This window comes from Vitis vinifera, chromosome 8 (assembly GCF_030704535.1).
Source record: "Vitis vinifera cultivar Pinot Noir 40024 chromosome 8, ASM3070453v1".
Taxonomy (NCBI): Eukaryota; Viridiplantae; Streptophyta; class Magnoliopsida; order Vitales; family Vitaceae; genus Vitis; species Vitis vinifera.
This window is the reverse complement of record NC_081812.1, coordinates 2,065,496-2,170,499: the sequence shown is the minus strand read 5'-3', so window position 1 is coordinate 2,170,499 and position 105,004 is coordinate 2,065,496. Positions and strand designations below refer to the sequence as shown.

The 105,004-nt window shown below is 35.2% G+C and overlaps 5 protein-coding genes across 8 annotated transcripts in view; all 5 read left to right on the top strand.

Annotated features, from left to right (window-relative positions):
• Positions 1 to 2,514, top strand: part of LOC100267295 (uncharacterized) — a 7,279-nt gene extending 4,765 nt beyond the window's left edge. The window contains exons 7-10 of the mRNA XM_002269732.4: positions 444 to 1,023; positions 1,223 to 1,335; positions 1,421 to 1,664; positions 2,034 to 2,514. Of these exons, the coding sequence (XP_002269768.2) occupies positions 444 to 1,023; positions 1,223 to 1,335; positions 1,421 to 1,664; positions 2,034 to 2,240 (1,144 nt within the window). The 3' untranslated portion in view covers positions 2,241 to 2,514. The remainder of the gene's footprint in view (positions 1 to 443; positions 1,024 to 1,222; positions 1,336 to 1,420; positions 1,665 to 2,033) is intronic.
• A 15,373-nt stretch (positions 2,515 to 17,887) lies between these two features.
• LOC100265580 (protein RRP6-like 2) lies at positions 17,888 to 67,398 on the top strand. Its single transcript, XM_002269517.5, has 14 exons — positions 17,888 to 18,713; positions 28,230 to 28,385; positions 28,641 to 28,799; positions 28,878 to 28,961; positions 34,044 to 34,123; positions 34,227 to 34,277; positions 47,923 to 48,028; positions 53,621 to 53,703; positions 53,839 to 53,884; positions 56,124 to 56,211; positions 56,302 to 56,471; positions 64,209 to 64,571; positions 64,678 to 64,779; positions 66,234 to 67,398. The coding sequence occupies exons 1-14, from the start codon at positions 18,063 to 18,065 to the stop codon at positions 66,888 to 66,890; spliced, it is 2,796 nt and encodes a 931-aa protein (XP_002269553.2). The 5' UTR covers positions 17,888 to 18,062; the 3' UTR covers positions 66,891 to 67,398.
• A 1,687-nt stretch (positions 67,399 to 69,085) lies between these two features.
• On the top strand, positions 69,086 to 74,659 carry LOC100258748 (membrin-11). Its single transcript, XM_002275533.5, has 4 exons — positions 69,086 to 69,437; positions 72,315 to 72,435; positions 72,549 to 72,698; positions 74,286 to 74,659. Exons 1-4 carry the CDS (start codon positions 69,196 to 69,198, stop codon positions 74,445 to 74,447), a joined length of 675 nt encoding a protein of 224 aa, XP_002275569.1. The 5' UTR covers positions 69,086 to 69,195; the 3' UTR covers positions 74,448 to 74,659.
• A 6,247-nt stretch (positions 74,660 to 80,906) lies between these two features.
• LOC100263913 (plant cysteine oxidase 2) lies at positions 80,907 to 83,917 on the top strand. Its single transcript, XM_002275481.4, has 5 exons — positions 80,907 to 81,603; positions 82,318 to 82,439; positions 82,629 to 82,785; positions 82,867 to 83,070; positions 83,590 to 83,917. Exons 1-5 carry the CDS (start codon positions 81,402 to 81,404, stop codon positions 83,730 to 83,732), a joined length of 828 nt encoding a protein of 275 aa, XP_002275517.1. The 5' UTR covers positions 80,907 to 81,401; the 3' UTR covers positions 83,733 to 83,917.
• Positions 83,918 to 90,387: 6,470 nt separating this feature from the next.
• On the top strand, positions 90,388 to 96,912 carry LOC100243272 (probable inactive leucine-rich repeat receptor-like protein kinase At3g03770). Of its 4 annotated transcripts, none has more exons than XM_059738871.1 (10): positions 90,388 to 90,789; positions 90,936 to 91,036; positions 91,473 to 92,842; positions 93,228 to 93,361; positions 93,906 to 94,146; positions 94,529 to 94,734; positions 94,821 to 94,873; positions 94,951 to 95,062; positions 95,593 to 95,884; positions 96,619 to 96,912. In XM_059738871.1, the coding sequence occupies exons 3-9, from the start codon at positions 91,507 to 91,509 to the stop codon at positions 95,869 to 95,871; spliced, it is 2,361 nt and encodes a 786-aa protein (XP_059594854.1). In that variant the 5' UTR covers positions 90,388 to 90,789; positions 90,936 to 91,036; positions 91,473 to 91,506; the 3' UTR covers positions 95,872 to 95,884; positions 96,619 to 96,912. The 4 variants fall into 4 exon arrangements, with proteins under 4 accessions (XP_059594854.1, XP_010653177.1, XP_002269509.1 ...); XM_010654875.3 differs by having other exon boundaries at positions 91,341 to 92,842; XM_002269473.5 differs by having other exon boundaries at positions 90,388 to 91,036.
• The last annotated feature ends 8,092 nt before the right edge of the window (positions 96,913 to 105,004 follow it).

Below are 105,004 nucleotides of genomic sequence, written 5' to 3'. Positions count from 1 at the left end.
GAGATATTGTCAGTTGACCGGCTGGTGCTTGAACTTAGTAAATTCCTAACTCGTTGGGCTGTTTAGACAGTATTATTTGGTTCACAAGCAGGGAGTGCTCCATCATTATTAACAATTTTTGGGGCACACAACTCTTTTAGAAAGGATTGAACCAAGTAGCTCAGCCCCAGATATTGGGCAAGATATGCCTATCACCAACCATTTCAAACACCAAAAAGCAAGTAAGTTCATGTGTCACGGACAGTCACAGTTGTGCTTAAATCAATGAAGTGATGGGCTTGTTACAGACTTAAAACTCTGATCCAGAGTCAAAATATATAAATTAGGATTGGCCAGCCTACAACTTGATGCATATCTCAGATTCCTATTTTTTTTTTCCTTCTTTTTTTTTTGCTGCATCTTATTGTTAGTATCATTATTAATCCCGCTTGCCAATATTCTAGGTCAGAAAGCATCATTCTGGAATTTCCTGAGATAACAAGCTCCACAAGACGCGAGCACTGGCTTGCTCTCAGTAAGGAGGTTATGTTGTTGCACCAGTTCTTAAATAAATTCAAGATTGAATCTCCTATTCAAGCATGGGAGATGCACTCAAGGACGATATTAGGAATTATAAGGCTGCATGCAGCCAGAGAAATGCTAAGAATATCACCCCCTGATCCCACAAAATTCTTGATTTTTTCCTTGTTCGATGAGTTGCCAAAGGGGGACTATGTGTTAGGAGAGTTTGCCAAGAGTCTGAAGAATGCTAATAGTGGACGCCTGTGCAGTGCTAGTTCAATTCTAAGGAGCTTGAACGTATCCCAACAAAGTATAGCAGTTGCAGAAGTAAAAGAAGAATCTGCAGGAGAAAGTGAAAGTGCAAGTGCAAGTGCAAGTGCAAGTGGCCAAGCTGAAAAGTTTTCGACTTTGGAGAGTGCCATTAATCAAGCTAGAGAAGAAGAGGAGGAGACCTTTATTGCCAAAGCGACTACTGAGGGGCTGAAAGAGGAAGGCATCGGTGACAATGTCCTTGTTCTTAGGGTAAGCTGCAACCTGAATAGCATTTGGAGCGTGTAGCTCCAATCCTTTTCTGGATCAGGCCTCCATTTATATTTCCTTGCATCAGGTTTCTATTTAAGCACAAATGAGTGGCTTGTTTTTTAATAGAATCTATGCTCGTATAGTATACATGCTTATCCACAGATCATCCATTAATGTTTCATTTTAATTGGTTGTGCAGGAGCAACTAAGGCCACTCATGAATGTTTTGCCTTGGTTTCAAGAAATTGTTCAATGGAAACGGCCAGCAGTTACCCTCCTTGTGATTACCATGACTCTTGTGATCATATACAAGTAAGATGTTTCTTATTGGTTCTGCTGATTTATGATGGTTAGGTTCGCTTGAAGGAACATGGTTAATCAAGTGCTCACAATGTAGGGAGTGGTTTCACCAGGCAATCGCAGCTTTCCTGTTGTGGATAGTAGCAAAGATGCTTCGGGCAAGACAGGAAAATGTAAGAGACAAGCATAACAAGATAGTAGTATCCAAAGCCTCAGACCAGACAACAATCGAAAGCATTGTGTCAGCACAACACGGATTCATTACGGTCCAGGACATAGTGAAGACGGCGAACATTGCTATACTGAAAATCCAGTCAATATTGGTTTCAAGGACCAACAAGGTACACATTATGCCGACCAAACTCATTTTTCAACATCTTAGGATTATTTGCATAACAAGGAGGAATTCATTATACTATTGGAATTTATGGTGTGGCCCGGTTTTTGTCCTTTAAGCAATCATCTGGTTGATAAAGCCAAAATCATATTTCACTTACGTGAAACTTCTTTGGAGGGAAATACAAAAAAGACGATAAAACACTAATTCTTCCAATTGGGTTGACAGTAATTCACTCTGAAAGTGAGATTTAGTTTAAATGTATCATCAAGCCATAAGATGATAGTTTCTTTTTTGTTATCAGAATAGAAGAATTATGGTTATATTTTCTCATGCTCCAATCAAACAGAGTTCTTTGAAATGTTCGTTACAGCATGCGAACACGGTCATGATGGTGATGGTTGGATTGGCAATCCTAGTGGCAGTGGTGCCATTGAAGTTCATCTTCATGGCCACCACAACATTTTACTTCACAACGACATCGAAGTTGGGGAAATACATAGCTAATGACAAGGGGAACAGACGGCTAAAGGAATGGTGGGACTCAATCCCAGTTGTCCCAGTGGAAATTGAAGACTAAGGCTCCTAATAATGGTACATAGTTTTGGTTATTCCTCACAATCTTTCCACACTTCCTTCTTATTTAAGTTTTTGTCACTTGGATCAAGTATCATTCTCATAAATGATTTTTTTCATTTTTTAAATTTTATCGGCCTGTAAATGTTGAGATTGGGTCAAGATGCTTGATGAATTCAGTTTCAAATGCATCCATATATGGTAGATATATATGAGCTTGTATGGTTATTAGGTCATTGGGACCTATAGTAAGAGAATTGTTGTTTATGTTTATTTTATTTCATGTCGTTGTCCATTGGCATATCATTGGTACGTGGTACAGGGACGAGCAACTCAAGGTTAGTATGAACTATGACCCAAACTTAAGGTCTTTCCCCTAATTTGTGTCGGGTTCTTTATAAGTCAGAAGCAAGGATGGCAATAGGACGAGTTGGAGACAGGGTGGGTCAACTTTACCTAATTATATATACTCATTCGGTTTTCTTTTATTTATAAAAATAAAAAAATAAAATTATCTTTTACACTTTTAAGAAAATTATAAATGAACAAATGTTATAAATCTTTATTATTTATTTTTATAAAAAGTGATTTTTTATTTATATATATTAAAAACTGGAAAATGTAAAAATAAATGAAATTAAATTATTTTTATTTAACATTATATAAATGATGGGGGTGGGGCGAGATGAGGAAATACTCGAATTGTTTCAAAAGTAATCCAGCTTTTAAAATAAATTGTCAAACATACCTCTAATCCGATTATATTTCTTCCAAATCCGTCCTAGTAGGCATCCTAGTAGGGCTGGACGGGATGAGTATTCAAAGAGTTCCGCCTTATTGCCATCCCTAGAAAGGGAAGGGTGGTTTTAGGCTAGAAAGGGAAGCATCTAAGTAGGTTGTCAATTAAAGGGGTATTTTTTGCTTCATGTCATGACCTAAACTTGAATTCACTAATTAATCTTGTACAATGGTGGATTAATTCAACTAGTGAGTCTAAAATTTGAGGTTGAAATAACGAGTTTGGCCTTCATTCAAGTAGAATTTAAAGAAATGGAGATTTATGAACATGAAATATGCTTTTTAAGATTAGGACTTGCTACATATATCATACATAAAAACATTAGTCATTAGTTCATATCTTAAAGGCCAAAAACAATTTTACAATGAGATATACATCTTATGTGCATAGTCTTCATTGGGTGATCCAAAATTACAAGTTACAAAACATAGTACATCCCATCTCCAAATAGGTTATTTGTCCTTTTGCTACAAAGGTGAAAGCGGGGATTAAAATATCATGTATCGTTGGGCTTCGAAACGATATATCCCATGGATATATTGGCGGTAGGTTGGGCTAACAACTAGGGTAAGTTTGCCCTTTGTTATATATCACACACCAAATATATAATTTTGCTAATAAATTAAATAAAATGTTTTCATTTTGCTAATAAATTATCATGATAATTTTCTTCATGGTGTTTTTAATATCATTAATATATTAATTAAATATTAAAAAATTATATATTTATCATCATTTATTTATATCATTTAATACAATTGAATTAAATATATCATAATTTTAATATTAAATATATTTTAAAATTAGACATATTATAATCAAATATCATAATATTATTATTGTATAATATTTTATGTGATTTAATAATTAATGTACACTTATCAAATTCATATTTTTTATTGACACATACAAATATGATAAATTATATTATATATTTACATTTTTATAAATTTTAATCAATTTAGGCCCACCGATATTTTATATCAAAATATATGTCGCGATATCCGATATATCCATAAAATCGAAATACCGATATATCTGTAATTACCGATATTTTCATCTTTGGGTGAAAGCCTAAAAAAAATCTTCAACATAACAAAATAACATTAAGTCAGCATCACAGGTTAAAGTATCCTGTTCAGCTATTCTCTTATTGCATCTAAAGTGCAAAAAGAACGAGGTGAGTTCACATTAACCCAGTAAGAAAATCTATGCTCATTTCACGTATAACCTTAAAAAGAAAATAAAAGTAAGACTAACAATTAGCAACATGCATTTTAATTTTTGTAATAATCAATAGACATGTAATAATCTCAAACATGAATAAAAGTAGTAGGTGGCCTAATCTATGCTTAATTGGTCTCGATCCATTCTCTCACATGGAGTAATCTTGTAATTCCCACTAGCAAGCATGTCATCCATCAACGTTCCAATATAATACTCTATCACAAAGGACTATTCTAGTTCTACAATCCCAGGACAATTCATATCTCGTGCCTTTTAGGATTCATACTCAAGGGCAAGAACGACCTCATCTTTTGGAACTTTATACCAAAGGACAAAACCAATCTCTTGTTTTCAGGAACTAAAATCCAAAGCCATGATTAAACTCATACACTTACATAGAAGTGTCTTCCGCGAAGGCTTTAGGGATCTTCATTCAAAGACCCATAGTCTTATATATCACAAATAATTCCCCGCATACAAATCCATCATATAGATACTAACCACTAAGGTTAAATACCATACATTCTTGCTACCCATTTATTAATACTTCAAAGCCCACTTCATATCATTAAAATTAAATACAAGTGAACAAACACAAAGACCTTGATTCTTCCTTTACAAATGACTTACTAAAATCTTTGAGCAAAAACATCCTAATAAACCATAATTAAATTTAGTTAGAAAATATAATTTTAACATCTTGAACTCCTTCAAAAAACCATTTGGAGTTCATATCCAACAAAAAAACCCAACTATTTCTTCTTCCTCACCTTGATTTCTCCACACTCTAAATTCTCCCACTAAACCCCACCTCCCAATCACCTTTGAGAGCTGCAAATGAAGCCAAACATCCCCTTATGTAGTATGTAAAGAAAGTATGAAAGTGACACACTTTGAGGCTCTCACCCACCCATTTCTTTTACTACTTGAGTTCAAACCCACCTATTTTGAATTTTTAGGCTAGTAACAAACCTGTTTTTGTTTTCATTTTCAAAGAAAACAAAAAACAATGTGGAGAATATGTTTGGAAAACATTTTGTGGTTTTCATTTTTTATAATTTATATAATAAGATATTATGTGGTAATAATAATAGTAGTAATAATAATGATAATAATTAATTAATTTATTATTATTATTATTATTATTAAAAAATTTAATATATTTATAATTAATCAACTAAATTATTCTAATATAAAAATATATCAATTTATAATAATTCATAGTCTAATAAATAAACAAAAATATTTATATAATACATAATTAATATTCGATTTCAAATATATATGAGATAATGTTTTATTTATATTTAAATATTTCTTTAGCATTTTTAACATTGATATTCATGTTATATTTTGAGCCCTACAAAGTCCCCTAAAATGATTTTATTCCCTCATGCTTTCCAATTTTTTTTAAAAATAGTTTTCATCTTTCTTAAGAAAACTTTGGAAAACCAAATTAATATTTTCACTTTTTTCTAGAAAATGAAAAAAAAAATTCATGGAAACATGTTTCCAAACATTATTTGTGTTTTCTTTGAAAATGAAATAAAAAAATAGTCCAAAAAAATAAATTTTACTTTTTGCTTCCATTTTCTTGAAAACTAAGTTGATGTTAAGCCAATTAAAGTCAGGTTCATCTAGCATCGCAAAAGTCAAATGGACTTGTTCCCTACTTCATGCTTCTTGAAGAATCTGTTTGGCAGCACCAGAGTCAAATATGCTTCTTCCTGCACAACAGGATGTCCGGACAAGTGGTCCAAGCACGCCCCTCCGAAACTTAAGTTAGATAAGAGTAGTTCTAGCTATTTGTGGGAAAGAGTGAGCTTTCTTATGCGCGTGCCTCGTTCCTGCTTTTTGGAGGGTTTATATAGGGCTGATGACATCGCCACTATAGTGTTGACTAGGCACTCTCACCTTCTTCTGCAATGATGATTGTCTTGAGGGCGGTTAGGCAATCATCACAGTTAAGGGCGGCTGGTAGATGTCATCTGCTGACGTGCCAGGATCTCAGACCGTGCAACTGTCTATTCCCTTAACCTGTCGACATTTGGGATTATGTGCAACAATTAATTGACATGGAGTTGTAGGTTAAATGGAGTCCCGTCGGCCGCTCAAATGTCAGGTGTGAATGATCACGCATGCTAGAAGTCTTTAAGACTTGATTGGACAGTCCTTCTTGTTTGGGAGTCCGGACTCCCGATGCCATCTGGCCCAATAGGGGAAATGAACCCTCTCACTTCTAGTATTAGACAGATCTTATCTTGGTTTGGACGGAACGATCCGCATGGGTTACATACTTATCCTAGACGACCAAAGTGTCTAAACTGAAAAGGGACACGTGTAGGGGAAACCCCCACAATGCCCCCTTAATCCATCTACCTGTATCCGGCTGAGTAGCCGACAGATAGAGGTGGAACAGGTTATCCATCTCTTCAAGTCACTTGGGCACTTTGGAACACGTGTCACTTGAAGTGGCAATGATGGGTCACATCCATCGAGGCTGACTGTTAGACAGCGCGCTGCTTCAGGATGCGTTTCTAAGCGACTTGTCTTTTTAGATTTTTAGGGTTTTGAGTCCTTATAAATAAAGGGGCCCCACACCCCTTGGATTACTTTTTTGTTTTTCCTGCTCTGGAACTTTCTCTTCTCTGTTTCTACATCTTTGTTGTCGCTATGCCTGTCACCTATTATTCTCAGTTGTTCTCGCCGTCATTCTCAGTCTTGCTTTCGGCGGACTTCCTCTCACTAAAGAGCTCTCACTTTTGACTCTGGTAATTTTCCCGTCGTCCACCATTTTTTTTGTTTACTGTTCATTTTTGGGACCGCACCGGGGGTTGTTGAGTTTAGACAGAAAATGGACGCCATGGCATCCAGATTCTAAGGTTTTTTTGGTGTTTTTGCTTTGGAGAATATGATTGTATCAACTGTCATACTTAGGGTTTTTTTAGATTTCCCCTTTTGCTTCTTCGTTTTCGGTTGCTTCAAGGATTGATTCAGGCATTTTGTCATACCACCGTCATGCCGGTAGGACGGGGGCAATCTTCCTTTTGAGTATTGGTTAAGAGGCTTACTCTGCAAGTTTTGTTAGACGATCCATTTAGACTCGGACTTTTGGTTTGTGTAGGTTCCTTATTGTACAATTAAGGCACCGCTAAACAACGGATGGGTTGGGTGACAGATTCTAACAACTGTGTTATCCCATGCAGGTTTCCACGCGACCCAAATCTACTCAGCATGTCGGTAAGAGGAGGAGCTGTTTCCACCAGCGAAAGTGGAAGGCCCCAGAAAAGTGGTCAATAGGGTTCTAGAGTAGGGTGCCTTAGGTTAGAGCATCCAATCGATCTTCTATCCGAACAAAAGTTTCGGGCACGCTTCCGTATCCCAGACAAAATTTCTATCATTCTAGTAGACGACAAAGCTCTATCCTCTGAAAACAATCCCACAAAGCGATATACTTCAGCAAAGAGCAATTTGCTACAAGGCTCTGTCTACCCCTCCTGTCTTTCTTCAAACAATTCCTTCACTTTACCCAGATCCGTCTAGCCCTTCTCCATCCAATGTTATTCGGGTGCTAATGGGATGTAGCGTTCTGAACATGTTATTCCAACTGGACCTTTCCTTGTTGGAAATCTTGTTCGTCTATACGATGAAGATGGGTAAAAAAGGAAGGTTCAGCCTGTCTGCGTACATTCCCTCCTTTTAGCTAGTGACCGGGCTTCCAAACTCAAACAAAGGCGAGGCAAAGGGGCATGTCTTTGTCTCCGGTCCTTAGAGTAGTCCGTCTGAGGGGCCAAACAGAGTCTTCATTCTGCAGCACTCGTTAGAGATTCCGAGTAGGATATGTCTCTATAACTTTTGTCCGTCTTTTGCAATTTTTTCTTCTTTGCTATGAACTCACTATTGATCTTTCTGTTTGTGTGGTGCAAGCAAGGACAGGCGGGGCCATCTTATGGAGTGGGTAGAAAAAGCTTCTTTCACCTGGCTCAACAAGCTGTTTGAGATAGATGTTTCTGAGTAGAACCATAAGGTTCTTTTGTTGGACAATAATCTACATGCGCTGATCAACGAGCCTAAGTCGTTCGTTCTCCCCATACTCCCTCACATGGCTTCCACACCTTTGGTGCCCGGCGAGCACTACATGTTGAAATACCTGCCCTTTTACAAGATCGCCCGCTTGACGGACTCAGAGGCACGCCAAGCCTACCTAGAGAAGAGGGATGAGAAGTGCCAGGAAGGGATGCTAAGGCAAGGTCCGACTTCAAGTCGTCCAACCTCCAGTTCTACTACACGTCCTCTCACAAAGAAGAAGAAAGCACTTGTTGTTCGGTCCGTTTAGAGGGCAAGGACTCTACCACTTGCTCCTCCGTCTTCTCCATCGGCTTCATCCTCCTCGACTTCTTCATCTTCTTCCACTGCCAGTAGTGAGCCAGAGATAAGGGTTGATTGGGTGGTGCCCCTCATTGTTTGTGAAGAAGAAGAGGGAAACATGGCGACAAACTTGAGGGCTGGATTTTGGGAGAGACACTACAAGTGTCTGTCTAAATCCATTGTAGTTAACCCTACCCCCTCAAAGAGAGCCTATCCGGAGCCTGTCTGCTCGGAACCTATCTCGACTCTTGCATTGGTGTCATCGTCTTCAACCATTGTTGTAGAGATCACTCCTAAGCTAGACGAGAAGCTTCATTCCGTTGAATACATTGCTCATCACGAACTAAGGAGGCCTTCTATTGGTCCGGATCACTTCAGCGAGGAGACGTTTGGCTGCATGGCTTATTCTTCCTCCCGTCCTATGCCAAACTACATCCCCAACCGGGATGAGGTAGTTGAGTTTTTGAGACAGATCTCTTCCCTCATCGAGAGAGAGACTCTAGTACAAGACATGAGAGTGCTCTTTCCGGCCACCCAACAGATCCTGATCGAAATAAAGAGTGATATGGATCGATCTTCCACGACGTGCTTCTCATATGGTACTCCGGACACCGCCATCTCCCACATCATGCCTATGCTAGACTACACGACCTTCGAGATGGCAGAAGTGGTAAGTCGTTCCCCCTTTTTGTTTATTCTGTCTTAGTTTTTCGGTTTCTTAACAATTTCTTACTATCCCCTCAGGTGATAACCAATGTCCGGAACCTGATGCGGTAGAGCATTCAACTCCTTTATCGGTTGGAGGCGATCGAAACCATGAGGGCATACATTGCCCATAAAATGGAAGGCAATAAGGATCTCCGCGCCAGGTTGGAGTCAGCAAAGAGCGAGGTCGTTGCTACCTGAAAGCTCGACAAAGAAGGAGTCGAGCTACTAAGGAGGGTAGAAGAAGGGAAGGAGACGACTGAAACTGAGGCTCGCCAACTGGCCAAGGAAAAAGAGGCAATTGAGGCTGGCAAGAAGAAGGTCAAGGAAGAGGCTGGGCAATTGAAGTAGGAGTTGCAAGAGCTCCGGGTAGGGTTTGTTGTTTAGAAGGAAGAGTCAGAGGCTGAGTACCATAAACAAGTGAACGACATATTCTTTTATGGCTACCGGTGTTGTATGAAGAAACATGGGATCACCCAAGACACTCCCAGCTTTCTATCGGACGATGAGGATGAAGTTGTAGGCGGTCCTGCCCAGAGTGAAGGAGATGCTTTTGGAGTTGGTCCCTCTAGCGAACATGCTTAATCTTATACATGTTTATTCCAGCCAGATGTGGCCTAGACTGAAAATTTGTAAAGACATTGAATATTTTATATATTTGAATATATCTACTTTTTTTCATTTACTTCTCACATATTATTTTCACATGCACATTTCATTGATAGTATTGCTTTAGATTGGATAAATTCCAAGGGCAGAGTAAGGGTATGTCGTCTAGTGTTTGGAGGTGATATGTCCTTGAGTCTTCAACCTTAGTCACAACATATGGCCTTTCCTAATTAGCCTGAAGCTTTCTAGCTCCTACTTTGACGGTGTTCTCGAAGACTCTTTTGAAGACTAGGGTTCCTGTCCGAAAAAATCGTGGTCGCACATTTTTGTTGTAATGAGCGATCGTTCTCTATTGATAAGAAGCCGTCCGGATAGTCGCGTTTTCTTGTATTTCATCTGCTCAATCCAATTATCTTGTGAGTTCCTCATTATCGTTTTTTTTACCCTGTACGATTGTTTTGGCGGTGGGCATGCCTATTTCAGTTGGAATAACGACCTCCATTTCGTAAGCAAGGGCGAAAGGAGTAGCTCATGTTGGTCGTCTAGTTGTTGTTCGATAAGCCCATAAGACTCCAAGCAATTCGTCTACCTATTTCCCTTTGGTTATTTCCAACATTTTCTTTAGTGCAACCAATAAGGTTTTGTTTGTTGCCTCCGTTTTCCCGTTGCTCTGAGGATAGTGAGGCGTTGAATATAGGTTCTTAATGTTTAACTCTAAGCAAAATATTCAAAAGACAACAATATGTTCATGAAGTCTTTGAATGACTCATTCTCCTGCATCTTGATGTTCTGTAGTATGCTTATGTTCTGCTTGTGGCAGGCTGAACATAAGAAGTGGCCCACAAAGGCTTCCGATAAATCCCAAAAATTATTCACGAAATTCTTCAGGAGACGGTGGAACTAAGAGCTAGTATGGCCATATAGGCTGGCTGGAAAGACTTTGCACAACAGTGCATCATTCCCTTTATCAAAGGGTCATAAGTTGCATGGAATGCATGATGTGATTGAACGAATCATTTTTTATGTCGTATGTCTTGAATTTTGGCACTATGAACCCCATTAAGGGCTCATAGTTAATAATGTGGGGTTCAAACAGTGTGGACAACATGTCATCCAACCGTCGACTAACGAAGCTGGGTAGAGCTCGATCCGTTAGGGTCCCTGCTTATTGTTGCCTTGGTGGATGAGAGGGTCACTCTAACATAATTGCTGTGATTGAGGGGCCCAGACGGGCCTCTAGGGTTTCTACCATGCATGGTTTTGCCTTTATGCCTAGCGTTTAAGGTCCCAATTGGGCTCGCATTGCATCTGATAGACGTGACCTTCTGTCGCGCCTCCTCTTCGTTGACACCCGGGTAAAGTCGGTGCTCTCATCCTACTGTACCTAATAAGCTGGTGAAAACTCCTTCTCAAACCGTGTTGTATGACTACTAGAGGAGAACTCTACGTTCCTAGGGAAAAATGTCTCATCAGTTTGCCTTGAGGCCATTCTCTGGCTTTGCGGTTGCTGACTTTGAGAGAGGCTCGTTGATGACATTTGGGCATGCAACTCTTCATTCTCTTCTTTGAGTCGCCTTGTTTGACGGATGAGAGACTACATATTTCGATCACTCTCCCGCTAGCATCTTTCCATATTTTCAAGGTAGACAAAGTAGTATTCGCTATCCACAACTGATGATCGACTTCTGAAAGGTGTTGACATCCTTAGTCGTTCCTATAGACGGCGTCAATGTTGATGCTAAGCCAATTAGAATCAAGTTCATCTAACTTCGCTGAAGTCAGCCGAACTTGTTCCCTACTTCGTACTTCCTGAAGGATCCGTCTAGCAGCACCAGAGCCAGACGGGCATATTTCCTGCACAAAAGGATGTTCAGACAAGTGGTCCAGGCATGTCATTCCGAAGCTTAAGTCAGACAAGAATAGTTCTAGCTATTTGTGGGAGAGAGTGAGCTTTCTTACGCGAGTGCCTTGTTCGTGCTTTTTGGAGGGTTTATACCATTATAGTGTTGACTAGGCACTCTGACCTTCTTTTGCAATGACAATTGTCCCGAGGGCGATTGGCAAATGCCATCTACTGATGTGCCACGATCTCGGACCATGCAACTGTCTATCATCTCAATCTGTCGACATCTAGGATTATGTGCAATAATTAATTGACATGGACTTGTGGACTAAATGAAGTCCCGTCGACCGCTCAAATGTTAGGCATGAATGATCATGCATGCTAGAGGTCTTTAAGACTTGACTGGACAATCCTTCCCGTTTGGGAGTCCGAACTCCCGATGTTGTCTGACCCTATGTGGGAAAGGAACCCTCTCACTTTTGGTACCAGGCATATCTTATCTTGGTCTTGATAGAATGATCCAAATGGGTTACATACTTGTATTAGACGGTCAAAGTGTTTGAGCTAGAAAAGGACACGTGGAAGGAACCCCCCACAATTTTGTGGTTTTCATTTTTTATAATTTATATAATATGATATTATGTGGTAATAATAATGATAAAAAAATTAATATATTTATAATTAATCAACTAAATTATTCTAATATAAAAATATATCAATTTATAATAATTCATAGTCTAATAAATAATAAAAAATATTTGTATAATACATAATTAATATTCGATTTCAAATATATATGAGATAATGTTTTATTTATATTAATATTTCTTTAGCATTTTTAACATTCATATTCCTTTTATATTTTGAGCCCTACAAAGTCCCCTAAAATGATTTTATTCCCTCATGCTTTCCAATTTTTTTTAAAAAAAATAGTTTTCATCTTTCTTAATAAAACTTTGGAAAACCAAATTAATATTTTCACTTTTTACTAGAAAATGAAAAAAAAAAAAAATCATGGAAACATGTTTCCAAGCATTATTTGTGCTCTCTTTGAAAACAGAAAAAAAAAAAAATCAGTCTAAAAAAATAAATTTTATTTTCTACTTCCATTTTCTTGAAAACTAAGAGGGTGTTCGTTTTTTTGGCTATTTGTTGGAAGCAATGTGTTTTCAAAATTTAGGTTATTTGTTTTTCTATTTTTTCATGACTTATTATAAATTTTTTACTAAATAGAAAAAACCAAAATATATAACTTTTTCTAAATAGAAAAAATAACACATTGGTTTTTCTTTACTTTTTAATACTTGATAGAAATAAAATACTACAAAAACAAATAACCTAATATTTAACACTATTAAGCATTAAAGTTCCATTTAGAATTAAGTAAAAAAACAAACACCACCTACATTTAGAAAATGAAAAAAGTAAAAACACAAATTTTGTGCATAAGACAGGGGAAAAGTATTTTCTAAAAAGTGAAAATACAAATGTAAATAAAATAATTTCAAACTCATAAAAGGAATATGGATATTTAACAAAAAATATTATAATATTATAATTTTTTTTCCATTTTTTCCGAGTAATATTACATTTTAAATTAGAAAATAATTCATTTTAATAAATCAAAACATGCAAAGCTAGTGAATTCTTTTGTTAATTATAAATATATTTAAAAAAATTTATTATATTATTAAAATAACTAATAGAGAAAATAAAATAAAACAATAATGAAATAATATATTATTATATTTTTTATTGTACTATTTAATTATATTATTATATTTTTTCTTGTACTATTAAAATTATTAATTGAGAAAAAATAATTAACAAATGTAATTTGTTAATTTTCATTTTATAAAATCAGTTTTCACTTCTTCTTTTTTTAACCAAATGTATTCCTAAGAAAAAAAAATGGAAAATAAAAACCGTTTTAAAAAAATGAAAATAGAAAATAAAAATTAGAAAACGTTTTCCAAATCAAACACAACCTTAGGTTTCTTAAATTTTATAGTCCATTCGGTAGTATTTTGAAAAAATACTTTGAACTTAAAAAATGTTTTTAAATAAAAATAAGATGTTTGATAAAACTTAAGAAACATTTTTAAAATTTTTAAAAATCACTTATAGATGTATCACTTCTAGTGTTTCCTAAAAAAACACTTATAAGCGATTCTCCTAAAAACATTTTTAAAGAAAATATCATCACTAAAATGCTTTAAATAAAAACATTGTCAAACCTACTCTTAGTTGGCCCCTCAAATTCTCATAATTATAATCATGTCCCATATCCACTAATATACGAGTTTAAACTGTTAATTAAGCATAATTAATCTTGTGCAATATTTAACCTATAATTAAGTATAATTAATATTAAACTAATTTTAACCTTAAATTAAACGTGTTTAACTAACTTTAAGTATCAATTTATAGTTTTTTTTTGTAATTTAAATAATATAGAGCATTGCACTTTGCCCAATGTCCAATTCAAATCATCTCTATGATCTATAATTGTTCTTGTAATACTTATGCGCCTTCTACTCATTCAATGCTTACCTTGAGTTGTTCATGCCCCTACTTGGTGTACACACAAAATTTGTGAAGTGTTGCAAAATTAGCAAAATTATAGGAAAAATAATACAGACAAAAAAAATTGTATCTAAGTAGTTATGGGATACAAACTCAATGATAATATTCTTTATAAAAAAATATTTTTTTCTCTAATTTATTCACTTAAATTATAATCTAAGAGAACAAAAAAAGTGTTTTCTTCAATTATTATTTTTAAATAAATTGAGGACTTAGAACAACTTGTTATTGAATGAATCTATTGAATGGGAAGAATGCATGTACAATACTTTTGCAATTTTTCGGACTTGGAAATTGTATGAAACTTTTTTCTCATTGTAAAGCATTTTTTCCCATATGAAGTTGTTTTTTCGACCTCCTTTATTGAAGGAAGTCACCATTATTTATAAGTGAAATTAGATAATTAAATTTGGAATCTCCAAGATTTGGTTGTTTAATTTAAATAATTTGGTTCCTTAATTTTGACAATTTGTCTCATTTATTAAGGAAATTTGTCAATAAGATAATATTTATTTTTAATTCTCTTCTTGAATTCAATTGGAAGATTTGTTTCCTTTGAAATTTTGTCAATAAGAGAAATTTTATAATTCTCTTCTAACTTCAATTGTTTGATTTGATTTTATTTGCAAGACTTAATTTTGTAGCATTCTAAATTTCGTCATGTGCCACCCTTTTGACTGCATGCCACATGTCCAATGTGTGTGACTCATTACTAGTTAAGCCTAAAATTTATTGAACTAAAGAGTTACAATTTTGATGATCAATTTGGTATTTAATTTAATCCACTAAAATTTTGATGTCTACAAATGCCCTGATTTCAAGACTTATCATGTACATACTTATCGTGTGTATGAGGTAGGGTCTTGAAGTTAGTCTTCGTTCTTCATTGATTTTTTTTTCCAAAGAAATATTTTAATACGAAGTTTCCTATTTTGAAATATTTCTTTCCAAAACTCTATTTTGTGTTTTTTTTTCTTTTATTTTAACTTTGTATCAAAGAAATACCTCGAATAATGCACAAATTAGAGTTGAAATGAAGAAGTTATAGTCATTTGAAGACAATTGCGCAAAGCAAAAGGATCATTTCAAAATGATTTCGAGATTCAACTTATAAATTTGAAATCCATTTTGAATTTAAATGATAATTGTCTTCTAAAATTAAAAGATTGTTTGTTAAATTGAATGATTTGTTTATATGATTAGGATCATTAGTAAATAATCTTTATCGTGAATCTCCTTTATTTATTTTGCCAAGTAATGGGAATTATCATGTCTTATTTCAAATAAAGGAACTTAACACCGATCAAATACAACTTTGACATTTACACCTAGGTTATATTAATCTAAATAAGATTCAACGACTGGTTAAGTCTAAAATCTTACTTTCTTTAATTTTAGGGGTTCTTCCAATTTGTGAATCCTATATAGAAGGTAAGATGATCAGGAGACTCTTCATTGCTAAAGCATATAAAGCTAAAGAGTGTTTGGAATTAGTGTATACTAGCATGAGTGGGCCTTTAATGTCCATGCATGGGGAGGTTATGAGTACTCCATCACGTTTACTTGATGCATAAGAAGGCTAGCATCTCAAATAAATTAGAGGAATTTTAGGAAGAATTGGAAAATCAATTAGGTAAACATATCAAAACACTTCGATTTGATTGATGTGGTGAGTATATGTTTATTTAGTTCGATTCTTTTGGTAAGGAGTATGAAATTATATCCCAATTGAGTGTACTTGGAATTCCACAACAAAATGGAATAGTGAAAAGAAGATATTGAACATTAATGAACATAGTGAGATATGTGATGAGTTTCTCATCACTTCTTGTATTTTTTTGGGGATATGCCTTGGAGATTGTAGCATATATCCTTAACCTAGTCTCTTCTAAGTAGGTGCCTTTAACTTTAGGGAGATGTAGAAAGGTTGCAAACCTAGTTTGTAACACATTCATGTTTGGGGTATTGCTTAGGCCCTTCCAACTCATATTTGCAACACACTCACTATCTCCATAGCAAAACAAATATCTAGTCTAGTGCATAACATCGCTACATAAGCCTAACCATAATTGAGGCATTCCATGCAATCTTTTTTTTTTTTTTTAAATATCTTAAGGACACGAATCTTGAGAAAGAGACATTCCATGTCTGAAGGCACTATAACAAATGTGAGATTTATGTGACAATCTTTTTTGTTTATGACTAAAATTTGGTTATTGATTATGAATCTTATGCTACAAGAGAGAGATTTTGTCATAAAATATTTTACCATTAAGTTTTCTTTACAAAACTATTTTTTGTCATTAAAATTTTTGCTCCTCCCATATGACAGGAAATTTTGTTATGAAGAAATTCATGTTATATCGTATATGTTTATTCATAAAAATTAAATAAATAATTAAAAGTAATATATATATATATATATTTCATGATGAAAAGATGTCATTAGAATTCCATTTGTTATTTTACATTAATAAAATATAAAACTTATAAAAATTTAAAAATTAATTTATCATGCATTTTTTACATAAAAAAATAAATTTAAAATTTTCTTTTATTTAGCATTTACTTAAAGATAATAATGTTTATATGCAAATAAGAATTGATAATTTTATGAAGCTTGATTAGAAATCAACCTTTTATTTCAGTGATATAACTATGGAAAATAATCATAATTTGAGATTGGTGTAAAGATAGTTATAATATTGAATTGAATTAAAAGTATATTATATATTTTTAAACATCAATTATTAATTTATATTTTATTGGGTCCTTAAGGATTTTTAAAAATATTATTATTCTATACATTTAGTGAGGTTATTAATTTATTACACTTGGAACCATAAATTTTATTATTTAAGTGAAGTTATTAATTTATCAAACATTCATTTATCAAAGTTTTAATTGCTTTAAAATATATGTTAATTATAGAATTTTGATAATGCATTTGATGATATAACTAAAATTACATTTAAAAATATTAAATTTATTTATAAATATGATTGGACTATAATATAGTTTCCAAATTTGATCAAATTATTAGACGTCATGGCTAAAAAACAGAAGACATTATATACACCGGTCTCATAATATAACTTTTTTTATTGAATTAATTGATTAAAAATGATGAAATAATCCTTATTTTTGTGAATTTAACTTCTTTCATATTTTTCTTAAAAAATAACCCATTTTCGACATAAATGCCCATAATTATTTCAAGTATTTACATGTAATATTTAAAAGAAAATATTATTTTTACAAGAAAAGGATAAAAACATTTTTGTCAAAATGTGACAAAAAAAGAACGAAGGGTTAGATTTCTAAAATTGGATTTCCATTGGACCTTTTAATCAAATAACCCTTTTTATTCATATCATTTTTTTTTTTTGTGTGAAATAAAAATTTAAAAGATTTTCTAATTTTCTATTATCATGAGGAATTTGTTTCGAAATACATTTCACATGTTTCATAGTCACGTGGCGGTCACGCCTCCAAAGTGACATGAAAGAAAACGGCCAAACACGCCATTAAGGCCGGTTGTGAACCCCTCTTTCCTACAGAGACCGAAACCGCAAGCTCATTTTCAATGGGCTCCCTAAAACCCTAATCCTAGACCCAAACCCAAACCCTAATCTCTCCTCACATTTCTCGCTATTCCGCTCCATGCACACCCAAACCATAGATCGGCCATGGATTTGGATCCCACTCAAGGTCAATCACTGAACCTGGACCTTACCAAATCCACTGCTTCTTTATCTTCTTCAATTTCAAGGCTCTCGCGTTCTTCCCGGGCTGTGCCTTCGGACAAAGACTTCCATTTCTTCCACAACTTTGAAGAGTTCAGAGCACCCGTGAAGGAAATCGCAGCGGCGTCGCAGGCGATGCTCCAGATGATTGGGTCTTCTGCGGATATTTGGGGCAGGGAGATGGCGTATCCTGAAGACGCCGACGAGGGGTACGAATGGGTGGTGGACAGGAACGATGAGGCCTACGACCGGTTCGATGCAGCGGCGGAGGAGTTTAGGGGGCTGAGGCTGAAGCAAGAGCAAAGCCGAATTGATTCCGGGGATGGGTTTCAGTTGGTGTGTGGGAGGAAGAAGAAATGGGGGCAGTCGGAGATGGGGCAAGATTCAACTGTGGTAGCACATTCAAATGTGGCCCTTGCGGTGAAGGATAAGAGAACGGTTGGCCCGGCAGCGAGGCCGAGGGTGCCGTTTCACATACCGACAATTCCACGGCCTCAGGATGAATTTAATATATTGGTGAATAATTCGAACCAGCCATTCCAGCATGTTTGGTTGCAGAGGAGTGACGACGGCTTGCGGTTCATACATCCCCTGGTTAGTTTCTTGGTTTTCGGATTTGGATGAATTGATTGATTGTGTCTGTTGTGGTTTGGATTGTGTTTGATTGATAAGAACGCTGCGGAAATGAAATTGGAAAGAAATTGCATTGGTTCAGTTAGAATTAGAAGTTGTTAACAATCAATTCAGTTACGATTGATCAGTGTCATAATTAAATGAGTAGAGTTGTGTGAAGGAGTGATTTTTTAATTGAACCCTAATTATATTCAATTACATTCCATGTATGACGAATGTAAGATATACTGATGGTAATATGATATTGATTGATCTTTTAACATTTTAAAGTAGCAGAAATTGTAAGTGGTCTAAGCAATTTTGTCTTAAATAATTCAGTGTTATTTTCCTAAGGAAATGGAAGACTCCACATAACTGGGTCTTGGTTGAGTGGTTTCTTAGTGTTTCTTTAGCAACCAGAATCAAACAAAAGTATGGGCCTGATTGTTAGGGGAAAGAAAATTGGTTCTTGAAGAATGAAAGCAATGATCATATTCAGGAACTTGTCATCCTTGAGTCCATCTCTATTGATAAGTGCTTGCACTTTTTTTTTGATAAGTAAACGCAGAATATATTAACAGGAGGCAAAAGAGCCGCAAAGCATACAGGGGATAAGTGCTTGCACTTTTAAAAACATGAAAAATATTATTTTGATTAAAAAATGGCTTATTTTATGCAAACATGTTTGTTTTGGGTGATAACTTCAATTATATATGTTTGGAAAAAAAAGCAGCTTTCATTCTGTTCCTAGTCAAGTCTACAGAATTTTATTTTATTTCATCAACCTGTTTCTGAGCAACTGGACAGGGTGTTAAGCTTTCAAGCTTTTCTGTCCTGTATTCTAAATGATTGGGATTGAGAGATGGAATTTATGTGAGAGACACGAGCTATGAGTAATCTATTAAGTATTTCACAGTTGCATTCGATTTCTTTATGTGGGAAAATGTTCCATGATGGTTTTGTTTTGTTTCACTGTTGAATTGGGATGATAATTAGAACCATTATGGTGATATATGCCTACTCTAGGAGCCGGATTTTGAGGTGTTTTCATCTTGTCAACCATGGGCATCATGTCATGAAGTTTTCACATGTATTCACTTTTTATTCTATCGGTTGTATGATTTCCATTCGAGTTTATTGGGTTATTTTAGATACTAGAACTTATCATACATTCATGGTTGTTTGTGTTGAGGTTTCATTAGATGCTTTGAAATCAAAATCTTGGGTTATTTTCTTAATGAGCTGAACTTAATGTGTAAAATGACAATTATACCCTCAAATTCCAAAGTTTTGGATTTGGGGTGTGATAATATGTATGTATAGGAGACATTGAATTACCAAGTCATTTTCAAGTTGAATAAGGTGGTTCTATGCCTGAGGAAGCACTTCCTAAGAAATGGTGTAAATTCAGCCTAAGGTTTGTGAATACTCTATATATTGAAACTAAAACAAAACAGGGAAATGTTCTCTTGGGTCTGGGATTACCCCTTGTTGTGACATCACTAGTGCAAGTAAGCTCAGCTGTAGTGCCCTTTAGGAGTAAACTAGAGGTCCTGAGTTTAAGCCTTCCCATTATTTAAGTGATGTAAGGAGAGGGACTGCCCATATTACCTGAGGTTTGCTTAGGTGCTGTTTTGCAGTGGAGTCTAAGTCGTTTGAAATCTTAGTAGAGGGGGCTTGGAGGAAAATTGAAAGGGAAAATCTTGGAGAGATGCAGAGTTGTGTCCTGGTGGATCAGGTTTGGGGAAAGGAGTTTGTGTTGTTTGTTGGAAGGTGTGGAAGCTTGTTGTAGGGGTGAGGATGAAAAGTTGCGCAACAAAGGATGGGTGGAAGATGGGAGGGAGTTCAGGCTGGAACTACGCTCAAATGTGGCAGGGAGGTTCATTCTTTGCTCGATTTGCTCTGTGGAGACTAAAATGTTCACTTTGATTTTCCCTTAAGGAAGAAGTCTCCCTGGGGGATGGTCTATCCTGGTTGAGAAGCTTCACTTTCTCGGAGTAGTTTCCTCCTCGAAGGAAATGAAGCTTCCATCCTCAAGGTCTTTGGAGATAGGTGGTAGTTCTGCAAATCCACTGAAGGGGTCTATTGTAGACTTGATTAAGAAAGAGCATGGTTTGGTGAATGAAGCAGTTTGGATTCAGATTGGGGAGGAGGTTCATCCTTGGACGGAGCATTTGAGTAGCTATCTAGTAGTATGGAGATGGGGAGATTTTCTAGACCCAACTCCAGATTTGCTTGCATTGAGGAGTTGGGTAGGTCATAATTGGTCTCTGAGAGCGGGAGTAAGGTTTTTCTTGCTACGGGGTGCCCTTCTCTTATTTGAGTTTGAGGATGGCTCTAATGCAGAGATGGTGTTGTCAATGGGTGTAAGAAGGTTTAAGGGAACAGTTTTGCATTTGGATAGGTACCCTAGAGGTAGGGTGTTGTCGAAAAGGTGAATATGCTAAGGAAGTGTGGGTGAGAGTGGTGGGGCTTCCTCTGCACTTGTGGGTTCTGGAGGTGTTAAAAAAGATCGGGGATAGTTGCGGGGGTTTTGTTGCAGTGGATGAAGGCACAACTCATCTCTGACACTTGCAATGGGCAAGAGTTTTAGTGAGAATGGATGGGAGAAGGATGCCTGGGATGTTGAAGGTGGTGGTGGGCTTGTCTTGCTTCTCCATTCAGTTGTGGTGGAAAGTACCACCATTGTTTTCTATTGAGGTTTTGAGTTGTGGGTTTTCTGGTCTAGAGGTTAGGGGTGAAGTTAAGGGAGAGACATGTGCTGTTGAGAGCATGAGGGTGCAGGTTGCGCTGCTGCAGTTGGAGGCAGATGCCGTGTCGCCTTGTGATGGGGGGTCAGAGGGAAAAGGTTTGGTAGTGGTTGATGGTTCTGAAAAGGCTATGGTAGGCAGTTGGCTGCAGAAAGCTGTAGAGGGTAATGGTGATGGGAAGAAAGCTGATTGCAATGGGGGCTGCGTGGGTGGGGGTGTCTTATAAGGGAGCCCTAAGTGGGGCTGCTGGTGGGCTGAAAAAAGTCGGCTTTCAGGGTTTGAAAGAGGCCCAAGTGTTTAAAGGATTCTCAAGTAAAGTGGCCCATCTTTGTAGTGGCCCATTGGAAGGGTCAAAAGTTTTAAATTTTAATGAGGCCTGAGGGGTGGGTCATCTTTCTAAGAAGACCCATAGACTTCCTGTTCTTTGTGTGGCCCAAGGTGGAGGTGAGGGCTCTGTTAACGTGCACTACAGTTCTGATTCTAAGAATAGCCCATTGGACGAGCTGACTCTTATTGGGGCTTCTTTCTCCTCTATGGGGCACGATTTCCAGAATCCTAAGCTCTCCCCTCCGGTGGAACTTCCTACTAGCACCGACATGGCCTTTCTGGAAGAAGCGGTGAGACGTCCTGGTACTTTTTCTTTCTCTGTATCTTCCTTGGGGACGCGAGCAGCTTCTTCTCCTTTTTGTGGGACTGGTCTTGGTTCAGAGGGATATGAGGTGGTTTTTGCTGTTGATTCTCTGGGAGAGGATAGCAGTCCCCTTAGGATGGTTTCGGTGAATGACTCTTCATTGGAGTTTGAAGAGGCTGGGGTGATCCTGATTGAAGTTGCAGTGGGTGAGAAGGATAATGAAGAGGGGTCATGTCTTGGCTTGGTTTCAAGGGCAAAGGTGCCTATGGAGAATTGGTCCTCAAGCAACCTGGCAGCTTTCAGCAACTGGTTGGGCATGCCGACGGTGGGCTTCGAGGCTGAGATCTTGAACCTCAGAAAAATGAAGGCTAGGAAAGAGGTAAGGGGTTGAGAGGATGGGAAGAGAAAGAAGAACTCTTCTTCAAAATCTGAAAGGGAATTAAAGAAACTGATGTGTTTTGTGCAAGGGATCAGAAGGTAAACAATCAGGGTGTAGATAGGGAGAGTGGGAAATCACAGTAGTGGGTAGAAGATGCTTTTTTTCATCTTTTTAGATTATTAGATGGGCTTCTGCTGCGTTTGGGTTGCAGCAACCAGTTTGGTAGGCAGGCCTACAAGAAGGTCATCTGGGGGTTCTTTGTTTTCTCTAGGTCTTTTATGCTTTAGGCTTGGTTTGGGGGGGCAGGTTGTTGTTGCCTTTCCTTTTAGCTTGCCAGAAGGTGCTTTTTGTATATTTCTTGTGTACTTTGATGTGCCTTTTCAAGCGCTTTTAATTTAATCTCTTTTTACCTATCACAAAAATATTACCTGAGGTTTGCTTTGCTGACATTTGCGATAAATGTCTTGCTGTTGGAGTAGGTTTCTCATTAACAAAGCAAATAAAAGGGGTAAAATTGTGATCAATTGAAAGAAATAGCAGAGAGAAGCATGCCAGTGATTGAACATAAGAAATAACAGAGAAACAAGCCATTCTCTGTTTGATGCACATTTTTTTTTTTTTTTTCTGATAGATAAAAGGATGTATATTCAACAAAAAGAGGAAGCACCAAAAACAGCGCCCTCAAAGTATACATGGAGTATACAAACAAGCCCAAAGACACACTCCTAAGGGGAAAGGAAAGCAACACACCACCTTCCCTTACTTAGAGCCTAACCAATCTAAAAAACTTACAAGAGAAGAAGGGCTCAAAACTAAAGATACCCTGACCCAAGACCAAAGATTACATACAAAAGAATATTTCAGTCTTTGAAACAAAAACTCCTCATTCCCAAAAGCTAAAAAATTCCTTTCCTTCTAGATTGACCAAAAAATACATAAGGGGGCCATTTGCCAAGTTTTCTTACGAACTTTCCCCACAAACGCTCCATGCCACCTAAGAAGAGTTTCCTTCACTATACATGATAGAGTCCAAGTCACACCAAAAAGGGAGAAAAGAAGATTCCACAAGACCCGCGTCTTAACACAATGAAGTAAAAGGTGATCCAATCGTTTCTATTTCAGAAAGGCATAGAAAGCACTTGTTTGCCAAAGAGAACCCCCTCATTTGAAGTTGCTCCAAAGTTAAGACTTTACCTCAGGAAGCCTCCCAAGCGAAGAATGCTACCTTAGGAGGCACTCTCACCCTCCAAATACTATTACTAAGGAACAAAGAAGAACCTCTGAGCTCCAAAATAGAATAAAGAGACTTGACTGAGAAAACGCCACACTTTGATGCTGTCCAGAACACTCTTATCTTCCTCCTCCCTTTGCATCCGGAAGGCTTGGATCTTATGCAAGAAATGCTCCACCACCTCGATCTCCCAATCATTAAATGCCATTGCGAAAAGAGGGGTCCAACCATCCCCATCACCAATGAGATTCCAAACCTCCGATACCTAAGCATTCTTAGACAAAAAGATTGAAAATAAAGAGGGGAAGGACTCACAAATTGGCTCATCTCCACACCACTTGTCCGTCCAGAATCTCACTCTCTACCCACTACCCACTTGGTAGGCCAACCTACCATTTAAAAACAACCACTCCTTCCTAATTGCTTTCCAAATCCCAACATCATATCTCCCACTTACTTCTCGAGTGCGCCATCCCCCCTCCTCTTCACCATACTTGTAATTGATGACTCGCCTCCAAAAAGCCTTTCTTTCATTGGCATACCGCCAATTCCACTTACATAATAGAACGCTATTTATCAGAGCTAAATTTCTCACACCCAACCCACCTTTCTTTTTATCCAAGCAAATCAAGTTCCACCTAACAAGGTGTGGCTTTTGGATGAGAGCTCCCCCACCCCACAGAAAATCCCTTTGAATCTTCTCCAATCTCAGCCTTGCTTTTCTTGGCAAGTAGAAGAAAGACATAAAGTATATAGGCATGCTAGACAGAGTGCTTTGGATTAGAGTGAGCCTTCCTCCTTTTGAAACATATTGCCTCTTCCACATAGCAAGCCTTCTACGAAAACGCTCTTCAACACTATCCCACAAAACCATTGATTTGAAGGGTGCCTCCAAAGGCAAACCCAGATAACAGGAAGGGAGCCCACCCACTTTACAACCCAACTCCAAGGCCAAAACCTCTATATCATGCACCCTATCCACCGGGATTAACTCACTCTTCTCCAAATTGATCTTCAACCCTGAACATACCTCAAACCACATGAGAGGCCAACTTAGATAAGTCATTTGGTCTAAAGACTCCTCACAAAAAGCCAACGTATCATCCGCAAATAACAAATGCGAGATTAGAATCCCCTCTTCACTCCTACCTCTCACCCTCCACCCAGATAAGAAGCCCCCACTAATAGCCCTTCTCAATAAGCAACTAAATACCTCTATGACTATCACAAACAAATAAGGGGAGAGAGGATCTCCTTGTCTCAACCCCCTCGAGCTTTGGAAAAAACCGGAAGGAGAATCATTTATTAAAATAGAAAATTTCATAGTAGAGATGCGCCATTCTATCCACTTTATCCATCTCTCCCCAAAACCTATCTTTTTAAGAACTGCCATCAAGAAACTCCAACTAACATGATCATAAGCCTTCTCTATATCCAACTTACATAACACACCCCCTACATTGTCTTTTAGTCTTGAGTTCACAGCCTCATTTGCAATCAAAATTGCATCCAAAATCTGTCTACCCTTCACAAAGGCATTTTGGGACCCCGAGATCACTTTCCCCATCATCTTTTTAATTCTATTAGCCAACACCTTGACCAACAACTTATAAAGGTTGGCTACAAGGCTAATCGGCCTGAAGTCTTTCAGATCTTCTGCATCTCCCTTCTTTGGAACTAAAACCAGGAAAGTAGCATTCAGTGACTTTACAAATCTGCCCCTCTCATGGAATTCTCTTAAAAAACCCATAATCTCAATCTTCACCACATCCCAACAAAACAACTAAAAAGCCATGGTGAAGCCATCTAGACCGGGGGCTTTGTCCTTGCCTAGAACTGTGAGTGTTGCAAACACCTCTTCTTTCGAAAAAGGAATCTCCAGCCCCTCAACCTCACTGCTCACTAACCGCATGAAAGACAACCCCTCAATACAAAGACGCCACCCCCTTTCTTCAGAATACAACTTTTGAAACGCCCCCACCACACTATTTTTTAAATCATTCTCCTCCGTATGCTAGCAGCCATTCACTTTCAACTTGGACAACCAATTTTTTCTACTGTGAGCACTCGTCATCCTGTGAAAGAATCTGGTGTTATTGTCCCCCTCCTTCAACCACAATTCTCTAGACTTCTGTCTTCAAGATATTTCTTCCCTCAGCACCCAAGTCTTATAAGACTCCCTAGCCTCCTTCCTTGCTTCACAATCTTCCAGATTCAGAGCTGAATATTTCTCCATTTCATCCCAATACTCCACCTGTCTGAGAGCTTCACCTTTTTTAGTGCTAATGAGACCAAACACTTCTTTATTCAAAATCTTCAAAATATCTTTTAAGGCTCTCAGTTTAGCGGTCAAAACAAAGCTGAAGGTCCTAGTAAAATTTAAACTCCCCAACCACTTCTTCATCTGGTTCTTGAACCCCTTCTCCTCCAGCCACATGTTCTCAAATCTGAAAGGGGAAGGACCTCTCTTCATACTTCCACCTTCTAAGAGAATGGGAAAGTGGTTAGAAACTGGTCTGGGAAGGATCCCCTGCACAACCCCATTAAATATGCTGCCCTAGTTATCTGTCACTAAAATCTGGTCAAGCCTAGAATGGGACTGGTCATTCAACCCACCTCTCTAGGTAAAAGGACCCCCTTGTAAAGGAAAGTCCCTTAGCTCCAAGTCCTCTACCACTTCTGAAAATCTCCTCATTGAAGCAGAAAGCCCACCTCCCCTACTCCGCTCCTCTGGATATCTGACCATATTGAAATCCTCTCCTCCCCCCCCCCCCCCACACACACACACACACACACACACACACACCAGGGGTCACTCCATAAACCTTTTATTGACCTTAGCTCCCCCCAGAAATCCTCTCTATCCTTATTGCATACCGGCCCATACACACCAGTGAACACCCACATCAATGCATCCACACAATTCTTAAACCGACATGAAATTGAGAACTCCCCTTCTTCCACATCAACCAATTCAACCAATCTGTTATCCCAAAACACCAGAATACCTCCAACTACACCCCTAGAATTGACTGTTCTCCAGTCTAGATGTCTTCCCACCCCAAGACTACGGACAAGCCCCGTACCCATTTCCTTGATTTTAGTTTCCTGCAGACAAACCACATCCGCTTTATTGGATTTTATGACTGACTTAATGACCCTTCTTTTATCATTGCCATTTGCCCCTATGACATTCCATGATAAAATCCTTATCTTCATTTGCACCCTGACTCAGAAGCCCCTCCAAAAATACCTGCATTGGTAACCACCCTAGCTTTTTTTATAGCTTACTGTCCACTCCAGCTTCTTTAGTTCCCTGTTGGATTTTGAAGCCGATGACTTCGTCTTTCTATACGCCCCGTCCTGGCTCTTATGTTCAATTCTCCCCTTCATTCTCCTCAAAAGGTACAAAATTTCCTCTTCAAACCCTTTTGTTGGCATACCCAGACAACGACTGAACTTCGTAAGACAGCTAGAACTCCATCCTTCATCCTGCCCCCCCTCTTCCAGTTGAAAGGCCATCCTATCTGCTAATGGGCTCTCAAAACCCGAACTAAACAGAACAATAGCTAGCTCAGTCGCACTATCACCGTTTGATGCACAATTTGAATCTGATTAGAAATTTTAGGAGAGCGATGCCATTAGCAAAATGGTAATTAGCACACTTGTTTCTCCGATTGTTGTGTGGACCAACTCAGTGATATATTCATCATCAGGGCAGCTGCCATTCTTTTTCTTCTTCCTCCCAAAAGCCCTAAGTCTGTTGTGAGAGGTCCCCCTTTTTTCAGATATCATGAATTTTTAGGGCTAAAGATGCCTTTACTCCTCATAAAATGCTCTAGTCTTTAATTAAAGAATACTGTGGTTTTTCCTAAAACCAAATTTTAGAGATATGATTTTATGTTTTACAAAACAGAGTATTGCTACAATTAGGCTTAGATATGCCATGTGCTTTTCCAAGGATGAGTAGACATGTGTACCCATGTTCATCTCCACGTGGCCTATGTGGAAGTCATGTCCTATAAAACATGGCAAGAAAACAATTTTTTTTCTCTCCACCTTTTTGATTACTCTTTGGGATGGAAATTGTTGGTTCACCTCACCTGTAGTTACTGTTGTATTGATCTTTTCTTGATAACATAATTCTCTTTCTTCTGGGTTCTCATGCTGGTGGTAGATCTTCAATCAATGTGTGTGGCAATGTGTGTGATACATTAGTGTCTCTTTAAGTACCTTCCAAGCTGACATTCATTTATGCCATTTCTGTATGAATTTGATAGGTATGGTAAGCATATATGTCACAGGTGAGAGATGTAAGTAATCCATGTCTGTCGGTCAATATTTTTTGGTTATGTGTTGGCTGACTTTGACTTTTTGGGTCTTTTGTTTTTGTTATTATCTTGGTCTGCTTATCCCCAAATGAGTCATTTTTAATTCTTGCTGAAATTATGTAAGAATTACATAATGTATATGTTAAATTGCTAATGGTTGTATTACATGCCTATAGGAGAAGCTCTCTCTGCTGGATTTTGTCGACAAAAATATTGGGGATCTTATGCCTGTAATGCCACCTTCTATTGAGGATACCCCATTCAAGCTTGTTGAAGAAGTTAGGGATTTGAAGGAACTAGCTGCTAAGTTGTGCTGTGTGAATGAATTTGCGGTAAATTTTGATTTCATTTTTTATTTTATTTTATAAATTTAATAGGTATGTGGATGGAACCTAAAATTTTCAAAATTTGTCACCCCTCATTCTATCTTTGTAGCTAAATTGTGCACTTAAAATAAGAGAGTTTGAATTGAAGCTATTCATAAAAACTATCACTTCTAACAAGAAATTTACGTGCAAATAATATGTACATAATGTCATCTGGACTAGCTAATTTTCAGGTCTCTTTCTTTTTGAACTATTGTCTAGGTTGATCTGGAACATAATCAGTATCGATCTTTTCAAGGGTTGACTTGCTTGATGCAAATCTCTACTAGGACTGAGGATTTTGTTGTTGATACACTAAAGCTTCGCATTCATGTTGGTCCATATTTGAGGGAGGTCTTCAAAGATCCAACAAAGAAAAAGGTTGATCTCTGTCTTGTTGCTTATTTTTGGTATTATAATGGATCTACTTCATTTGTGATGATATACCTAATTAATTAGGTTATGCACGGGGCAGATCGGGATATCATTTGGCTTCAACGGGATTTTGGCATATACATCTGCAACATGTTTGATACCGGACAGGTTTGCTTTGAAACAGTAGTTTATTTGGATTCTGGGATTTTGTACAAGCCTTTTTTCTGCTTCATGGCATTTTAGACGAAAATTATTTAGAATGACTGGTATGCATAATTTATTTTCAATAGGTAAACTTTGTATTTTATTTTTTATTTTTTTGTTTGGTGGGGGGGAAGGTTTGCCTTTGGGACTCCAACCTCCCACACATTTTAACCTCCATAGGAAACATTACACATATATACATGCTATAATGACCATTATGTATCTTTATATATTTCTATGAAGGATGAAATATGTGTTTGCTTTTGAAAAGATTGAACCACAGCTTATGCTATTCATTATGATAAATCATGTGTGCTTTGTACCATAAGATAAATCAGATCGATTATTTTCTGTATCATATTACTATTCTAAAGCTTGAAAAGTTGGAATTCATCATAGTAGTAGTAGTTTGGACAAAGTAGGGATCACTTTGTCTTTGAGAGAGATTTAAAATGTTTCTTTAAGGCCTAGCTTAAAAACAATTTTAGAACATTTTTCCTGTTCTTCTAGTGGCGAGTCATTGAGAGAAGTTGATACCACATTTCCTCAAGGCCACTTTGAGCACTTTCAGTGAAAATTAGAATGAAAATGTTAAGAGAGATCTTTTTGGTGCATGCTAGTTTGAAAAATGAAATGAAAATGAGGGTTTGAATGCTAAAGTGTAGCCAAATGAGCCTTTGGAAATTGGTTCTTTTGTGTCTTCAAAGTTCAATTCAAGTAGCATATGAGTACAACCATTACCCAGGTAAATATGTCTCACAATGCTATTAAATATATACACTGAAAATCATGCATTTTATCCCAATCTAATTTGGAAAACATGGTTCTTGCCTTTGAATCATCATTAATGAAATATTGTCTAGTAAAAAAATTTATTTTTGTAAGTACACTATCCTTTTGTGGTTAAATTTTTTTCTTACTAGGCAATTCAGTCATTCAATATCTATGTTGGGATTCTAGAGTCATAAACACGGAACATGTGTCATTTGTTACTTTAGTCTGATGAAACTAAAGCACCTCTATCATCGATGTGGGATCCACTATAAAAAAGAATGGTTTAGAGCTGATGTTAACCCCTCAGAAAAGTCAGTACCCTTATGAATTACGTAGAGTTAAGCTATTAAAGACCACCTTAATGAATTTGCAGGTCTATTGCATGTATACTTCCATCATGTTTGCTTGGGTGTTTAATTGGTTTAATGCTTCAGCAAGGCTTCTTTAAGGCAGGCTTGAGGGGGTAAAGCTTGATCTTGTTAATTGGAATATGCTGTCTTCCTAAGGGAGGAGATTGTATGGGGGTAAGGAGGCTTGCCTTTGAGGGATGGTCTTTAGAGAAGGGAGGTAAGGCAAGGTACTATCACTCTGTTGCGCCTGGGGGGCGGGGCGTTTGTGGAGATTTCTCTTAATTGAGCTTTCTATTTTTGTTCTCTGTTCTTAATGATAGAGACGTTTTAGTAGTAAGCTACTTCAATTTAATTGGATGTTGAGGCCTCCAGGTCCAATAGGTTGACAAGCCTTTCCGAAATTGAATTTTGTTAGGGAAAAGAGAGATATGATGGTTTTGTTAGAGACTATTTAATCCTTAGGAGAGTTATGGGAAATAGCTCATGTTCTAATTGGGAAGAAAGGGCATTGGTGTCAAGTCTTAAATGGATTCTAGACTGATCAGCTTTGTGCAAAGGCTAAAAACGTGATTTGGTAGGTGTTCTTAGATTCCCATATGCATTTGTAGAAAGGCACTTCATTTTGGATGGGTGTTGAGCGATAGATGAGGATTAGTTTATCAGGTGTGGGCTGCAAACTTGATATTGGAAACCCTTCTAATCATGTTAATTGGGTTTCCTCCTTAATATGTTACTTGTGTAAGCTTTAGGAAGATAGAGATTAAGTGAGGTAGATCATATAACTTATTGTTGCTTTTCATTGCATTAGTAAATGAGGCTATTTTAGCTTCTTTGAGGGTTCTAAGGGTCTCCACGAGGGATCCATCATTCCCTTTGCAAGGATGGTAGAAGGAGTTTAATAAGGATTTTGAGATTTTGAAATAGAGTGGGAAACACAATCCTTAGTAAAGAAGGTACTCCTGTGTTGGCATGGTTCCTTTGTTGGGAGAAAGAGGAAGAAAGGTTGGAGAGCTATTCCCTTATGCCTATTCTGGATCATATGGAAGTAGAGGAATAGGCTTGCGTTTGGGAATACTAAAAAGGCTGATCACGTTCTCAAACAATCATTTATGTTTACTTTTGAAATGAATTAAGAGTGTACATAAGAGACCACTCTTTGTCCATGTTGAACTTTTATTGATTGGTTAAGCTCTATGTAGTTGGTGGGAGTTATATTTTGTGTATCCCTCTGCTTGGTTATGGCCTTTTGGGGCCTTTGTATACATTGTGTATACTTGAGTGCACTTTTTGTTAGATTACGTTAATATAAATCTTATTTGCCTATTGAAAAAGAAAAAAAAAAAAAAATCTTAGGATCTGAAGTCCATCTAAAAAGGACCTTCTCTATGTGGAGTGTGGGCTCCTATGTTACATGACACTTTTCCTGGTGTTAGCATCAACTGGTGATGCAACTTTCCTAGCATTAAAGATCTTGGGATCTGAAGTCCTTCCGAAAGGGGCCTTCTCTGTTTGGAGTGTGGCTTCTATGTGACATGGCACTTTATGATTGACCAGGTAAAAAAAATACCCATGGCACAAACTAGACAAATAACATTGAATAACTAGTCAAGTAGAGGTCACAAAACAGAAAATCGACTGTATGGTTCAAGTCAAAAACAACCATTTCACAATGGATTCTTTTGTAACCTATCTCCTAAGTCAGTTCTATGTAGTGTTTTAGCATATGTGTGGCCTGTGCTCAGCTATAACATTTTTTCATGCAATAAAATGAGAAAATTTGAACCCGAGATGTATCCTAACCCCATCTAACCTTTACCACTTGAAGCAGGATTAGGAATATGTTTAGTTGCCAACATCTAGAATTGGGAATGAAAAATCTATTTTCAAAATGAATCCCCAGATTGTAATAGATGTAAGATTCTCATTCTAATGTCGATGATATTGGGAATTTGAGATTCTTGTCAAGTTTTATTCTTATTTTTGCATTTGGTTATTGGAGGAATTGCTTGAGAATTAATTTGAATATACATGATAACCTATAAAATAATATTCATGAAGATCAGATTTATTTATAACCAAGAGGGGCTTGAGAATTAATCTAAATATACATGATAACCTATAATATAATATTTATGAAGGTCAGATTTATTTATAATCGAGGGGGAAATAAAAATGAATTGTTCATTTTCCTTTTATTCTCATTCTCAAGGAACGAGAATAAAAGAATATAAGTTTTGTGGATAAGATATATTAGAGAATAAAAGAATATAAATTTTATATGGAAAAGATATATTCCCACTTTTTTTTTTTTTTTTTTGATAAGTAAACACGGAATATATTAACACAAGGCAAAAAAGCCGCAAAACATATAGGGAGTATACAAGGCAGCAAAGGCCTCACAACCAAAAAGAGACAAAAAACTCACCAGCCCTTAAATGGAGGCTAACCACTCCAAGAATCCTATAAGGGAGCGTGGCTCCGCTCCACTATACAATTTTGCCCAGCCCCACACATTACAAACAAAAGAATTCTTAATTTTTTGTATAGCTAACCCCCCCCCTAAAAGCTAATCTATTCTTCTCCTTCCAAACCATCCAAAAAATAAATAACGGAATGGATCTCCAAATTTTTTTCCTCTTTTTACCCACAAACGAGCCCTTCCAGCTAAGTAGAACCTCCTTTACAGTTTCTGGAAAAACCCATTGGGCACCGAACAAACCAAGGACAATCTCCCACAACACTCTAGCCACTGTACAATGAATGAGCAAATGATTTACATTTCCTCTTCGCTACCAGATAAAAAGCATTGATTAGGAAGCTGCCACCCTCTCTTTTGAAGTCTATTAAGGGTAAGAACCTTCCCCCATGCGGCTTCCCACACAAAGAACGCTAATTTAGTTGGAACTCTATCCACCCAAATGCCATTTTTGGGGAAAACGGAGACAATGGGACTGATCAGCAAGCTGTACGCATACTTAACACCAAACTGCCCGTTTTTTCCTCCCTTCCAAGAGATCGAGTCTTCCTCCAAGGTAATCCTTTGGCCCCTTAAGGCTCGGAGTAATTCACCTACCAAGTCCAACTCCCAATAAGGCTCAGAATATAAGATATATTCCCACTTTTGAGGTCATCTTATATCCCCAAAAAATCAAAACTTCCAAAGTTATGTGCATTTTAAGTATACTACTTATATTTAGAAATAAGATGCTTATTTCTTAGTAAAGAATTAGGGATACACATGAACCCATCGGCATTACACATTCTAAGGGGTAATTCTGTTCTGATTGCTGTTATGTTACTGAAATACTGTTTTTTTCTTCAATATTTGTTTTCATATGCATTTTACTTAACAGTATTCCCACATGTTCACGAGTGGTATGAGATGTTCCCCATCTTATGTGCATTTAACTATAAAAATTGCCTCTTTAACTTCCTTTCCAACTCTAATAAATTCTCTTGCCTCTCTTCTTCCCTTAAGAAGATGTGATGTGAATCTTGTGGAGCTTTATGAAAGCAGCTAAAGACACTAGTTGTTTAAGAAAGGTTGTCTGGTTTTGGAAAATTTTGTTAAAACTTTCAGACAAGCAACAAATTTGGCAGATATATTGTCTTTAAGTTTAATTGCATATTAAAAGTAGTACAAGCCATGCTCTGACCTCCTTTCCAATCTATATCATATGGTTATAAATGATCAGTTCTTTATGGGAAGGGCATTATCACCACCTGGAATAGTTTTGTGTCCTGCAATAGTTCTCACTCGAGTTGGATATATAGATTTTTGGAGTTTTTTTTTTTTCTTTGTTGACTAACTTTTTAATCCTTTTTAAAAGTTCTTCCTTACAGGTTATGTCATTGTGTTATTTATTAGGGTTTATTTTGTAGGGTCCAGGAAATTAATTTTTTTTCCCCCTCTTAACCATAGGCCTCAAGGGTACTGAAATTGGAAAGAAATAGTCTGGAGCACCTTCTGCACCACTATTGTGGAGTCACTGCTAACAAAGAGTAGGCATTTTATGTAAAAAAGTATTCAAGTTATCTGCTGCTCCTTGTAACTTGACTGTCTTTTTCTTCAGTATTTTACAAGGTTGATCTCTTAAATCTGCAGATATCAGAATGGAGATTGGAGATTACGTCCTCTCCCCCATGAAATGCTCAGGTAAATCTACTTCTGGAACTTATCACTCCTATTTTCTAGCTTTCTTGCCCTTTTTTAATTTTCATTTTCTTCTTTCATTTTTTCCTTGTTTTCAAATTTTGGATTTCTCCTATTGGAATCAGAAGGCCAAAAAGGCTACACATGGCTTATGGTTCTACAATTTATGAGTATATGTGGTAGTGAATGACAACTGGTGGTAGTGGTTTCATGACATGTGGCATGATTAAAAAAAATGGAATTTAAGCTACTTGCTCTTTGGGATTTTTGATGATTGTCCACTTCCCCTTGCCCAAGATGCCTAATGGAAGCTGTCACAAGAAGGGCATTTGTGATACCTTCCCTTATCAAGAGTGTTGAACATGTCCCACCTTATCAGGAATGTCTTTAACCAGAATGTATCAAGCTCCATAAGAGCTCTCTCCTATATACACTTTAGTACCATCTTAATTCAATACCACCTGACAGGAATGTCTTTAGACTCAACCAAATGGATTTTGAGCATTATTGTTGTCCTAAAAAATTCCAGGATGCATGTATAGTCTTGGGAAGTAAGTGGGCTGTTGCCTCCTTTATCCTTATGTGTCTTTAGCCCTAGTTTTCAAATATTTACTGTGCATGATGTTGTGTACGTGTGATAATTGTTTAAGTGGTAGTTATTATAATTTTTTTTTTGATAGGTTAAAATGTTAAGTGGTGGGTATTATAATATGCCCTGCATATTTACATTTTTATTAAAAAGATTATTTTTTTAAAGGAGAAAAATGGGTGACAAAAAGGAAAGGAAGAGAGGATGATCCTACTTGAGAAAATTTTAAGTGCAGTTCAAAGCATATGTTGAAGATCAAAACTTAAGTATACAATTATTGTTTCAATAGATATAAGGAAGCATTATTGAAATGAACGTATGTTACTTAGCTAGTCAGAATGATGATTTTAAGAGATGATGATGGAAGAAAAATGAAATATTAGGGTGTCTAAGAGGGGTACTACAAGAAACTATCCATTCTACTCAAGGCGCTTTTGTTCAAGGGAGACAAATATTGGATGCAGTTCTTATAGCCAATGAGATAGTGGATGAGAAAAGATGATCAGGGGAGGAAGGAGTTGTCTTCAAAATTGACTTTGAAAAGGCTTACGACCATGTGAGTTGGGATTTTTTGGATCATGTGTTGGAGAAGAAGGGGTTTAGTCATAGATGAAGGAAATGGATGAGAGGCTGTTTGTCCACGGTCTCTTTCGCAGTCTTAGTGAATGGAAATGCTAAAGGGTGGGTCAAGGCATTTAAAGGATTAAGACATGGCGACCCTTTATCCCCTTTTTTGTTTACTTTAGTCGCAGATGTATTGAGCAGGATGTTGTTGAGAGCAGAGGAAAGAAATTTGTTGGAGGGTTTTAGAGTTGGTAAGAACAGAACAAGGGTGTCCCATTTGCAATTTGCAAATGATACAATTTTCTTTTCTAACACTTGTGAGGAAGAACTGTAGACTCTCAAGATTTTATTGCTAGTGTTTAGGCATATTTCTGGGCTTAAGGTTAACCTTGACAAGAGTAATCTTTATGGCATCAATCTTGATCAGAATCATCTTTCTAGGTTGGCTGAGTTGCTTGATTGCAAGGCTTTTGATTAACCTATACTCTACCTGGGTCTTCCTTTGGGAGGGAGCCCAAAGGCTTGTGGCTTTTGGGATCCAATGATTGAGAGAATCTTGAGGAGATTAGATGGGTGGCAAAAGACTTACTTATCTTTTGGAGGTAGGATAACTCTTATCCATTTTTGCCTTACCCACATGCTTAGCTACTTTCTCTCCTTGTTTAAGATTCCCGCATCAGTGGCTGCAAAAATTGAGAGATTGCAAAGGGATTTTTTATGGTCAGGGGTTGGGGAAGGTAAAAGAGATCATCTTGTTAGTTGGGATGTAGTGTGTAATCCGAAGGCAAAAGGGGGATTGGGATTTGGGAAGATTTCTTTAAGGAATCTTGCTCTCTTAGGGAAATGGTTGTGGAGGTACCCTAGGGAGGGTTCAGCTAAGATGGATTGGGTTCCCCCGAGGAGCATCTTCGACATGATGTCCATCAATTATAAGGGTTTTGGTTTATCTAAGAGAGGGATAGTTTTGTGGCAAACTGTGTGCATTGCTTTAATTTGGGTTGTGTGGCGGGAAAGTGTTGAAATAATGCCAAAGTTAGGACTTTAATTTAGGAATAAAAAAGGAGAGATCATTTAGGATATTTCCTTATGATTTAGTTTCCTAATTTTAGGAGAGAATTAAGCTAGATTGATTGTTTCTTATTCAGTCATTTGTGTATATATATGTGTATGGTGTGTACCGATTCATTATCAATAAAGGAGTTCAGAAATTCTTCATGGTATCAGAGCCAGTTTTCTGAAACCCTAATCCCTTCTGGCCACCTCTTATTCAGGCCATCACTCATTCCGGCCAAATCTTTCTGGCCATATCTCAATCCGATCATCTCTCTCTCTCTCTCTCTTTCCGGCCATCAGTCCCTGTTCTCAGAGCCAAGGGAGAAAACACTTTCCAATCAGTCGAATAGTCGTCAGAAAACACTCACCGCCGGCAACTTTTCCGGCGAACTTCCCGGCGACGGTTTTTTTCTACACCGCAAGGAGCGCCTGGAGGAGATCTCCAATTTGTCCCAAAGCACCGGAACCAGAAACCCATCCACGCGCCGCCCACGCGCGTTTTTCCGGCCGGCAACTGCATCTCACGCGCCGGCGCGTGAGGGCGCGTGAGCCACTTTCCGGCGACGCGCTTCCTCCTCCAGGCTCGCCTGACGCCGACCAGCCACCCTTCCTACCTGTTTGTGCAATCCGAGCCCTGCACGTGCCTCTTTTGGGGTTCTTTTGCTTCCGCGGGCCCTCTGATCAGATTTTCCGGCGTCCTTCGGCTATTTTTTCTCAACTCCAGTCCCTGCACGTGCCTTGAAAAGTGTTCTTCTACCTTTCCGGTCCATGACAAAATACGGAATGGCATCATCACAAGTATCCAGCGTCACGTCACCAGAATCAGGGGGCAGATCTGAAATTCCAAACCTTGGTGGCAATGATTCCTCTCCTATTCTCATCACAGGACACAAATTAAATGGCCATAACTATTTACAGTGGTCACAATCTGTGTTGCTGTTCATTTGCGGTAAAGGAAAGGATGAGTACCTCACTGGAGAAGCAGTCATGCCAGAAACTACAGAACCGGGTTTCAGGAAGTGGAAGATTGAAAACAGCATGATCATGTCATGGCTTATCAATTCCATGAACAATGACATAGGCGAAAATTTCTTGCTGTTTGGGACTGCAAAGGACATATGGGATGCAGCCAAAGAAACTTACTCAAGTTCTGAAAATACTTCAGAACTGTTTCAGGTTGAATCAGCTCTACATGACTTCCGCCAAGGAGAGCAGTCAGTTACTCAGTATTACAACACACTCACAAGGTATTGGCAGCAACTTGACTTATTTGAGACTCACTCATGGAAATGTTCGGATGATGCAGCAACATACAGGCAAATTGTGGAACAAAAGAGACTGTTCAAGTTCTTCCTAGGACTAAACAGGGAATTGGATGATGTTAGAGGCCGAATCATGGGCATTAAACCCCTGCCAAGTCTCAGGGAGGCTTTTTCAGAGGTTAGACGTGAAGAAAGTAGAAAGAAAGTGATGATGGGATCAAAAGAGCAACCTGCCCCAACATTGGATGCCTCTGCCCTTGCGGCTCGGTCATTTAATAGTAGTGGTGGAGATCGTCAGAAACGGGATAGGCCTTGGTGTGATTATTGTAAGAAACCAGGCCATTATAAGGAGACTTGCTGGAAGCTTCATGGCAAACCTGCTGATTGGAAACCAAAGCCACGGTTTGACAGAGATGGCAGAGCACACGTGGCTGCCAACTCTGAGAGCACCTCTGTTCCCGAGCCGAGTCCATTCAACAAAGATCAGATGGAGATGCTACAGAAATTATTAAGCCAAGTTGGCAGTGGCAGTACTACCGGTGTAGCCTTCACTGCTAATCGAGGAGGAATGAGGCCGTGGATAGTAGACACAGGTGCTTCTGATCACATGACAGGAGATGCTGCCATTCTTCAAAATTACAAGCCAAGTAATGGTCATTCATCCGTCCATATTGCTGATGGTTCAAAGTCAAAAATTGCCGGGACAGGTTCTATAAAACTTACTAAAGACTTATATCTTGACTCTGTCCTCCATGTTCCAAACTTGGATTGCAATCTTTTGTCCATTAGCAAATTGGCTCATGATCTCCAATGTGTTACTAAATTCTATCCAAACTTGTGTGTTTTTCAGGACTTGAAATCGGGGAAGATGATTGGCAGTGCTGAACTGTGTTCCGGGCTCTACCTCCTTTCATGTGGCCAATTCTCCAACCAAGTCTCTCAAGCAAGTTGCGTACAGTCTCAGAGTATGTCAGAGTCTTTCAATTCTGTGTCAAATTCTAAGGTCAATAAAGATAGTGAGATTATAATGTTACACTATCGCCTTGGTCATCCTAGCTTTGTTTACCTTGCAAAATTGTTTCCCAGATTATTTATCAATAAAAATCCAGCATCTTATCACTGTGAAATTTGTCAGTTTGCAAAGCATACTCGAACAGTATATCCTCAAATCCCATACAAACCTTCGACTGTTTTCTCTCTAGTACATAGTGATGTGTGGGGTCCCTCCCGGATAAAAAATATTTCTGGCACTCGATGGTTTGTGACATTCGTTGATGATCATACTCGGGTAACATGGGTTTTCCTTATGAAAGAAAAGTCAGAGGTCGGGCACATTTTTCAAACCTTCAATCGTATGGTTCAAAATCAATTCAATTCCAAAATACAAGTCCTCAAGTCAGATAATGCAAAGGAATACTTTACTAGTAGTCTCAGTACTTATCTTCAAAATCATGGCATTATCCACATAAGTTCTTGCGTTGACACCCCACAACAAAATGGGGTGGCCGAACGCAAGAATAGACATCTCTTGGAGGTTGCCCGGTGCCTTATGTTTTCCTCTAATGTTCCAAACTATTTCTGGGGGGAAGCTATTCTCACAGCTACCTATTTGATTAACCGTATGCCATCCAGAGTGCTTACCTTTCAATCCCCACGTCAACTTTTCTTAAAACAGTTTCCTCACACCCATGCCGCCTCTTCTGATTTACCACTCAAAGTATTTGGTTGTACGACATTCGTTCATGTGTATCCTCAAAATCGTAGCAAATTTGCTCCTCGAGCAAATAAGTGCATTTTTCTAGGGTATTCTCCAACCCAAAAAGGGTACAAATGCTATTCTCCAACCAACAAAAGATTTTACACCACCATGGACGTCTCTTTCTTTGAACATGTCTTCTTCTATCCCAAATCTCATGTTCAGGGGGAGAGCATGAATGAACATCAAGTTTGGGAGTCTTTTCTTGATGGTGTACCTTCTTTTCACTCAGAGTCACCAAATCCTTCCCAATTCGCGCCCACTGAGTTGTCCACACCCATGCCGCCATCAGTTCAGCCAGCCCATCACACAAATGTTCCTTCTCCCGTGACCATCCAGTCTCCCATGCCTATTCAACCTATAGCCCCACAACTTGCTAATGAGAACTTACAAGTTTACATCAGGAGGAGGAAAAGACAGGAATTAGAGCACGGATCACAGTCAACATGTGGCCAATATATTGACTCCAATTCAAGTCTTCCTGAAGAGAACATAGGTGAGGATAGGGCTGGAGAGGTGTTAATTCCCAGCATTGATGATTCTACTTTGCCAATTGCATTGAGGAAGGGTGTTAGGAGATGTACAGATCATCCAATTGGGAATTATGTTACGTATGAAGGGTTATCACCATCTTACAGAGCATTTGCTACTTCTCTTGATGATACTCAGGTTCCCAACACAATACAAGAGGCATTAAAAATTTCAGAATGGAAGAAGGCAGTACAAGATGAGATTGATGCACTTGAGAAGAATGGGACGTGGACTATCACAGATTTGCCGGTTGGGAAGAGGCCTGTGGGGTGCAAGTGGATTTTCACCATAAAATACAAAGCAGATGGATCAGTCGAAAGATTCAAGGCTCGTTTGGTAGCTAGAGGGTTTACACAATCCTATGGGATAGACTATCAGGAGACTTTTGCTCCTGTTGCAAAACTGAACACTATCAGGATCCTTCTCTCATTGGCTGTCAATCAAGATTGGTGCTTGCAACAACTGGACATAAAAAATGCGTTTCTAAATGGGGACCTAGAAGAGGAAGTCTACATGGAAATACCACCTGGTTTCGAAGAAAGTATGGCAAAGAATCAGGTTTGCAAACTCCAAAAATCATTGTACGGCCTTAAACAATCTCCTCGAGCCTGGTTTGATAGATTCACAAAAGCAGTCCTGAAGCTGGGCTACAAACAAGGTCAGGCTGATCATACTCTATTTGTCAAGAAATCTCATGCCGGGAAATTGGCCATATTGATAGTCTATGTCGATGATATTATTCTATCTGGAAATGATATGGGGGAGTTACAGAATTTGAAGAAGTATTTGTCAGAAGAGTTTGAAGTTAAAGACCTTGGAAATTTGAAATATTTCCTTGGTATGGAAGTGGCTAGATCAAGGAAAGGAATCGTAGTCTCTCAAAGAAAATACATACTCGATCTTCTTAAGGAGACCGGTATGCTTGGATGCAAACCAATTGATACTCCTATGGATAGTCAGAAGAAACTTGGTATCGAGAAAGAAAGTAAACCGGTAGACAGGGGGAGATATCAGCGGCTTGTCGGGCGCTTGATTTATCTCTCACACACTCGGCCAGATATTGGCTTTGCAGTGAGTGCTGTAAGTCAATTCATGCACAGCCCCACTGAGGAACACATGGAAGCAGTCTACAGGATTCTTAGATATTTAAAAATGACACCAGGGAAAGGCCTATTCTTCAGAAAGACAGAGAACCGTGACACTGAAGTATACTCAGATGCGGATTGGGCAGGAAACATCATTGACAGGCGGTCCACTTCCGGATATTGTTCTTTTGTCTGGGGAAATCTTGTTACCTGGAGGAGTAAGAAGCAATCAGTTGTAGCCAGAAGTAGTGCAGAAGCTGAGTACAGAGCTCTTGCACAGGGAATCTGTGAAGGGATTTGGATAAAAAGGGTTCTTAGTGAACTGGGACAAACGAGTTCATCTCCAATTCTGATGATGTGTGATAATCAGGCAGCTATAAGCATAGCAAAGAACCCCGTGCATCATGACAGGACCAAGCATGTTGAGATTGACAGACACTTTATCACAGAGAAGGTGACTAGTGAGACGGTCAAATTAAACTATGTTCCTACCAAGCACCAAACCGCAGACATCCTCACCAAAGCTTTACCTAGGCCTAACTTCGAAGACTTAACTTGCAAGCTGGGATTATATGATATATATTCTCCAGCTTGAGGGGGAGTGTTGAAATAATGCCAAAGTTAGGACTTTAATTTAGGAATAAAAAAGGAGAGATCATTTAGGATATTTCCTTATGATTTAGTTTCCTAATTTTAGGAGAGAATTAAGCTAGATTGATTGTTTCTTATTCAGTCATTTGTGTATATATATGTGTATGGTGTGTACCGATTCATTATCAATAAAGGAGTTCAGAAATTCTTCAGAAAGAAATGCGAGGATATTTGAAGATAAAGCAAGGAATTTAGAGAATCTTTGGGATTCTATTCATTTCCTAGCTTCTCTTTGGGCTTTTTGTTCCAAGGTTTTTAAGAGGATTCCCTTTAATGTGTTACAACTTGATTGGCTAGCAGTGTGTAGTTCCAATGGGTTGGTCTAACCTAGAGAGTTTGTTTATCTTTACATTGTATATTCGTGTTTTTGTATTCTTGTAGTTTAGATTTTCTTTGGTGGGAGGATTCCTCATCCTTCTCTTGTACTTCTTTTTTCTATGAATGTATCTCTTTATTGTTTCCTATCAAAAAAAAAAAAAATGAAAATTTTTCTTTACTATATTAGTTCTTATTTTTTAAGTTTCCCCCATATTGATGGATGGTGATGAACTTGGATGGTCAGAATCAAGGAATAAAATTTCTGCTACTTTTGCCTAAATTTCAGAATTCGGTGTGGTCGGAAACGAAATGGGGCCAGAATTTCAACCACAGGGAAACTGCTATTTCTCTAGATTTTTCCTATTTGTCATTAATATTCTTGCAGTTTTTTGTGTTGATATTGCACCACATCAGTAGCATCACTCTAACACCTTTTTAAAATCTAAAGGAAAAGCCTTTATAAAGGTTAATGGAAGTGAGGGACTAGGGGCTCAAACTTAAGCCTTCTAGCATGGGAAGGTGGCTCTCTACCACCAAGGCAATTTTGCCTTTATTAATATATATATATATATATATATATATATATATATATATATACATATATCATACCATATAATTTATATAAACTTTACTTTTGCGTCTCCTAAACCTTTATATCTTTGCAAAAAATGAATATTAATATACAATTTTAGTAAATAAATTAATATTAATATTCTTCTTTTTAAATTTCATTTTACTAATTGTTGAAAATAAAAAAATTATCATGATAATCTTCTTAATCAATATTTTGTATAATAATTAAATAGAAGAGGAGCATAAACTTGTAAATAAGATTACCTATCAAAAATTAAATAAATAAAATAAAAAATAAATAAACTTGTAAAAAAAATTATAAAACATTCTTAAACAAAAAAATAATTATACATATATCATTTTTTTATATCCTTGAATGCATCCAAGTCAAATATATATTTATATTAGTATTAAGATGAAAAATATAAAAACCTTATAGAATAATGACAACTCAATTTTAAGGAAACTTGATCAAAACCCATCTGAATGTTGTAAATACTCTAAGAAATGATAAAACAAACAATATTACGCATATTGAAAACACATTTAATACTAAAATGAAGATATATCTAATTTGGATGTATTCAAGGATATAACCTTGGATTTCGTGGGTCCAGCCAAAAGTTAGTTTTTCTGCTTGGGAAATAGTGTGGGGTAAAGTTCTAGCCTTGGATCAAGTTTAGAGACGAGGTTAGTCTTTAGCAAATCGATGTTTTTTGTACCTTGGACATGAAGAATCTATCGATCATTTGTTGCTCCATTGTGAAATGACAAGGGTTTTATGAGAGTTGATTTTTGTACATTTTTAGGGTGCCTTGGGTGCTTTTTTCGTCGGTCAAAGATATTTTGCTGGGTTCGCATGGTTCTTTTGTGGGTAAAAAGCGCAAGAAGATTTGGCAAGCAAGCCCTTTATGTTTGGTTTGGATGGTGTGGAGGGCTAGGAACAACATTGCTTTAAATAATGAGGTTTTTTCTATCTAAAAGTTGAAAAAGGAGTTTGTTTGCTTTCTACGGTTTGAGTCTAAGTTCTTTGTAGATGATTGCCCCCTGACTTTAGTAGGTTTTTTTTTTTTTGAATGGTTGGGTACTTGTTGAGGTTCTTTCTATACACCTTTGGTTAAGCCTTGGTGGTGAAGGGAGGTTCGTTTTCTTGTATACCTTGGGCCATTTCTATGGTGGCTCTTTTTCTTTAATGTAAGTCTTTATTTATAAAAAAAAAGGATATAATAAATCGAAGTGCCAATGCCGCTTTCATTGCTCTTATGCCAAAAATGAGTTAATCAATCAAAATCTCAAATTTCAGACTTATTAGCTTGGTTACAAGTTTATATAAGATTATAGCTGAGTTCTTATCAAGGCGATTACGTAGAGTTCTCCATGAAACAATCTATATATTTCAAGGAGTTTTTGTTAAAGGAAGACAAATTTTGGATGTAGTGTTAATAGCTAATGAAGTGATGGATGAAAAAGGGAGGTCGGAGGAGGAAGGGGCGGTCTTCAAATTGATTTTGAAAAGGCTTACAATCATGTGAATTGAGGTTTTTTGGATCATGTTCTAGAAAGGAAAGGATTCAGCACAAAATGGAGATCATGGATAAGGGGTTGCCTTCTTTCTACAAGTTTTGCAGTCCTAGTTAATAGAAATGCCAAATGTTGGGTTAAGGACACTAGAGGCTTGAGACAAAGAGATCCTCTTTTTCCTTTTCTTCATACCATTGTAGCGGATGTCCTAAGTAGGATGATGATGAAAAGGGAGGAAAGTGGTTTAACTAAGGGTTTCATTGTTGATAGGGATAATACTAGTGCCTTTTTTATTTTATTTTATTTTATTTTATTTTTTACAATTTGCAGATGACACCATTTTCTTCTCAGAAGTTTCTCTGGAAATTTTGCAGAACCTTAAGCTTTTTTTTTTTTTTGGTTTTTGGCTAGTTTTCAAGTTTGAAAATAAATTTAGAGGAGAGCACTCTCTCCAATATTAATGTTAGCTAGGAGTTGTTATCTAAGTTTGCTGCAATGCTTGATTGTAGAGTTTCAGAGTGACCTCTCTCCTATTTGGGGTTCCCATTAGGAGGGAATTCAAAGACAATAGGATTTTGGATTGCAATGATTGATAGAATCTCGAGGAGGTTAGATGAGTGGAAAAAGACTTTTTTGTTTTTAGGAGGGAGAATAACCTTAATTTGGTCATGTTTGTCTCACATTCCTAGTTATTTTCTCTCTTTTCAAGATCCCAACATCAATAGCCTCAAAGATTGAGAAAATGCAAAGGGACTTCCTTTGGTTTGGGATTGGGGATGGTAAGAAAGATCATCTTATTGGTTAGGAAGTGATATGTAGGCCAAAGGAGTTTAGAGGTCTAAGAATAGGGATGACTTCTTTGAGAAATAGTGCTTTATTAGGGAAGTGGCTTTGGAGGTTTCCTAAGTAAAGTTGTGGTCTTTGGTATTAGGTTATTGCGAGCATTTATGACACACATCCTAATGGATGGGACACCAACTTTTTGGTTAGATGGTCACATGGGTGTCCTTAGAAGACTATTGCACAAGTCTTTAAAGTTTTTGTCCCACACATCTGCTTTGTGGTGGGGAATGGGAGAGAATCCTATTCTGGGAAGACTTATGGTGGAGAAGTCAACCTTTTTTTCTCTTAATTTTTAGAACTTTATAGAGTTATCTCAGTGAAAATTCTCACCATCTCAACCGTCCTTGTAATTCCTTCTTGCCTACTTGGAATAACTTCCGCCACAATCTCACTAATATTAAAATTGATTCTCTTGAAAGACTCATTTCTTCACTCACCTCAGTGCGCTTGTCTCCCACCACCGTAAATTCAAGGGCATATTCTTTATCCTCCTCTGGCTTATTTTCAATAAAATCTTTATTTTTGGTCTTGTCCAAGTCCTCAAATGCAATCCCTTTCTTTCTGGCTAATTTTATTTGAAAATCAAAAGCCCCTTCAAAGGTTAAGGCCTTTGCTTTAACCTTTGAAGGGGCTTGTCTCCCACCACTGTGAATTCAAGGGCATGTTCTTTATCCTCCTTTGACTTATTTTCAATAAAACCTTTCTTTTTGGTCTTGTCCAAGTCCTCAAATCCAATCCCTTTCTTTCAGGCCAATTTTGTTTGAAAATCAAAAGCCCCTTCAAAGGTCAAGGCCTTTGCTTGGTTAGTGGTGCACAAGAAGGTCAATACCAGCGACTTGCTACAGGCGAGAAGACCTTACAAATCTCTTAGTCCTCATTGGTGCATTTTATGCCAAAAAAGTAGAAAATTGGTTGACCATCTTTTTCTACATTGTCTATTAACTTTGGAGCTTTGGCATAAGCTCTTCAATTGAGCCAATTTGGTTTCAGTGCAGCCCAAGAGTAACAGAGATATGATGATTTTCTATTTTAGAGGATTGGGGAATTCATTGAAAGAGAAGACTCTTTGGAAAATTGTTTGCCTTACTATTCTTTGGATTATGTAGCAAAAGAAGTGTCAAGATTTTTGAGGAAAGATAGAGAGCAGAAGAGACGTTGTGGGATCTACTTCATTTCTAGTCCTCCTTTTGGGCCTCTTGTTTGGTTGCTTTTAGGAGAGTCCAACTTAATGCTATTCAACTAAGTTGGCTTTCGGTATGTAATTCATAGGGGTTGGATAACATTGAGAGGAGTTGACTTCAATTCCTAAATTATTTTGTGTATGCCTATGTTTTAGTTCTCCTTGTAGTGTAGAGGAGTATACTCTTACTTTAATCAGGTTTTGTATTCTGTGAGGAGGATTCCTCATCCTTCTCTCTTTCTTTTATTAACAAAAATTTATCTTTGTTTTTGATAAAAAAAGAAATCTAACCAGCACGCCATATCATGAAAAATGAATGTGTTATAAGAATAGTACACGGTGCAAGTTTGCAAAGCAAGGGTAATTGAGATGAGACCCACCCACTCTCATCCATGGGAGGTTTGGATGATGGCTCCCTACCTAAGATGTCTCACTGAAGTCATTGTACTTGGAGCATGAAAGCATCGGTGATGGCTTTGCTAATGTTTGTTAAGAATGTTACCTTATCAAGGTAACCTTACATACAAAGTATATCAAGGTGTACAATGATACCATCCTATAGGCATTACTGTACCTCTATAGATGCCACTCTTATTGGAGCACACTTCATGCTCTAAGATTATAGGCTTAAGCCTTAGATCAAAGATTGTATCCCCTTGAGGATGCACCCCTTATTTATCCTTATGCATGTTGATGCTTAATGCTTTTGGGACTGTGGTAGGGTTCAGGAAGTATTAAGGTGTCCTAGACTCAGCTGATTTCTCATCCAGGTAATGCCACACCACTGCCTTGATCAAAGTGGAATAGTTCAAGGATCTAGAGCAAGGGCCAACTGAATCAGTTGCACATCTCATCCATATTGAACACCCATCTTCCTGCCTCAATCTTATGAGGGGAGTCTATGGGTGAATCATATGATGACATATATGTTGTTACACATAATCTATATTTACATATATTGGCTATTCATTAATTGCTAAGAATCTAAAATATTCCCATATAATGGTCAATATCTGTAAGGATAAACATCCATCCCCTTTTATAAGTAGGGCATGCACCGGCAAAGCCAATGAGAGACTTTTTGAAGACTTTGGGTAAAACATTAAAGTCTGGAGAATTCATTGGAGAAACAGAAAACTCCCAAGGAGATCCTAAGTCTGGGTTATTCTCAATCTCAAATAAAATACCCCAAAAACTTGAAAGTTCATATAGAATGTTACATGACTCTTTAGACTAAAGGCGCCCGAGACTTGAAAAATAGTTAGAGCTCCTCATTGTTCTTCAAACCAAGGAAGTTGGAGACTTGAAAGACAGTTTGTACTGCTCTTTGTGGTCCATGTAACTACTGTGCCAGTTTCATCTCTGTTCCCTTCAATTGCTTCACTCTCCCCTTAAGCACCCTCTTGCCATCCTACCGCTTCATCATTGATGGGTTAACCCTAAAATAAGCTATTCCCCAATAGTGAGCTCAATGAAGCCTTAAGTGCATCACTAGTCCTAGTTCCAATGTTGAGTGTGCTTACTTTTCATGATTCTTTTTGTGGCCTTGCATTTATCTCACGGTAAGTAATCCTCGAGTTCATCACTGAACTTGCTTTGTTTATTGTTCATAATTTATGTTAGTTTTCTTTCTTCATGAATTCTTTGTTGTCTCATGACTATTATGTTGTTGCACCTTGATCCTCTGATCTCATCAAATTCTTTTATTTTTTATGATGACAGATATGCTAGGGAAGATACACACTATTTACTGCATATATATGATTTAATGAGAACCCAATTGCTCTCAATGGCTGAGCTGGAGAATTCTAATGCTCTTTTACTTGAGGTATAATCCTTAAAACCATATTTGTATACAAACAGTGTCATCCTTCCTTCAAATTAGAGATATAGTTACATACAGATTCTTTGCTCTTGTTATCTAGTGGAACCAGCTGTATTATGCTTTATTAACATTTCTTTTTCATTTTAATTTTCCCCTGCTTTTTTTTATTTCTTTTTTTTTTTTGGGATTTCATAATTGTATATAGCCATTTGTTTCATCCAGTGAGTGTTTTTATGACTATAATTTAGCAGTAGCATAGGCTTGTGTGATAGAACTGCACATCTTGTTTTTAGCTGAGTTAATCTGGCTAATGATATTGCATGACTATGATGTTACGTATTATGGCAAGAACTGTATTATGTACGTTACAACTCTGTTAATTGCCTAAACGTGATAACATAATTGTTTTGCTTATAATGAGGTACTTTCATAAGTGGGTTCAATTAATGATAGCAATTGTGGATATTTCTGTTCATGAGCTTGTCATTGTTGTGAATTATGACAACTGTTTATGGATTAAAGTTTTATGCGTTTTAATTTGTTCTTCTTTCTTCTTTATTATTCCTGTGTTTTCTACTTCCATTTTGGCTCTTATTTAATAATACGTCAGTTAGCCTCTACCTTTGTCTGCTTGAGGCTTGAATAATGTTAAAGACAGTTAACTTGTATGGCATTGGAACATCTTTTCCATCAGAGTTCCCTCATCCTTTCTCATATCTGCAGGTTCTAGTGTTATTTCTTACTTCTGTTTTATTCAAGTTTCCAATCTTTGACAACATGGCTTTCCCTTTGGGGTCATTTCAGAACCCTCATTTCATATAGCCCTTTGAATATCATGGTTTCGAAACCCAACTTTTACTGAACACTGGCATCTAGGCAAATGATGCTTCTGCTAATTTGTTGGGCAATTGTTTCCCAAATGCGTTTAGATCACCCAATCATTTGTTCCTTGAAGTGAAACACCATTCTCCATACAGTTTCGGTTATTTTGGATTGGTAATTATGGTCATTCTGCTAATTTGTTAGGATTTATTTTGTTGCTTATGAAACCAAGGATTCTTTTTTTATCCCCCCTTTTTCATAACTCTTTTGACTGGATCTGTTATAGAGTTTGATTGTTCTGAACAGGTAGAATGAGACTAAAAGAAAGCATTCATGAAAGATAAAGTGGAATCTGTTAGGACACAATGAGGGAAAGTTATTTTTACTTGGAGAGGGGGTTTGAATAACCGGGTCCAGTCTAGGCTGGATAGGTTCTTAGTGACGGATAATTGGGATAACATGTTCAATGGTGCTGTACAGGGCATTCTCCCGAGACCTGTCTCGGATCACTTCCCCATTCTCTTGGAAGGTGGAGGTTTGAAGAGGGGTCCTTCCCCTTTCAGATTTGAGAACATGTGGTTGGAGGAGGAGGGTTTTAAAGACAAGTTGAAGACGTGGTGGGGGAGTTTAAAGTTTACTGGGTCAGCCAGCTACATTTTAGATGCTAAATTGAGGGCCCTTAAAAATATTTTGAAGATTTGGAATAAGGAGGAGTTTGGGTTAGTTGAGGCTAAAAAGGGTGAAGCTCTTAAGCAAGTTGAGTACTGGGATGAAAAGGAGAAATATGATGTTTTAAATATGGAAGATTGTGAAGCAAGAAATGGAGCAAGGGAGGCCTACAAGTCTTGGGTGATAAAAGAAGAGATTTTCTGGAGACAGAAGTCTAGGGTGTTGTGGTTGAAGGAGGGGGATAATAATACCAAATTCTTTCATAGGATGGCGAATGCTCATTGTAGAAGAAACTGGCTGTCCAAGTTGAAAGTTAATGGTTGTTGGCATTCAGAGGAAAATAACTTAAGAAACAGTGTGGTGGGGGCGTTTCAAGAGCTGTACCAGGAGGAAGAGGGGTGGCGTCCTAGTGTTGACGGGATCTCTTTTATGAGGTTAGATATCAGTGAGGCTGAGGGGTTGGAGATCCCTTTCGTGGAAGAAGAGGTGTTAGCAGCTCTTACGGACCTAGGCAAAGACAAAGCCCCGGGGCCGGATGGCTTTACAATGGCGTTCTGGCTTTATGGGTGGGATGTGGTGAAGTTTGAAATTATGGGATTTTTTAGAGAATTCCATGAAAGGGGCAGATTTGTAAAATCCCAAAATGCAACCTTCTTGGTTTTAGTCCCTAAGAAGGGAGGGGCAGAAGATTTGAAAGATTTTAGACCGATTAGCCTTGTGGGAAGCCTCTACAAGTTGTTGGCCAAGGTGTTGGCAAATAGAATCAAGAAGGTTATGGGAAAAGTGATTTCGGAACCCCAAAATGCCTTTGTGGAGGGTAGACAAATTCTTGATGCAGTTTTGATTGCTAATGAGGCTGTGGACTCCAGATTGAAAAGCAATCAAGGGGGCGTAATGTGCAAATTGGATATAGAGAAGGCTTTTGATCATGTTGGCTGGAAGTTCTTGTTGACTTTGTTAAAGCAAATGGGATTTGGGGAGAGATGGATTATGTGGATAGAGTGGTGTATCTCAACTGTTAGATACTCCGTTCTGATAAATGGCTCTCCTTCCGGATTCTTCCAAAGCTCAAGGGGTTTGAGGCAAGGTGACCCCCTATCCCCTTACCTGTTCGTGATAGCTATGGAGGTGTTTAGTTGCTTAATGAGAAGGGCCATCAGTGGGGGCTTTTTATCTGGATGGAGGATTAGAGGTAGGGGCGGAGAAGGGATTCTGATATCCCATTTGCTCTTTGCGGACGACACCTTGGTGTTTTGTGAGGAGTCCCAGGATCAGTTGACGTATCTAAGTTGGCTTCTCATGTGGTTTGAGGCTTGCTCAGGTTTGAAAGTTAACTTGGAGAAGAGTGAGCTTATTCCGGTGGGGAGGGTGACTGATATAGAGGATTTGGCTCTGGAGTTGGGTTGTAAGGTGGGGGGTCTGCCATCCAGGTATTTGGGTTTGCCTTTGGGGGCACCTTTCAAATCAGAGGTGGTATGGGATTGTGTTGAAGAGAGGTTTAGGAAAAGGTTGGCTATGTGGAAGAGACAGTATATTTCCAAGGGGGGAAGACTCACCCTTATTCGGAGCACTCTTTCCAGTTTTCCGGTTTACTTCATGTCTCTTTTCCTTTTGCCCAGAAAAGTAAGGATGCGGTTGGAGAAGATTCAGAGGGACTTCCTGTGGGGGGGAGGTGCTCTTGATCAGAGGCCTCATCTGGTTAGGTGGAATCTGGTTTGCTTGGAAAAGAAGAAAGGTGGTTTGGGGGTAAGAAACTTAGCGTTGATGAATAAAGCTCTCTTAGGTAAGTGGAATTGGCGTTTTGCCACTGAAAGAGAGGTGCTGTGGAAGAAAGTGATCAGTCACAAATATGGTGTAGAGGAGGGGGGTTGGTGTACTCGGGCCGAAAGAGGGAGACATGGTGTAGGGCTTTGGAAAGCTATTAGAAAGGAGTGGTTGGGTATGTATAACAATTTAGCCTTCCGTGTGGGCAATGGTCGGAGAATGAGATTCTGGAAGGATAAGTGGTGCGGAGATGAGCCTCTCTACGAATCCTTCCCCTCCCTTTTTGCCATTTCTCAGGCTAAAGACGCGTGGGTATCGGAAGTGTGGAACCCAGATGGTGTAGGGGATGGTTGGACCCCTTTGTTCTCAAGGGCGCTTAATGATTGGGAAATTGAGATGATGTAACAGTTTATGCTTAAAATCCAAGCTTTCAGGGTGCAAAGGGAGAACGAGGATAAGATGGTGTGGACAACATCTAAAAGTGGTGTTTTCTCAGTCAAGTCGCTTTACTCTATTTTGGAGCCTGGTGGTTCAGCTATGTTCCCTTATGTTGGTATTTGGAAAGCGAGTGTGCCGCCAAAGGTAGCTTTTTTCGCGTGGGAAGCATCTTGGGGCAAAATCTTAACTCTAGACCAACTTCAGAGGAGGGGTTATTCTTTGGCAAATAGGTGTTTTCTTTGTCTTGTTGAAGCAGAAACGGTGGATCATCTTTTACTCCATTGTGTTATGACGAGGACATTGTGGAATCTTCTTTTTTCTCTCTTTGGTGTGGAGTGGGTTCTCTCTGGTACAGTTAAGGATACTCTCTTGGGGTGGCATGGAGCGTTTGTGGGGAAAATCAGTAAAAAGGCGTGGCAAATGGCCCCCTTATGTATATTTTGGTCAGTTTGGAAGGAAAGAAATTCGTTGGCTTTTGGAAATGAGGTGTTGTCAATCCAAAGGTTGAAACATTCTTTTGTATGTAATTTGTGGTCATGGGTGAGGATGTTTATAGTTTTGAGCCCGCGGTCTCTGGTTAGCTTTATTGAGTGGCTAGGCTTTTGGCTCGCTTCCTTGGTTTAGAGTCGAGGGGCTGCTTTTGTATACTCTTTGTATACCTAGAGGACACTAGCTTGGTGTTTCCTCTTTCATTTTAATATACTTCTCTTTACTTATCAAAACAAAAAAAAAAATTTTATATGGTTTGATCATATGTAACAAAGACCAATTAATGCACTGGTGAGGAGTGATTTCATCTCGTTGAAGATACTACAAGGAGATTGGAAGGCCAAAAAAAATGAGACTGAAACTTACATGATGGAATATGATTTAAGGGATGATGTGGCCCTGGGTGAGCCAAATGGAAAAAAAAGGATTCATGATGTGGATGCCAACTTATTGGGGTCATAGCTTCACTGAGCTGTTGAGTTAGAATAGTCTCAGAGATCTATTTTCTTTTATTGCAAATTTAATTTTTGGAAATAGCGTGGAAAACCTTTCAGAGGAATTGACATAGGAATTAACATGACTTGTCATTTTCTGGAGTGTATTTTTTTTTAATCAGAAACAAAAAATGTATTTATTAAAGTGAAGAAAAGCATGAGAAGGATTTATACGAACCTGATCAAAAGACTCAATAAACCTCTGCTTTACAATGACTGTACAAAAGGAACAAAAAAAACCTATACATGTATAACATCTCTTGAAGCTCATGTGGGAACCTCACCATGTAGGCCCAACCCTAAGATGTACATACTGGAAGCCAACTATGCTGAATTACACTCAATGGAAAGGTTTAAAAACGTCAGTTCAGTAGGCCCAAAAAGAAACATAGAAATGAAGCAAGTCCCACATCATCTCAAGCTTCTTCTAAGTATCCTAAAGAATCCTAGAATTCCTCTCTATCCACACAATCCACAACAAAGTGAGACAAACAATCTTCCAAAGAGTCTTGCCTCTAGTAGAGTTCCCAAAACACATGAAAGAAATAACCATCATATCGTGAATATTGCCTGATTGAACCCACACCATCCCAGCTTGTGAGAATATCATGTGCCATAACCCCAAAGTAATCGAACAATATTTTTTGGAGTGTATTTAAGTATCTCAAAATGGTTTAGATCTGTTATATGTATTGGATAAGGAGTTTTTCAAGTCAGATGTATTTTAGCTTCACTAGGGCAATTTACTGTTGTTTATCTTGGAAAATGTTCCAATTTATTGCGAACTGAGAATCATACTTATGGTTACTTCCATCCATTTGGGTAGATGATCATGCTAATATGAATGAGCTAATCTTACCTGGGCATTAGTTTTGTTCTTTTACTATTTTACACTGTTGAAATTGCTTCTTTCTTGCAGGTGTACAAACGCAGTTTTGATATTTGCATGCAGCTTTATGAGAAGGAGCTTTTAACTGATAGTTCATATCTCTATACATATGGGTTTGTTTGCTCATCATCTTCTTTTATGATGCTTTTACCTACATGAACTTGACAACCTTTATGAATTTTTCCTTCTTTTTCCTTCCATTTAGTTTTTTTATTTATTAATCATACATTTCTTTATTTGCATGACAGATTGCAGGGGGCTCATTTCAATGCTCAGCAGCTTGCTATAGTTGCAGTACCTCTCTCTCTCTCTCTCTCCCTCTCTCCCACACACACACATACACACAATGGATTACAATATCCTCTATCCCACCCTCACAGAAGTATAATATGTAGAAACAAATTAGCAGCAGGATTTCCCTCCCTTTCAGAATTACAATATGCAAAAAAAAAAAAAAAAAATTAGCTGCCAGATTCATCTCACTTTTTGTGTGCTCAAAGTACAAGAAGTATATGTTGAAGGCAATGTTTAAGGCTAAAGGGGGTTTTGAGGCGTTTTTCCCAGATGAGGTGAGGTATAAGCCTCAAGGCGGAACAAGGTGTAACCCTCAACTTAAACAAAAATAAATCAATAAATAATAAAAATGAAAAGAAAACATCTAAAAAAACTTAAAAATATTAATAAAATTACATAAAAAATGAACAGTAAGAGAACCATATGATTCATAATAAACGAAATTAATTGTTTATCATTGTTTATGGTTTCTAATTTAGTTCCTCTTTCTTTCTTCTTAAATCCAACTTTCTCATAGCTTTATCAAATAATCTTTGATACCACCATTGCTATCACTAGTAAGGATCATCTAAGAAATCATAATCATATCTAATTGCTATAGTGTCCTCCACATCAATGTTAATGTCTATGCATTATTCTTCTTCATCCATTAATTATAGTTGTATTTCTTCCTTAATATCAATGATATGAGATTAATTATATGAGTTCAACCAGTATAATGACCAACAACTCTTTTATTTCTTCTTCCCAATCTCTTTATTCTATCTCCATTTAAAGGATTAATTGGTAACTAATTAAGCTATTAATTTATAAAAGGTTTAACTCTAGTAAATTTTTTTAATAGGAAAAGTTAGATGTATATTAAAACAACACCTAAGAAAAGGGTGCATTAAAGTACACTCGATGTATACAATAGGCATGAGTAGGTAAGTAAAAAAGAAAGGAAAAAAGCTCCCTTCTCCTTACTTGGAGCTAAACCAATCAACAAATCCTATCATGTTCAATGATAATCTATGTACACTCTTAACCCTATTCTTGAACCCTAGACAACTTATAAATTTATACCAAAACTTCACAAGATCGTAATTCATTAAAGCCATTGAACGATGAGGCTTAAACATTTTATAAAATATGTATAAAAAGTCCTAAACCCATTAAATTTGAATATTTGGGGATTAAGATTCAATAGCCTCAAGGCTGTGAGCCTCAACTGGGTGAGGCTTAAGCCTCAATAGCCTTCTAAAACACTCGTTAGAAGGATAAACCTTGACCTTTGGGGAACATTACTTTTCCTCCATTTTGATCAGGTTTTGTATCATAGGGAAGGATTTCTCATCCTTCTTTTGTACCTTCATTTTCAATGAAAATGTGTTTGTTTCTTATAAAAAAGAAAGACAGAATTTAACTCCCAAGGACTGCATCTTATTAATTGAGATTCCCTCTCAGAAGTATAATATGTAGAAAAAGATTAGCTGCAGGATTTATCTCCCTTCTAGATGCTAAACAAAATTCCTTTTCCCTCTCACAAGTACAATATAGAAAAACAATTCACTGCAGGATTCATCTCCCTCTTTATAAGCTAAAAAACATACAACTATAGGGTGGAGGGCAGGCCTCAACTTCTTGAGGGCAGCCATCTTATTAATTAAGACCCCCCATTGGAAATAAAATATGTGGAAAAAAATTAGCTTCAGGATTCCTCTTCCTCTTGATCCACTGACAAATACAAGAACTATAGGTCAAAGGGCAGCCCTCAAACTCCCAGGGACAGCCATGTTATAAATTAAGAGTCTACAGCTACTTATGGATCTAGTCTAATGAGCATTATTGACAACCAAAGCAAACTTTTTTGTTGTGCCTCAAAAGCTACCTAACAACTCATATGTTCTCAAGTGTCCCATCAGTCTGATAATAATATTTGTAACTTCGTCTATAGAAGATATCCTATCTGCTTGTGCTATTTACTGCTTGATTGACATGATAGTACCTGGGGAGCCACTGATTATCATTTCACATGGAATCTCCTGTTCCATATATAAACATTAATGGAAAAAGCTGTTGGATAGATGCTTCTATTCCATATATAAAAATTTATGGAAAAAGCTATTAGTAGATGTAGTGTTTTGACATAATCAAATTATAAAGGACTTATTTCTTTTTCTCTTTGCAACTTCCTTGGTTATAGACTTATAATTGTCTATTTTGATTCCATATTTTTACCCAGCTAAATGAATTTCAGGGCCTTTTTGAATGGCGAGATGTGGTTGCTCGTGCTGAGGATGAAAGTACTGGTTATATATTGCCCAACAAAACTCTTCTTGAAATCGGTATTGCTTGTGCCAGTTAATCAATTTTTCATTTTACTTCTTTTGTTCATACTGAACTTTTATGCTACTTTCACTTTTTAAATTAAAAAGCCAAACAGATGCCTGTCACAACCAGCAAGTTACGACGATTGCTGAAATCAAAGCACCCTTATGTTGAGCGCAATCTTGGTCCTGTTGTTAGCATCATAAGGCATTCTATCCTAAATGCTGCTGCATTTGAAGCTGCTGCTCAACATCTGAAGGAGGGTCACATTGGAACAGTAAGACCTCCATGGACATGATTTGATGATAACAATATATAATTGATCTAGAGTTGAGATTTCTCTGTTAATCTTTCCCTAATAAATGTTGTATGGCTTTCTGCACTGTTTCTTAACTCACAATAAAATTTAAAAATGAATCAAGTTATAAATCTTATTATAAATTTCCATTTCAGGTGAAACATTCAAATAAAAAAGTGAAAATACTATCAATGAACTATTTATCAATTTCTACCTCTCAAATGTAAAAATGCAATCTCTGTGGATCCTAGGCTTATTATGCATAAACTTTGCAGCATAACAAACAAAGGACAATCTACCATCAAATAATGTTCCTAAAGTTTCAAATATCAACATTGTTATTGAATAAACAAATATCTTTCCATATGAATTTAAGAATTTTTAAAGATATTTCAATAGATAAACAAGGCTTGTCAAATTGCAAACTAAGATTCATGCAGAACAAGTATGTCATGTTCATAAAATTCATACCTCCACATGTAGAACGTCAAAGATGCTTTTAAAGAAGATCTAAATATAGTAATAGAACAAAATAGTGTACTCATAGTTAACTCATAAATTTATGCGACAGTTTTTTTCCGTATATATTGTGTCTATGTGTGTGTGTATGTATATGAAGCACACATTATGACAATGAATGAAGAAATCTATAACTATACAGTGTAGACCTCTAATTAAATCATTTTAACAAAATATGTTATTCCATTAAGTTAACCTTTTTACTTTTGAATACAATTTCAAGTTCTAACTCTGTACTAGGCTGCTAATAAATATTGTTATATCAATTTTTATTATTTCCTATAAGGGCCAATCAATATAACAAAAAAATGAAATTATGAGTATATATAAGTGTGGCTATGTATTTGTATGCACCATTGACATAAAGGTGTTATGTTTCCTGTTCAGAGTTCTCTAACTTTTCAAGTTCATTATCATTCCCCTCTAAGAAGGAAATTAATGTGCCTAGCAGAATATTTTATTCTTCATTCATCATCATCCTTGACATTTGTATCATCTTAATAACATATCTTTTATTCAAATAACACCTCCTTGGCATTCGTTGGGAGAAAAAACTATACCTAAGTTTAAATATTCAATGCTCTCTTTTGATAGTAGGTATGCAGTTTTTCCATGTCGGATCATTTTCTCGTTTCTATTTGTCATTTCTTTGTAATGTTTAAGTACCTTATACATAATAATGTAATGATCATTTTATGAAAAAAGATTTGTTTATTTTATTTAAACCTGTAAAGATTTATCATGTCTGATTTTTTTCGTACATATTGTTTATGGTCTGTTGGATAGTAACTCAGATACACATTAGATACAGAATATATTGTGATGTTTTGTATGAAAACTTTGTCATATCATATCACATCATATATTCATATATATTGCATTTTATATGTTCTTTTTGTGATTTATTTATAATAAGTGCCTTTTACATTAAAATCTTTTTTTCTTTTTCTTTTTTGAAGATTCAAATTTTAATTTTTCTAAATGTAAAAAACTTATTATACTTGATGGTATAATATATATTATTTATCATTTGTAGACCCTATTGATGATATGTGGGGTTTACATGAAACATTATTATATTGGATTGAATGTGTTGAATCATCCATTAATTAGCTTTTGACAACAATGTGTATATCATTTTCTCAACATGATATAACAAAAATCTTCTAATTTTGTAATTACTTATAAAAGTGAAAAATCATTTCCAAACAAAGAATATGTATTTTTTTTTAAATCAGAACAAAGAATCTATTATTAATGGAAGAATTTTAAGTGAAAGTGTAATCTTGAGTCACAAAACTACTTGTAGGGTTGGTTTGAAGGTAGTCCAAGCTTCTTTTCTCTGATTTCAAATCTTTTCATTTTTTTTAGTTCTTTATCAATATAATATTAATGTAATTAGTGTATGTGGAAACCACTTACAATGTTTGAATCGAAACCTCTGTGATGTAAAACCCCTAGTTTATGGTTTTTTTTTATTAGAAAGAAAATATATGTATTAAAAGTGAAAAGAAACAAAAGATAAAACCCCTAGTTTATCAATCATGGATAAAATCTACTAAATATAAGAAGGTACACAATGTTACCTTAAGCAAACGCATCACTTCCAAGGGTCTTATTATTGGTTAGAATCTACACTCTTCTTTCACATATTTGATGTGGTACCTTGTTTTCATGAATCTTGAAAAGCTTTAACCTGTCAGGGGTGTCATTTTAAGTGGGGCCTGACATAGTGCCCCTTAGTGGATTGCCTCGACATCATGCTGAGGCTAACAAATTGATGCACCTCTTTAGCTTTAATTTGAAAGGACTTTCAAGACTTGGTTCTTGAAAGATTTTGAGATTTGAAGATTAGAATAGAGCAATGAAAATTTATTCAATTAGTGCATCATTATTAACCGGTCTTAAAACTTAGGTATTTATAGAAAAATCTGAGGATATCTAGTTTGATCAAATTTGGAAAGGAATCTTTCATCAAAAAGGCAGTTTTTAGTCTTAAAAACATCAATTTACCAAAAACATTTCAAGCATTCAAATTGCAAGGAGGATTTTTGAACCGTGCTTAGACTTTCAAACACTGCACTCTTGACCATTTAAACACTGAGGGGCGTTTGAAAGTCCCATGAAGGGTGTTTGAATGTCCTTCTTGCCACCTTTCTTACTAATTTTCCTCCATTTTCAGTTATTTTCCATATTAAATTTTCATTGCTTTGTCTTATACCTCCCCAAAAATAGACTTACCTTATCTAAACTTGATCAAAACCATTAAGACCCAATGAAGTAAGTTGTGTTGGGTCAGTGCTTAATTAGAACAAATTTTTTTATTGTAATTTAGAGCACTGACATTAAGAATTCAAATCATGGATGCTTGAAAGTTGATTCACAATTTTATTTATTTATTTATTTTTTATCGGGAAAGTTGATTCACAATTGTTAGTTAGATAATCTAATTCCTAAAATTTACAACAAATTAGTAAATAGCTGAATTCAAATCATGGATGCTTGAAAGTTGATTTACAATTTTATTTATTTATTTATTTATTTATTTATTTATTTTTGATTGGGAAAGTTGATTCACAATTGTTAGTTAGATATCTAATTCCTAAAATTTATGACAAATTAGTAAATAGCAGATGGGAAAAATAAACAAAGAAGTTGCTTTTCAAAGAAACATGTTTTGAAGTGAGACCCATGTTTGAGGCAAAATTTAGAAGTTAACTTGTTCTGTTAGCTTAGCAAGAAGTAATACAGCTTGTTGAAACAACTAGGAATTTGCTATAGTCCATATACAGTCAATTAGGGAAAGATTGTGATTATGATGTTGTGATGTTAGCATATATCTTGATATATCTATGGGTGCATTGACATTGTTGACTTCTTAGTGATATTAAGGATATCAATCTGGGAATCATGATATGTTGGTAGGCTTTTGACAATATTAACATATAAGTTGATATTCTACTCCTAGATATTGGATATATATACATATATAGTTGGTAACATCGACATCTTGATAGCTTATGCATAAACATTAAATCTTGCTATTGTCTACCTAGAAAGAGAATCATGTCAATAATTGGTAACGTTTTTGCTAATGGGGAAATTGGTGAGAGATAAAATCAGAAGATGCTTAACAGTAAAGGAGAAATCAAGCACACAAGAAGTATATAAGGTGTGTAGAAGCCAAAATAAGAAAGAAAAGAAAAAAAATCAAAATTCAATATTGAACCACCCTTCTTTACCAAAACTATATAAAATAAAGGAAAGATTAGGAAACCCTATGATCTACCAGGCCCTACGAATAATGCTTTCAAAAGGATCTTTCATTTCTAGAGGCAAGCATTCAACACCTTAGGTTCTCCTATTGCGCTTATTCAAAATTGTTCAAAACAAACATAAAAAGAGTTGATCCCCTAGTCAATTTGCACATGTTACCCATAAAGCCAATATGCCAACTGCACAACAAAATTCTAATTGATCAAGGAAGCACCCAAGATATGCTATGTAAAGAGAATGTCAAGGAGCACAAACCAGAAGTCCACCTGCTATGGATGAGAAAATGCTTAGGTGATTCTATGTCTTATCTGCAAAGGCAATACCTTTAAATCAAACTTCAACCTCTTTTTAAAAAGTTAATTTGTCATGAGAATCTTTTCCCATGTGGCCTTCCAAACAGAGAAGCTTGCCTTGGATGGTGCCCTTGGTATCCAAATCTCTTTAGCAAGTGAAGGATGTCTGGACAACAAAGTCTTGCAGTATGATTTTTCCAATATTAATCCTTTCTTACAGACCACCTAAATCAGTTTATCGTCTTTTTTTTTTTGATCAATAAGTATATGATTGTATTGCAAAGAGGCGCTAAAGTAGCGACCCACCGAATTACAATATAAAGGGACTTACCCCCTTACAAAAGGGCCCATACAACAAGGGACAAAACAAAACAAAAAAATCCTCTCCCTTACTAATACACACCCACTCTATAAAATCTATTAAGTTCGAAGGACCATCTTTTATCCACAATTTGGTTTCCGACCACAATAAATACACAAAAGTTACTTTCGGCCTTTGAATGGACAGCCCGCAATCCTCAAATGCAATTCTAATTTATCGTCTTAACTACCTACTACCTTGAAAGGAATCAACAAACGCTGCAAGGGCTCCACCATAATCACCTTTTGAGGGAGACTTACCCTAATTCGTAGCACTCTCTCTAGCTTGCCTGTTTATTTTATGTCCTTGTTTTGCATTCCAAGACTGGTTAGGTTGAGGCTAGAGTAAATTCAAATAGACTTTCTTGGGGAAGGAGGGGCCCTTGAGCAGAAACCTCACTCGATTAGATGGTCTATTGTCTATTTAGACAAGAGAAAGAGTGGTTTGGGGGTCAGGAATCTCTCATTGCTCAATAGAGCCCTTCTGTGCAAATGGAGTTGGTGTTTTGCCAAGGAGAAGGGGGCTTTTTGGAGGCAAGTCATTAGCTGAAAATATGGGGAGGAGGAAGGAGGGTGGCGCTCCCGTGAGGTGAAGGATGTGTATGGGGTAGGGTTATGGACCATCAGGAAGGATGGGGACATGTTAAGCTGCAAAGTTGCCTTTTTTGGGGTGAGTGGGAGGAGGGTGAGGTTTTGGAAGGACAAGTGGTGTGGTGATGAGCCATTGCACATTTCTTTTCCTTATTTGCTATAGCTTTTTCCAAGAAGGCATGGGTGGGGGAGGTATGGAACCATTCTCTTGAGGGAGGTTGTTGGACACCTCACTTCTTTAAGCGACTCAACGATTGGGAAGTGGAAATTGTGAAGTGTTTCCTTTTGAGACTACAAGGGAGGAGGGTGTATTGGGACAAGGATGGCAACATTCTATGGACCTAGTCAAAGGATGAGACTTTCACTGTCAAGACCCTACACAAGGCTTTGAAGCCAAGAAGACTAGGTGTTTTCCCAACAAGTATGATTTGGAACTCTTGGGTGTTGTCGGGGGTGGTTTTCTTTGTTTGGGAGGCTACTTGGAAGAAGGTTCAAACTTTGGACCACATATAGAGGAGAGTGGTTTTTGGTGAATAGATGCTTCCTATGCCTCAAAGAGGAAGAATCTATTGATTGCATCCTCCTTTCTTGTGACAGACCAATTGTTTTATGGAATCTTCTGTTCTCCCTTTTTGGTGTGTCTAGGTGCTCCCCTTTTTCAGTTAGAGGGACGCTTCTTGGATGGCAAGGTTTTTTTGCGGGCAAAAAAAGGAAAAAGGCATGGACTGCTCCTTTATGCATTTTCTGGATTGTTTAGAAGGAAAGAAACAGCGGGGCATTTGAAAATGAGAGGTGGTCGATTCAAGGGTTCAAATTCTCTTTATTTTGTAATCTTTGGGTGTGGTGCAAGTTGTATGTAGTTCCTAGTCCTCTTTCCACTGTAGACTTTGTGGGTTGGTTGGGTTTAGGTTAAGAGGGGTTGTCTTTGGTGTCCCCTTTTGTTTTTTGTGTCGCCTCTAGACGTTTCTTTGTATACTTCCTGTGTACTTTGGAACATTTTTTTTGACATTTCTCTTTTATAAATTGCTTCTTTTTACCAATTAAAATAATAATAATAATTACCTTTTGATCTAAAACGCTCCTAGAGACTAGGATTTCATCCTCCATCTCAATAACCCACCAACCATCTTTGTGAAACTACATCTTACAAGAATGGGAATCTATCTCCTAGAGGGCCCTCCCCAATCCAAGTGTCAACACATAATCTAGTCCAACAACTGCAACCTCCTCAATGAGAACTCCAGTCACCTGCTCCTAACGACCTTCCACGAACTTGATCTGTAGGTTTCTGTGTCTACCATAATGGTCAATCTTCCTTGTAGCTCCCAATACCTGTCCCACAATTATCTTTTTCTATAACCTGTTGCAATCAGTTGTGATCCTCCAGAATGACTTATTATCTCAAAACATGCAACTCCCAAACCCCCTGCAGCCTTTTCCGAACAAATAGTCAAACATGTCACTAAATGGATTCTTCTATCAGTATCTCCTCCCCATAGAAGTCCCTTGTGATTTTATTTAACCTGCACTACACTACCCTCTGAATGACAAAAGCTGACAAAAAGTAAACTAGGAGACTAACAAAGTGCTCTTTAACAAGGTCAATATACCACCTTTATGCAAAACTTGCTTTTTCCAAGAAGCCAGACCACTCTTAAATCTCTTATCCCCAAAGCTCAAACAGAAGAAAATTTAAATGACCAACCCCATGTATGTAATAGGAAGCTTGCCTCATGCTTTAATACCAAACCAAAAGTTATGCAGGTCCACGTATAATTTGTATCCAAGTAGCTTCATTCATTTTATGTATTATTTAATTTCAGTCTTGATTAAAAATTTCATGGAAGCAGTAAATGCTCCATTTGGTTGCTGATGAAAGATAAGTAGATTAGTGAAATTTTGAATTTTGGATTTTAAATTTTAAATCTTCGGTTTTTCGGGAGTTAGGAGCCAAGAAAAGTAAAATCACCACTCAACTAAGCTCAATTCAATATTCACTTGGTTCAGGCTTTCCATTTCCTTCTTAATCCTGGAACAGAAAATACATGGTAGGTTGAGAAAATATCAGTATTGTAGGTTGATTTATAACATCCATGATTTCTAATGATACAAAGTTTTAATGACTTCCATAACCCTCTTAGGTTGAGAAAATCTCGTCATTAAAATAATTCTCCATTCTGTTGCTAAGGAAGGTAAATAATCGTGGTTTGTTTTCATTACTTAGGACCTGGGAAAGGGAAACCTTCAGTCAGCTGAGCTTAATTCAAAAATTGGCTTAGTTTAATCAGGCTTTTTAGTTGTTGTAGATCGCAAATCAATAGAAGTGATTCCATGTAATTTTCATTTTCTTTTCTTTGATGTCATTTGTCTCTTTAAGCCTTCGAACTGTCAGACCAAATAGCCCATGATGATAGTCTCTTTCATCAGGGGGGAGGATGTTTACATATCACAAAAAAGAATGTATCATGTTATTCTGAAATGCTCTGCTGTAACTTTGCTTGTCGGTTGTATTTAAGAACTGTGGTTGTTTAGTTCTCATTTTGTAGTCAATCGGCGGTAGGGTTATGGAGTCCACAGGGTGCACTGCATCTAGGCTTTTATCTTTGTACTTGGAAGTGCTGCTGCTTTTATTTCTTGCTTAAATGCTTACGTAACTGTAATGTTTTTCAACATGTAGGCATCTGAAGACAATACAGTTGATACCACTGGATTTGAAGCCTTGCCTTCTGAATCTCCTACAAGCATAAGGGCTGCGGATGCTAGAGCAGAAAGTTTTGATACTGACAATGTAATAAATGGTGGCAAGACTGATAAACTACAAACTTTTGTGAGTGCTAAAGAATATCATATGGAGCCTGGAAGCACTATAGATGGACCTGGCAGCAAGGGACAAGGAGGTTCTTCTGAGCCTCCTGGTGAAAGTAAAGAAGTGAAGGATGAAAAGGATAGTTTCATTCCAGAAGTTGCAAGAGAAACCCCTGCCAGTTCAGGCCAGAGTAGAGACACAGACACTCATACAAGTGTGTCGCAGAGTGAGAAGGTTGTAGATAACCACTTCCTATAATCAATGTTTTGTTTACTTTCTGGAAATGAACTCAATTAATTTTTTGCCTATTTATGTGAAATTTTTAATTTCATTTTTTCAGGTTACTGAAGTAACAGTTCAGTTGCTGAAGAAGCCAAACCGCGCCTTTGGATCACTACTAGGGAATTCAGCCTCAAAGAGAAAGCTAAATTCTGATCCAAAAGTGAGTTTCTTGCAGTAACTAAACATTGCTTACTCTGCTATTATTCTCTTCTTTTCATAGGCGTGATGTTGCAGACAGGCTCAACTTATCACGTGGTAGGTCTGCAATTCGGACTGGGTGAGTCTAGCTCAACCAGTGAAAATGCAAGACTGGGTTGAGGAATGTCCACTCGATGTAAGGTTGGATGGACATAGATTGAGCAAACCAATCCATGATTTGTATATGTTTTATGTCATGTGATCATGTTTTAAATGCAATATAATTATTCAGAACCCTAAAAATTTGAAGTAAATGCAATATAATTATTTGGAACACTAAAAAATTGAAGAAGTAAAATAAATTTGTTATTTGACATTTCTAGTAATGTTAGGTCTGTATTAGCTTCAGTCAAAACAAAGTAGTAGATAAATAGAACTTTGAAGCAGAAAATGAACTGAAGCATCCAACAGTTATTAGCATGATATAAGATAAAATCTTCATTTAAATTGATATGATATGTTTATATTTATTGTAATTATTTTCGTTTTATATTAATCATAGTTTCTATATTGTTTTCAATTTCTTTCTTATGGATGTGTTATTGTGCAAAATTTGCTTTTTAGTTATATTAACAAACTGACAATTTAGTTGAGATGTGAATCATTTGGCATATTTTATTTTAAAAAAGAACAACTAATTTCTTACCTAACCTAAGCAAAGGAACTTTCTCCTAATTTGAACTGAAAACCTTCAACTTGATTTGAGGTTATTTTTGCCTTGGGTTGGCTTCCAACCAGATGCAAAACATCCTAGTTGAAGCTGTAGGGTAGCATTGTTCTGGACACCAGCTCCTTTTTGAGAAAACTAAAATAAAATAAAAATAATTCATGAATTGCTGTGCTGGTTCAATTTTTGGTTGCATTATTGATCCTTGAACCTAACTGTGAGCTGTAAAAACAAAAATGAAATATTGCTCAAAATTATATATGGAAAGTGAATAAAATCAGTTGTTTTCCATAATCTTTGTTCCATAGGTCTCACCATTTGCACCTTACTTTTTAGTTGTGCAAACTTTGCAGCTGTTGGAATTTCTGTCCTATATAAAATTCTAATTTGCCCATATGTTTGTGGAGTTTGGCAAGCATGACATATGAATCCTGTACTGTTTTAAGTAATCTTGAATTGAGAATTGCAGATTTTACTGATTCCTCATTCCGTAATTTGAGTCATTCTGAATTGTCTGTCATATGGTTGCAACTTTTGTCTTGAGTCTGCTGCCTCTTTTCTCCGTTCTTCATCGTAAGATCAGTTATATGATATTGGAACTTATCCAATAGGTGGCCTGGTGACCAATTGACTACAGACATGAGTTTGCTGTCCTTTATTGTAAATGGTGGTCACATTAACTACTGTAGTGTAGTTGGATTTGCTATAAAGCATGAAATAATATTTGCTTCTTTTATCCAAATTTCTAGGGAAAGGAAGACATCAAGTTGGAGCAGATAAAATCTTCAGTGAACCTTCCATTCCATTCATTTTCAGGCGGGAACAGGGAGGAACTGTCAAAACTGGATACAGAAGAGCATACTAAAGTCCTAGAAACTCAAGGTTCTGAAGAACCTCTTGCTGTGCCAGCCTCCAGAAATGATTTAGAAGAGATAATAATGTTTGAAGAAAACTCAGGGTCTGATGAATCAGTAAATGGCAACTCGGGAGCTGCAAATGAACAGTTAGAAGGCAAGGAGGATAATCCTAAGGGGTCTGGCTTGGAAATGGATGAGGGAAATGAGCCTATGTCTCTCACTGACTTATCCTCCGGTTTTCAGAAGTGCTCTCAGTCATTGAATGAAACCAGGAAAGCAAGGCGAGTTGAAAAATCTCAGGAGTCCAATGGCCTTTTGCAGGTGAAGCCATTTGACTATGAAGCAGCGAGGAAACAAGTGAGATTTGGTGAGGATCCAGAGGAATCAAGAGGCAAAGAAGGTCGAGGGGGTCTGGTAGATTCAGTGAGCAAGAAAAGAAGCTTGGGTAAAGGTAGAGTCCAGGGAGAAGATGAGACTGGAGATTACGCACAAGGTAGACGGCGTCAGGCTTTTCCGGCAACTGGGAACCGAAGTGTAACTTTTCGCTGAGTTGGGTAGCAGTTCATGTTTTATGCTCTCCTGTCCCTTCAACCAAGATGTGAAGAGATGCATTACAAGTCCCAGTTGCCAAAGATATTACAGAGAATAAGAGGACACAACAACATAAAGTTTATTGTGAACTGGGCTATATTGTCATTCTAAGGTGCTGCTGTTTGGTTGGCAAGAATGTGATGATACACCTTTCATGGAAAATTTAATACAACATTTTCTGGGAGGCCTTTACTTTTTGAGGCTGCTAAATTTTGATGAAACTGTAGAATCCATAGAAGTTGGTTCTGTATGCGGTCTGCTCATGATAATGATCAAATGAAAGCCTAAGGCATCTGCTATCTACATTTATGGGCAAAGAACTGAATTCTAGAGATGAAAAAGGATGGAAAGTGAGGTGATTTGAGAGGGATAGGGGTTTTGATAATAGTGTGTGTTGATACTTGCCTTTTGAGATTTTTAATGAAAAACCAAATGCAATGCCAGTAGGTGTGTCCAGTTCCTAGTATTCGTGTGGCTTCAGATTTTCTTCTTCAGCTTTATTGCCATTGATTTCATTGGATCCCAATGAATGATACGATTTTTCCTATTATTTTTTCAAGCAAGTAGAATTTGTTCAAAGCCATTGGCCATATTGACTTGAAAATAGTTCTACACTCCAACACAAGGTGTTTTCTTTACAGCATATTTTAAATGTTTTAAAAAATAATTGCATAAATATGAAAAAAATATTGAAAATAAAATGTTTGAATAAAACATCTAGGTGGTTTTTTAAAAATCTGTTTTCATTTTAAATTTTTTTTTGCTTTCTTATTTTTTATGTTCAGTAAAACGTATAGATGGATTTTTTCTATTTTAAGTTAAAGTGATGTCCAAAAAGGATAAGGGCTTATTCGGTAATTATTTTTTAAAATAATTTTTTATTTGTTAAAGCAAAAAATTAAGAAAATATGTTCACAATTGAAAATTGGTTTTTGTTTTTTGTTTTCATTTGTTTTTTTATAGTTATTTTATAAAATAATTATACTGTATAATGATTAAAAATAAAATATTAGATATAAAAAACATATTTAAAAATATTAAAATAGGTTATAAACATTTTAGGTTTTCAAATAGAATTTTATTGTATAAAACATCGTAAATGGTTTTCAAAAATCGATTTCAAAAATAATTACCAAACATACAGTACAATTACCATTCTCAATTTTCAAAAAGATCAAAAAGCTTAGAAATGTCAAAAGTGATTTTTTTTTTTTTTCCATCACATCCAATTGAAAGAAAATTAATTATTTCTGCTAACATTTTTTTTCTCTTCTTAATATTTTCCTACCATTTACAGAACATACAGACGAGGAATTTTATTATTGTCACATACATTCTTAGCTTGAACCTCCTATTTTAGCATTCAATTTTCGTCACAAATGCTCTTGAAATGAAATCAATATAAAATCCTATAATAAATTACATGCTGCTTTGATAATAAAATGAGTAATGGATCGTTGTGGATCCCGTATTTCGGTTCATGCATTTTCCACTCGATGACGAACTCAATTTTTATTTTGAAAAATGATTTTATTTATTAAAAAATGACTTAGAGTTGTCACTTATTTTTGTTTTATTTTTAAAGGGTAAACAAAATAAGAAAGAAAACTCTAAGTGTGACTCCTTATTTTGGAAAAGGTGGTATGTGAAAAATCAGATCGGGTTCGGGGGTCAGATTACTTATCGGGAAGGTACGATAAAGACCGTATCACCCCTCTAAGTCCCTAAGTCGGGTTTTTACTAATAAAATGAAGCAATCATAACAATTGATGAGAGAATCAATGAATACTCAGAGTGATCATGCACATATGATAAATCTAAACATGCGTATAGAAAGACCAGAAAGGGAGTGTATACGTACCTGGGCAACGAACCACAATATGCTATCAAAAAAGGAAATAAATACTTATATATATATATATATATATATATATATTTTACTTCTTTATAAATATAAAATACTACCAAATTTTAGAGTTAAAAATAAAATTCCAATTTAAATATGTTTTTTTAAATGTATTTATATTTTATTTTTGGAAATAAAAGATAAATAAATTAATTCTTTTCACTCTTAAGTCAATAATTTGATTAATTTCAATATTTTTCTTCCTAACTAAACTACGGATGACGTGGCGCATTTTTATTGGAAAGATGAAGTGGAGTTCGGTGGTGCCGAGATGTCAAAAACACCCAAGCATCTTCTTAATGTTTCCATAGGCTTTAGAAAACGGCTGAAATCAATCGCCAAACAACGGTCACGACCATGGAGGGAGGGGGAACGACGTTTTCGGAGATCTACCAAAACTCGAAGAAGCTGCTGCTGAGAACCAGAGATGGGTTGGAGAGGCTTGAACGCCTCGAGTTCTCGTCGTCGAATCCCGTGGATTCGCCGGAGCTCGCCTTTGCCGTCAAGAAGGATATCTCTCAGATCCAGTCTCTTTGCGTAGAGATGGATCGCCTATGGCGCTCCATCTCCGCCAAATCACAGCGCGATCTCTGGAAGAGGTTGATTTTCTCTCGCTCTATTGCTACTACTTTTTCTATTTGATTGGATTGTTTATCGATTTGTTTCGTTCTTTTTTTTACTCGATTTTTTTAGTTGTTTGCTCATAGTTTAGGGATGAGAATGGCTGGTCCTTTGTTGCTGCTTGGCTGAGCTTTGAGTTGTGTTTCGATTTGTTTGGGTTTTTCCTGGAAAATTCAAGCTTTGAGTTGTTTAGTTATACATTAGGTATGAGAATGACTCTGAGTTGTGTTTAGATTTGTATGATTTCTTTGGAAAACCTGAGTGTTGTGCTTAGGGTTTGTGGATGAGAATGGTTAATCTTTTGCTGATTAGAAATTTGAATTTCAGAGTTGTGGTGCCATTTGTTTGGATTTTATTTGAAATTCGGTTTTTGAGTTGTGTTGCTTATAGTTTAGATGGGAGTGGTTTATGTTTCATTGCTGCTCAGTAATTTTTATTTCTGAGTTGTGTTTCCATTTGTTTGGATTTCTTTGGAGAATATTTGGCTCTTGAGTTGTTTTACTTATGGTTTAGGGATGAAGTTTTGTTCTCTCTATGACTGCTAATTTTCCTATTGATTGGATTGTTTTTTATTTGTTTGAATTTCTTGGACATCTTGATTTTGAGTCGCTCTGCTTAGGGTTTGAAGATAAAATCAATTGGTTTAGGGATGAGAATCGAATGTATGCATCTTTGTTTCCTGTTTATCTTTAGGATTTGATTTGTTTCTTTTTGTTGATTTTTTCTTTTTGACTTTGTGGGGAAATTTTGGTTTCATTTTGTTCTACTTGGGTCTTAGGAATGTGAATGGTTTAATTTCTGTTTGAATTCTCTTATTTAGGGTGGGAAATAAACTTGTATATCTTTAATTCCTGTATATTGTTAGAGCAGTTTTTTATTTTTCATTTTTGCAAAAAATAGAGATTGTAGTTACAGCTCAAGATTGTCTTTTCCCTCAGGCTGGAAAAGGAAAGAAAATTAAGAATATGGATCTCAAATAGTGAAATATTTAAAATTCAGTGCTACAATGGATCTGGAAATTGCTTGGACAAAATATTTGATTTATTTTGTTTCTTCTTTGGTTTGCATTAGATAGTTGGACACTTTTACAATGCTAAACAAGGTTTGTTGTATTATCATGGTTTTTACATTGATCGGGTTTCTGGGTTAAATTTTTTAACAAGTTTGTCCATATTTTTATGATATGGGTGTTGGAGATTTCAGATGGTTAAGTAATTTGCATATGCTAGAATCACAATATTGTCTTTTGATTCACTTCTTTCTTGATTTTGGTTGGGAAAGGATGGTTTTTTTTTGTTGTTTGTTTTCCTCCCTTTTCTTGTTTTAATTTTATAATCTTCAGGGTGGAGCTGGTTGGGTGGTTTATTAAGAAATAATAATAGTTATTCGTCAAGCTCTGGAGTTTTAGGTTTCAGTCTTTGCGTTTGATAGACGAGTTTATTCATTTTTTAATGTGGTTCTTGGGGCTAAGGGTTTTAAGTTGGGTTCTTTGAATTTTAATGATGGGTAATGGAGATTTCAGTTGACTAAGAACCAAACAAAGTAACTCAGGTTTTACATATGCTTGCTCTTTTCCAGTTATGGTTGGGGAAGCTTGCTTATATTATCCATTTATGATGTCACATTTTATTCTAGTATAGCTACAGGAAAGTAGTTTTTCTTAAGGTTTTCCAATGAGCAATAATGCTTACATTTATCATCAAATTTTTGGGTTTGGTTTGTTTAGGTCAGTCTCTTTTTATCATAAATGAGTTTATTGTTCTGTTAATGCTTTTTAACTGATGGGGTTTTAATGTTTTTTTCTGTATTTTGATAATATTGGTGTTGGAGATTTCAGTTAATTAAGCAAATCATTACTAGAAGCAAAGTGTTGATGTATCAATAGTGTGTTAAGACTCATAGGGTGTGCTTATCATAAATGAGTTTATTGTTCTGTTAATGCTTTTTAACTGATGGGGTTTTAATGTTTTTTTCTGTATTTTGATAATATTGGTGTTGGAGATTTCAGTTAATTAAGCAAATCATTACTAGAAGCAAAGTGTTGATGTATCAATAGTGTGTTAAGACTCATAGGGTGTGCTTTGACGGTTGATGGTTGTTTCCTTTGCATTTAACTGAAAAAGCTCTCTACTGGAAATGCTCTCTCATGGAAAATGGAGTTTTCACCACAGTTTTAAAAATGCTTGAATGGAATTTTTTCGTGAGAATTCTCTATTAAACACAATGGCCCAATTCCATTTCTAGAGAATGGTCAAATACCCTATTGATAAATGTATTCTTTTGCTCCCTCAAATATTGAAATTAAGCTGACAGCAGAAGCTTTCTCCATTTTCTTTACACTATGGAAGAATGGTAGAAAAGTGCTCATACTGATAGTTTTCAACCTTGTAGAAATGATCTTATCTAGCTAGACATGACTTCACTTCTGGGAACAACTACGTGCTTCTTTCCTCCCTTTTTTTTTTTGATAACCGAGGAACCTTCCATGGCCAAGCCCTTAGGACTCTCCACAGGAACTCAAACCTTAGGGTGCTGACCACACCCGCAATAACCAGCTCTGAGTAAATCAAGGTATCATCAATGGTAGGATTCAAACCTGGGACCATGTGCCTCATATCCTAACATTGGCCCTGACCAACTGGGCTACCCTGGCAAGCTAACAGCTACCTACTTAGTTACCTCTGTCAGCCTTCTTTAAAAAAGATGCACTAATGGTACTTTCATGTGGTATTTTTAATAATTTTTATGATGATCAAGGTGTGTAGTTCTAATTAATTTTGTTTCATGTATTACAATTTCTTGCAATTTGATTGGCTGATATCCTAATCAGATGTAATGTATGTTTCAACTTTCAGAAAAGTGGAACAGGTAGCTGAAGAGTCTGAATCTTTAAAAGAGAGTTTGGATAAGTATTTCTTGAGGCATCAGAAACGGATGATGGAAGCAAAAGAGAGGGCAGAATTGCTTGGAAGAGCTGTATGCAGTCTTTCTTTCTTTCATTTGATGTATTAATTACTGATATTCTCCTCTTTCTTTTTTGTATATGGTTACCTTTGCTTGACCATGTCATGGGTTTATTTACGTTATAGAATGGGGACTCTGCTCATGTTTTGAGAATCTTTGATGAGGAAGCACAAGCAATGCAGTCAGCTCGTAATTCATCTATGATGCTAGAAGAAGCTTATTCAAAGGGAGTGGCCATCCTTACCAAATATGCAGATCAGAGAGATCGCTTGAAGGTATCTTCAATTTTTGCAATTGATTGCTTGATTGTTTCAGTTATATTCTTCTTTCCTTTATTTGATTAAGCAAGATAATGCACCCATTCTGAATTTCTTCTTTTCTTCCAAGAGAATCAACACTGATAAGTTGCTATAAACTCTTCCATTAGGAATGACTTTTATGGTTTGAAGTCCAAATATTTCAAATAAAATATGAGATGATTACATGTATCCTATATACCTGGGTCTTGCTCCCTTTGTTTTTGCTGGGTGCTTTTTTAATTGCCTAGCTGAAAGACAGGAGGAAAAATAAAAAGAATAAGAAAAAAGAAAGAAAAAGAGACAGTTGCATAAAGTGATCAGGCTGGTGTTATGCAGATGAAATACATCTTGAGGAACAAATAGAGTTGTTATGCTTAGGCATTTTTTTTTAACTTCTTACTGGAAGTAACTTGCTTTCAAATTTCAAATAATTTGCTTTTTTTACTTTTTATTGACTTATTTGTTAAATTTTTTGATTGAATAGAAAAAGTTAAAAATGTCTGGATTTTTTTTCTGAATACTAAAAGTGAACAACCATAACTAAAATGAGCCTATTAGTTTTTTTTTTTCTTAATATTTAATAGAAAAAAATGTTAAAAATAAATAAATTAATACTTAACATTATTAAGCACTATTTAGTCTTTAGTTCTATTTATAATTAAGTCAAAAAAACAAACACTACCTTAATCTATCTACCAAAAGATTGTTTCTTTGTATTGTGTTTTTGAGTTCCCTTTTGTCTTTGTTACTAATTGCATACTACTGAAGAGGGCATGTTTGATTTGTTTGTGCCCTTACCTAGTTAATTTGTTAGCATTTGATGGATTTTCAGGTTAGCATTGTAATGATAGTCATTAGCTGGAACACTCCCTGTCTCATTTCTTTTATCAAGCTATATTGCATCCTTCACTTTTCTTTATGTTGCTTTGGCAACTACAAAGGGATCAAGAGGATCCCGATTTTTCATGATAAATCCATATATGCTGTGTTGGCAACTACAATGAGGGTGCATTTAATGTGTGAGAGTAGAAATGGGAATAAGAAGGGAATGAAGTTAAATCATAGTACCATACGGGAGAAAAACATCCAAATTCTCACATGACTAAATTTTGGTTTTCATGGGAATAAATCTTTGATTCTTATTCTTATTCCCATTTCTGGTAAGTCATCTAAAAACAGTAATGGATGGGACTTGGAATGGGTTTTCCATTTCATCCCCTATTTCAAATTTCAAACATCCTCCAAAGGTCATATTCTGACGTGCCATCTGTTTTCCTTCCTCTTTTTGGCACCTCTCTCACAAGTTATCCAGCTGTAGGCTACAGAGTACCACCAAATTTCATGTTTAACTTATGCAGGATTAACACCAGCTGCAAATTTTACACCTTTTTCTCCTCTTTCTATCTCTTTCTCTCTCCCCCTCCCTCTTTCTCTCTTTCTCTTTTCCTCTCCCTCTTCCGCCCAACTCCTCAACCCCTCCCTTGTATTTTCATTTGTTTTTATTGCAGCAGTATACCAATGCTGATGACCTTTTTGACACATAACTTCTTTGTTTTGGTGCAGGGAGCGCATAGGAAAGCTTTGGATGTCCTCAACACAGTGGGGTTGTCCAACTCGGTATTGAAGCTGATTGAGAGGCGGAACCGTGTGGACAAATGGATCAAATATACAGGCATGGTTGTGTCAGTCGTGGTCTTGTACACCTTTTGGAGGTGGGCGCATTGATTTCTCCCAATTTTAATATCCCCAATTTCTTCATCCAATTTCCTGGGAGGGCTTTTGGGCACCACACAAACTTTTATTACTACATGTATTTGTATATTTGGGGATAAAACACCCTATTTTTTTTTTTTTTTAGTATACATATCAATTGTGGAATGTAGCGTAAAAAGTTTGATATTCGTTTTTTTTAACTTCAGAAAATGGTTTTCTTCAAATCTGAAGTTTTTTTTTTTTTTTTTTTTTTTTTTTTTTTTAAATTTTAAAATTTTTAATTATCTTATTTTTTTTGTGTCATCAAGTAAATCATTCAAGTGTGATAGTAAAAATTTAAAAAAAGTCAATCTTCAACATACTGGGTTTAGGACATTACTATAATTTTTTACTTTTAGGATAAGTTTAAGTTAACAATTCTTATGATTTTCTAAAATACCAAGCCTGTAATGGAGTGAATACTTCAGCAGCTATGATTTAGAGACAGTAACTTTGCACATGGGTAATGGGTGTTAACCTGGTAGGCTTTAGATCTGGGAAAAGAGCCAAATTGGTGTGAGATTTTTCTTCTTTGAAACAAATTCTTGGAAAAGGTTGGAATGGACAGTGGAAAATCTTGGTTTGGAGTTCAATCGAAATCTTGATATTCCAGTCAAAATAGTGAAAGGCCGGATGCCTGAAAAGATTGTGGAGAAGTGTCAAGGTTTGGCCTCATGGAGTAGGTTTGGAGAGAAGGATCTTGCTTTGCTGTTGAAAGGGGTAGAGGCTTGTAGTGCAGAAAAGGGTTGAAAACACTTTAAGAAGGTTCGGATGCAATACAAGCTGTAGTTGCGCTGTAATGGGGTAGGGAGGTTTTTTCTCTGGTCTGTCCTCTCAATGGAAGAAAAGAGGTTTTCTTTGGCCTTCCCAGAAGGCAGGGGACTTTTAGATGGAGTAGAGTAGGGGTGTTACGGTTGACATTGTTGCTATGATAAGAAGGTTGTTGAGAATGGTCCTTCAGGATAGCACGTCAGTGGAGTTTGTGGAAAATTTCTCTAGGATGTGAGGGAGCATCGATGACGTAGAGAGCAAATAGGAGGGCGGCTCAGTGCAGGAATTCAATTGCCCTTTTCGGGAAGGGGACAAGGTTCTTGTAGATTGGCCCCTTAGCAAACCAACTTGTTTCCGCTCTTATGTGGGAATGCCAATTGAGGGCTTATAAATAGAGATAATTCCCTGCTAAGGAACATGGAGGCCAAAAGAGGTGATAGGGATTCGATGCCACGGGTGAAGAGGAAGCTAACCTCAATTTCTCATTTTGAGAGGGAGTTTTGGAAACTGGAATGCTGAGTCAAGTATAGATGCTTTTTTGGGAAAGTGAGGAGGTGTGGAAAAAGTAATTGGGACATGACACATATTGGCCAATGAAGTGATCCCTTCTTAGAATGTTAAAGGGCCAATGACAAAGATAAATATAAGTTAATTAATTCTATGGCCATATTTCAGAAAGTGAATTTAGTTTGCTATTGAGAACCAAGGTGTAAGAGATATCAATGCAGGTGGTAAGGATTGTGGGTGTAGGATGATTTTTGGAATGGGGAGCAAGGGAAGCTAGAGGTTCAACAAGAGCCATTTTGGTGTTATGAGACAATAGGGTGTTAGGAAGTGTGTAGATGGCTTCATTTAGATGTTCACAGGAGTGTGTCCTTGGGGAGGGAAGAGAGGATTTTTGGATGGAGATGGATGTTATAAGAGGCCTTTAAGATGGTTCCCGGTGCTTAAATGGAGACTTTAGTATGGTTAGATTCCTTGGGGCAAAAGGAATAATTGCTTAAGGCTAAATTTCGAGATGGGGCTTAGATACTCTAAAGGAATTTAATTTAAGGGATCTTCCTCTTATAGGGAGGCCTTTCATGTTAAGCAGAGAACATAGTTTTTAGTCATTTTCAAGGTTGATCGATATCTTAGGCTTATAAAAAAAGAAGGGTTGGACCATTTCTTAGTGTCAAAAGAGTAGGAGAACCATTTTTTCAGGCTTAACTTTAAGAGTCTTATCAAAGCCGATCTCTAACCCTCTCCCATTATCCTTAGCGATATAATAGGTTAAAGAGGAGCAAGTTGCCTTTTAGGTCTGAGAACATATGGCTTAAGGCTAACAATTTCAAAGATCTTGTAACAAATTGGTGGATGGGATATGTAAGTGGTTCTTATAGGTATTGTGTGGGCAATGAAATTAAAAATTAAAAGCCCTTAAAAAGGACCCGAAATTATGGAATTAAGAAGATTTTGGGAATGTTGCAACCAGAAAATTAGAGGCTTTATCCCAAATCAATTTTCAGGACTCCAATAAGAGAGAAATAACCCTTTGGGTCAAAGAGGTGGCTTGGAGGAGTTTAGAAAGTGGGCATTAATGGAGAAAAAAAAGACTATATAGAGATAGAAATAAAGGGAAATTTGACTATAGAGATAGAAATAAAGGAAAATTTGGCTAAGAGATAGGAATAAAAACACCAATTTTTTTCCACAAAATGTGAATGGGAGATCAAGCATTAATGGAATAAGCTTTGAAGTCCTAGGAAGTGAGGACATCTTGTCCTAGGGAGCTTAGAGCAGTCTTTTTTGAATGGGAGATTTTTCTTGCATTTTCCCTACGTGTGGGGATAAGGCTCTTAGGCCAAATTGGCTTCATATAACATCTTGTCAGTCATGTTATGATTTTCTAAAGTTGGAGTTGATGGATTATTTTAGGGAATTTTTCCACTAATGTACTTTTCAAAGAAACTCAATTGTCATTTTCTTGGTCTTGATCCCTAAAATAGACCGTGAAGAAAACGATGTTGAAAGATTTTATGCCTATCATCTTAGTAAGGAATCATACAATCTTTTAGTTAAAGTTCTAGTAAATATGCTAAACAAAGTGGTGGAAAAAATGGTTTAAGCTTATCAACATGCTTTTAGGTGAAGGCTTGATAGATTTTGAACATAATTATTATTATAGGTGAAACCATTGATTCAAGATTAAAAAGTAACAACATCGGGTTTGGTTTTAAGATGGACATTAAGTAAGCATACGATCATGTCAAGTGAGACCTCTTAATTTCCATCTAAGCCAAAATGAGGCTTGATCAAAATCGGATTAGATAAATAAAATGGTACATATCCAACATAAGTTCCTTTGTTTTAGTTTATGAAACCTCTTTTAGCACCTTTCAGAGCTTTAAGGGTTTAAGACAAAGCAATAACTTAACTAAATGTATGAGATAATAATTAAAAAAAATTCATAATACAATATTAAGTAACTTTTTACAACTTTTATTATCTCGATTCAATTCTTTCTCAAAATATGCTTTAAAAGTTCTTTCTTTTCTTTGTATCTAAATTCTACCTTTTCCTCATATATAAATGGAATTGCATTTTCCTTGTATTAGTATTGTAATAAAAACATAACACTTTTTTTAAATTAATAAATATTCATTTAAAAAAAATTAATAAATCAAAATTTATGCTATGATTATAATTTCTCCTTGCCTAAGAGTATTATTTTATTGGGGTTTTTATTGTAATAATTCATAACAAATTTTTCAAACATGTTTTACCCAAATTTTCCAAAAGAAAATTTGCCATTATTTCAATTAATTTGATTTTTGATAATTCTTATTATCATATTTGAAGATCTTAAATTTTAAAAATAAATAAAAATTTTATGTGGATATAAGAAAAAATAAATAAATGGATAGAGAGAAGAGGAGAAGACAAGGATATAAAAATAAATAAATATAGAAAAATGTGAACTTTGTCAGTTTGGAGATTGAAATAAAAATAATAAAATTTAAAAAGGAGAAAGAGAGTTGGAATTCCCAAAAAGCCAGAAGAAAACCAGAGTCCATCTCCAACATATGGGCTGCTTGATCTTTTTGGCATTCCTCTTCAAATGTCTCAACTACCCCTTTCCCCACTCACTTTCCAATCTTAAATTTAAATTAAATTATTCTTAAATTATTCACTTAAAATTTATTATTTAATTTTTATAATAAAATTAATTTAATTTTTTTAATAAATTAATTTATTTTTTTTTCTAAATTATCAAATTAATAATTTATTTTTATTCATTTTTAATAATATTTATCTTCATTAATTTTAATTAATATTCACACTTATTAATCTTAAGTTATAAATTTATTTCATTAAAACTATTATACAAAAATAAAATTATTATGAAATATGAATCATGAATATAAACAAAAAGAAAAAAAACTTTGAAATTAAAAATAAGTTAGTTATTTTAACCCAATATTTAAAATTATTTTTAAATAAAATAATTTAATTTATTTAACCAATTAAATTTAATTATTAAATGGGATCCATATTCTAAATAGTGATGTTTATAATTAAGATTAATTTTTAAATACATAATAAGTACAAAATATTTAAAAATAAAAATTAAATAAAAAAACTTAGTATCTATAAAATTATAAAATTTATGAGAAAAATATCTTGAAAATAGTACAACTTTCATATTTATATGTACTTAAATAGACTCAAAACTGTGTCTTAAAAGTACAATTTTTGTGGTGATGATCATTTTATTTCAATTTGGACATAGATTTGATTTTGTTTAACTTTTCCTTTTTGTTTTATCTTCTATTTTTAATTATTATTATTATTAGTAATATATACAAAATAGCACATTGTTTTGTAGGGCTTTTGGTGGGATGATGAATGTGTGGGCCCTTGTGTGTTGTGACTCACCCACTGTTTAACTGTACACCTTGGAAGATACCAACCATTGGGCTTAAACCCACCTCAATATTTAATTGACCAAAATGAAAATAAAATAATATAAGTCAATAAAAAAGAGGCATATGTGGCAACCTAATAAAACCCAAAAAATAAAATAATATAAAATAATTAAATTAAATCAAGGAAAAAAAAAAAAAAAAAAAAAAAGACAGTCAAGACTTTGACATGTTACCATCAAATCACACCACTCCATGGGCATCATGGTTAGGCACTGCTCTTTAGGCACGGCTCTAAGTGCTTGCTTAGTGGGTTTGCCTTTTGAAATAGGAAATTTTCATGATAGTTTTGGGTTTTGAAAATATCTTCCCTTTTTTTTAGCCTTCTAGGGAAAATAAAAAAATAAAAATGAAAAGCTTATAAAAGCCTGTTTTTTAAATTTTCTTCTTCGTAAATAATTTTTAAAAAATAAATAAGAGTTGTTTTCATCGATTTAAAAAAAAATAATAATAAGTTTGTTTAACCATATTTTCTAGAACTTGTTTTTAAAAATTATTTTTAAGTTAAAAAATAAAAAACAATTTTAAAAAACATAGCCTCCTAATTTTACAAATAATACTTACCATTTTTTTATTGTATTTATTTCATAGAAATGTATAATCAAAATTAAGAAACTAAAATGAGAATTATTACAAATGATACCCGTTATTCAAATCTGTTTTTATATTTTAATAACAAATTATTATTAGAAGACTCAACTTATTTTTTTTTCTTTTCTCTTTTTTTTTTTTGAATTTTTTATTTAAAATAAATTATAAAGAAACAAATTACATACAACATTTGAAAATATCATATTTCCCTTGAAATTAGACTTGAGGTGATCTATTTCTAATGCTTCCTTATTTAAATGGTCCTTCACTATGTAACTAACAAACAAAACCAATAACATCCTTTCTCTCATCACTAAATTTAAGAGTGGACCTTATTCACTTCAATGGCCTCTCTCACATTTGAAAGATATGATCTCTTTAAATTCGACTTTTCATATCATCTATCACTATTATTTTAATTCATAAAAAATAATTTGGATACATTTCCTATATCTATGGGTCTCGCTATCTGATTCAATATATACTAAAATACGGGATTAATCAAACCATGTCATATATATATTTTAAGTCTCATTATTTTAAATTTAAATCTAATCTCATTGTTTTATATTCAAGTCTAGTTTGATTACTTTCTATATTAATCATATTCTTTTGTTCGGATCCCATTTGAAAAATAGAGAACTTACTCAAGTTCTTAAAAAATGATTTCAAAATAATAAAATTTATTACCTTTTTAAATGGTTATTAAAAATAATTATTTTTAAAAGCAAGGTTATAAGAGTTTTTATATTTTATATGGAAATTAGAATTTTTTTTAATTTTCTAAAATAGAAACTAGAAATTGCAACCAAACAATGCCTTAAATATCTTCATTTCATAATCATGACTATTTCATAACTAAAAAAATATAAACTAATGGTTTTTTAGAATGGAAAGATGAGTCAAACAAAAAAAAAGTTAAGGGGAAGTCAATGGGCATATCATAATATGATATAGTATAATTTACCAAAATTAGCATTATAAACAAGAGGGAAAGAGTAATGGAGAGTGAGGGTAAAATGGTAAATTGAAGTTGTCAACCCAAAACCAGGGACGAGGGTGGTGGTTGAATCTTAGGGGCGGGAGGGAAAACTAACGCTGGTTTTGCCTTTTTTTCCCTTCAAAATTTTCCAACTGTCTCTCTCTATCTATGCATCTGTCTCTAACAAGGGATGGCCCATTGTTTTGCCTCCTTCCTCTCTCGCATCTTCTATTTATTCTTCATTCCACATCCTCAGCCAACATTTTCCCAACAACCAAGCAATCTCTTTTTCTCATATTTCCCATCCCTCTCTCCATCTTCATACAAGTTTTTGGGTTCTGGATTGCATTCACTCTAATCTTCTTTCTCCTGCATGGGTGCTTTTGTGTAACTTGTTTTTGCTTGATCTTTTTTCATTCCTTCATCTCCACAGGGCTTTGGGTTATTATCTGGCTCTTAGTAGCCTACTCGATTCGAGAGTGGTTGTAGTTGTTTAAGTACTGCACGGGTGCTTTTTTGGAATCTGATCTCCGTCGTTTCTGATACAAATCACGAGGATTGAAGTTGTGTAAGTGCTGCACGGGTGGGTGTTGTAGTATTTTGTGGGGATTCGAAGAAATGGTTGCAACTGAGAATGGGGTGGTGGAGAGGAGGAGGGAAGGCGTTGGAAGAGTGAGAAGGGGTATTGAGAAGAAGAAATGCAAAAAGATGAAAAAAAGATCTTCTCTGCAGAGGCTGTTTGTGGCCTGCAGAGATGTGTTCAAAGGCCTTGGCACCGTTCCTCAGCCCATTGATGTAACCAAGCTCTGCCACATTCTGGGTAGTTCCTCTTTCCCTTTTTTCTTCTTCCTAGATACTTGACTTTGATTTTTGATGCCATGCTTCTATTCTGTTGAAAATGTACCTGTTTCATGGATATTGCCTTGAAAATGGTACTTGGGTATGAAAATTTTGGTTTTATAAGTGGAACATCACACAGATTCATGGACAATTAGCTGCATTTTCTACAAATGCCCTACTTCCATCACTACAAAGAATTTGATAGTGACTTTAGATAGTTACTTATTGGGACTTGGCAGATTCTTATTTGTGATTTCCCAATTACCATATTTCCAAACTTTGATTCTTTGTTGTCCTCTTAGGTGGTTGTACCCTTAACTAAATAGTGGGGATATATATTTTTTTTCTTCTCCCTAGTTGTTTCCAAGGGCAATTGGGGATTTTGGATATATTGTTTCTTTCTTGGTGTCCTGGTTCTGGTCACAAACTTTTGATTTTTTGCCATATATCAGCATCCTGTCTAACCCTTTGCAACCAATTAAAAAAGCCCAAATCTGTTGGAAATTAAGAAGCTTAGGATACCATAAAGTATGTGCTATTTCAACCTGCATGCCTCCTTTTCCAGGGGACAGGGGCATGTGCATACTATAATACACTTCGTACTGTAACACAGAATAATTTTTTGTGCCAAGTACATTACTTGTTTGCTAAAAGAAGATGGGAGTTGTTTGACTTATACTTTCTGGTCTGGCAGATAATATGAGGCCTGAAGATGTAGGACTAAGCAAAGATATCCCATTCTTCAAGGCCAAAAGGGCTGCCCAAGGGATTCCCAAAGTTACATGCGCTACTGTATACAAGTGTGAGGAGTTTTCGGTAAGACCGATCGTTTCTGGATCCTTCATTAATCTAGGAACTAATTGGGGAAAATCAGATTTCAGCTTATACATGGATGCTCATCCTTAGATCAAACATTTTGTGGAAGTTCTCGGTTTAGTTATAGAAGTTATAATCAAAATTCAGCTCAAATTGTTAATGGGCGTGCTTTAAATTTTCTCCTTGCAGTTGTGTATTTTCTTTCTTCCTCCAAGAGCTGTCATTCCCCTCCATAACCACCCGGGAATGACGGTCTTCAGCAAGCTTCTGTTAGGAAGTATGCACATCAAATCTTATGACTGGGTTGATCCTGTTGGCTCCGATTCCTCTTCACCCCCCTCCAAATGTGAGTCTGTCTAGATTAAACTTAAAGCAGGATTGAGCGATTGACCAGTGTTCTGACCCAAGTAAGATATGGTTTTTGCAGTGAGATTGGCGAGATTGAAGGCGGACAGCGTCTTCACAGCTCCATGCAACACTTCAGTATTGTATCCAACTTCAGGAGGCAACATCCATGCCTTCACAGCCATAACACCATGTGCAGTGCTTGATGTTCTTGGCCCTCCCTATTCTAAAAAAGATGGCCGGGACTGCTCATACTACAAAGATTCTCCCTACACCCCCTTCTCAAGTAAGAAAAAATCTAGTGATATTGTTATATATTAGGAGCCCGAATCTTAACTAAGTTTTTAGAAAGTTGCTATACTAATATGGTGTCTGTAGAGGTCTTGGTATGAGTCTGTCCTACCACTATATTCCCCCATCCATTTATCTACTATTAATGATGCGGGTATGGGGTCAAATGTGAGGTGAGGGTGTTTGGCTTGTAGGAAAGTTGACTAGCACATTATACAATTGCTGATGGAAACAGAGAAAATGCACTATTTTCAAACACTTTTGGGAAACAATAGGCTAGAGTTTCAGTTTCAAGGAAGACTAATCTAGGCTTCAATGAGGCCAGAAGCGTTGAAAATTGCCCTCTACTGGGGCCATGTTGAAGGGTTCATATCTCATGTCCAAACATGAAAATATTTTATATGTTGAGTGGAGTTTGGAAGCTGATAATTTCATCTCAGATTATTGGTTTTTTCGGGTTGAAAATGTTGGATTCCATGTGTATGCTGATTGAAGTTCATTGATGATAATGCAGATGGAGAAGCAAGGACGAGGAAAGAGGAGGATGGAGAAGAAGAAGAGAGGTATGGATGGTTGGAAGAGGTTGAGATGCCAGAGGACTCAAAGATGGATTGGACTGAGTACTTGGGTCCACAGATTATCGACACTAGTTGCTAGCTTTCTCATCTGCACCCTCAAAACATAGATCTCTCTCTCTCTCTCTCTCTCTCTCTCTTGTGGGTTTTATGAGTTGAAAACCTCAGAATGTTAAAAGGAAGAACTCTTTTTTTTTTTTTTTTTTTTATTGGGTGTACAATGTGCTTTGATTTCCATCTATAAATAGTGAATGGTTATGAGAAAAATCCACTGTAATGCAAGAGCTTGTGTGATGGGTCCTGCAGGCCTACATCACATTTGGCTTTGTGGGGTTGGAGGGTTGACAAAAGTGGTTTTCTTTTTCTTTTTCTTTTTCTTTTTTTCAATCATAGATTTCAAGAATAATATTGATATTTTCATTAAGAATGAAACTAAAATTTTCAGATTTTTATGTTAAGCTTTTTGTGAGTTTCTAAAACAATCAATATTTTTAGATTTTCATATTAAGTTTTTTTTAATTAGTAGTTAATTTAAAAAAAAAAATGAATAAATTGGGGTCTAAACCGATTTTATCGATCACATCGATTAGGTTTTTAACAACTATAAAGGTTGGTTATAAAAACATAATCAAACAAAATTCTAAAATTTATTATCTCAAATAGAATTTAAATTATTTTCTAAAATGTTTAAAGTTTGAAATGTGTTATTGTTTAAAATATGAATTAAGGTTTTCATGTTGTTTATGCTAAAAGAAATTTCAAGAAATTAAAATTTAAATTCTGTTAATTTAGACGGTTTTATTTTCAAATAAAAATTAGGAGAAAAAAAATATTTGGGTGGCACTTTCATTTTCATTTTTTGAAAAATTGAACACAAAAATGGAAAAAGTAGTAACGTCAATTGGCTGTTCAAAGTTTTCTTACAAAAATGATTGAAACACTATAAAAAGAAACAATAACCTGATCTCAACCCGAATTAAAAAACAATCAATTTAAGTTCAACTTCTAATCGGAGGTATTCAACACAAGCCTCAAAATTCTTATATAGTAGTTTTTAAAAAACTTATATATATTCTTATTTTAATGAAAACTTAAAACCAAACAATATTTTATAATCTTATTTTTAAATAATTGTTTTTTTTTTTAAGAAAACACATCTTCAAAAAAATAAATCTAAAATGAAAATTAGAAATGTTTTTCAAACTAAAGGCAACCTAAGTTTTTTAACTAAAAGTCTAATTTCATGAAAATTTAATTTCACAACTTCTTTTTGAAAAAAAATTAAAGTTGAGAAATATAATTTAGGCATTGAAGGGAAAAAAAGTGAAAATTGAGGATTAGATACACTAAAATATTAGTCTTTTGTAAAGTTAGTAATTGCTTTTGACTATGACAATTATGTGCTCTTTGGACAAAATCCATACACATATATTACTTTTATATAATAAATTAGGTAATATTCATGAGCTTTACCCCATAAAAATATTAAACAAGCAAAAAATTAAAAAGAAAAAAGAAAAAGGGAGAGAGAGAGAGAAGAGATAAGAATAAAAAAGAAAAGAAAAAGAAAAAGAAAAACATACTTTAAATATACTAAAGGGTCTTATATAAATCCTATATTTGAATGAACAAGTATGCTAAAACAACATTAGAGATCAAATACAATTTTTTGAAATATTTAAATAGAATTATTAATAATAAGTCTCACATTTTTTTACAGTGGTTTTTTTTATGTTGTAAATGGAGTAGGAAGACATGTTTTTTTAAGTATGAAAAGTGTTGAACTATCAATTTTCATAAAAACTTAAACTTCCTAATATTTGAACTCAATTTACATATCATGTTCTTTAACATCCTTTCTCACATGTGTTTATACTTGCACGTAAAGAGACAGATTTATTTCCAACAAATAAAGATAGATAGAATTTGGATTCACATCGAATTGCAATCTCCCGTCAAATGAAGCTTTAATATCATGTTGAACTACCTACATTCCTAAAATTTTAAACTTGCATGATTTATACTCGATATACATATCATACTCCTTGACAAAAGAAATTAAATTTTTATTTAATAAATTTTTTTGAAAATATAATAATGATTCTTATCTCAATAAAAAGCCTTTTCAAAATAAAATTCTTAGATATTAGATTCAAATGCACCATAATCGTATAGAAAAATTTATTCTCCAATATACATGTAATATATTTATTTGTATGTCTTCACTTTGGAATAAAGTGATGATGAAATAATAATGGGGGAATGAGTTGTGAAGCATGATGAGTTGAGGCTTGAAAGTTGGAAGCTAGTGATATAATAATTGAGAAATGAAGTGACAGGGGAAAAGGCGACAAGCCACCTTTAATTGCCTCTTAATAATGCTCCCTCAAGATTCATCACCCATGGAGAATTCTCCCACTTTGAGGAAAGTGGGTCTTCATATTCTTACCCATAATCAAATCCAAAATGCTTTCTCTCTACAAAGCCACCGACAAATACACACTCCACACCATGTTTCAAGTCACCCAAGTTATTAAGGAAATAAAGCATTTGGTCGGGCTCTTTTATGGTGTTAAGGTAATAGCTATGAATGGTAAAGATAATGTTTGTCTTTTCATCTTAAATCTTAATTATGATCAATTTTTCTCTAAAAATTTAGGATTGTAGGATTTTAATGTAGAATGTGTATCATTTTTTTAATCCTTTTTTGTGTGATTCCATATCTAAAGGCTAAATATGGGAAACAAATAGACCTATGAGCAAATAGCTTATGAACAACTTTTTTTGAGTTTACACATCCATTCAACAAATTTGGAAATTTTCTAACAACATATTAGAAACCAATTTTCTTGAAAATAAGATTTGTGTTTTCTTTAAGTTTACACATACCTTTGATAAATTAGGAAATTTTGTAACACTATAATATAAACCAATTTTCTTAAAAAGAAGATTTGGGTTATATCATGTTCTTTGACATCCCTTGATTCTAATAAATAGTATTAGAGTCGGGCCACAAGTCATAGGGACCATCATGTTAGGGAATGGAGAATTAGAGATATGACAATATTGCTTCTTCGGAAATGATGGATGAAGAAATGATTTAAGATCAGCATGTAAAGCCAAAGATGATTAGGGCATGCTAGCGATAATAATAGGACAAGTTTTTTCGGATTTTGGGCTCACCCTATCTTTAATAAGACAGGTTTTAGAATAAAAATAAATGTGTTAGAAATAGGGTTCAAGACAAGTTCAAGGAGCATCTTATTCCACTCATTTCCAATTATATATATAATTAAATTTAAAATATAGGTTTTTTGTCATTTTTTTAACACAAATAATAATAAAAATTTACCCCTCATATAAAATAAGTCACAAAATTGATATAAAAGTGTTACTCAAACTTTAGATTTTATATCAAAGTTAACATCATGATATTGTCGTATACATACAAATAAATGAATATTTCTACCATGTATATGTGCACATACCTATACACAAGTTATTTTTCAATAGAGTCCAATTATTCCTACCATTATGATATATTGATATCATAAAATACATTACGGAAAAAAAAATTCTTCTATATTATAGATGCATCATTCTTTATTTTTAAAATTAAAGAATATTTAAATTAATTTCATATATTTAATACTTTGATATTTTAAAATTTTAATTAAATAAAAATTTTCTTCCGACCCCTCATTTGAAGAGAACCATAAAATTCCTTGTCCAAAACATTGATTAATGATGTTCGGAAGCCTAACCATCCAACTATTCCTAAAGGTTATATTTGATCTTCAAACGATGGTTAGTGTTTAAGAAACTCTCGTAAAAAAAAGGATTTAAATTAAGTTTGATTCTCGAATTTTTGGACTTGTACCAATTGAGATTTAATCCGCCTAATACTTCCAAACATAAGTCTTCCAAAAAAATGGTACTTGTAATTTCTAATTTTTACAATGAGTAATCTTCATGGTCTTTGGATAATGATGTCAAGAGTTGATTAATGGAATGGTCTTTGTTATTTCTAATTTTTATAATAAGTGATGGTCATGGTCTTTGAGTAATGATTTTAAGAGTTGATTAATGGAGGAGGTATTTTATGATTTTATCAAAGTTAGGTGGGTTTGGATTCATTGGGTTGGATTTAGTTTTTGTTTTGGTGTGGATTTAAAATAAATATAGATCCTCAACTAATACCCTATTTAAATGCATTATTTATTTTTAAAATTCTTTAATCATTAAGGGTTTGTTTGGGAATGCTTTAAAAAATAGAACTAAAAAAATAGTTTTTAAAATGGTTCTCTGATATTTTTTAGAATAAAAATTTGTTTGAAATTTTGAAAATTTTTAACTTGTTTTCTATATTTTTTAAAATTAATTTTTATTTATGATGCTTTATTTTTAATTATTCTCCATACTTGTAGAATTATTTTTTAAAATAACTTCTCAAAAATAAAGTGAAAACAATTTCAAACAATCAAAATATGTTCTTCAAAAATACCCTATTTTTAGAACAATTCTCAAAAACCCGTGATTGAGAATATTGGATTACCAAACATGTTTTCATAGATATATATATATATATATATATATATATATATATATATATATATATATATATATATATATATATTGAAAACAATTAGGAAATAATATAGTGGGTGTTTAGTAAAAGGTAATACTTATTATTTAATAACTAAAATTAATTTTAAGTTAAATTATTATTAATACTCTTATTAAATGTGGGTAAATAAAATAAAAAATTTGAAATTAAGAATAAGTTAATTATTTTAATTTAATACTTAAAAATTATTTTTAACTTTAAGTTGTGCTATTAAGTTATTTTACCAAACATGTTTAATAACTTATTAAGTCATTTTAAGTCACTACAAGAATCAACGCGTGATCCAAATTTTGTTTTAATATTGAAAAACATGTAAAAAAAAAAAAGAGAAGAGAAGAGGGGTGGGGAAATAAAAATTAAGTTTGAATTCAATTTGTTTTTCTCCCTATAATTTATCACATTTCAAAATATTTACTTTTTTATTACTTTTATTATTATTATTATATTTTTCATTGCAAATCAATGCAAAATAAATAAGAGAATTTCAAAATTCATTTCTATTTATTTCTTTATGTTTGATATTTTATAAAATTCATTATCAAAAATTAAGATTTGTGCCTTCTCTACTACATCGATTTTTTTTTTTTCTAGTTAAAACTTTAAATATATTAATATCATTTATTTTTTAAGTTAAATTTTATTTTCTTATTTTCAAATATATTATATTTTAACCTTTGTTTGTAATTTAAAGTTCAAATGATAATTTTGCATGGATTTCTATTCAAATTGAGACATACCGTTCAATGCAAGAATGCCCTCAATTTGGACCTTGGAAGAGCAAAGGAAAAAAATGGAAGAAAAGAAAGAATGAAAATAATAATTAAAAAAATATTTAAATTTAACATTTTTTACATATTTATTATATAAAAAATGTAAATTTTTTGTTAAAGAGTATGATATGTTTATTGAATAGAAATTCTATAAACTTAAACTTTAAAAAAAAAAAAATTGATAATTTAACATGATATCAAAACTTCTTTTGATGAGAAATCATGTGTTCAAACCGTCTTTCCACAATTTAGATTTATCTCATTTATTTCGTTCTCTTTCATATTTGTATTTTCCCCATTTGCTTATGAATCCAAATTATGTCGGGTATGGACCGAGGAGGAAAGTGTTAAGAAACCCAAATAATCTTCCTTATATATTTTTTTTCTAGATACAATTGAAATATGAATCATCCATTTCATTGTCTTAAATTACTCATCTTCCCTTCTAAACAAAGAGAGATTTTCTTTGTTTACACTGCTAGGAAGGGTTTGAACTTAAGATATAATCAAACTCCAACCTCTTTCCTACCAAACAAGATTGTAGGATTAATTAGAAAAATTAGAATAAAGCATCATTGATTGCTTCAATTCTGTTTTTGTTTTTTTCTTCTTATTGAAAAAAGGTATCACTCATTCATGTTGGTGAGTCATTTTTAAGACCAATCATGATCATAACTTAAGTAAAAAGGTAGTTTTCATTATGATTTTATATCCTCTCATGCAAGGATCCCAACTCTTATGATCTTCAATTTTCTTTTTCTTTTTTCTTTTTTTTTTAAAAAATTCATACAAAATTAAATATCCTTAATATTTCTAAAGTTAATCACAATGAATATCATTGTCTTATCATAGGACCACTAAAAGTCAATTTTGCAAAATCAATCCATTTTTCCACCATCATCCCATCAAAGAAGACAAATGAATTAAATTTCAATGATTTTCTCACAAAATTTTAATTCAAAAAAAAAAAAACAACTTGAAAAAGAAAAGGTAAAAATATATTTAAATAAAAATGAAACAAAAATAAGGATACCATTGATTAAAAAAAAAAAACCTTAAAATAATTGATGGACATGTGAGAAGAAGGGTGTCCAATGGGCATTAAGAGGACAATAGTTGGTTAGTGAAAAAACCAATCAAAAAGCATAAAAAGAAAAAAAAAAGAAAAAAAATAAAAATAAAAGAAAAGGCGGCAAAAGCAACTGACAACCAACCCGAATGGTCCCACAAAATAAGTGAAAGCCCCACCTCAACCCCCTCTCCCCTTACAATCACTCATTCATTCCACGCTTCAAAAAGAATTTCATCATAATCAAACCCATCTGTCTCTCATTCTCCACTCTCCAAAATATATCTTAAAAAAAAAAAATTAAAGTGAGATAAATTGAAAGTATTTAGGTCATGTTTGGTTCTATATTTCTATATTATAATGTTTTTTTCTCATCTTTTGCTTTTTTTTTCTCCTTTTCCTCACTGTTTTCTTTCCCTCAAACCTTAAGCTTTGTTAGATAGAGGGTTTTAATCATATATAATTTTGAATGGAAACATAGATAGATGAAGAAGGGTTGTTACAGTGTTTTTAATGAATTCATATATATATATAGATATGGCAGTGGCATACAAGGAGAATAAAGCTTCTGCTTCTCTCTGCAAAAGAATGCTACTTTTGCTTTACATCTCAACTCCAGAGTGGCCCCTCCTTGAAGCTTCAAAAGCACATACTGATAAAGAAAAATGTTAAGGTTCTTGTCTCTTTGTGATTTGTTTTGGTCTCTCTTTGCAGCCCAACTCAGTCCATAAGAAATCTCTTGGTGTCTGTGAAAATGTGTGGATAACGTTTTCTGGCTTGATGGTGAGATTTACCTCCTTTTTTTTGGTGATCTGGCAGTGGAATTCAAGTGGGAACTTCTTAATCTGAGTTGGGTTGGAGTCATTTCACAAGCTTTTTTCATCTTTGTGAAGGGTTTCTCTTGATTCTCCATGAGTTAGGTATGCTTTTCATGAACTTAGAAATAAGTTTGTTAAATAATAGTATGAAAGTATAGCTATACTCCTGTTCTGTTTGATTGCTGAGAAATTATGGAGAGAGAAATGAAACCATGGAATCCTGTTGAGGGCGGGTTTGCAGTTGGGGTGGCTGTTCCATGACTCCAAATTTTCTTTCCTTTTCTTCCAATTTCTAGGCAGTCAAACAGAACATAGGGAATTGTAACTGTAATGTATATGCATCTCAAAATTATCTGAATTTTCTATTTATCAGTTAATTTTTTTCAGTTCATTGATATGGTTGCAGACATTGTATGTGAGTGAAATTCACAGAGAAGCTACCAACTCTATTGGTACTGTTTTGGTTTCATCCTAGATGATTATTACCTAGTTTGTTGATGGTATCTCTGCAAAATTTTCGTGTTTTTCGGGATTTCAGTGCTTTATAACTGCCAGTTCCTGCATTAGTATTGATGGCAAAAGGATTCTGCCATTGGGCACTCCTGGTTCTGGTTTTGATTTTGGGTTCAATCCGCCCTTCAGAGCAGCTCCCGTCCTCCCAGGCTCAGACCCTTATCAGAATTCAGGGAATTTTGAACTTCCCAGCCATTTTAAGCAGCTGGAATAACAATACTGACTTCTGTGACACTGAACCAAGTTCATCTCTTACTGTTGTATGCTATGAAGAAAGCATAACCCAGCTGCATATTATTGGACACAAGGGGGTTCCTCCATTGCCTAGGAATTTCTCCATAGATTCCTTCATAACGACGCTGGTTAAGCTTCCAAGCTTGAAGGTTCTCACATTAGTTTCTCTCGGTTTATGGGGTCCCATGCCTAGTAAAATAGCACGATTGTCATCCCTTGAAATACTCAACATAAGTTCAAATTACTTTTATGGTACAATTCCTGAGGAGATTGCATATTTAACAAGCCTCCAAACACTTATACTAGATGACAATATGTTCATTGGTGAACTTTCTGATTGGCTGAGCTTGCTACCTGTTTTGGCTGTTTTGAGTTTGAAGAAGAATTCATTTAATGGGTCATTGCCAAGTTCATTGGGAAGTTTGGAAAATCTCAGAATTCTTACTCTTTCTCATAATCGCTTCTATGGAGAAGTGCCTGATCTTAGCAGTTTGGACAACCTTCAAGTTCTTGACTTGGAAGATAACGCTCTTGGACCTCAGTTTCCTCGACTTGGCACCAAGTTGGTTACCCTTGTATTGAAAAAGAACAGGTTTAGTTCTGGGATTCCTGTTGAAGTAAGCTCCTATTATCAACTTGAACGGTTGGATATCTCTTACAATCGATTTGCAGGACCATTTCCACCATCATTGTTAGCTCTTCCCTCTGTTACTTATCTGAATATTGCAGGAAACAAATTCACTGGAATGCTTTTTGGATATCAATCCTGCAATGCTGGGCTTGAATTTGTGGATTTGTCCTCAAATCTCTTGACTGGAAACTTGCCCAATTGTCTCAAGTCGGATTCTAAGAAGAGGGTTGTCCTCTATGGTAGGAATTGTTTGGCAACTGGAGAGCAAAATCAACATCCATTCTCCTTTTGTCGTAATGAGGCTTTAGCTGTTGGAATCATACCTCACCGAAAGAAACAAAAAGGAGCTTCTAAAGCTGTTCTTGCGTTGGGCACAATTGGAGGAATTCTTGGAGGAATTGCACTTTTTTGTCTAGTTTTCTTGGTTGTTAGAAGAGTAAATGCCAAAAAAGCAACAAAAACACCCCCTACCAAATTAATAGCCGAGAATGCATCAACTGTGTACTCCTCAAAGTTGTTTTCTGATGCAAGTAAATCTCTTTCCCGCTCTCTCTCTCTCTCTTTATTTCATCCATTTTTTTCTGATTCTTTCACATTCATAATGCTGCATCCAAGAAACCTAGTCTATTCCTTTTGCTTTTTAGTTCTTCTCAGATAATTCTAAGATCATGGATGATCAAAATTTTTCTGCATTTATGTTTAAAAATATCCTTTTGTTTGACTTCCTTCCCATCCAATTTCAAGTTCCAAGCAGAGTTTTGATGAATCAAAAAGCCTTGTACCTACAAAGAAATGTATGAAATAGTGAAAACAATTGGAAGATGAAAGTCGAATCCTGATTACAGCCACAACTAATTCTTGATACTTATTATGTACACAAAATCTGACAGTGATTTTTTTTTTTTTCATTTGAAGGGTATGTATCTCAAACAATGAATCTGGGAGCCCTTGGCCTTCCAGCTTACCGGACATTTTCACTGGAAGAGCTTGAGGAGGCTACAAATAACTTTGATACATCAACTTTCATGGGTGAAGGTTCTCAAGGTCAGGTATGTGGATACATTATCATACTCCAACATTGTTATTTATCTGCAAGAATCTGCTCCATGAATTAGGTTTGATAAGTGTCCTAACAAATTCCAATGGAAATTTCTTGGTTAGCCATTGAGAGACTTCTCTTTTTCTGAAAAATCATGAGACAATTTAAGCTTCAAACTTGCATATGTTATCTTCAACACAATATAACTCAAATATCAACTCAAAAAAATAAATAAATAAATAAAATCTCACATTTTTTTAATTGCTCCAGAGCCTTGCCAATATCTAGAAGAGAATTTAACCATTTCTTGCTTCTTTTTCTTAACTATTATCATCTTTACTCAGTTCAATGACTTCTACTCTGTTGCTTTTACGTGTTCATAGAGCATGAATGCCATTATGCACTTTTGGAACTACATTTGTGTCAGGGATTGCATTGGTGAATCAAATACGGAAACATCTTGCCCTTAGATTCCAATGCTATAAATACGAAGTGCATGTGCTTACTGAGTTACTGAAACATGAATGTTTGTCTTGCTTCTGTTGTGACGTTAGATGTACAGAGGTAAGCTGAAGGACGGTTCCCTTGTTGCTATTAGGTGCCTAAAAATGAAAAAGAGCCACAGCACCCAAAACTTTATGCACCACATAGAGCTGATTTTAAAGCTCAGACATCGCCATTTGGTCAGTTCTCTTGGACACTGCTTTGAGTGTTACTTGGATGATGCAAGCGTCAGCAGAATTTTTCTCATATTTGAATACGTCCCCAATGGGACTCTGAGGAGCTGGATATCTGGTAATCCATGAACCATAACTACCTATATCGGTTCATTTGTACTTATTCAATTGCTCTCTCAGGATGGAGGATATGAAGTCACACTCCTTGCTCCTCCCTTATGTTAGGTCACACATTTAGGATGGTTGAGTTTATCATAATAACCATTCCTTCGTGGGAAATCTCATTGATCAAAATTGCTGTGAGCAGTTACTTCTACTAATATGATCAGTTGAATGATTCTTCACTTCTGTCAAATGTTGATACATAAAACTCCCCACGTATGTACCATAGAGCAGAGACGAAAAAGGGATCACTTCATGTCCTCCCTCCTGATTCTGTTTGTTACACACACATATATATATAGCACTTGTGTTTCTCGGTCTTACATTGTACTTGGCAGAGGGACGTTCCAGACAAACACTTTCTTGGACACAACGCATAGCAGCTGCCATAGGGGTAGCAAAGGGTATCGAATTTCTGCATACCGGAATTCTGCCTGGTGTATATTCAAATAATCTGAAAATAACAGATATTTTACTGGATCAGAACCTTGTTGCAAAAATTAGCAGCTACAACCTGCCTTTGCTAGCAGAGAATATGGGAAAGGTATGACTTACGAATTTTCTTTTATAAGAATTTTTTTCTTGAAAAGAACTCGCAGAGTTGATGGTTAACTATACTTGATATCACAGGTTAGCAGTGGAATTTCCTCAGGTGGTTCCAAAGAATTCAGTGTCAATGCCAGGTATGATGAAAAATATCCAAGTCTTAAACCATAGTTTCATAGTTCAGCATACCAAGACTCATATCATTGGTCCACAGGGTACAGCATGAGGACAAAATTGATATTTATGACTTTGGAGTGATATTGCTTGAGCTCATCATGGGAAGGCCGTTCAATTCCACGAATGAAGTGGATGTCATAAGAAATTGGGTAAGAGAGCATCGCTTCACTCTTTTTTAACTCTCTTCTAATTTCTTTGAAAGAGTCCATGAAATGTTCACTGCACCATACTTGATTTTGTAAAACAACATACACTGCATAGTCATCAACAATAGCATCCAAAAAAACCAATCCATCAGATTATATTCCTTCTTGTTTGATCAGAAGTATGTACCACTTCCTGTCTGTTGTATGAAGGATACCTTTTTTCTTTCTGGTGGTACTTTAGCATAACTACAAAGATCTCTCCTTCTCCAAGCATTGTTGTCTTTGTTTGTATAAATACTTGAAAAAGAGAGGCCTCTTTTTGGACACTTCAGAACTACAGTCAGTTTGGACACTTCAGCTTACTGAATGCAAATATAAAACCATATTGGTAAATAGACAGATAGAACTCCAGACCTCTAGTTAACCAGAAGTTTGATACCATGTTAAGCTACCAACTCTCCTATAGGTTTAAACTCTTTGGATTTAGGCTCATAATATCTATCATGCTCTAACAGTTCCTGGTTGCTCTGCAGTTACAAGCATGCGTAACAGCAGACGATGCATCCAGAAGAAACATGGTGGATGCTGCAGTTCACAGGACTTGCTCGGATGAATCACTGAAGACAATGATGGAGATCTGCATCAGATGCCTGCATAAGGACCCAGCAGAGAGACCATCCATAGAGGATGTGCTGTGGAACTTGCAGTTTGCTGCTCAGGTTGAGGATGCATTGAGGGGAGACTCTGACAGCAGTGATGGTTCCCCTGCTTTCCCTTCCTTGCCTCCACGCCTACGTCTCAACATTCATTAACACCAATTTTCAGGTTTGCTGCTTCCACATATATCATTTTCCTAGTTTGAGTTTCACATTATGTTATACAATCAATTAACTCAAAAGCTTAAATTTCTAGATAATGGCCAACAAAATATATCAAGTTGACTAGCAACTCAAAACCTTGTGATTACAAACCTCAATATAGAACTTATGGTCTCCCATCACTGTATGCTTGCTCAATGTTTAGTAATTTGTATGTAGAATATTGGAAAATTCTATGATAGCTCTTCAGTAGGATACCAAACATGTAAGTTAATCCTTGATATTTATTACTAAATCTGAATGATTAAAAAAAAGGCATCAAGAAATAGGACTTAAACTCGAATAATTGGGATTAAGGTACAAAGAAATAAAAATTACGCCCTATTTGGGATAGCTTCTTGTTTTTGGCTTTTGCTAGAAGTTAAAGTCGAAGTCAAAGTTATAATTAGTAAAAGTTCATATTGATATTGTAAAAATTTTGTTAAATATGAAATAACTTCTTATATAAGCTAAAATAGAACTTCTAGGAGAAACAATATTTTTCTCGTGTCTATATTAAGCTTTTTTAAGCTATAAGCTATTTCATTAAATTAGTTAAACAAATATAGCAACGAAACCACTTTTAATTGGTTGTCACATTTGATATGGTATCGAAAAATGGCTTTTCAATAACATAGAAAAACCATAGAATCTTTATTTATTGATTTTTTATTATTATTATTGTTTTTAATCCATATGCAGAAATATGGGAGTCACAAGAAGAAGATGAAAACCCAGAAATTAAGGTGACTATTTTGGAGAGAGATTTTTGGCTTTGGTGCAACAGCTTTTCTAGCAAGCATGGCAAGAGTGCCATGCTTGAAAGGTTATTGTATGGTTTTTCTTTTCTTTCTTCTTTTTTTTTTTTTTTTGTTCTTTTTTTTCTAAGTATTATGACTGTTAAGTTTGTAATTCTCTCGATTACCTTTTGGGATTCAAAATCCATTCCCCATCATGTTTCTAAAGGAGAAAAATGCCCTTTTTTTTAAAACCTAATTACTTGTTGATATTGAGTTCTTATCCTTAACTCTATGTTTGGTTCCAAGAAAGTACGAAGGAAATGAAAAAATGAAGGCATCACGATACATTTGTGATGCCTCAAAGCCAAGGCATCATGATCACTTCATTCAGGTACAAAACCCAACAAAGAAAAACCATAAGGGCATGTTAGAAATAATGGAATAGGGAATAGGAATGGGAAATCCATTCCATCACTCATTTTCATACGGTTAGTTATTAGAAATAAGAAATGAGAATTGAATGAACAATCCATTCTCATGGATATTAAAATTGGTTATTTGATTAAAAGAGTCATTGAAGACCCAAATTTTGAAATTTAACCTTTTATCTTAGTTCGACCTCATTTGAACAAAAATGTCCTCATTATTTTCTTATAACAATAACCCTCTCTTTTACACCCTACATGTAAATACTTGAAATAGTAAATGACATTAGTGTAAAAAAAATGGGTTATTTATTAGTAAATCAAATATGTGAAAATTATTTTTCTCAATTCCTAAATATAGGTATACATAGCAAGATTAGAGCTACTAATACAACAACATATATATATATATATATATATATTAAAAAAAAATTTTAAAAAAAAAGTTAACATCTTGTTTGGTTGTTTGCTCTAAAAATAACTTTTAAGAATAACTTTTTTCAAAACAAATAATAAAGAACAATTTCAAAAGTTTTAATTGAAAATATATTTGACAAGGTAGATTGAATATTAGTTGTTAAAAAATAGAAAGCAATCAAAATGTTGTTCAATTAGACAACTTAGAAATTAAAAAAAAAAGATTAAAAAACTTGTTTGACAATAATTAATTTCTAAAATTATTTCATTTTCTTACTCGTTTATATTTAAGTCATATAATTTTGAATGTTAATCAAAATATATAATATGCATTAATATTAAATTAGATACAAGCTTGTATAATTACAATTCATAGATATTAAGTAACAATCTTATATACAAATTAAGTCTTGACTAAAGTTGTACAACCTTTAAGATTAAGCTTATGTAACAAAATGTGTCTTCAAGAAGCCTTTATAAGTTTGTGTTATTTTCTTCCTCAGATGGAAAATTAGATTTCTAAGATGGAAAAACATAATAGTTTTTCCATGTTCAACCAGTCTTATCTTACCACCTTATTACAGCCATCAAATTTGTCATCCATTTAGAGTGAGTCTATTCCAAAATCTTTTACAAAACCTTGTTTTCACTTTGACATTGAGCAGTGGAAATATTCAGAGGACTCATATAACTCTCTTGGTATCCTAGACCAGAAAGAGTTGGAGGACACATATAGCTCTCTACATATCTCTATTTCTTGGAGGCATCAATCTCACTTTCATTAGAACATACAGTAGAAAATTGTTGGGTTCCATATGCTTTGGCTCTTGTACTCTCTTCTTCTTCCTTGAGCCGCAACTATAAAGAGTTTCAAGATTTACAAATTCATAAATGAAAATATTGACTATTAGAAATACATAAAAATAAAAAAAAATAAAAAATTAAGGCAAATAAGATGGAAAATAATTTGGAGAAGTGAGAATCATGTAATGCACAATATCACTAGAGACATTAGGTGTTTCCTAAACAATTCGTACCACATTTAGACAACTCAAGTTACTAAGTTAGCCTTCCAAACTTAAGATAGTAAAAGTAAGTAATGCTACTTGATATAGAAGTAAGAGATATTTTATTGCACTAGCAAACCAAAAAATGCTTAAAGCTTTCAATTTTTTTCAATGTTTAGCCAAATGAGGCATCCACTTATTTATAGGCATTTGTGGAATTCTATAAAACCTTTGATGATTCCTTGCAATTCTAAAATGTTCTAGAAAATTAGAAATTACCTAACATGTTACATATTAAGTTATATACAAGAGTTTAGAAGAACTCTCTAGAGTCTTCAACAACTCTAAGGAATCCAATTCTATTTTCAAAATGTGTAGATGACTCTAAGTTGATGTAGAAGCTTTTAGTATGTTCTTAAAGGGTTATTTGCTACTAAGTTTAAAGAAGGTAAATAGTAAGTCTTTGTATCTAGAACCTCATGACCCTTTATAGTGAGGGGTCATTTAGATATAATATGAAAATTAGCACCTATCCTAAAGTTCAAATACATTAGAGATAAACCAGAGAAGAGTTACTACAACTTTTGTAGTATCCCAAGTACCATTCTTAGGGATTGGCCTATAGAAATTGTCAAGACTAGGTCAAATGAGTTGCTTTTACTTCAATCCTAAAATGAAAATAGTATGTGAATTAATTTTTATGAGGTAGAGTTAAATAAAGAAAACTAAATTAATAATGGAACAAATATTGATTTTTAATTCAAATGATTCAAGTATGGGACTTTCCACAATCTAACTTTAGGAGTAGAAGCTAGAAAGAACAAGGGTTTCTTACATAGGGTAATCTTTAGGTTTTAGGGATCCTTGGTCGTTCACAATCAACCTGAACTCTATAACTCAATATTGTATCCAAAACCTTATTTTTGTTTCTTCAAATTAGATTCCTAAATACCATAAAGTGAATGGAATTAATTGCAAGTTCAAGTCTTGGTTATTCACCCTTTTTTACTTCTTATAGCTTTGTCTTAAGATAAATAACGATAGGGAAAGCTAGGATAATTAGTGATTAAAGGTTGCCAAAAATCATTAGTATTGGCTAATAGTCTACCACATCATTTCCTGATCTAACTAACATGGAGAAAACTATAGATTCATAAATTGTAGCCCAAACAATTCATTAACCTCATTGCTTTAATTTTTTTCCATTGTTCCTCTAAGTTTCTAACCGTTAGTTTTTCATACTTCACACCCTAGGATCACTTTTTAGTCTCTCATGGGAATGATGTCATCTTCACACTCCATAATAGAGTAAAAAGACATGTATTAAATAAAATAAAATAAAAAACTAAAAACAATATATTAAGTCAAAGCAAAAGGAAACAAACCAAACCTATTGTCTTTTTCCACCAAAAATTTCCAACTTCTCACCCCCCTAAAACCTAAACTAAGAGATTTTATACAATAACCTAAAATGTGGCTCACTTCTATTGGCCACTTATTACAAAGAAAAGTCATAAACAACCTAAAAGACTTAAAATATTATGAGTTCTAAATGAGTATCATGATTTTCGAATTGGATGAAGGCATATGGAACTCGTTTCAACGTGTTTTAGAGCTCAAAGCTCAAAACTCAAACCAGTGGTTGAGCTTGAAATTGGAGTGAATTTCCAAAGGAAGTTCCAAAATTACCCTACAATCTATTCTATTATAATTCATATATTCCATGCCACATATCAAATATGCATATAAGGAAAAATAACATATGTGAAAAAAAAAATTCCCATGGCCTTAAGAATCCTACTACATATTTAGTAAGCCCAAATATTGGATTTTCAAATATCTAAACACACCAAAAATACCTGAAGCAAAATTAGGATTAGAAAATTTTACAAGAAATCCTAAAATGCCCTATAAAACCCTAATATTGCCCCTATTGCTGCCATAACCACAAGAAGCATCACTAGAGCACTAGAAGGGCTTATGGTGTTGAATGCAATGTTGGAAGGGGTTTGAGCGCTCGATAACCACTCAAGCACTAATCTAGCTACTCGAGCTATACCATTGCATTCTCCAATCCAAGAGTGATTCAATTATTCTTTAGCCACTATTCCATTGAAAAACTTAGTTTTTTTTCTGATTGGGAATTCACCATGGATGCTCCTTGATTGATTTGATCACCTCAATGCTCTCAAGGGTTACAAAGATTGATAAAAAATAAAACTTTTTACATAGAAATGAAAAAAGCCTGTAATTCTTCAAATCAAAGTTTACAACTAATCTATGAAATTAAAAATATGATTTTCACAACTAATAAAAAAATCTTATACCCCTTTACAAGGTGTACAACCCATCTAAAGAACAAAAATAATAATCCATTCATTCAACCAACACAAAAGATAATAATATATTATGCATACATTCATCCTTAGGAACATGGAATGAATAAACAAACCTTAAAAAACAATGGTTAGCACATCTTAAAAAGGTTCTAGCATGTTTTTTCTTGGTTTAGGGCTTTGATACCAATTGCAAGGAATCTCAAATTACTCCATTCCCTAGCCTTATATCTAATTAGGTGCATGCAATCTTCCTAGGGCTATTAGATCCTAGCAAGCGAAAGCAAACATAGTAAAAAAAAAAACTATAAGGATCTAGATTTAAAAATTTAGATGTGCTCACTAAGACCTAGATATTCCCATATCTATTCCTACCAATGAAGGGTAAAATAAAAACTGCATAAGATCTAGTATAGTCTTTCACTCAATGACTCTTCCTTGAAGCTTGGCATTGAGATGGTGGAAGTCACAAAAGGGTGGAGGCTAAGGTTCTCTCTCACTTTCTTTAATGCACAAGAAACAAGAGTGTCAAGAGCAAAAACCTAAGAGGGGTACTTATACGCTTTCCATGGGCTTAAGTGACTTGAGCCCACATTCAATTTGGGTCACTTAATCTAGTCCAAAAAGGGTTGTAATTGATTAATTAGCTCAATTGGGCTTACTTAGAGTAATCAATTAGCCTAGTCTAGAGACACTGTTCACTAACTCCTATGCAACTTTATGTATTTACCAAAACACCCATATACACATGAGTGAACTAAGAATCAATCCAATCCTATAAGCTTGATCAAGAACCATTAGGACTCATAGGACAATACTAGCTCCATCATAATCTAATTCTAAAGTTGACTCAACATCTGGAGAGTCAAATGCACTCTGGTACCTTATGAAATTACAACAAAACATGAGATGCTCGATTCGATGACCTACTATCCATTGTATGTAATCTTTCCATAAATTGGTGTTTGTAATCTAACAAGGTGAATTCTAACAACCTCCCAAGATTACCTATATAGCCCTTGAGTTACAAATTTTCTTATTATGTGATCAACTAACATGTCCTAACTCACAAAAAATATATATCAAGTTCCACTTAAAAAAAACTCTCATGGTCATAATTTTTCTAAGCATATTTTCGTAGGATCATCCAAGAAGACACACTATCTCAGACTCTATGAGATATCATGGTACCTTTATCAAGAATACCTACTAACTAGTTTCAATCAATAATGATCTAATTCATACAGAATATATGACCATCTTAAATCTCACCCATAACTCAAAGTCATTGTAAGCTTTGGCACAAACTCAATATTCTCCCAAGCTTAAGAGACTATACAATATACCAACTTAGTGAAATCATGACTACTCGATAGTTGTAAACCCTCCATTTTGTCCTCCTAGCACATGTCCTATTAGTTGTTTGTTCGATACTTTACAGCAATTCCTTGGTGGCTCATTACTACTCATGTAGCTTATCTTTTCTAAACCACCTCGGAGACTCTAATTGAGAGATTTATCTTACCCCTTATTATGACCCTTAGCAGTCTTGAGTTAGGCCTAGGATTTTCCTTTCTGTTTGAACAACTCATTTAGATACACTTTTAGGATAGCATATCTAGGCACATTAGGCCCATTTAGATGCACTTGGTCCACTTAGGCTCACTTGGGCCCATTTTGGCACACCTTGGCCACTTAGGTTTACCTAGTCTTGCTTAGGTCACCTTTTTGGCACATCTTGCATGTCTCATGTGGCTTGCATGACTTGCATGGCTCGTTTTTGTAAAATCACATGACTTGACTTTTTATTATTATATTTTTGTTTATTTTGTTTCTTTTATTATTTATATTATCTGTTTCCTCCTTTATTTTATTTTCCTATTATTTTGTCACTTTTCCCTAATACTTGTACTTACTTATCTATTTTAATTTAATAATTTTGTTTAAATGTTTTGTTTTTATTTTTATTTTTATTTTTATTATCATTATTATTATTATTGCTTTTACTCATTTTTATCATGATTATTATTATCATCTTATTTAATCTATTAACTTTGAAATTTGGTAGGGAAGTCCACCAATGGAAATATTGAAGGAGATCACATGGGGCTGCATACATTGGAAGTGGTAGCCAGATATAGGAGGAGGGGATGAATTTATTTTTAGAAATGAGAGTTATCCATGTTGACTAACACCTTGTCCATTAAGGATTCAACAACACATACCATCAATTCGGGTCGCTTGCAGAAATCTAAAACACACACCATTGAAAGTAGAATCCATCACGCACCATTGAGAGTTTGAAGGAGGGCGGGATAGCGGCACACACAGCCAGTCGGATGTGGAATTCTTGGATTTGGATTTTCTTTGTTTCCTACTTTTCTAATATTCTCCACAAGCTGCCACTTTAGAGGGATACTAGCAGCAGCCCACTATTCTATTAAAGGGACACACCGAAATTAATTATTTCCTTTTAAAAAGAAACCTTTTCCCAAAATGTTCCTCATGAAAATCTATTTTAAAAATTCATTTAGAGTCCTTAGAATCGAAATCTCATTTTTTTTTTTTTTAATAACATGCAACCATGTTTTGATCGGTTCGCATCTTTCTCAATTTTCAATAAAAACTACGATTTTGAGTAAGACATGAATCCAAGCTTATGGTCCCAAATAAATGGGACAATTCTAGGCTAGATTTGTGTATATCAATTGGGGATTTGGTGAAACCCCTACATAAAATCATTTTTTCAAAACTCATCTTTGTTGCCACCTTTGGTACTTGTTGTAATCATATCTATCTATTTTTTTAGAAATTATATACAAGATGTATGTGATAATTGATGATTTCGTATACTTTGTTCATTTTTGCTATGCTGATTAGATAACAAGCATGCTAGGATTTCTTTATTTTATTATTTATTATCTAACCCATCATGTCTTGTGGAAGCACGTTACAAGTTACATATACTATTCAAGTATGCTTCTTACCTTCGTATCTTAATTCCATAAATTATGTATTGTTTTATATATGATCATTATGTATTGCTTCGTATGCGATTCTCAACCTATTCAACATATTTTTTTTATTGTTTGTTTAGTTTGCCATGTTTGATTAAGACACTAAGGTAAAATACATGTTGTGTGACTTATTTTCCAAACTAACCATTGATGTCTTGTGATAGCGTTCAAGAAGCAGTCCAAGTACACACCCTAAATCTTTTTTATGATTATGATTGGTTTTCTTGTTTGTCATGTTATTTTTTAAATCACCTAGTCTACCTAGGTATCTATAATCAACCAATTAATTGTCACATTTCCCTCAACTTAGTCAGTAGATACTTTTGTAAGGCTTAGAAGGGTGCTACCTTTTAAAGGTACCTTCCCAATAGGTAACCTGATCCTCAGACCTAGACTCAGGTTTTTCAAAGACACGTTTTTCCAAAAACTATGGAGTCACTTCTTTAAGGTTTTCTTTCTTGTTTTATTTTCCCTTTTAAAATAAAATAAAATAAGTGACTACTCCGACTTTTCCAAAACTAATTTTTCACCAATAAAAATGAGTCTTGCCATTGAGTGGGAACGCACGTGAAAAATGCAGATCACGATAGCATTATGTTATAATTCATCGCAGATCTTATCCAATGTGTAATCATACACATTAGTACACTCACCATGGGAAACTCATCCCAACTGCAACCTCAAATGGATTGCCCAAGTCCATGAATCAGTTATGAACGAATCATCTACTTGCAAAAAAAACTCATGACTTAAATCTTTTGTACAACTCCTAATGCACGTAAATCACATACAATGCAAAAGATATCAAGTTATAATGATCATAAAATATAATGCATGGAATAAGATAAATAGAAATGGGAAACCAAAATCTTATTAAATAAATAATAAATTCATATATGTTACATCATGTCATACTTTCAAGGGTTTTATCTTGACATTATATCCATAATTTTCATGATCATGTATCCTTACGATTACCCAAGGAGATACATTATCTCAAACTCATGGGATATCATGGTGCCTCTATTGAAAATACTTGTTGTCATTAGCCTCCATCAATAATGACCCAACTCCTAGGGAATATATGATCATCTTAGGATCTCACTCATAGGTCATAGCCATTGATGACTTCAATTCTCTCAAGGA

Coding starts and splice junctions, on each gene's coding strand:
- LOC100265580 (XM_002269517.5), top strand. CDS start 18,063: ATGGATTTGGATCCCACTCAAGGTCAATCACTGAACCTGGACCTTACC. Junction 28,962..34,043: donor ACATGTTTGATACCGGACAG/GTTTGCTTTGAA, acceptor TCTTAACCATAG/GCCTCAAGGGTACTGAAATT. Junction 56,212..56,301: donor CAAAACTCTTCTTGAAATCG/GTATTGCTTGTG, acceptor TAAATTAAAAAG/CCAAACAGATGCCTGTCACA.
- LOC100258748 (XM_002275533.5), top strand. CDS start 69,196: ATGGAGGGAGGGGGAACGACGTTTTCGGAGATCTACCAAAACTCGAAG. Junction 69,438..72,314: donor CAGCGCGATCTCTGGAAGAG/GTTGATTTTCTC, acceptor TTCAACTTTCAG/AAAAGTGGAACAGGTAGCTG. Junction 72,436..72,548: donor CAGAATTGCTTGGAAGAGCT/GTATGCAGTCTT, acceptor TTTACGTTATAG/AATGGGGACTCTGCTCATGT.
- LOC100263913 (XM_002275481.4), top strand. CDS start 81,402: ATGGTTGCAACTGAGAATGGGGTGGTGGAGAGGAGGAGGGAAGGCGTT. Junction 81,604..82,317: donor CAAGCTCTGCCACATTCTGG/GTAGTTCCTCTT, acceptor CTGGTCTGGCAG/ATAATATGAGGCCTGAAGAT. Junction 83,071..83,589: donor TCCCTACACCCCCTTCTCAA/GTAAGAAAAAAT, acceptor ATGATAATGCAG/ATGGAGAAGCAAGGACGAGG.
- LOC100243272 (XM_059738871.1), top strand. CDS start 91,507: ATGGCAAAAGGATTCTGCCATTGGGCACTCCTGGTTCTGGTTTTGATT. Junction 94,874..94,950: donor GAATTCAGTGTCAATGCCAG/GTATGATGAAAA, acceptor ATTGGTCCACAG/GGTACAGCATGAGGACAAAA. Junction 95,063..95,592: donor TGGATGTCATAAGAAATTGG/GTAAGAGAGCAT, acceptor GTTGCTCTGCAG/TTACAAGCATGCGTAACAGC.